Source organism: Ambystoma mexicanum, chromosome 1q (genome assembly GCF_040938575.1).
Source record: "Ambystoma mexicanum isolate Mex_15411 chromosome 1q, UKY_AmexF1_1, whole genome shotgun sequence".
In the NCBI taxonomy this organism is placed as follows: Eukaryota; Metazoa; Chordata; class Amphibia; order Caudata; family Ambystomatidae; genus Ambystoma; species Ambystoma mexicanum.
The window spans coordinates 1172112512-1172256690 of record NC_090922.1 but is presented as its reverse complement, the minus strand read 5'-3'; the positions used below and the strand labels follow the sequence as shown (position 1 = coordinate 1172256690).

Sequence of the window (144179 nt, the reverse complement as noted above, 5' to 3'; positions counted from 1 at the left end):
CAACACATGGCTCAGTGCAGGTAAAACACATGCGGTAACAGGCATGGCGCATGCTATGGACATTAGCATACATGTCCAAGGGATTCTTGGAACATACAATGTTGTTTTGGAACTCACATGCATCATGGGCCATGCCTATCACATGCACACACTTCACCCTAGTTTCATTCATCTGGCCTCGTACACCACAGACACAGTGGATACAAGGATGACTAGGCTGCATCAGTGAACCTGAACATTGCGACAGACATGTGTCATGCATCCCTGGCATTCACAAGTCACACAGGTCAGACACACAGACATGGACAGCATACATGTACATGGCATCAGCACCCATCCCTCACCCCCACCCATGTCCATGAACAGAGACTGGGATGCTTTCATGTGGCATTCCGCATAGGGCAACCCATGTTGCATTTGAACACATGCACCAACCGTGTGGTTCACACATTAATGGTCTCACATGCATGACGTCCCTGCACACACACATGCATACATGGCCTATGTCACAGATACTGGCAAGTATCAGACAACCAGCACACTGCAACATGCCCTGTCTCACACAGCAATGTTTGGCCACTTACCGCTCAACTCCAGACGGGTCTGCCTCTCAAGGACTGGGCGTGGAGCGCTGGGCCTACGCGTTCCAGGACCCTCATCTGGATGGGACTCATGCGGCCCCGGCCCCCCTCCACGAGGCGCCGGGCCTTCAAGAGGGTCCTGGACCTGCAGTCATCCCAGCGCTTCTTGACATGTTGGTAGTCGCGGACTGCCACCCCCTCCGCGTTAATGGCAGTCACGATGTCCGTCCAGATCCGAGTCCGTCCTTCCTTGTTGGCGCACTTACTTCCGAAGAGGGCATCATACTGCCCCAGGACTTGCTCCACCAGGACACCAACTTCGGTGGCAGTGAAGCTGGTGCCCCTGAGGAGACTGCACGTCATCTCGAATGGCTCGTTGACCATGTCAGCCTGCTGGGACAGGTCACCCAGTCCGGATTCCTCCGTTTGCTGGGGCTTGCTACGACCCCCTCCTCAACTGAACCCCCTACGTGCCACCAGTCGTCCTCTGTGCCATCTTCCCACCCATCAGTCACCTGGGTGCCCTGTGGAGCTGCCTCTGACGGTGCGGCCAGGCTGGTGGAGGAGGCATCCCTGCCACAGTCGGGAGTCGGACGTCCAGCAGGGGTGGCCACATCAACGACTGCACCCCAGCCGGCGGAGGATGTGCAGGCAGCAGGAGGCAGTGCACGGGCAGCAGCAGCAACGTGGTGGGAGCCATGAAGGCTCGGGGCCTTCAACATCGGAGGGGCAGGCATCGGCCAGAGGGCAGGAGGACCAAGGACAGAGAGTGTCTTCCGTGTGGCAGCGGTTGGGCCACGCCATAGATGCGGAGCGGCAGCGGGCGGAAGAGGCACGGCTCACGATGGTCAGTGCGGAGAACTCCATGCGGAGGGGCCTGAGGCGGGACGAGTGCCTCGAGGCAATCCGCAGGGGTTTGGAGGTGGACACGTCGACGGCCCTGCGGACCCTCGGGGCCATGGAGGAGGACCACCTCCGGGACATTGAGCAGGAGTTCGATGATGCCCTGGCCCGGGACATCCAAAAGTGAGCCGTCAAACTAGCCAGCTGCCCTTGTACATAGTTATGTAGGTAGTGTTAGGTTTCCTTTTTTTTGGGATTTATTTTGGACCTTTTGGACATTGGCCACATTTTTGTATATAGTTTATTTTATCAGTTAGTGTAGTTAGATAGGCTTCATTTCTTTTGTTGTGATAATGGACCCTGGCTTGTTCGTATGTACATAGTTCACTGTTGGATTGTATTTTTCTTTCACAATTTGACCATGGAGCAATGGCTTTCAATTATTATTTCCCATTGGATTTTCTTTTGTGGACAGTGACTTTGGACATCATTACTATGGATTATGATTTTTGGTTTTGCTTTTTTTCACGGACATGCTTCTTTTCATTTTTGTACATTCCCATTTCTGTTTCTTTATTTTTGATTCTATTTATGTTTCCTTTAATAAATACTTTTTATTGAACTTCAATGTGTAGTATCTCATTGGTTTCATGCATATCATGATATGGGTTTTGAGATTCACTGACACCCATTGGGTGTATGTGAGGGAAATGTGTTTGTTTCAGAACTTGCAATTGGTGTTCTGTCATGTAATTGCCAATTATGAGTGGGTGGATGCAATACTCAGGTGGGTGTTTTGCATTTGGAGGCTGACCATAGGGACCAGGGATCTAGATTGTGATGACATGTTGGCTGGGGAACATGAGTTGGACATGGGTGGGGGCCTGGTGGAGGCTGCCCCTGCACTGCTGGGGGTGGGGTTGGTGGGAGACATGGGTGGGGGCCTGGTGGAGGGTGCCCCTGCACTGCTGGGGGGTGGGGGTGGTGGGAGACATGGGTGGTGGCCTGGTGGAGGGTGCCCCTGCACTGCTGCGGGGTGGGGGTGGTGGGAGACATGAGCTGGACATGGGTGGGGGCCTGGTGGAGGGTGCCCCTGCACTGCTGTGGGGTGGGGGTGGTGGGAGACATGGGTGGGGGCCTGGTGGAGGGTGCCCCTGCACTGCTGGGGGGTGGGGGTGGTGGAGAACATGAGTTGGACATGGGTGGGGGCCTGGTGGAGGGTGCCCCTGCACTGCTGGGGGTGGGGGTGGTGGGAGACATGGGTGGGGGCCTGGCGGAGGGTGCCCCTGGTGGCTGAGGGTGCAGGGGGACATGCATCGTTGGGCAGTAGTGCAAGTTGACATGTGGGTTGGCTGGGGGGCAAGGCCATGGTGGATGGGGTGCCTGCAGGACATGTGCAGGGTAGGTCCCTGTGGTGTGAGCCACCTGCAGGGGCCGTGGAGGGTGTAGAGGGAACACCTGGGAGGACCCACACGTGCAATTCATGTGTGGTGCTCCCCGCTCACCCCTGTAATACACGTACCCTGATGGAATCGCGTGTGATACTTTCCGCGCACCCCTGATATGCACGTACCCTGCTGATATCGCGTGTGAAACTTCCTGCGCACCCCGAAATACACGTAGCCAGGACATTCGCGTGTGGAACTTCCCGCGACCCCTGATATACATGTACCCTGCTGACTTTGTGTGTGAAACTTCCCACGCACCCCAAGATACACGTAGCCTGGAGATTTGCGTGTGTAACGTCCCGCGCACCCCGAAATACACGTAGCCAGGAGATTTGTGTATGGAACTTCCCGCGCACCCCGAAATACACATAGCCAGGACATTTGCGTGTGGAACTTCCCGCGCACCCCGAAATACACGTAGCCAGGACATTCGCATGTGGAACTTCCCGCGCACCCCTGGAATACACGTACCCTGCTGATATCGCGTGTGGAACTTCACGCGCACCCCGAAATACACGTAGCCAGGACATTCGCGTGTGGAACTTCCCGCGCACCCCGAAATACACGTAGCCAGGACATTCGCGTGTGGAACTTCCCGCGCACCCCTGATATACACGTACCCTGCTGAATTCACATGTGAAAGTTCCCGCGCACCCCTGATGTACACGTACCCTGATGGAATCGCGTGTGGAACTTCAAGCGCACCCCTGTAATACACATACCCTGCTGAAATCGCGTGTGGAACTTCCCGCGCACCCCTGAAATACACGTACCCTGCTGAAATCGCGTGTGGAACTTCCCGCGCACCCCTGAAATACACGTACCTTGATGGAATCGCATGTGAAACTTCCCGTGCACCCCTGAAATGCACGTACCCAGCTGAAATGACGTGAGGTACTTCCCGCGCACCCCAGTGATACACGTAGCCCGCTTGCCGTGCTGGTACAGGGTTAGCACAGCCCTTTGCGTTGGATTGGGGATTTTGATGGCTTTTCCCTGCGCGAGAGGTGTTCTTGGGGGCGTAACTGGCGCTGCTGCAGGGTCGCTGCGCCACTGTGCGCCACGGCTGGTTTTGGTAGCTGGAATCCATGAATACGCTGTGCGCGGAAATGGGTTTTGGCGCACGCGGCTGGCGCAGGGATTTGCACGCGCCACTGTGCGACAGCCGCGTGCGCCACTTGTGCGCTGAATTCTATGAATTACCCCCACTGTCTCTGAAGCCGTCTTTTAATGTGCTAAATGTGTTCTGTGTCTTATTGTTGTACCAGTTGTTCATTCTCCCTAGATGTTTATTCTACAGGTAACAATATGCCTTTTCGTTATTTTCATGTGCAGCGCGTTTCTAAAAATAATGTACGTGCAGTTTATCAACCACCATACCACTTCACTCCATTATTTATACTTCGTCCCTTTTTGACATTTATAGGCAAGTTGGATAGTGTTCTTGGTCTTTCTTCTCTTGGAAAATGGTGTGTGCCATTTCAGTGTTTTGTTGACCATGCTTTGCTTTTGTCCTTTAAACCAGTGTTTGGATCCTTATGATGAACCTGAGACAACTGGTAATGAATGAATAACGCCAAGTGCAAGGCTCCCTAGAACCAGTGGTCGAAGTGAGCGTGAATGGTCGAGAGCGGTGTTCCACTACTTTTATGTTTTACTGTTAACAGCTTGACTACTATTTGAAACCATTTTCACCATTTAGGATCTGTTCTTTATGAAGTTAAAGCACATTTCTCCACTTTACCACCGGATATCAGTGCCAGAATTACTGAGATGTCTTGCATTTACCCAGATAGGTTCCAATATTTTATGGATATTTCTAACACATGTGTAAATGGGACCATGAGCCATTTTTATCATGGAGGTGATGTTTGTATCGGGTAGTGTCCTACTTCCGTTTGCACTGCCTATCCAAAACCTGTCCCCACCCAAACTCGCTAAAACCAATAGCCCAGTATCTAAATTCTCTTGAAGTGGCATCAGCTTGAATCTTACTTTCCAAACAATCCCTTCATCTACTATACATATATTTGTGGTTTCTTTCCTGCCATACGTTTCTAAATATAAATCATTAGAAGTCTGTTCAGCTATCCTGTCAGAAAAAAGCGTTTCCTCTCCCTACATCTTCTACTACCTTGTAATGTGCTATGCACTTCATGATTACTAATTGAGTAGGAAGCGCAAGTGCTGATGATAGCTGAACTATCGGGGTGCCATGTTGGATTTTTATTTTTATTTTTTCATTCTACCCTTTGTCAACCCCAAGTTATGAACCACCCCAAAAGGTATACCAGTTATCTGTAAAAATATTCACTGTAAAACTTTCTAAAAGTTCACAAGCTTAAATTGGCGCAATAATCTCTGCGGCCTGCGCGAAGTTATGCAAAAGTTCTCCTCGTTTCCACAATCTTGCTTAGTACAGTGATGGCATAAGCAATAATGGAGGTACCATCTGAAATTTTTTAAAACAGGAGCCATGAAAAACAGCTCCCCATGTAGATCGTTCAAAGGTGCATCATTTAAATCAATCCTGCCTTTAATTTATTTTTCTGTGGTATAAAAGCTGCTCATGTGGCATTTCGTTACCGCAAGTGATATCTTGCGGAAGAGAAATCAGTACAGCCACATTTTATACTCAATACCTTTTTATTTGGATATGCGGTACAAATAAAATCAGTTCATATTTTGTTGATCGTGCGGAAGTAAGGTGTTTTTTTTCTGTTCTACTTCATAGAGCATCTACAGAATGAGGTGTCATGCCAGGTAAAATATGGCCTAGAACCGTTCCCTCACTCTGCTTCACGAATGCAGCAGTTGCAGCGACAGCTCTCAGATATGATAGCAAAAGCGCATGCAACAGGATCAAGTATGGAGACACACTTCTGCCTGAGGCCCATATCAACACTGATCTCATTTGAGAAGTTTCCCTCCATGTTCATCCTAACCTGGATACATGAATTTATATGGAGTAATGTTACGATCTTTAAGAGGCCAGATGGATTTTCCGATCGCCACTGCTTATTTCACAACAGGTTGTGATCTATGCAATCAAACGGTACATGTATATTTAGAAACACAACATATAGAGGTGATGCACTATGGAGTAAGTATGGCATGGTCTCCTAAATGTTTTAGCCATTTAGACTGATCCTCATCCCTTTCTTAAAGCCAGTCTTAAACATTGATAAATTCTTTAAGGTTGCCACCCACTTTTACAGGTGCTATAAGACTAATAAAGGAAATACTTTGCTTGCAGAATCAAGCAACACTATAGGGTGGTAATTCGAGGACAAGTCCGATTTTCCTTTTTTCAATAAATAGGTACAAAATGGCCTATGTGACATGTTTCTGATAAATCCGCTGTCAACCTTTATCTGCTCAAACAGAGAAAACAGCGCAATATCTAACCACTGAGGATCCCCTTTTAGCATGAAATTTGAAAAGCCATCTATTCTGGAGGCCCTAGAATTTTTACGTGAACTAAAAGTAATATTCTCCACAGTCATTACTCTCTCCCATCTAGGCAAATCCCCCACAGCTAATACAAATTTGGTTTGTGAGCAAAACAAATTTCGGGTAAAAAAAGGCCAGCCAAGATACTTCAGACCCGGGGTTGGTTTGAACAGAATTTTTATAAAATTTCCCTAAAAAACTCTAATTATTTGCATTCATTGCTCTAAGCATTCTAGAGCTTCAATATTGGTAGACGCTTTATGATGTCCAATCCAATTCTTGAACCTTTGTAGAGCTAAGCGCATGTTTGCTTTCCTCTCTGAGGGCGATAAGGATCTATCCTCCGGTAACATCCTTTTATTTCTCCTTAAGGCTCTTTTTGCTACCATAATAATTCTATCAATGGAGTGATCTTATCTTATTAACAAAGCTGCACTGGGACCTTAAGGCCCTACATCTGTGTACTGCCAGTAACTCACTCACACTTGCATTATAATTGTCAATATGATGAGATCTCCCAATATATATATTCCCACAGGTACACATTAGTTAAATTATACCCTTAAAGCAGTGGCCCTTCTACCTAGTTCCTTGTGCATGTATTTCTAGGTCCACCAAGGCTGATGTTATGGGTAGGGAATGCGAGCTAAACATAGTGTCAAGATAAGCTTGGAGTAATCACTATAGCACAAAAGGGCAACCATCAAAGACAAAGATGTGGCTCTATGGAGTGATACAAAGAAGTAGCCTATAATAGATGCACTCCTACCTTTAATCCAAGTACGATTTGGAAGAACGTTCCCTTTGATGTGCCCATTCAATCTGTATAAATTCCAACCTTCCATTAACTCTCCCCACTCATGACCCCTAAAAATCTTTTTGATTCCTCACTGGCTGAATTAGATGTTTACTGTTCGGAGTGCTATCTTTCAATATATTTACAATTATGATTGCCCGCAACTATAATGAAATCCAACAAAGTTTCAAGGAATCTCTCACTCACTAAACAATCTGTGGCAAGCTGTACACATTTCGATCCACCAAAAGGTCAGACTAGTAATTTCACAGTCTTTCATTAGTCACTAGCAAAATGTGTATGAATACCATGGTATTACAGTGCTAAGAAGTGGAATGGAACTAACATGGTACCAAACATAGAAACACAACATCATTATTCATAAATGATTTTAAGAAGGTGGGGGCTGCCTTTTTCCCCTGTTGTCTAAGAAGCCTTTTAATGCTTTGATACCTGCTCCGAGTTGTATACATAGGAACCAAAGTTGTGCTCCTTATATGTACATTTTGTACATTTGGAAAACTGTTTTCCCTTCAATTTCATTTTTGATTTTAAAAATAATACATTCAATATATGCTTAGTATTCTTTTGAAAGACTTCTGATATTCTGATCCTTCGGTCTGGTGGGGACAACATCTGACACACAAATGACACACAGCCTGGCATGTTAGATTGCCTTGCCTTGAAAACAATTCACTGGTTTAAATTGAATTAATTGTTTTCTTTGATAAGTTTTAGTGAGAATGTATACTTAGTATTGCCTTATTGCCATGTTGCACTTTATTGTAAATGATTCTCTTGAACAACAATTACCAGTCTTTTTTTGTTCTACTTATCTGGGCTTGGACATCTTTCCGTTCTCCGGTTCAAGGCAAGCATTAAAGGCTTGTTCAGGTGTGAAGCGCTGCATGACGCCTGTTTGGGCCTGTTCGGGCATTTCAATGGTCAACATGATGTTATGCACACAATTCTCCTGCTTTGAGCTGGTATGCCTTATGAGACGTATGTTAGCATTTAATTTGATACTTATAGTTAGCAATCTGTTAGGCTGACTCATCGGTTGTCAAATAAGTCTCTGTGCTCCATACCGCTGATTCAGCGTACATTCATTGCACCTCTTTTTACTGTATATTTGTTCTTACTTGTGATTGCTTTTGGCATTGCGCTTTGGTCTTTTGCAATAGACTATATTATTTTGTGTGTGAATTATTTCCCCCATAATCATTATACTTTGGGACGCTGCGTGTGCAGGAGGGTTTCTTTTGATTTTTGCACGGTTGTATACAGGTGTCTGGTGCAGGCTTCTTCTTTTTGATTTGGTATATAAATGCCTTATCAGGCCTTCCCCCATAAAGGCCAATCCTATTGCCCTCATTGACAAGATGATATAGAAACTTGACACTAATATTTCCTCTTATACAGTCCTCGCCTTCTTCCTAGAGCCACCTCCAGCATTGTCAATCATTATTTATCCTTAAATTTGATGCCAAATATTAACAATAGCATAACTACTTGTAAGGCAACACCTGATCTTTTTGCCTTTTGTGGTGGCTGTTCAATCTAATATGCTGAACACTTCAATATCTGTATCTGCTGCTGACACTATTTCTTCCTCAGTTGCTTCACTACTCATGACTCACAATTCCTCAAGTGTCACCTTCACTTCAGGGACCATCAGTGACTCTAATTTGGTCTCTACTGTTTAATTGAATTCTTCAGCTCGTACTACTGAAAATGTTTTACTATCAGCTGCATCAGACATCATTCAGCTATCTGTCCTTCGTCGTTTAAACCAGAGATAATCTCACCTCGCTGACTCTGTGGGGCTGATTCATGGAATTTGTGCGCCGAAAAACAGGGATTTGTGCACCATTCTGCGTGCAAATCCCTGTTTAACAAATTCCATGGATCAGCCCGTGTATCTCCTTCTATTTGAGCTGCATTGTTTAACACCCGGTCACGTGTGCAACATTCTACTAAGGTTGCCAATTACATAGCTTCAAATAGTATATCTGTTATGGCTATCACTGAAACCTGGCTACATTCTGCTGCTTCAACACAGAAAGATTGTGGCCCACAGGACTCAATGCATCATTCTCACAGTATTAGTGTCAAAATCACACTGTAATCAATCTCAATCAGAAAATAGGAAATAATGTAGGGAGACTAAACAGAAATGCTGCAAAGGGGAAACAGCTGTGTTTATCTTTTTCCAGCATTGTGCTGCTTTACTGGGGTGTCACATCCTCTTGAACGTCCGTCAGGCTATTGCACAATGATGTCATCACGTTGCCAGATACACTTCTTTAAACCTCCATTTGTAATGTTTTTTTTCTATCAGCTGCCATACACAAACATATTGGTATGGTCTCAGTTCCTCCATTAAGTGCTACGGCTTCAGCTCACCACAGTTTTCTCTTTGAGGCATGTCAGTGGAATTTGTTCTTACATTTTTTGTATATGTTCTTGCTTCCAGTTCCTTTTCACTGGCATCCTAAGACTACAGGCTTTGGGTCAGTAGTTTCATTCTGCATCTTGTTTCATGTTTGGTTACTTTTATATTGTCTGTTTGCTTACTTTTCTGGCTGTTGTTTCATTACATGGTTATTTTCTCTATGCTAGTATTTCAGTAAGCACATGCATCTATCCAAATGAATGGGTATCTAAGTAGAGAGACACGTACTCTTCCTCAATTCATTATTTTTTGGTTCTGAACATATTCAATGGGGGACTGCGTTAATGTTCTAATATTATCTGCATATATGGTTCATTTGTTTAATGATTTGTATGTGCTGGTTCTAACATTATGCATTTTTGGTTTAATTCTCTTCATTTATTATGTATTGTTTTGATTTTCAACAGTCTATGTGAGTTCACAGGTGTTCTTATATGACCTATTCTTTTTTGGGTATTTTGATTTTGATTTTGATTTGTTTGTTCTAACATTGTGTTTTTTTGTTTGGTTTTCTTTCGTTGTATGTATATTACATTTGTCACATAGATGTCCTGAAGAAGCATAGGGTTCTTTCCGAAATGCATTGACAACGTTTTCTGTTCTCCTATGTTTAATCAGGGTTTTCATGATTGGTATGTACAGTTTTAGGACTGTTTAGTCACCTTACATTATTTTAAATGTTCTGATTGAGATTCATTATACTGTGATTCTGACACTTATACTGTGCACATGTAGCTTCAATGTTTCTGTGCTGGTGTATGTGTGCCCTTCAGTGCCAATTGGGCTGCTACAGTGCTCCTTATACATGATTCACAGTTAATTTACTAGATTATACATTTTCTGTGATCACACTAGGGTGTGTCTGCTCATTCTTTTTTGTAAAATCTGCTACTTCTCATGCTGCAACCCTGGCCACTCCAGCTGGCTCTAACATCATCCATGTCGATCCTACTACAAATAAGGGGCAGGGGGTGTTGCTGTAATTTGTAAAGACCCTCTGGATAATCACAAAGTTGATTGTCACCTAATTGATGGCTGTGAATGTCTGCACACTGCAAGATAAATCATAACACTACCTAAAATCTGATTTTGGTTTATCGACCTCCACAACTTATGCAATCCTTTGCGAATCAGTTTCAGTGTTTGCTCAATAGTTTTCTCCACGCCTACCATCATTCTTGGAGATTGTAACTATTGGGCACATGCCCTCTGAGATTCACATGATGTCTTGTTGCTTCATATGCTCTACTTGCTAGGCTTCTCTAAAAAATGCACATGTCTACTCACAAGGAAGGCAACACTCTTGACTGGGGTCTTAATCAGAATGTACTCACTTCCACGCCTGTCTCCGTTCGTTGTGTTGGTACAACCTCCTTTGTATCATATTTGATATATTTACACCTTCCAGATGCCTTCCTCCAAAAAGTATTTTTTAGTTGTAATATTAAAAATATAATGAGCTCCTATTGCAATTCTACTATTTAATCATTGTAGCATCAATTACTAGGTTTTAGTTTAGTGATATATTTAGTCTGGTTAACCTATAGAATGCTTCCGTTAACACAACTATTGACATTTTAGCACCTATCGAAAAGAACAACCTTAAACAAGTGACAGTAAAATAATCTGTGTTTCTCTGACGATCTTGTTAGATTACATTAAGGCAAGAGATCTGCAGAAAAACTTTGGAGGAAAGAACCCCAATATTGAGAATAAAGCTACTTATAATACTGAAACGGACAACTATAAAAAAAAAACATCATCAAATCTAAAAAAACGATACTATGAATGTGATATCAGCTCTGCTATATCGGATACCAATGAGCTGTTTACAATTCTCAAAGAACATGATTGAAATAAGCCAGTAACATATACCGATATCATGAAGGACACCACTTGGTGCCAAACAGTGCTTGATGGTATGATGGAAAAACCTCATCTGCATTGTACTAATATTACAAAAAATCGTGTGCAATTTGTACCAAGCAACCACCCTCTCAATCAAACAAAGTATGCCCCATTAATGATTCCATGGTACCTACTTTTTCTTTTCATTATCTCACTGAAGATCATAACAAAGAGGTTTTAAGCTCAAATAAACCCACTTTATGCAGGGGTGATGCATTTCCTGCCCTCCATTAGACACAAGTGTCCTGATGCATACATTCATGTCATCCCAAAAATCATCTTTTGATGCTTTTATTGTTCCTGATTGTTTAAACACTGAATGGAGTACTCCACTCCTAGAAAAGGAAACCCTGGATCCCACACGGGCAAATAATGATGGGCCCATTGCTTGTGAGTAGTACATGGGGCTGCCTTTATAAAGCAATGACATTTTGACGGGTGGCGACTCCCCATGCTTCCGGTATTAACCCCGTCCTTTTGATATGGTTTTGATATGGGTTTGATATACATTTAATATAAAATTAATATCAAAGATGATATCTATTTTATATCAAATGAATTCAAACTTGAAGTGTTTGTGTACTGGAATACGATGTTGAGATGATTTGATATAAAGTGAATATAAACTTTATATTCTAATTATTTGATAAAAAGTTCATATGAAATGTGGCTGGGGGAACGGGCGTACGCTGTTGTCCAGAGCGAAGTGAGTTGTGAGGAGAAAGACTGCGAATGTTTGGTGGAGGTGACGCGATGATGTAGCAGTAGTGGGTTGGGTTTTGTAAATATATTGCTGACATCATTATTTTATATAGATTTAATAGAGATGGAATATAAAGCTAGGCAGATTGGGTGACGGCATCGTTTTATAACAGCTTTTTATATAAAGTTGGAATACATTTGTTAAGAACTTTAATTATTTTATATAAACGATATACATGTTATATATATTGTATATTATTTGTATATGAAGCTGGTGGAAATTTGATAAGAAATGTAATTATTTCATATAAACGCTATATATATATTTTATATTATTTTTAGATAAAGCTGTAGGCATGCAGGTGGTGGGCACTTTGATAAGACCTTTAATACATTTTATATAAACTTTATATAATTTTGATATACAATTTGATTGAAAGGGCAGGCTTAAGGTTGTGACGGCATCAGGGGTGGTACTTTACAAGCCGGATATATGGCATTTTGTGATACACAGAAAAAAACAGTGCTTTTTGAGCTTTTCAGGAGTTATTTGGATAACAAGGAATATGACAGTTATGATGAGGAAAACACCTCCAGGAAGCCCCAGGGGTTGCCAGGATAGTTACAGCCCATATTGATTTATTGAGAATGATGATCTGGAGATTGTTCAGGACTTGTTGAAGGATGATGAGACCGGAGAGCTCTGCGAGAACATGACTACTCTTTCTGTTGACAGCAAGCAAGCTCTTACTGGTACTGCTATGGAGGAGTCTGTTGTAGATTTTATTCAACACATATAGGGGGTAATTCGTAGAATTCAGTGCACAAGTGGTGCACGCGGCTGGCGCACAGTGTGTGCGTGCAGCAGTCTGTGCCAGACGCGTGCACCAAAATCCATTTCCGCGCACAGCGTATTCATGGATTTCAACATCCATAACCAGCCGTGGCACAGAGTAGCGCAGCGACCCTGCAGCAGCACCAGTTATGCCGCCAACCCCTCCCCGTGCGCCACGAACAGCGCACAAATCCCGTATATGGCACACAGGCCAGTGGACCAGCATACAGCCCCCCCAAACACGAAAACATTTGTAAAAATCCCAGCGCACCCCTCTGAATACATGTTCCCTGCGGGACCTTTCACACGCGATTGGCCTTGTGCAAGCGGGGTACGTGTATTTCGGGGGTGCGTGGGAACTTTCACACACGATTGGCCTTTTGCGAGCGGGGTATGTGTATTTTGGGGGTGCGCGGGAACTTTCAGATGCAATTGGCCCTGTGCGAGTGGGGTAAGTGTATTTCGGGGGTGCGCAGGAATTCTCACATGTGATTGGCCCTGTGCAAGTGGGGTACGTGTATTTCTGGGGTGCGCGGGAACTTTCACACGTGTGTGGGCGTTGCAAGCATTTACCTCCTGTACTTCCCCTGTAACAACCAATTTTCACGCATTGTTACCCATTCCGCGTGTTACGCCCCATGTTCCGCCCACTTTTGTTGTGTTCGCTGCGCTATGTGCGCTTTCGCTGTGTGCGTAGCGCACGCCGTTTAATGACGAGTGCGCCCGCGTGCGCCACCCACGATTTTAGCGCACATCCCAGGATTTACATGCGCACTGACTTCCATGAATCAATGTGCGCGGCTTTGACCTGCTTGCGCTGCGATTTTCGCACTTGCGCTGCGATTTGCACGCTTGTGCTGCCATTTTCGGCGCACTTTAATTCCATGAATCGGCCTGTAAGTGGCATGTGCTCCCAACAGCTGCTAATTTAGGAATGGTGATCTGGAATGGCGATGATGTGAGTCCGAAGCAACCCGCCATGGCCGTTGCGGGTTCTGAAAACAGTGGATATTAATTTATGGTTATGCAGGCTGACTCAGCGATGCCACCAGAGACAGATTATACCCTATTGTCTCTACAGAAAAAAACAGGGAGCCTAGCGCCCAGGGTATCATATGTCCTGCTAGTATGTTTAAAGCAAGCATGTGTATTTTGTCGGGCATAAGAAGTAGCTATGTTAAAACTATGCATATTTGTTATTTTTAATTTAACCAACATTTATTGTGTTTGCTGTTCAAGCCAAATTGAAAACTCGGGGGATTCTGAAAAGATTCTGTGTAAGACATGTGTTTCACTAATGGAACATGGATCGATATTCTGTCCATCAAAGGTTTTACATATCTTGTTGTGAAAAAATGTTTAAAACAGCACTTTCACAGATGGAGCTGGGGCACAAAATTGATGACCCCTGAGAGAAGGCTCACAAATGTTTGAAAAAAGCTTACACGGATAATTTGCTATGTACAATATGCCACATGCTGAGTCCTAAATGCATTGTAGAAATCATGCATCTGACACAACCGCTGACACAACTAAGGAGTGGTGTAGGGACTGTAGATGTTTTCATACGTATGAATGCTTATTTGCAGGAAATAAAAAATGAACATCTGCTGAAAAGTGATCAATTTAAGGTGAAACACTCCGTTAGATGTGTAAAGTAATTATTGTTGGATTTACCTAAAGAGCATCTGGGTACTATATGTCCAATGCTGAGGTGTTATCTGGAAACACCAAATTAGATGTACAGAAGGATGTACAAAAGGAAATGTAACCATTTTTTATGCATTGCAAACATATGCGTCAACATCAGGCACCCACTAATGGATAACTACTGCCAAAAGCATCACAAAGGAGGTCACATAACTCGTCAGTTCTTTCAATTTCTTGTACTCATTCGACGCCACGCAAAACGACTAGCGTCTTACTCCCTCAATTAATACATCCAATACAAGAAGAGCATTCTGCTTTAATAGATATCACCCAACCAGCCATGAATATGGCCCCTAATTCATTTAACAAACTATTTGAAACACTAAACGCCAAACATTAATCATCAAACACTTCTTATAACTTAGCTTCTACAACGCAATGAACCCGTAATTAGAGACTCATCATATAGAATCACACTGAACAAGCTAAGGAACGAGCTTGAGCCAAAAGATCTGCCCACTCAGGTAGTTGCTACTCATAGACTTCAAAATAATATCACTGCTAATACAGCTAAATTGATACCTAGCGCTTTACCTTCCTTTAAGCGAATGATTCGACCATGCAAAAGTAACCTTCAAGAAGCGGTGCAATCAGACACCACTCTGATAATCCCTCATACTTAGTATATGAGCCGCTAGATGACTTGGCTTCAGTTGTTACAGACCAGCAAAACACGGTTCTTGTTTCCAGAAACCCCTGTCCCTCCTCGCAGAATGCCGGTACTAATCCACCTCATTACAATTTGCTTGAAGCTGTAGATAATACATTCCTGACTGTAGAACTAAGAAGAGATGAGATACAAAAATCTTTGAATCTTTTATTTTCATCAACATCAAAATATCAAACAATTGACATCAATATAAACTTCCAACTATATAAATCCATCTTCACATAAACAAGCGCCCTTACAAGTGAGATCAACTTCAGCTGCATGCACAACTCAAGCGTTTATTAAAAACAAAGAGACTCCACAACAAATAAATCAGCATAAACCTCAACAATCCTATAATCATCAGCTAATAATAAAATGTCAATCTGCTCCCTATGAGGTCCATGATCTCATCAGATCTAGTATCCTCAAAATCTTTAAAGACATTCCAAGTTTGGAGGACGTAACTTCTGCTGAAATAAAACAGGCGGAGTTCCTTGATCAAAGCGATATCTTGCAGGCAAAATTGTGGATTCCATCAGGTGTAGTTCTAAACGCAATTTGGAAAGCCAAAATGGATCTATATGCCCTAGGTTTCATAGTCACCCAGGATCCTTTTGTAGCACACTCTCGCCACTTCAGACAATTTGACAAACCATCAACGTCTGCAAATCAACTATAATCCCTTAAAGTTACATGTTCTTATCAACTTAAACAGATTGCTCAATATACAAATCCAGATCTTGACCATCAGACTCAACATATTAACTGGGCGTGTTCTCAAACATAACTATGCAAATCTCTAATGACCCATACTGTGTGTCTAACCAGTTGGAATACTCTGGGGTTTATGCACCTCATGGATGCCGGAAACAACCAACTAAATGATTATGATACAGTGGCTTTACAAGAAACATGGTACACCCAAGAAACTACTTGGGACAATCACAATGTTATCCTCCATCCGGCCAAATAACCTGCCAAAGGAAGACCTATTTTTCCAAAATAGTCTCAGGGTTTACAGTCCAGACATGGGCAACCCCCAATTAATACATTTAATTAGCAAAGATAAAGTCAGATATCAGAGATATTGCAATAGTTAATATTTACTGGAATCATGTAGTAATTAACGCCAATATATTCTTCCAAGATCTTGAAGGAGTTTTAAACCTCATCATTCAGAATCCATCCATAGCCCATACAATCCTAGTTGGAGATTTAAATCTCCACTGCTTCTCCAAATGCACCAAGGAGGAGGTGGCTCTGCGAAGGCGACGGGTCACACTAATGGATGAAAGAAAGCTGATTATGTCTAATGGGGCGCTTCCAGGCGATATTCCTCCACAAAATATGTGGAAAAGGGGCCTGCAAGAAGCAATTACTGACAATATATTTCTAGACAAAGATCTCTTTGCACTAGCCACAAACCTTGAAGTAAAATCACAGGACTTTAGTGATCACGAAATGCTATTGCTGACCTGGTCATGGATTGTTACAGACTCCAGACAATAAATATAGTGGTCAACTAAAAATAATGAGTGGTAAAAACCACTTTTGGTGGTCAGAACAGTCCTTAAAACATCTAAATGAATATAGTATAAATAATCAAAAATCTGCATATGAAAACCTGAATAACTCAAGCGAGCACTATGTTGCAGGGCTGTCACTGTTTACCCACCAACAGACAACTTTAGGCAAAAGGATTCACAAACAGAAGCACATTTATGACTCGGAAGTGCAGATAAAAAAAAAAAATATTGAGTTGTGAAAAAAGATTTGCAATCTCTCTTACACCAAACAAAAGGACTCTAGTACTAAAACAGATTAAAACAAAGTACACAAACTGGACACACGCTCGTAGAGCCCTAATGTATCAACAAGATGGAGATCAAATGTTGCATGCAATTGCCTCAAAAAAGTCAGCACAGATCTGGACCTATTCAACCGGGCACACAACATCATACAAATCTCAAATTTAATACATGGAGTTCCAGAACAGCAATGGATAGACCATTTTACAGCAGTTTATGCTTTGCCCAATCCAACAACACCAGTTCATATTAGACCTTTTGTTAAAAACTACCACCTTGAAATAACTAAAGATGACATACTATATACAAGTTGCTCGAGATCACCAGGTCCTGATGGGCTCCATAATGCAATGTTTAAAAAGCATCCAAACGCCTGGGCGAACATCCGTTCTTTTGACCATGAAACACCAGTATCGAGATGCCTTAATAACATGGTTTATAGAGGTTTAGGCAATCCTATACTTGGTCACTGCACAACATTGCACTTGTATCGGTACATGAATACCGCTATATGGGGACTAATGTGAACGACCATGCTCAAGATCTCCCATAGCTTGCTGAAATTGAAACCAAAATCCAAAACGCCATTTGCAAATCAACAAACAAAATATGGCACATTTTCATGCTCAACCAGTTCTGAACTTTAACAACCTCAAGGTAACAGCTCAAGGAATGTATGGTGCTGAATCCAAAGCTATCATCCTTGAACCCTTCTGGACCAAAATCAAAGCTAAATTCTGGAGACATATTCTGTCAATTCCTCCATGTTTACCTTTTGGGCAAATTCTGGATTTGGCAGTATTTTCTTACCATAATAATTTGGCGTTATACTGGCCTTATTATTAGAGATAGTTCAGTATTACCCTATTTTGGTGATAATATAGTGTTAGCTTATATTGGTGGTAATTGTAGTAGTATTTTATTTTTAGTGGTATTTCTAGAATTACCTTATTTTGCGGTATAGTAGTGAGCATGTCTTTTAAACTATCGCCCCATCATAGAACAAACTTTTCCTCATTGTAATTGTGACCCACTTTTGGCTGTCTGCAGGTACTCTGTGGATTTAGCACCTTTAGGGAACCCAGTGAGTTTATACAGAATGCCACTTATTGTATGTAACCCGTGTTACTGACTTAAGTACATTCAGTAACCTATGTGCTCTGAGGCACTGCATTCTCTTCACAGCATGCAGAGAAAAGTGCATTCAAAACACATACACACACCTTCCTACCTTGCAGAGAGATATAGATGCTCTTCCTGGTTTACTACTTTAGCTTTGGTGGTAAAATGACACATGTTTTAGCGCTCTGTTATAAACATCAAACCCTTATGATTTCCCTTTCCCTTATAAAATGACCAACAGACGCATGAAATGAAGCACAAGGGAAAAAACCCAATATATTTTCAGTACACAATGTATTACACAATCATAATAACAAGGTTACATTAGGTGATATTACAATCATGTGCTCTTACCACATTGGTCACAGCATCGAGCCTACAAAAGATAATGGAGAAAAAAAAACAACAGAAACTAAAACTTCGCAATTGCAACTATGCAGAGTGAAATCTGACACGTTTTATTTTTAACCCTGACTTGCTACACTGTCTGGCAAAAATACATAATTTGTCGTTCATTTTTCTCTGCACCCCTCACTTGAAACAAACTCACCCAGATTTTTAACCCTGACTTGCTACACTGTCTGGCAAAAATACATAATTTGTCGCTCATATTTCTCTGCACCCCTCACTTGAAACAAACTCACCCAGATTTGTGAAGTCTGAATTTCTTGGTGCCAGTTTATCAGCGCAACCTCACTGTTCACAGGCACAGAGTTCGGAACTCTTCTGATTTCAATGCCAGCAACCCATCCCTTTCTTTTTTATGAGCTGCCAGCTGTTTTCAAAGTTGCATTCACCGAGCCTCCATCCAAGGAGACACCACCATCACTCGAATCTCTGGCAGAACTGTTCACATTCAGCTCCCAAACAGCTCTGCCCACTTTCCTCAGCTCAGCTTATTAAAAAAAAAAACTATGGCTGTCTGTCACTCTTAGGGCAGCCCTCTCTTCACATCATCTCTTCAACCCCTTCATTTACCAATCAATTACAAGAATGTCCTGCAATATCGTCTCACCTGTTAGGACAATAGAGACTTCAGTCCAGCAAGGCAATGGTTTCCATTTCCTTTCCTTTAGCACATGTTTCTCCTCTCCATGGAAAAACACTAAAATGGAATGAATCTCACTGTGTTTAATGAACTGCATTATATGTTAGAGGAACAGTTAATATGGTAGTGGAACAAATTAGTATATGATTAGTTAATTATGTATTTCCAATGCAGTTCCACACAAAGAAAATCACCCCATCTGTAAATATGCACCTTTTCTGCATTTTAAAATGACAGCACCCTGTGCTAAATGCTTCTGAAACTAAACCTTTTTTGCTGGTTTGGCTAAATGTTTTTCCAAAAATTAATGCTTACTGGCTTGTTGCTAAAAAGCTGCCCTTAGCACCCATTTCAAACTAACTGTATTTATATGCTAACCAATGAAACCCCCACTTTTGTTCTTTTTCACTCTGCACACATGTACTGTTATTTCCACAAATATGTCATTCCTGAATATATCCCTACAACCAACTTGGGTTTCTGCCTCTTCACATCATATATATATATATATATATATATATATGGAAACTATACACTTTATACAGGAAATACTTAATGGCCTCCAAATCAGACATGCTTATTTCCATCCTCACTAGATACATAATGACAACTGATAACAACCTGTCTGAGTACAATTACAAATATACTAACAGCTGCAGATGAAACCACCACACTTCTAATTCAAAACCCGATACGAGCGAGAAAGAAATTATACCAATTTGATTAGATCCAAACGCAGCAAGCATGCTTAAAATATACAGACTTCAAAAACAATCCCATCACTCACCAAAAATATCGACTTGCAGAGACTTATCTGACCCGATGTCCCTCTACTAATCTGAGAAATGTATTTTTGAGACTCAGATTCAGTTTGTGGCCCATTAATCAAAGAATCACACTCAAAACACTGTCCCTCACCCAAAAGTGCCTTTCCAACCAGGTGCCCGATTACCTGGTCAATACTATCACCCAACACAATACAACACAATTATCTTGAAAACTCTTGCCCTGACACACAAGTGCTTGACCAATAAGGCCCTTCCTACCTATCCAACCGCCTTACCCTCCACACCTCTGCCTGCCCCTGAGAGCGGCCCAAATACACAGCCTATCCCTACCTAGATTTAAACAACAAAAAGCTGGGGGTGTGAGCTTCCCTGTCCTGGCCACTAAGCTTTGGAACTCCCTCCTGAATGCCATTAGAACTGAGCCTTCCTTCCAATCTTTCAAGAATAAAACCAAATCATGGCTCTTCGCACAAAACATTTGATTTTGCCTATATGACTAGGCCAGCTATCCCTAACTTTGAGTTAGAGATATTGTTGCATTATTGTCTTTGTATATACTCCGCCTTGTATTTAATTTATGCTGTCATATTGTCAACTTGGTTCATATCTATATGCCTATGTAAATAGTTTGAGCCCAGTGCTGTCATCATTGGATGTAATTGTAACTCTGCTCTACAAGATTATGCGCCCTGATACCTGTGGGCCTGGCGTGCTTTACAAATAAATAAAATACAAAAATACAAATACAAATACAAATACAAACACGGCCTACCAGGACAGCCCAAAAACATTGCGTCAATATCTCTCGTTTTAAGCACCAAAGATGAGGCGGGCCAGCTCCCCAGTCCTCACAGCAAAGAAATGGAACACCCTTCCGCTATCACTAAGAGAGGAACCCTCTTACTCCCTATTCAGGAAAAAGGTCAAATCATGGCTACATGAGCAAAACTTCATTCTGGTTGCATAACCACATCATGCTTGTATATATGTATGTAATTTTAGTCTGATGTATATTTGGTGGTAACCTGTAAACATAATCGCCCAAATGTTTCCGGGCTCGGCATGCTCTATAAATAAACTAAACTAAACTAAACTAAACTAAACTAAACTAAACTTGAAAGGTTGAATCATTTCAGCCAAATCAATAAAAGAAAGAAAACAAAATTGGCTTTGTCAGTGACTTTTTTTCTTCTAAAATGTGTTCATACATGGCCAAAACTCACAAAGCACTGATTGCATATGTAAATATCTGCTTTCCTACAACCAAACGTGCTGTGAACTTTCTAAATACTTAAATACCGCTGTTTTAATTTACACATAGACAGGGACCTAGCTCTAAAAATTAAAGAGGGGGACTCACCAACAAACACCAGAAATTAGAATATCAAGGTGAAATATGCACATTTCATTTAATTGGCTTTGCATAACCATCCAAATTGCACTGGACAATTGTCATTTTCCTTTCATAAAATCAACACACACACAAAACCAAGAGAGGATATTTTCTTTGAATAGTGTTTTTGAAAACATTAACAAGGTGTGCATGTTTTAAACTCCAAGTACCAATACAAATGTTTTGCATGGAACTTACAGTACCGAAATGGGAAATTTCACCTTTAGTTGTTTGTTATTTTTCATCAGCTTATATAGTGCATTGGTAAAGTGTCTGGCCTGTAAAGCTGACGACTGACATTCAATCCCTGAGGTTGGCTTTAATTCGTAAATTTAAAGAGGACATTCAATGTTTCTCATTTTAGCTGGGGGGACTGAGTCAACCCTGAAAAAGTATGTGGACTCAGTCCACCTGCACATACCCTCGATTTGAGCCCTCACATAGACTGGCTCCATCTTGCTATAACAGCCTGCTGAGAGCTTCCTAGGCAGGCTATTTAAAAACGCTGATAAGGATTACATGTCTAAGAGACTCTCCAGCAAAACAAATATTTGTTTTAAAATAAAAAAAATGTTATATAATAAAACCATGGCTGCTTTAAGCAAGCTTCATTATACCTATATAAATACTATGACTTCATTTGTAACAGTGTTTATACCAGCATTTGCGTTGTTGGTGGTGTGTCATAGAAAAGTGGGATTTTCTTCACAGAGAGTCCTATGCAGACCTGCGATGTCTGTCATTTCACAATGCCTGATATATTTTGTGCTGAGCAAAGTGTGCACAGTTGGTTACAGTAAAGCCTCAGGTGTTAAAAAATAAAAAACATGAGCCTTGCGGCTTGTCACATTGTTTTAAAAAGAATATTTACAGAGGTTTACACCTGCCATTATTTTGTGCTCTGCCCTCTAAAACACAGAACCTTTGTAATTAACCTCACCTGTAGAGATAAGGCCTACCCCAAGGTTTTAACTACACAAAGAGTATGCTCCACACTGTAATGGCCTGCCGGGAGCTTCGTAAACAAGCTATCTAAAAACTCTGATAAGAATGATATCAAAGAGCCCTAAAACAAATATAAACTGGGATTACAAAATTACCCTATCTTGCTAGGCACATTCCAGAAACAGTTTTAAGAAAGGCTAACATGTTCTAGTCCATGCAAGAGCTTATACAACTTAACCCTAGCTTGACAATATTATATTTCTTTACAAGTGTGTTTTATAAGTACATTGAAGCATCTGCATGAACATGCAGGCTGCCTAGTTAATCCAACCTGCCCCCAAAGAATAAACAGTTTGTTTGACATTGTCACAGATTACACCCTTTAAATAAGAATACACAATGTCCGATTCTAGAACAAACTTTTTTGATAAACTTGGTTATAATTATTAATTAATTCCATCCCCTTATATAAAAACAGCTGATACACCATTTCAACAAAATGTGTGCTGTCTAGCAGAAACTGATATTTCTACATGACCTTACAACATGCCTATATTATGTTTATACTGCATATTAATTAGCTGGCTACAAAACTCTTACAAATATTTTTTTTTTATCTTTTCCACAACAAATGCAAAGTCACAAGCACATTTTAGTGCCGCAAGGCACCTCCTCAACACTAAAAAATACTATTCTTTAGATTTAAAGACTGTATAAATATTTCACACTTTTAAACACAGGCTGCCGTGTCAGAAAAAATAGCTATTTATTTGAAAAATGATTTCACACAGCTGTACACGTCCGCCTAATATAAATCAATAAAACATCCATCTTACCATGAAGTTCTTTTTTATGAAAAAATGTTCTTCTGCAACTATCAGTTCACAGGGCCTTCACTTCCATCCCGGGGTCCACAGGACCTGCAGTTCTCCTGGATATTCAAAGCACTATTCTAGTTGGCCTCCAAAGTCTGGGTTTTAAAGGCCCTACATTTGACCTCCAACCCTGGCCGCATGCCCCCATCACCTTTATCAACACAGCTCCCACCCAGCATATTCTGCACATGATATGACCAATCCCACTATAGTTCCTTAATCACGCTGACTTTACAAAGAAAATGGGCTGGATCATCCTGTATGTGTGGAATATGAAGGGTGGGTTGTGCTGATACTGGGGTGGGGTTGCCACTCAAGATAGCATAATCCTCATGGTTTGCAAGTCATCATGACAGCTCTTTTAAATATTTTTAATACATAGCAGCTAATGGGGATGAGTCACCACATAGCTGAGTCAGACCACAAGGGCAGAATGTGTTGTCATCTGTGAATTTGCTGGCTCATGCAGCCGTGAGAATTATAGATAAGAGCACCGTCTCTGCTTTGTGTGCATGTGTGTGTGTGTGTGTGATCCTGCCTGCAGAAACAGCAGGGATAACCCACTGTATTTTCCAAAAATACAGTTTTGGCTGGTTAGCATATACAGTATTTGTCACTCTGTAAAAATATATTTTACATTGTCAAAACCAATAGCTTAAAACTTTTTTTCTCTGTTTTAAATGGGTGCATGCCCCTTATAAACAAACCTACCCTGCCATGTCTGCCCCCATTTTATTCAACTTGTATTCACATTTAAATGCCAAATTCCTTCACAAGATTTTCCTTTACATTATAAAATGAGAATGGCATGCCTAAAAAGCCCAACCTTCTTTTTATAATAAATATATAGAAAAACTGTAATTAAATCATGATGCCATGTCTTAAAAGGCCAAACACAGCTTTATATTACATCTCTATTAAAGCTTTTATCAATATACTCCTAGCATTATGTTACAGCTCTATGAAAACTGGTATTAGCTTTATATTCTATCTCTATTAAATCTATATAAAATCATGATGTCAGCACTATATTTACAAAAACTCAACCCACTTCCACATCATCATCACGTCACCACCACCTAACTCTCACAGTCTATCTCCTCACAACTCGCGTTCGTCTCGATCAGACAACAGCACACACCTGCTCTCCCAGCCACATTTCATATAAACTTTATATCAAAGGCCCAGGGGCTGTCTCTCATCCTCCTTTCACCTCTTTCCCCTGTTGACCACTGACAATGTTTTTAGGCAAGTCTGACCTATGAACGTCTTGTCAGCACAGTTCTCCCCTGCTCATCCAGAACCATCAAGGACCCCATCGACACCCTTGCTCTAGCCTTGGCTGATTTCAGGAATAACTTCTTTGCCAGTTGAAATTTCCCCTCGCCCCTTAAGCACTATCTTGTGCACCCCCTTCTAAAGAAGCCCTCAGCCGATCCTTCCTCTCGGCTAACTATTGCCCAATCTCTACCACTCATTTCCAGGGCAAAATCTCGAAGCTGGCCATTGCCTAGCTTAATCAACATACTGAATCTCTTAGTTGTCTCCATTACCACCAGTCTGGCTTCAGAGCTGCCAGAAGCATGGAAACTGCTCTGCTGAACACCCGATCTTGACTCTAATCTCGCTTCTGTCCTCATTCTCCTCGATCTATCCTCTGCATCCTGCTCAATCGCCTCTGCGACAACCTTGGTATTACTGATCAGGCACTGGCCCGGTTGACCGAACCTCTCAGGTTCAACTGGGGTCTTTCCTCTCTTCCATCTCTCTCACTACCTGTGGTGTACCCCGGGGGTCTAACCTCTCGCCCTGGCTCTTCAAGCACTACCCGGCACCTCTTGCCCACTGCATCTCAACTTTCTGCTCCAGCTTTCAATGTTATGCAGATGACACCCAGCTCTCTTTCAGGCTCCTCTCAGCCACCCCTGCTTCTTTTCTCATACCAGACTGCCTTGCTGCAATTCCTGAATGGTGTGCTGCCAATGATTGCTGCCTTAATACCAGTAAAACTGAGATCCTCCTCATTGGGACACACACTCCCTCCTTTCCTCTTGCTCTCTGGCCGCCCACTCTTGGCCCTCTTCCTGCTCCTTCCTGTGAGGCTAAGAACCTTGGATTCATCTTTGACTCCACCCTCTCCTTCTCTTCTCACATTTCAGACCTCTCTAAGAAGTCCAACAATCAGCTGCACCTCCCCAGAGGTATTCTTCCTTTTCTCACTTTCCCCCAGAAGCTCACTGTCTCCAGAGATCTGGTCCTCTCTAGGCTGGACTATTGCAACTGCCTCTTACGAAATCTCCCTGCCTCTACTCTTCAACCTTTACAACTTATCCAGAACAGGATTGTGAGACTTGTCCTTGGCCTCAAGCCCAGGGATCGTATCTCTCCAGCCCTGAAATATCTTTACTGACTCCCTGAGGCTGCAAGGATCAAGTTCAAGACCCTCTGCATCGACCACAAGGCTTTCTGGGACCTAGAACCACTCTACCTCCAACTTTCTCTTCGAAAACGTGTTCCTTCTCAAGATTTCTGCTGATCCACCTCCAACTCTCTGAGGGTCAGACGCTTCTCCAAGCAGAGATTTGGGGGCAGATCTATCTCCTTGACTGGGACCTCTCTCTGGAACAGCCTCCCTGCCTCTCTCAAACTTGAGCAGAACAACCTTCAGTTCCAGAAGCAAGTCAAGACCTTCCTTTTTGCTTCTGCTTTCTCTCTTCCTCTCCCCTGCTGATGCACCTGACTGCTCCACACACTGGTCACCTGGTCACCCTCTGAACTAGGGCCGAGGCTCCTGCATGTCCAGTTGCCCTTGCACTGCCTCTTGGCTCCCCATGAGTGAAGGGTCTGTATCTGTAACCCTACAGTCCCTTCTCTCTGCACTTACGAGCCACCCACTGACTGCACTTGTGAGTTAACTGCACTTCCCCTCCCCCTCCCCCCTGTCACTTCTCCACTTCCCTTTTTCCCGCACTTGCACAATCCAGATGACACAAGGCCTAGTAAGTTCGTTATTTTGTCCTCCCTTTGTTTCCACCTCCGTGTCTTGTGACGCCTAGAACCACTTGTGTAAAGGCGCATTATAAAGGCCCCATCATATCATATCATATCAATTTAATATAAAGTTTATATTCACTTTATATCAACTCATCTCAACATCATATCAAAGTACACAAACACATTATATAAAAAAAATATACATTTGATATGAAAAGATATCTTTGATATCCATTTTATAATAAATGTATATCAAACCCATATCAAAACCATGTCAAAAGCGCAGTCCTAATACCGGAAGCAGGGGGCGTTCATACCTGTCAAAATGTCATCTTTTTAAAAAGGGGGCTCCATCTACTACTCTTCTGTGCCATTCCTCCTGAAGATTATTGATAGGGTGGAGTATCTTCAGGTCCAACATTATTTGCAGAGCAATATTATTCTAGGTGTTTGTCAGTCAGACTATCGAGTATTTCATGGTACAAAAACTGCATATCATTGACCTTAAATCTAAAATAACTAGCATTTTAGACAAGGGACATGCTGCCTTTCTTGTGTTGCTTGATGTATCCAAAGAATTCGGCCTGGTGCATCATTCCATCTTGGTGGAAACACTTTGTAATGTTGCCAATTTCCCTTGTCCCCTGGCTGAATGGGTTAATTGCTTTCTTTGTAATAGAACTGCTAAAGTCTTTGTGAATTATTTTGTAGCCTCACCCACTTCACTCCCTTGTGGGGTTACTCAGGGCTCATAACTTGCATCTATCCTCTAAAATATATATACTCGACCACTATTCAACATTTGGGATCAGTTGGGTGTCTGCTATACAAATTATGCAGATGATACTTATTCTCTTTTAACTTACCGGGGACTGAGATATAGACACTATAAAAGTCTAACAGATCTATTTTGCTAGCCAAGCTGGGTGACAGCCAATTCATTAGCCCCCAATCACACAAAAACTGAACTGCTTATTTTGGGTACCAGGCAAAGACTTAAACAACTCGACTCGTGTTATGATGCTTTTTTAAACGCTGTTCCATGCAAGTGGTCCAGAAGGTTAAGATACTGGGACTTTATTTGAATTCTGATTTATCCATAAATACCTATACTGATTATCTGAGAACTTCCTGCTCATACTATATCAAGCTTCTCAGACAAATTCACCTCATTTGTCTGAGCAAATCTGTGCCATTTTGGCGTATGCTATTATCTGTTACATGTTTGACTACTGTAATGGACTTTGTCTGGGGATCTCTCAAGCACTCGTGCACCTGAAACTCTTCTTGATGGGAGCAAGTCACCTCCTCAAGGTGTTTGCATCACTGGCTCCCTGTTCAGGATCATATCAAACATAAGATTCTTTCACTTACTTATAGATTTCTACATGATTTAGCACCTGCTTACCTTACTGCTAGGATAAAGTTTCATGAATCTAGAACAGCCCTGCCCTCTTAGGACTCTCTACATTTGGAAGTGGCTCATTCCAAACTACAGCTAACAAGTTGAACATTGTTTGATATTGCAGCACCATATTTGTGGAATAGCCTTCCTCAATACATTTGCAGTTTGTCATCTATCTTTTTTCTTTTTAAAAGAATCTTAAGATCTATTGATTTTAGTTCTTGTCTGACTGGACTTTCGACTTTACTTGTTGTGTCTTTTTCTTCCCCCCTCATCTCTTTTCTATGCTGTTGTTTAGTTGTTTCTTTGTTGAAACTCAGAGGCCCACTGACTTCTAGAGCTTAATTTAAATAATAATTAATTTTATTATTATTAATAATAATAATAGTAATAATAATAATAATAATAATAATAATAATAATAATAACCGCTGCCTTATTTCTTGAAAAATATTTTGAAAACTACAATATTCTGTATTTTAAGTGGATGTCCTTCAAGCACCACTTGCTTCTATGAATAGGCACACTAACTGCTAGCCCACTGGAAAAATGACCAGCTAAAATAGGGCATCATTATTTAAAGGTCATAGTAGAGTGTGCCTTGTGTTTCCCCAACCAGGCGGCACTTCAGTAATACATAATTTGGCAATGGCTGCACACTTGTAAAATGAAGCAGTCAAAGTAGCCTGTAGCAATACATTGTACTTCCTGCCTAGTATGTTATTAATTAAATTATATGGTATGGTCAAATTACCTCTCAGTCGAAATCACATCTCAGATGGCTTTGTGCTTGACATTTAATGAGTTAGGTACTTCAAGGGCCTTTTTTGCATCTTGATTTCTGATTGGAGGCGACGCGTGGGAACAGTTCAACTAGTCGGGATGCGCTTCACTCAATGCTCCAGAATCTGTCAGGGTCTTTTGGTCTTAGTGGGGACTTTTGCGGTGATTCGTTACACAAATGGTGAGAAGTCTGTTTGTCCTGCCTTGTGAAACATTTCACGAAGATAATGCCACAGCACATCCTTTAGGCGGGAAGCGTGTGGTAGTCCCCTTGAACATGTAAACAATTTAGCAAAACAATTAAAAAGAAATCATTTTAGCAAGAATGCTTGCAACATGCTGAAACATGATGTTCCTCAGCCAAACGTGCAATCATGATTTTGCAGGAGACAGTGAAGGAAACTGAAAGGGAAAGCGCGACACACATAGTAACGTGCCTTTGCTTAGGTGTTAACCACATTAGGCATCTTCCATATTGGAGTGACAACGGAAACAACAATTGTTCACATTGATAATCTTACATTTGTTTCAAATATTATTCAGAACATGTTCCATAGGTTTTGCTAACGTTCGCTACTTCTAATGACTCCCTATTTTAGGTGCATTCTCGAAATATATATATATATATATATATATATATATATATATATATATATATATGAAAAATATATCCGCCCATTATTCTATGTAGCGTAGCTAACCACCGTCAAGTTATTATGTGCTGTCAAGGTAAGCACACATTAGCTCAGAATGGGTAGTGCGACTCACCATCCGTCAAGACAGAGGTGCTTTGCTGAACATCCACATGGAATTGGAAATAATATAGATTTGCCGGATTACACCGACAAAAGAGACGGTCTTAACTAATAACAAATTCCACAGAGATGTATTAGGAAGCAAGAGAGGCAAAACGGGTTGTAATGCTAAAACTAGATGCAAAAGGCAAACCCCTCTGCTCACTGCATTCCGGCGAGGGCAGGGCTAGAGGCAGCTTCCAGCAAACACACAGTTACAGAGTGAGGAAACAGGATATTAAAAAAGGCAAGGGCATCATCACAATGGATTAGAACCCGTAGAAACACCTGGAAAAAGCCTTACAGCCTAAAGCCATCACAATGCTCCTACCACTAGCCTCTGGCAAACACAGGTCCTGTTTCCTTTTCAGACATTGACTCGGCCAGACATTGCCCTCTTGCTCCCTTGGCAATAAAACATGTATGTGGCTCAAAGATTGGGAAATTGGTAGAATCAGGAAGAGGGCACTCCGCTAGGTGCTGAGGTTTATGCAGGCAAGAACGATTTGTTCAGAGAAACAACCTCTTCGGAGATGAAGTCCTCAGCCACCCATTGCACCTTCCTTAGTATTGTTGGCAGGCTGATTGTCCTAACAAACCTCATTCTAGCTCAATCAGGTGCTGTGCTCAGGGCTCAGCTGGGACCTTTGCCCAACAGGCCAAACCCCATTCAAGCAAAGTCTTCAGGGCAATATGATTGCGTTTGTCAGGAGTTTCATCAGGTAGGGGACAAACTCTCTTGACTTTTTACCCAGAATTCAACCCAAGTGGCTCCCAGGAGCCACAGACCCCTTTCACACAGTGGACGCAGCCACATGCCAAGAAGGAATCACTCCCACATTCTACACCTTACCTGGTTTTCATTTGATCCATAAGTACTGTTTATGAAAGATGCTGAAAGACTACAAACATTTCTTCATGGTGAAATGATGAGCAGGAACATTAAAAGGAGGGCTTCAGATTCCTCAAAGTGTCCCTTGAAGGTAGATGCTTCATCCTTCAGACATAAAGGGTTGTTGCTGCTGAAGGAATGTTGAAGAGAAGAACGCTGAGAGAGAAAGAGAGCGGCTTGTGGCAGTGGGTAGGATGGGTGGACCAGTAATATCAAATCTGGAGTATCTCCTGCCCCTTACTGCGTACTGCTCTATGTCCAAATTGCTAAGACAACTCTGTGCCAGAACGAACTTATGATATCAGGGCAGGAGCAGATACACTTGGTTTATCTATCTTTAGGGGTTGTCTTTACAGAGAAAGGTAAGGGTTGTAAGGGATTCTTTTATGAACAAGGTATGCTCTGTTCCCATAGCAGTAGCCCTGAATGGAAAAAGGAACCATCAACAGCTATTTCTACTGGGGACGATTATGGGAGACAGGGATGCCTTTCAAGAGAAAGGTAAGGTTAGCTGATTTGTTCCCTAATATATGTTATTTTGCACAAATTGGTATGATTTCTTGGATTTATGTCAACACTTGAGCTTGCATACATTTTAAGCCAGTTTCCAAAGCTACAAACCACCAAATTCTGGTCATGTTCTTCCTTCGCTAGAGATGTGACCCCCCCCCTAGATCGCAGCTTGCCATTGCCTTACTATTGTAGGCCCATCATATCCACATACTCCTACCTTATCTTGACTCACCAATCCAATTTTGTTTCTAGATTTATCTTTGCTTCTTAAGTTCCCTTTCCCCCTGTTTTCCTGTGCATACTTTGTTTTCTAGTGACACATATGACTTTCACGGTCTTGATCTTTTCCCATGACTCAGTGGCCCTCATTAGGACCCTGGCGCTAAGAGTTTAACGGCGCCATGCGCCATAAAAGGCTGCGGTGCCGTTAAACACTTAGCACCTTACTACGAGGTCCCTTTGCGGGACCCGACCTGAACGGCTGGTCTAGTTTGTGGTACTGTACTTAGCGCCTTCCCCAGTCCCATTGAGCCCTATGGGGAAAAATGGGAATGGGGAAGGGCCAATGTTCAATGGGGAATTACCGCCCCGCCAACCTTGGAATGGGGTGGTAATTCCCCATTGACCATTGGCAGACTCGTTACGATACCGGCACCAACCATGGCGCTAATAGCGCCATGGTTTAGCGCCAGTATTGTAATGAGGGCCAGTATCATGTCTATTTTTTGTCTTGCCTTGTGATATTTCATGTGACTTGCAGGCCCTTTGTGTACGCCCCCATGTGTAATGTATAAAGCCTAACTGTGTAAGGGGCACTGTGTACATTTAATGGGCATGCCTATGCTGCCTTAAACTAGATCCTGTTTCAATTAATCTTTCTCACGCATGTGCCTATTCTGTGTGTTTGAAGCTATTCTGTCTGACCCCAGGCTGTACTAGTTCTGTGGTAGGGAAGCTGTCCCTGCTGTACCACATTCTGGGGGAATCGAGGGGGCACTAATTTGGTCCATGCTCTGCTTGTTCTGCTGTGTAATGCTATTGGGATGTAAACAATGTTGAGCTGCAACGTTGATGGCAGATTGATGGATCTGAAAGAGAGTGGTGAGATTAGTGGGGGAGAGGGCACCATGTAAAATATCTTTTATTTTGTGTTGATGCGTGCATAATCTCACACATTGTTATTGTAGAGGATTTCACAGATAAAGGGTGATATAGGGTGCTATACCTTTTCCCTGGAAATAGATAATGTCTCAGATCAACGCAGAATCATATTGTGTATACCTGGTGTGCTGGATCCAAATGGAGTGATACCTATGTCATGCAAGAGCATCACATTGTAATACAATCCCACCCCGAGTATATACAGATGAAGAGAAAAACAAGAAACGTTGTTTTCGATTGTTTTAATTCTGAATTCACAATGGGAAGAATCGGCTTGACAGTAAAACAAAATAGCACATCTGGTAAATGTTGAGACTCAGTACTGAGATGAGAACGTCCTTCAATGGTTAAATTGGAGGCAGAGTGTGAGGTGGGTTGCCGTGTCAGATCCCCATATGGCCCTCTAATATCCTGCACTGTGTGTTATTGTGTGTCTGACAAGAATGCTCACCAACAGCAATGCTCCATCATCACCACCACACAGCAGCTGCCAACCCTGGGCTCCACGCATCCATCTTTAAGTGTTTGTTTGCTCACAAAGTCAGCAGTCTGGAACTCAGTTTCAATCCACCAAACCAGGAGCAAGCTCATGGTTTCAGCCACTTTCAAGAAGGATGTTAGGCAAGATGGGGTTCCATGTGGTACATCTGGTCAGATATCCTACCGGAGGCATCACCACGAATCAGAGTGGCACACATCCATTGGCACCAACACAGTATGCACCACTGTTCCAGAGTCATAAACAAGCAGATCCAGGAGGTGTGTGAGATGCAAAACAAGGGATGTGCCACATTTTTCTGTGGCTTCTCTTTGAGAATAAACGTTTTTATGGCTGCAAGCATCCTGTTGCCCGAGAGCTCAAGGCTATAACAACAAGGATTCTTGTTGTGGACCTGCAGCCTTTGTTGAAAATGACAGCTTTCATGATCTCATGGCTTGTGTAGCACTGAGAGATCCTAACTCATCACAAATTCTCGTGTACATCTGTTCTGGGCGGTATTTTCTTTTTTTGTTGGCTATTCACATTTTATTTAAATTCTTTTAAAAATATAACCTTGGTCAAAACAAAATATTAAAGCAATAGAGAAAGTATTGACCATGCATAATTCCATAATGTGAATGACCGAAAATGTTGCTAATCCAACAGTGCTTTGGGTCCAATAGCACTGCACACGGAATATCCATCCATCTGAACAATTCTCAGAGTCAATCAAGGCTGATTGCCATTGAACGAGAGCAATCTTATGCTAACTTAAAGAAAGATGTGTCTTAGGGTATATGATATACCTCAGGGAAATCAGTCTTGCTGACAAACATAATGAAGGGGCTCCATTCTTCTAGACATTTGGGCATCGCACCCTTTTGAGCTGCCTCAATTTGGCTCATGGCAGCCACTGACCTAATGTCAGCCCACTATTCCTTCCCATCTGAGGTTTGAGGGACTTTCCAGTTACGAGTGACCACCACCTGTGCTGATACCAATAAATGGATAGTCAGTTTAGAAGATACCTTCCCTACATTATACTTCCCTCCAGGTCCTCATTTCCCTGTAACACCAGTAAGGGTGCAATAGTCAGGTATATACTAGTATTGTTTTTCAATTTGGACAAGTACCTCCTTCCAGTATAGCGGAATGAGATTGCATGTCCACCATATATGAAACATTGTACCACAAGCCCACATACATCTCCAACAACATAGGTATAGTGTAGGATTCCTTCTATGGAGCCCTTCAAGGGCTAAGTGCCATCTGTATGGTATTTTTATGAAAGTTTTGTTTGCATTGCACATATATAGGTGATTTGACAGCTCTCGACCATATAATGTACCAGACCAAATCATCAATGGGGGAACCTGTGTCTGTTTCCCTCCAGGTCATATAGGGATGTGGGTGTTTAAATCAACTTGCAATCAACATTTTATATAGGAGGGACACCTTTTGGGCTGGGGCCTCTCCCATAAACAAATCCGCAAATTGAGTAGTCAATCTTTTGACCTGCTCGGCCCCCCCTGGTGTCCGCCACCCAATGCCTCAGTTGAATATATTCATATTTGTCTGAATCTTTAACTATAAACATTTGCATGCATTCCTCAAAGGTTAGCAAATGCCCCTCATTGAACAACTGACCAATCCTCAACAACATTTCACCCAGGTAAATCCCTGCAAACACTGACCAAAGGGGAAATTAAAAGACTGGCCGATGCACTTAAATGGGGAAGAGATGGTAGTCAATGCATATCTACCTGCTTCCTTGTCCCTATAGTCCAATGTGGTCTTGGTGGAGGGGAGTACGCCACAATTACCCTTTCTAGCCTTATCACAGTGGCAACATCATTCATGCATTGGGATACCAATATGAGGCCTCTCCGTATCTACCCAATGTTTCGGGCATATGCTGCACCTTGACTATCAAGTATAGATCTGTGCCGCATACAAATAACTAGTCTGGTACTACCAAACCTCACCGTTCCTTAGCTGCCAACAACGAATGCCTGGGAACCCTAGGAATTTGCATGTTCCATATAAATTTGAAGACCTGAGTTTGAAAGTCTCAAACAACCCCATAGGGAATAATTATCTGAAGACCCTTGAACATAAATAGCTTAGGTAATACAGAGATTTTGAATGCTGCAACCCTCCCCAGCCATGAGATATTGTCTTTCAAGATCCGATTTGAGCATGAAAATCAAATCAGGAATGTTACAATCATACAAGTGATAATTTCTCGGTTAAGACAAATCCTCAAGTATTTAAACTAACAGCAGTCCATTGAACAGCAAACCCCCTATTTAACCCTTGAAGGTATCCAGATGTTCTGATACATTAAGGGCCTGATTCATGAAACGTTTCTTATGTGATTGCGCCAGTATAAAACACTTCCATGAATCAGGCCCTAAGTATGATTGGCATTGCAAAATTAAACCCTGAGGCCCGGCGAAAGGATTCTAGTAAGGAGACAACCTTTATACACCAACGACTCCATAGATAAAGCGAATTGGAGAGGGGCTAATGGATCCCCTGTCGGGTCCCCCTGGGCAGTGCAACAGGCTCTAAGAGTTCACCATTTAAATTAATTGTTGTGGTTAGATGGTTGAAATTTGCCAACACCCTTTTAATAAAAATGGTACCAAACCCAAACCCTAACAATGTCTCAGAAAGATAGGTCTAATCTATTCTATCAAACGCTTTCTCTATGTCAATTGATAAAATTGCCAATGTGTGTTTACCCCTTCTAGCACATTCAACCACATCTATGTCTCTTCTAATATTATCCTTTGTTCTAGGTGCCCAGGAATAAAACATGTTTGATCTTTATGAATAATCCCCAGTAGAATATTTGCCAATTAGGACTCCTGCATGGTAGGCTTAAGTGCTCTGACCTCCACAAAGCTATTGAATAATGTAACCAGTTGTGGAAATAAAACCGCTGAAAATTTCTTACGAAAAAGGACTGAGAATTCATCAGGGCCTGGCGATTTATTATTGGGGAGGAATCGAATTACCTGGAGTAATCGGATCCTCCAATTTCAAGCAATCCACCTCCCTGAGCTTAGGTATATTTGCTGTCCGAATAAAGTTCCTCTGAAGACCCACTTCTAGCTGTTCGGCACTAAAAGATTGGAGTAGTTTTGGGACAGGATGCGCAATTTATACTTATCATTCCCATGTACTTGGCCTTTGCTGTCTTTCAGCTTAGCAATGGTGTTACAAGCTTGCTGCACCCTTAATTTATAGGCCAGAATACGTGTGGCATTATTGGAAGTATTAAAGTAGAATTGTTTTTGCTGCAACATATTTTGTGAGATGTCAGCTTCCAATAACGTCTTTACTTCTGCACGCACCACCTGCAAACACCTATACGTCTTTATGTCCTAGTTTTGTTTAGTTTGTTTATTTGTATAGCGCAGCCAAACCCTGGGTTAACTGGGCGCTTAAGCTTAGGCAAAGCATAGGTTACAGTAAGTTGCACATACGATATACAGGAGATGAAGGTACAGTACAGTCAAAAGTATGGGGGACCAGGTTACAGAGTGGTCCGTGATACAAGGGAGGTTGTAAGAGGACCAGGTTAGAAATTGGTCCATCACAGTGTCAGTACACATTTGATACAAGGATACAGGATTTAGCTAAGTGCAGTTCACAGTCTATTGATGAGAGGAGAGCGGTTCGTTCACCTTGGCTCTGAATGACCAGAACGAGGTGTCCACTCTGATTGACATGGGAAACGCGTTCCATTATTTCACTGCTAGTACAGGGAAGCTTGCTCCGGCTGCTGTTTTCAGATTGAATTTAGGGATGCGTAAGCCATTCCTCTTATACTGCAAATACAGATCTTTCACCTCCACCTCTTTATCTCAACTCTGGGCTCCCAACATTTGTTTTTTTCTCCATAGCCAAGCTAATGTATTCACCTTGTAGAGTCGGCTTAAAGGCATCCCAAGCAGTTGCCACCAACATATTCTTAGTGATATTATCCTGGAACTATAAAGATATTGCCTCGGATATCGAGGTACAATAAGCTTTATCCTTGGGCGCAGGGCATATGCATCTACTTGAATCACAATAGGCGAATTACCAAACATTCCCCCAATTCAAGTAACAGCCACCGAGAGGGGTCTCCAAATAAAATAATTATCAGGACAAGGCCATGTCTTGCAGTCCTGTTCTGGATAAGTTGTAAAGGTTGAAGATGAGTGGCAGGAAGATTTAGAAAGAGGCTGTTGCAGTAGCGCAGCCTAGAGAGGTCAGGGCTCTGGAGACAGTGAGCATCTGGGGGAAAGTGAGAAAAGGAAGAATACCTCTGAGGAGGTGCAGCTGATATTTTGACTTAGAGATGTCATAGATGTGAGGACAGAAGGAGAGGGTGGAGTCGAAGAAGACACCAAGGTTCTTAGCCTCACAGGAAGAAGCAGGTAGTGGGCCCAGTGTGGGTGGCTAGAGAGAGAACGTTAAGGAAGGAGCGGGTGTCCCAATGAGGAGGATCTCAGTCTTACTGTCATTAAGGCAGAGATAAACGGCAGCATACCATTCCTGAATTGCGGCCAGACAGTCTGAATTGGAATCTCTTGAATTGGAATAAAGAAAAAGCCAGATTTTCATTCCTGAAAAGCCTCTAGGCTGTGATGCACCATAGGAGATATAGCTATAATTTTGGGAGGAGGGGGCACCCCCTTCTGCAACAAAAATATATAAAAAAACTACTGATGCAATCAACTCAGACCCCCTCAGAAATCAAATGCCCAAGTTGTTTCATACCTGGTCGAATTCCGTCCAGCGGTTTTCGCTGTGCACTTGAGCAAAACATTTTTCTCTATGGGAAAATGAAGACTAAACCAAAACTGTGTGTTTTACTTTTTAAAAGAGATTTTCCAAAATGTCCATTAGGGACTAGGGGATGCTGTAACGTGAGTACATTTTTGTCTGCAAAATATCAGCGAAATGTGTCATGCAAGTCAAATACATTGTAGGGGTTTCCTATGTATCTTGATACTCAACCTAACTATATGTATTTATTTTAAAATGTGTTTATTGGTATTTTCAAATATATAGTACAACAGTAGCAATAAGTCAGAGTGACCAGTGAAATGATAAACTCACATCTTAACTGATTGTGGAGCAGGTCAAAAGAGCCAATAGAACTTGTTAAACTAAACAACAAACTGTCCATACAAGTTCAGACTCATCTACCAGTTCGGTGTGGTGGAATGACCCATTAGTGTGGGGACTACATTAGATAGGTGACATTTGTATGCGGGCATCGTACCACCTGGTTATGTATTCTGGGGCTGCAAGACCAGGGTGTCTTTGCTGTGTGCTGCTGTATTCCAAATATTCAGGGCCTTTTTGGCGGTTTGTCATCTGACAGGTGGCACATAGCAACCAAATTTTTACAGGCTTCAAACGTGATGAGAAGATTATCATCTTGTGTGGGTATGGATTTTACCCAAGTCCTTTACTCGGCTTCACACCAGGTCTCAAAGCTGTGGAGCCATTGTGTATAGTGTCGGCCCTTCAGTGATTTCCAGGACATTGCAATCCTTTGTTTCGCGAGAATGCATGGTATATCCATGAATTTAGTGACATGCTTATGTTTTTTTTGTCTAGAGTATGCACCCAATAAACATTCCCATGGGCTCCAGGAGTATGTGACAATCCATGCCCTCTTGCATGCTCGTTCAATTTGAGACCAGAAGACTTGCACCTTGACACCGCCCCAAAACATGTGCATGAGGTCTGCTTCATCTTGGTGGCATCAATGGCATTTGGGTTGTGCCTCCTTGTTGAACTTAGCTATCCTGTTGGGGGTCATGTATATGGAGTGAAGCACATTGGTTCTGAGTAACTTGAACCTGGCATTTCGGGACTCTTGTTTGGTGAAGTTACGCGCTCACTCCCATTCTTGATCAGTAATAAAAGAGCATGTGTTAGTTTCCCAGCTTACTTTCAGTTTTGGGTCTCTAATACTGACTGCTTCTAGTAAGAGACAATGTAGTCTGGTCACAAGTCTCCAGAAATCTTCTAGCACGTACATCAAGGCTAGTAAACCCATCTATTCTGATTCAGCTGCCCATCCTTCCCATTTACGTCACGTGGCTCCCTTTACTTTTATGAATTGCAGAAATTGTCTTTTGGGTTGCCTGGATTATTGTGATAAATTGTCTATGTCCCTGAATTGGCCATTGTCATACATGTCTCCCCATGTGTGGATGCCCCACTCCTCCTAAGGCCTAGCAGCTCCCAGGTATGTCCTGATTTTGCACACATTCGTAATTATCGGTGCGTTAAGTGAATATGGGTTACGTATTTTGAGCTGTTTCATTGTCCTGCACCAGATCTGTTTGCGTAGTCTTGCCGGCAATGGGGATGTTTCACACAGCTCACTGGGAGCCATATCATTTCACTGAGCCTTGCTGGGGCCTCCAATGTTTGCAATAGTCTTGATTCTGATGTGGGAAGGTCTGCCAGCCATTTTGTAACAAAGCTTAGTTGTGCAACCAGGTAATTAAGTTCAAGGTAGGGTAACTGTACCCCTCCGTCGTTGATCACTGAGTTGAGGCGACAAAAGAAAGCTGCTTCTACATAGTGGTGAAGGTTTGTAAAGTTGTTGTGGAATCTCGGGTGTACAATCATTTTAACAATGGCAATTCTGCTCATAGTTGACAGTGCCAGTCTGGACCAGAAGGAAATGGATTTCTCAAGGCCACCCATCACTCGGAGTGTGTTGCAGTTGTGTGTTTCTATAGGTGTGTGTGCAATCTGGATGTCCAGGTACCTGAAAGATTTTGTTTCCCAGCGGAGACCCAAGTGAGGCAAAGTATTCTCGTCCACCTCTCGGAGACCAGCCAGGGAGAAGAGGCAGGATTTCTGTCTATTGAACGAAATCCCTGATAGTTCTGATAACCTGTCTAGTACCTCTAGAATTATGTGGAGATTATGTCGGGTCTCAAGCGCTGTCCATGTAGAGTGATATTAAGTGTTTGGAGTCGGTAAATCTGAATGCTTGCAGCCAGGTATTCATGTCGCAGGAACACTGCAATGGTTTCCATGGCCAGTACATACAACATGTGTGAGAGCGGGCAGCCCTGACAGGTGCCCCTCTGTAGTTTCCATAATCCAGATATGTGTTTACCTGATTTCAGTCATGCCACCAGGGAAGTGTATAGGAGTTTAACCCAGGGGATGAATTCATGGACTAGCCCAAAGTTGTGTAACGATGTAAGCAGCCACTCCAAGTAGACTGAGTCGAAGGCCTTGGTGGTGTCTAGAGATGCCACCACATATTGTTGCTGTATTCTTTGGAGGTTCAGGGCCGTGCAGCGTCCATTTATGAACCCTGTCTGATCTGCGTGTACTAATGCTGTCATAACTCTACGAATGGATTTTGCTAGTACTGGTGTGAGTATCTTTATGTTGCAGTTTAACATGGCCTTTACGAGTTGTATCTGTCCAATGGTTTCCTGGGTTTGGGGATGAGTATCACTAGAGTATCCCTCATGCCCGCTGGTAGTGTGCCAGTTTCGTATACCTCTGCAAATACTTTCTGGAGCACTGGGGTCAGAGTGGTAGCTAATGCCTTGTGAAATTCTGAGGGAGTCCATCTGTGCAGGGGGTTTTACAGGTAGTTAAGGAGGCTATGGCTTCACTTAGCTCTTCAACAGTAATGGGCAGATCCAAGGAATCTCGTTGGCTGTCATAGAGTCTTGGGAGATGAATCCGGGAGAACACCTCATCTAGATCTTTTTGGGGACTGGGTTATTGTGGTTGTATATTCGTGTATAAAAAGAGGTAAAGGTCTTGTTAGTCATTAGTTGGGATCTGAATGGGGCCCCGCACTTGTCATGGAGCATTGTGGTTTGGGGTTTGGTGTGTTACCATTTACAGAGCCATGCCAGTATTTTCCCAGGCCTATCCCCTTCTGCGTGAGCTCGGGTTATCTGGGCAGTGTAGTCGAATTTGGCCAGTCTTTCCCAAGCATCGGAGCACCTGGATCCTGCCTCTGTCCATTTTCTTTCTAGTGATTGCAGGCCTGGATGTTGGGATTCTAGATTTTTATTTCCTCCTTCTAGGAGTCTAGTTTTTTGGCGAATGCCCCCTGCACTGGCTATGACCTCACCTCTGGTCACCACTTTCAGGTGCCCCAACTGCTCACGCTTCCGACATCATTTTAAAAGAAATTAAGTATGGCGTCTGATAGTGTACTTCCTGAAGGCTTTGTCAGTTAGGGCCCCAGTAAGGAGGCACCACGTTGGGATCAGTGGTCTAGGATATGCCATGCACCACTCAATTACTATCAGGGCGTGGTGCGACATTGTGCGACCTAGATATTCTGCGCTGGTGGGGTTAGCAAGGTGCACTGATCACGTAAAGAAGTAATCAATCCCTGTGTGCAGTTTATTGTGGGATGTATAATAGGAGTAACCTCTATTGTTGAGATGTATTTCCCTCCATACGTCTACCAGGTCAAGGTCTGTTAACATCATGTTCAAGGCTATAGAGGCCGGGGAGGGACCGGCATTTGGGGTAGTCGATCTGTCCATCATAGGGTTTCTACCACAGTTAAAATCCCTGCCTCATAAAATGAAGCCCTCGATTCTGGATGCAACATGTTTACTCAGGGTGTCTGTGTGCACTGGTATTTTGTAGTTCGGGAAGTGGGAGTTGATTATACAAATGTCCCTATGGTCAAGGTATCCCTTGACGATTAGATATCTTCCCTCTTTATCCCTGACTACTTCGATTAGTTGGAAGGGCAGTGAGCTGTCGAACCAGATGAGCACTCCTCTGGTGAATTTAGAATAGGTGGCCCTGTATCATGTTCAACCTCAGTGGGCCAGCAGCGCCTTTGTCTCTCAGGGACTAGGTGTGTCTCTTGGAGTAATACTATTGATATCTTTTTGCGTTGTGTATAGAATGTCACCCCGTTTCTCCATAGGTAGGACCCCATGCCCTTTACATTCCAGGTCATTATTTTTAAGGTGGTCAACATTGCTTTAAGTGTCAGCTGGTCCTCTGGTGGCCATGTGTCCCCTATCATGGTACAGTTCAGGTGTCATGTCTCTGATAGCCTCTTGCTGATCTTGTAGGAAGTTTGCCAGATTTCATTAGGGTTTTTTCTTTTTAATGTTGTGTACAAATCTTGCATTTTCAGCACACTTTCTTTAAACAATGGTGTAAAATGCAACAGTTGTCAATGGGTTTACATTCAAAAGATGCAAGCCATCAACATTGCACAGGAGAATTGTGAACTCATTTTCACACAATATATCCAAGCTTAAAAACATGTCCTTGTTATGTGTGCCAATTCATGTCCATGGAGACCGTACCAACATATGTCAGTATTACCACATACAAGCATACTCCAGTTGGCTTTAACAGTACCAAATGCAATGCCATTTTAAAATAGCAAATGTCCAGACTCGATCCACCCATATAGGCCAGTCCCAAGTAAGAACACGCATGCTGCCTTCTCTATTGATGCTCAGGAAAATGACATGCCACAGCGAAGAGTTGTCTAGACTGGAGCCACGAATGTGGGCCAGTGTCACATAGGAACACTTATTATGTTGCCTCCAACCTTGATGCCCAGTAAAATCTTACATGCCATAGTAAAGCAACATGTCCATACCGGTCCCACCAATGTGGGCCAGTTCCCGCAAGAACTCTCATTATGCTGTCTTACCCGCTGTTGCCCAATAAATAATAAAACACAATGCCACTGTGAATAATTGTCCAAACTGGACAAACCAGTTTGGTGTGTTGAGTTTCAACAAGTAGTCACCTCACCATTAATTTAAAAAAGTACAACTGTCTGCCCTCCTACCCACCTCTTCCACACACCAAGAAGAGGCCTGCTGCCCAGCTGGTACACATGCATCCACATTCTTCAATGACCATTCAGACAGCATGAATTCTTCATTCACTCTCACATTCACTCCCATCTGCATCAGCATTCATAATGCATTCATTCCTCATTCACTCTCTATTCACACACAACCACACACTCAACAGCATTCAAATGGCATCATGCATACTTCATTCACTCTCCAATCACACACACACACACACACACACACACACACACACACGCACATGCACACACACACACATCAGCATGTATACAGCATCATTCTTCATTCACTCTCACATTCACACCCATGCATCAGCATTCAAATGGCATCATTCATCCTTCATTTGCTATCCATTCACACATACACATCAGCATTCAAATGTCATTCATTATTCAAGAACTGCCACAATATCTACACGTCCCACGTCCTCATCCCAGTACATACTTGAGAGATAACCTTACTTTACAGGTAATTACGTGGTTGACAAAGACTATGATGAGGAATAATGAAGATTACCAGTAAGTAATCCCACCATTACAACAATGACCCCCTTCCTACCTCACAAGTATGTACTGGGATGAGGAAAAGTAGTACTTGGAGTAGTGAAGATTACAATAAGTAATTCCAGAATGCACACACTAGCATCAGCCTTTATTTGATATCATTCATTCTTCATTCACTCTCACATTCACACACACAAATCAGCTTTCATAGGTTATATTTCAATCTTCATTTATTCTCACATTCACATACACGTATACGCATTGATAAAACACCATTGATTCTTCATTCACTCTAAATATACACACATATGCATCAGCATTCATACAGAATTACTAATTTGTCATTCTTTCTCACATTCGTACACACACATCAGCATCCATGCAGCACCATTCATTCCTCATTCATTCTCAGACTTAAACACAATTGCATCAGAATTCATATGGCATTATTCATTTTTCATTCACTCTCTGTTCACACAAAAAGCAATCATTTTTCTCACATTCACACACACATCAGCATACATATAGCATTATGCATTCTGTAGTCACTCTCCATTCACACACATACACACACACAAGCATTCATAAAGCATCATTCACTCTTCATTCATTCTCACATTTACACATATACACATTAGCATTCATACGGTCCATTTGTACTTCATTCCATCTCATATTCAAACACATATGCTTCAGAATTCATATGGCATCATTCATTATTTAGCCCCTCTATATTTACACAAATGCATTCGTATGGCAGGATGCATACAGCAGTATTCATTCTTCATTCACACTCACATTATCACCACGCCCATCATCCTTGTCCTAGTAATTACCTGTGAGGTAGACTTATCTCGCAGGTAAGCACTGGTAAGTACTGGCACTAGGAAGAGCATGACAATGGATTAAGAAGATTACCAGTATATATTCCTAGCATTACCTCCATGTCCAACTTCCACAGTGAGATAAGCTTTGGGACAAGGAAGAGTAGAACATTGAGCAATGATGATTAACAGTAAGCGAAATCCACACGTACACATAAGTAACAGCATTCAAATGGCATCTTCATTCATTCTTCAATCACTCTCATATTCGCACACACACAAATCAAAATGCATACATCCTTCATTCTGCATTCATTCTCAGATTCACGCACACGCACATCAGCATTCATAAGGCATCTTTCATTCTTCGATCACTCTCCATTCACATGGCCTTCATTCTTCATTTACTCACATTCACTCTCACGCAAATATAGCATTTATACGCTCTCACATAAGCAAGTTCCCTCAAACAACACACACACTCTCATTCACTCACCCTCTAGCAAACACAAATACTTGCACGCACGCATACACAAATACATTTATTTTTTTATTTTCTTACCTGCTGCCCCGCTCCGAATTCTGCCTGTCTCGCCATCATGATGAAGGCCCTCGGTTACCACGCAGCATAAACAGGAGCCAGGAAACAGGGAGAGCAGGAGCTTGAGCGCTTTACTCATGATGGCCCTTGGGCCCTGTATATGTGATGGGGATCAAGAGTGCCCCCTCATACATTCAAGCCAGCAGTAGCCCAACTTTTTTTTTATTTTTTATTTTTTTTTATTTTGATATAGCTGAATAATTTCAACTTTTCAAAAAGAGAAAAGAAAAGAAAAGGAAAGGCATAATGAAAACAGTAAATAGCAACAAACTAAAATCAGCAAGTACAAAATACATGCATATAATTGTACATCGATTCTTCTCTAAAAATTGCAATTTTAGCAGCATAAAAATTACGAAGCAGTTGATAAACAAATCTGGCTCGTAGCTTATTTGGTTCGACATTACTTAGTTAAGGCAGGTAGAATTGCATCCAAAAATTGCACTAATGATTTAATTGTAGAAAATTTCATATCAGCACATACTGCTTCCCAAATTTGTGTGCCGTTTTTTTGGCTATAAAAATTCATTAAATTTGTAAAGAATTTGGACCGTTGATCATGCAAGCCACTACAAGAAATGATCAAATGTTGTAATGTCTCCTTTTCATCAATTATTCCACAATAGCGACAATAGTCCATGTTATTTGGAATCATATGCCGCCTCACAAGGACTTCTCTAGTAGGGAACAGATTCAACCTAAACCGTAGATATTTGGTCCTTATGTCAGTGGAGGGACATTTCAACAAGTAGGGCGCAGAGTGGCCCAAAAGTTTATGACCAAAGATACGTCTGTCAAAGTCTTTATATTTCAGGCTTGCAGTTTGATTAAAAATCCATGACCATTGATAAAATTTTATCTTTGCCCGAGCAGGATTTTCAAGTAAAAAAGGGATTGATATGTTAGCTACTAGCAAAATGTCAATTACATGATTACGCCAAGTTCGTGGATAAGAGTAAGTAGAAGAAATCAAGTAACGAGCTACAGTGCTTAAAATATTATTCATTCCTAGGCCCAATAAACATTTGCGGAAAAAGGCACACATCCGCCATTTGACTCTAGAAGCCATTGAGTTCAAGCCAAGTTCGAATCTTAGTATGGGCATAGGAACACAATTTGGTAAACGTAAAACGCTCTTCCAGAAAACAGCTTCAAGCTTATTCCATATTCTATCACTAAGACAAAGCTTGGATTCTGCAGCATATAATAATATAGGTATAACTTTTTGTTCGTAAAAGAGCAAAAGATGTTTTAAAGTGAATTTGCCATACTTAAAGTTCAAGATTCTTGCTTGCGAAGTCAAGTTAGCTAGTTTAGACTGTAAGTTGGGTAAGTAAAGATTGTCATTTAATGTATTTTGCACCATAAGGCCCAAATATTTATATTCTGAGACGGATGTCAAGGGTTCATTGCCAATAGACCAAGAGAAGTGAGTGGATTTTCTGCTAACATGAGGTTTACACATCAAAATCTGAGATTTATCCAAATTTATAATTAAATAATTATCCTCAGCATAAGTTGACAGTGCAGTTAGTAGATTTTGTAATCCCTTTGGGGTCTGAGATATTAGAACCAAGTCATCAGCGTATAGTAACCATCCTATGCGCTGACCGCCTAACTCTGGGGCATCAGAAGGCACTTCAGAAAACAGCTTACTCAGGTCAAGAATAAATAAATTAAACAAAAAAGAGGCCAGTATACAGCCTTGTTTGAGGCCCGTGTATGTGCAGAATGAAGATGATAGAAGCCCATCACCTCAGAACATTTATGCTGGAGCGGTGTGGATGATTAAATGATAATGTTAAGGTTACTTCCACACAAAATCTAGATATGTTGTAAGGCATTTTTTGCAAAAGAGAAAAGTAGAAGTAATAATAAAAAAATCTTTTCATATGAAAAGAAAATGTTATCATTCTTGTATTGAATAAATTTAAGAAATGACTTAAGGTGACTTCACCACTCCATAGAAATATAGAAACAGTTAATGTGCTTACACCTGACAACTTTTGTGACATGTTTGGCAGAGAGCGGAAACACACTTCTCATTCAGAAATAATTTTTAATGAGGAGAGTTACATTCAAGGAAAGAACGTGCCTCTTGCTATTGATAAGAGAGGGAATAGCTATGAAGTCCAAAACAGTGTGATTTCTAAAAAAGAAGCAATGCTAAGGTCTGATAATACGGAAATTGACAGTTTAGGTCAGTCTAGAATAAAACCTAAAAAGCAAAGTGATGTTAGGCGTGCAATTTTTGGTGCAATATTGATACAGTTTCTTGTATAGTCTTATTTAAAGAGATTTTGGAAATTTTGTACAAAAATAACAATGTTCAAAGACAGATCAAGATGATACAGAGAATAGATGACTGTGAAGTTTGTGAAAAAATACGACTACTGGGTCACTCTCTAGCTTGTCTTGATAAAAGTAGATGTAAGAGTCAGTTTTATCATATATGGATGCTGGCTGCACATCATACTACAATTAGATACCTTGTATTTAAACGATATGGGCTCAAAACATCAAGTATGTCTCTTGCACATTTAAATCAAACACTTTTGACTGGAACTGTGGAAAGTGTAGTTTGTACACTGCAAATGATAAATATAATGTATTTAAAAGAGTATGTGTACGTATCTATAAAACACTTACAGCAAGTGGAAATGATGATCCTATGATTTCAAAGGATCTGATATTTCAACAGTATAAAAAAAGTGTTGCAATGTGACCATGTGACTCTCATCTCACACTCCAATTGTACTGAGAAGCTGCTAGAAGCAGCTGTCTGTCTCATGGCAGTGTGGCTTGATGGCTTGCTGGATTCTTCCTGTTCCTTTCAATAGGTCCTTTCCTCTAACCCTTTTAATCATGTCGGGGGGTGGCGCCTCTCAATCGCTCCATACTCTGGAGGGGCTGCTGCTACGGCTGCGGGCAGTGGGGTTCCTGCACTTCTGCCTCTGTGTTTGCCTCGCTCTGCTGCTTTCCTCCCTCATTGTGGGTGTGCAGTTCCTATCCTGAATCTGGTGTCACCATAAAGGACAGTGAGTCACAGGTACATTCTGCCGATGGCTCCGGTGTTTCTGTCTTTTTTGTCTGCACCGGACGCCAAGTCTGACTGAACTTTTGTATATCACACAATGCCAGGATTAATTAACTTTTTACTGGCCTCCCCGGTCACTCAGTCTGTGTGCAAAAATGATTGCTTGTCTGAAGTTTTAGCCCACAGCTCTCGTAAGAGAGAGCGTGTGCATGTTAATCGACTTGAGTTATCTTATATACTACTCCAATCAGAGGCCTGGCTCCCCTTTCAAGGAGCCCAGCTTCCAAGTACAATGCCAATAAAACCTATGTAGCCACAGGAGTAGCTAGTTCCATTAAAAATCATCAGGCAAATATTGTGAACTAAACTATCCCCACTCCCACTGGTAAGGCCTGACAGGGTGAATAGAATTGACATGGCCATACAGGCTTTTCCTCAAGCCTCTTTAAATAAAGGGAAATTGTCACCTGCCACCATTTTGGCATCCCCTCCCTGGGTGGAAGGGGCTGTTACATCCGCCTTCCCCATTCTCTTTCTGGGTCCATCTCTTCTCAGGCTGTTGATATGAACTGTAGTCCTAAGCCCTGGAGTATTTGGAAAGACACTATCATAAAGGAATCTAAACCCTGTGACACCTCGGAGGACTTTAAACAGAAAACATACACTGGGTGTTGCCAGCCGGTAACCCTCTGCTGCACTCTAAATGGGATATCGTCCCAGGTACATTTAAGGCCAGTTGAGAACAGGGAACTCCTCCCTGGAGACAGCACTCCCAATTGGTCAATGCAACAAAAACATTTGGGTGTGTAGATTTCAAACTTAAATTTCCTTATGTTAATCAAGTGATGCACATCCGTGCATAAATAAGCCTGTCCTCCTGATTTAGCACAGTCAGGAACCAACAAGACTGCAAATACAGGTTGAACAGGTAAACAAAATATTCAATATAACAAAATTCAAAGACGACTGATTAAGCGTCAGTGTGCAGAACAGAAAGTAATACATGATAGGCATTCATCAATACAGTTGAATACAGTGTCATATCTAAGCTGCTAGTCTACTCTAAAAACCAAAAAATTAAATTGAATTTATGCATTCAGGATAATGACAGAAAAGTATTTAATCAAATTGATATATGTGCATCCCATACATGTGAGCAGTGAAATTCCTTCTGCTCAATCACTCATCCTAAACACTCCTATATGTTCATGAGTGCCAACGCGTTTCGGATTTCAGCAAATCCATCTTCAGGGCAGGGCGTGTTAAGTTTCATGATATTTTCGGGACAAATTCTTAAGGAATCTTCTTAGAGAAATGAAGAAAGACTAATTAGCTCTGTGTAGTTCACTGGTAAGATGGAAATTTGGGTTCCTTTAAACAGACACTAACCTTATCATTGACGAAATAGAAGATATTCACCTCAACCTGCATTAAAAACACAGATATAGCATATCTCAACTATCATTTCCATAGAATTGACTTACGTAGTTATTTGGCACAAAAATACCGGTAATTACAGGTATCCCTACTCACCCGGTCAGAAGGCAAGCTCGTCGCCCTGGGTATTAGTATGATGCTGGACAGTTACTCACAAATAAACAAGCTAAAAGATTCAAAAAGAGATAGAGGCCACTTAGGGGAGCCTGAAAGGTCACTCGGCATTTCTAAAATCACGTGGATATGCTGATAAAGCTATCCATACACAGTAGTATCATCAAGTGCTGTAAACAGTTCAGTACGCACATATTACATGCGTATAACAGATAATCTAGGGCTTATCACGCAATATCCCACTTGTAGTGGGTAAGTGAACTGACCGAGACTGATCGTTGTTAAGATGGATTTCTGAACTCTGACCTGGAGGGGCGGAGGTTCAGAAGGCCAGCCTAGTTTCTTGGAACAGGGTAACCTCTGGATAAGCCAGACCAATCAGGGTAGCGATTCCCTGGGAAATCCGCCGGCGGTAATAGCGCAAATTTTCAGCAGATTTTCCCCCAGCTCAGAGCTGGGGAGAAATCCGATGAAGCCCTGATGTGGCGGACCCTTAAATCCGGCGGTAATAGCACGACCGCCGGATTTAAGGGTTACCGCCAAACTCGTGATGAGGCCCAAAGTCTCAAGAGGGGTGAGGGTGACTGAAATACCTCAATGAGCACACAAAGCAAGGACACTTACAAATTAATCCAGACAGGTGTTATATTAAAAATATAGACACATTTATTACAAGGCCTTTGTAACATCGACCATAACAAAGAATCACAATAATACTAAAATAAACCAACACATCACAATCAATACAATATATATACAAGACCGAGGGGTCTAAGGAGTTAGAAGCATGAAATATGTAGACCACCTACATGGGGAGGAAAACAGGCAGTGCAAGTAATCGTTAGACCCAGTTCGTCATCAGAAATACACCTAACTAAGAGGCAGTCCAAGCCCTACGACGAGAGGAGCCTTATGCTCAATAGTACATGCACATGCTTGTGCCAATGGACAAAATAGGATCTCTTTAAGGGTCTCTGACAGCTCAGGAAGGTGGGTGAGGCGATGAAGAACAAGTCCCCACTACTCAAGCAAGACCTCCACTTGCGGGCAGCGGCATGGTGAGAGTGTAGGATGGATCCGCTATTTTGCAACAGCGGTAGAAAAGAAATGGGCTCCTGCGCTAGGGGCCACCGGTTGGGGTATGGACTACTCACCGGTCCCCGACGCAGGCAGATCCAGACTTCGCCAGTTCAGTTCACGTTGCTGGCAGGTTCGGATGCGACAATCAGGACGTCTCGACACCGGGTAGATTCCGCAGTAGTAGGATTCAGGGTCGAGGGGGTCACCAATGCAGCGAACGTGCACAGGTCGTTACCACAGCAGGGCAACACGGCAACCACGTTTACTCTGGTCCGGGCGCACTCGTTTCACTTCAGACCTGGGAATGCCAAGTGTACAAAATTCGGTGTGAGGGTGCCGTGAACACAGAGCTAGCAGTAGGCCAAGTTCCGAGGGCTTCCCCGAAATGGCAGCGGTGACAGCGCTAACGTCCTGTGTAAGCTGGTCAGCCCACTGGTTGGCTCAGGGACACTTCCGAAGAGGCTTACTTGCAGGGTTTGATGAAGGTGCCGAAAATAGTTGGTCCCACTATTCCAATGGATCGAAGTGTCTTCGCAGACCTTCTAAGATGAGTAGATGCAGAGGGGTCTTGCAGGCCGACAACGGGCTCAGGATGCCAAACCTTCCAGTGGATCACCAGCGGTTCCTGGACTCGGTTTCTTGTTGAAGGATACTTGGCTCCTTATCACTTGATCGGTGTGAATGCAGGAGATCAGCATGGTAGTGGTGTTTTCGGCCTCCTCTTATCCAAAGTTCCCTTCGTGCCAAAATGGAGAAGACCCAATGGGAGATCTGCTCACAAACACTCACTCCATACGTGGACCAATCACGGACCACAGTGGTCCCAGGCATTGAGGACACTGCAGACTCTCTGGCACCCAGGATGTTTATTGGGAACAGACATCCCAGCCCACATCCTGGAGGCACACACACAAGGCATGCAGAAGCCCGCAAAAGCTTTGGGTTTTGCGGGAAAGTGCATGACCAAATAAGGACTGACCCGGGTCGGCTCGACCTGGGGAAGGTGAAGGGGCAAGATGGCCAAAGGACAGGACAAAGAACCACGTGGCATGGCCATTTTGGAGCCAGGCCACCTATTCATGCCAAATGCGGTAAGCGCGGATAATATGGCAAAAAACGTTTTCAAAACATAAGATAAGCGATAGCTGCCACCAGTCCTGCCCGTGACACACCTGCACAGTTCATAATAAGTCCAGCAAGAGTTTCTAGGGCCTTTGGAATGACTAGAGACCCAAGAGTGCGGTAAAGTAAGTTACATTGCACTCTTGTTACATGTTGCACAAAAGCTGCAACATGAGGAAAGGACTAAGGGAAACAAAGTCTTGTTTCCCAGTACTGACTGTCTTAAGGGCTTGTCAGTTTCCCCATAAGAATTGAGTGAAAGCCCAGAGGAGTGCAGCGGAGGGCTGCGCTTCTCTGGCAAAGGTTAGATCAGGGTGTAATAAGTAAATAATTAATAATCCACATTCTAAAGAATTCCCTCTGAAGAATGTTCAGTCATGTATGACAATATGAACAGAAACATGTTGGAATAGTGGTTTCAAAGACAACTGTTGAGGATTTTATGTTTCAATTTGTGATGTTGTATGTTATAGTATACTTTATGTGATGCACTTTATGATTAGCACAGGTGATTACCTTCCATTGTATGTCTTTCAAGGGTCAATGTGCGGGATGTGTATGTTTTTATAAAAACTGAAAACCTTTTATGACGAATATATTTTTAAGTAATAATTTGGTGAATAAAAATAAATTCATGATTGTAATTCAAACTGAAGTGTGCAGGTCATCCATTTTTTCAGGGTGTAATGTACTAGAAGAATCTGCCTTTATTCTGTGGGTTAATCCGATATTTTTATATTTGTATTTAAATCTTTCTCCTCTGTGTATTATTGTAGATCAGGGTGTAAAACAGCAGCAAAACGTTTAGGGGTTGACACATGGAGGGAAAATTACATTCATATATGAAATCTTTCCTAACAATCGTCATGCTCATACATGTAAATTCTGAATGTTGCACGGATTGAGTGCGTTCAGAGAGAATCGAGTAAATGGGCAAAGCAGGAGGTGCTGCCGTGACAATTGAAGAACCAGACCTTAACGGATCCCAAAGCACACTGGACTTGAGCCGCCCATCAGCCAGACGCTCTGCTCAATTCTGCATAGTGCTTTTAGGTTTCCATGGGAGCAGCATGCTCACGTGCAACGTCCATGGTCACCATGGTCACCATGTTGGTGTGGGCACCATTTTTAAATCGATACAATCGCATAGATGATGATAGATTCAATAAACACAGTTCTGAGTAGTAGAAGGTAACTAGGTATCACATGTAGATATGTTTGCCATGGGACCGATACGCATGCGCATCACCAGCCACGGCACTCTCCTATGTACACAATCAAGGTCCGCATAGTAACAAGTCAATCAGTAAGCTAGCCAGAGAAAACAGAGTAAAGTACAGCATAGTGCCCGTAAGCAAAGAGCCAATCTCCAGGGCATCGCATTAACCTTACACGCATAGAGGTGTTAGAATGTAGCTGTACAATAAGGGTTAACAGAGAGGGAGGGCAACCTAAGAGATACAATTTCTGAAACATAAGGCTCCTATTTATAGAATCAAACGCTGACCTGAAATCTATGAAAGCAAAGTATAAAAATTGCTTCCGTACTGCATATTGGGATTTTAGCATGTTAATGGTCATGATGTTAGGCAGAGTACCAACTCCTGAGATAAAGCCAGATTGAAAGGGATCTGCCACATGATTTTCGGACGACCACACACGCAGATCTCTTAAAATTAGGCGACAGAAAATTTTTCCCGGCACGTCTAACAAAGAGATTGGGCGATAACTCGCCGGGTTAGATTGATCCCCCTTTTTATAAATAGGAACAATAATGGACTTTTTCCTCGATGCCGGAATGCATTGGGTCTTATGTATGTGCACAAAAATAGAGTACAGTATTTTGGCTCAAATTAGAGGAAATTGCTTCAGGTGCATGTTTGACAACCCATCAGGCCCAGGGGCCCGTGAAGAGTTAGCTTTGTTGATAAAGAATAAAAGGTCTTCTTCATCAAAATTAAGCTCAAATGCAAACTGTTGAGGCTTAAAACTGTCTGCTGTGATGGTACGAGAAGCATACAAATTAGAATAATATTGTACCCAGGATCCTTCACTCACCCCGTTCGTCTGTATAGCAGCCTGCTGACCTGCAGTCGCCTGGTTTATGATTTCCCATGATGCTTTCGAGTTTTTGCTAGCCAATATTTTTAGCATCTTACTACCATCTTGTTGATATAGTTTGGCCCGCTTGCCTCTTAACCAGTTCCTATATCTAGTTTTAATCGACATAACCATTTTCTTTCGATTATCATCATTAAGTTTGCAGGCCACCCTTTTTTCTGCTCGAACTAGAGCTTTCATAGATTTGATTTCGTGATCGAAAGTGTGAAAATGAGGTGATTGTCTTTGTGTATGCATGATAGAAGCAGGTTGAAACAATTGCATTAACTCGTAATATATAACTGTAGGGTTGTGATCCAACATACACTGGTGTTCAAGTTGAGCTTCATAATAATGTCTAAATGCTTCCAAAGAGGTTTCAGTCCAATGTAATCTGTTCCCAGGTATATTCACGTTTATGGAACCTCTTAAATATTGTGGCATTTCGCAACTCATAGAAGTCTTAGAAGTCCATGACATGTTAAGAATGTTATGGTCACTTGCTTCTGCATCTATAACCTGAAATGATTTAACCCTGTCTAGCATACGGCTATCTACATAAATATAGTCGATGGTTCCTTTACTAGATGCGCGTTGCCATGTTGCTCTTGCAGGTATGTTGGGAGCAATCGAACCATTTAACATAAACAGTCCTCTGTCCTCAACTAAGTTCAGCCATTTGTTCAACCGAATTAATTCTGTACTGCGAGGCGTACCAAGACAATGGAGGTTGAAGTCTCCAGCAATGACAATAGAATCTACTTTGTCATCTATAATAGTAAGATCAAGTGCATTAGTTATGTTGGCCAAGAATGTATCATCTGTAATGCTCAAGGCATTCCAATATACACTGATAAGTGCGCAATGCATGTCGGGACCAATGAGCCTTGACATTTGGATAGAGGCATTAGGGAAAAACCATGGTTCAACTTTAAGAGTGGAATTTTGTTTAACGGCCATTAGAAGACCAGAGGTAGGCCTTCCATATTTCCCCTTCTCAGTGGGTACGAGCAAAATGTCATAGTTATCCCAGGATGGCAGATGCATGAGCCAAGATTCTTGTAGCAGTATGACATCATGCTTCGACAGATCATAAAGTCGGTTATTCATCAGATGTCGATGCCCCCTGGAATTCCAGCTGATCAAGGAAAAAGTAACCTCATTGTTTGCCTGATGCTAACACTGAATTTGCTTTTGGTTGCAGGCACACTTTACAGGACTGCAACTCAGATTGTGGTTTGCAAATTGATGTGTGAAAAGCTGAGTGTTTTGTTCTGAAGTATGTTCTGATGGACCAGAATGTACCGAAACCATGAAACCTAATTCAAGCAGTTTTGCTCGAGCTGCCCATATGGTATTAACTACAATGCGAGAATTTATCCACAATATTACTGAAGACCGTTGAGAGTGGTCAGGCAATTCCACTTGTGCGATGTCAATAGAGCCAATATCATCTAGCTCTGAGAACTCACTGAATATAGCTAAAATCGATGCGCGATTCAAGAGATACTGAGTGGCCGGTAAGGGACAACATTTGAAAGATAGCGAATGGACAGCAGGTCTCTTAGGGCACAAGTTCCCTTGTATCAGTTCAGAGTTATTATTAGCCCTGATAGATGTTTTGTTTCTCAAGGTCACAAATTTAGGGTCTTTTTCAACTACAGAGATATCAGTATTAAGAATTTTAACTAATGTGGATTTAATCAAGGATTCGATATTCAGACAGGACAAATTTTCTTCTTGTGTTTTATTCTTATGAGGCGCTGTCCTAGTGACATCAATCACTTGCTGTCCTGGCCCTTGAATTTTGCAACAATTCAGGAGTCGAGTGTTTCCTGAGCTGGAGTTAACATTTGGACTCAATGTTTTGATATCAGGGACAATAGGTTCACAGTTTGGTAATACCAACTTCTTTAAGACCGGCTGGGAAGCCATATAGTCATCAACAGCCTGTCTAATTTCTCGTCTCTGAGCCATTAGATTTGGTTCATGTGTAGATTGTTTGGGTTGTAGAGATGACGGTTTTAATTTCAAATTGTTTACAGGTAGATCAGGTTCTACTTCCAATGCTGCATCAACCAAAGCATTCAAAGGACTATACGATGAGACAATTTTGTTTTTCGCCAACGTTCCTCTAATTGACTTTGTTTGAGACATTGTTAAATATTTCTTTGTTATTGCCTTAGAGGCCATTTGAGAATTTGATACGGGCAATGTAATATTTTTAACAAATGCTTTGGTATGAGACGATTGTTTAGGGACAGATTTGATATTTTTTTATTTCTTTTGTAGATCATCCTTAGATTTCCCTTGCTTTGAGGATACGGTCTCTGTCCCCATATTGCAAAACAGAGCGTAGTTTGTTTTTTTATTCTGAACAGGAGAGTCAGGCAAATGCTCTTTAGGGCTAGCCGTTAAATCTACAATGGGCTTACTTATATAGGGTAAAATAGAATATGTTTGACGAAGCTCATCGGTCTATACAGTAGTTTGAGAGCTGACAGATTTTTTCTGCAGGAGTGGACAAGATGGAACGTGTAGATCGTTTAGCTTGTTTATTATGTCAAGATGGCCAGATAGCAACTGATTTAGTTGCTCTGAATGTACATCAGCCTTGGAAGCCAAAGCTTCAAATAGCTTTGCAAGAGACAGAATAGCTGTGTTCATATATGACAAGGCAATAGTGACCATGTTAATTTGTGGATTTGCTACTTCCGTTATAGAACGATGATCAGGGGTCATTTTACGTGGAGTGGGAGCAATAAATGATATTTTCTCAGCAGAGTAAGAATCACTAATGTTTGTGAACATAATTGGTGATTTAGAAAGATTGTCCGAGAGAGTGTGCACGGTAAAACATGAAGCGTTTGTATCCAAATCTATTACTGCCAAGTCGTTAGAAGGTAGACTTCTGGCACCATTTACAACAGGTAAGGGCAAAGCAGAATTATTAGCAGACATTGTTGCCTTAGCAGTAAATACATTGTTTAAAAGTATACTGTCTGTTAACGAAACATTTTCCTTGGCAAATGTGACAGTGGGGGTGCCTCCAGTGTCACCATTGGTTTGAGCTCTTGGTGTTCCTGGAGAATTTTGCAACCCACACGTCTCAGAGACAGAAGTGATCGTGCCATGGATGTGCGATGTAGCAGGTTTAATAACTGAACCAATCAGTTCATCAGATGCGGTCATTTGACCCTTCGTTTTAGAGTGTAAGTTATCCATATCACAGGAAAAAAAAGGGCGGATATCCAGTTGCAATGAAGAATCAGTTTTGGATTTTACCGAACACTTAGATGTAGTTGCAGAGGGGGTAGAGCTCAGACGACATTTCTTGGTTAAACAAGGCGAAGAATTAAGATGAGATCGCTCCACGTTGGTGACATGATTTTTAGAAATTGCAGGCATACCTAATTTTAGAGAAATGATGCCCCTTTTCATGGTAAGATAAGGTGATTGCTTTATCGAATGATGTAAGTGTCCTAAATTTGAAAAGTACCTGCACGTATAGATGTTCCTATGTGCAGCTCGCCAAACAGCCGCACAACAGCCAGCGCCCTTTTCCCCGACGGGCTTACGCCGCAAGGGTGACTCTGGCGCAGGGATGAGGGCTTGGGTTGCTCACGTGACCACTCACGTGGGCGGCTGTGACTAAGCCTCCTCCAGGAAGCGGATCGCGGAAATGCAGTTCCCGGCAAGAGCTTCACTCCTTAGCTCGCAGTGCCGGGAACAGAAAATGCACTTCAAAAGTGCGAGCACAAAGAAAACAGCGCCGCTTCAGAGCTCCAACACACACGCCACTCAGGCGACTCTGGCGCAGGGATGAGGGCTTGGGTTGCTCACGTGACCACTCACGTGGGCGGCTGTGACTCCGCCTCCTCCAGGAAGCGGATCGCGGAAATGCAGTTCCCGGCAAGAGCTTCACTCCTTAGCTCGCAGTGCCGGGAACAGAAAATGCAGTTCAAAAGTGCGAGCACAAAGAAAACAGCGCCGCTTCAGAGCTCCAACACACACGCCACTCAGGCGACTCTGGCGCAGGGATGAGGGCTTGGGTTGCTCACGTGACCACTCACGTGGGCGGCTGTGACTCCGCCTCCTCCAGGAAGCGGATCGCGGAAATGCAGTTCCCGGCAAGAGCTTCACTCCTTAGCTCGCAGTGCCGGGAACAGAAATGCAGTTCAAAAGAAAACAGCGCCGCTTCAGAGCTCCAACACACACCAGTGGCCCAACATGAATCCCCAGTGTGCCATAAATGGCTGGTGAGACAAAACGTCTTGGCCTTGCATGTGCAGTAAAGGTGCTAATCCAACACCGGCCAGGGGGCCGCATCTACCAATTGCAGTAATAATGGGGGCAGAGGGAGTCACCCCAGAGGGAGGGACAACGTATCATTGATGGCTCTCTACTCAGCCCGAGGGGCCAGGACAGAAGGGGCACAAGGGGGGAACACAGTAAACATGATGATGTGGACACATGGTGCGGCTACTTAGCACAGGTAAGGTGCACACCACAGGTGAGTAGGCTCCATGGGAAGTTTTAGATAGGCGCTTTGCAGTAGGCCAGTTGGAACACTTTGAGGATACTCTGCGGCAGCAGGGTGGAGGGAAGCTGTATTCAGGTAGTCCTTCTCCAGTAGACAACATTTGCTGGGAAATGAACCAGCTGATACATACAAGGTGAATGAGCCAATCCAATGGTTACTCGCAGAGACAAGGGGAATTCAAATTCACCATAAAGTGGCCAGGGAGGCACCTACCACCCCTTGGCAGGTGGGTCTCGGAAGAAGAATGTGGAATGCAGGGGAGATCCGGGAGGGGTCAACCATGAAAGAAATCAAAAAGAAAGGGAAATGTGATTAAACCCTGTGTGGTTGAACTCTCTTTATAAAACACAGCACTGCTGGAATTTACATGAACCAGTCTCCTCTGGGCTTTATCTGTAATCTCAGGGGTCAATCAGGTGGTATGTTTTGGCGTCCCTGAAAAGCAACGCGTATGCTGTGTCCTTGATGATGTTTCTAAGGCCCCTCATTGGTCGGATGCCATGTGACTATCCCCTTCCCACCAGCTCAGGGTGGCTCGTGTTTCTGTTTTTAAAAGGTGCTGAAAAATGACAGGTTAATAAAGATCCAGAGGTCAGCACCACTATGTAGTTTCTAACACGAGATAACATACAGGGTTCAGCGGGAGGTAATGTGTGCCACACTGGGAGGGAACGAGCCTGGGGAGGACAGTTCTGTTGCTCCAATCGTGTTTAACTAACATATTCCTAGCTATAGGGGAATGAAGTATCCCAACCAATTAGCTTTGTGGTACACATGATCATTTGAAATGTTAAGTGCAACTGTTTCTAACTGCGCAAACATTGTATTCACTGTTTAAATGTCTTGTCCGCCGAGGGTGGTTTTGTCATCTCTCATCAACCATTCCGGTTCCACTGTGTTTGATTTGTGTTTTCCCAGCTGTAATAAACAGCGTTACTTCTTGTCTGGTGTACGCTCCTTTTTGGACTACCACTGGTAAATTATTGATTACATGTGCCTAGAGGACCCCGGATACACATGGCTTATTGAGCATGCGTTGGGGTACTATTGACAGTCAAAGTCTAACCACGGATTCCCTCTAAGAGTTCAGTTAAAGCCAGATCAGGTGCGCTCTGTCAGCTGCTTGCTGTAGCTGAAGAAGCGCTCAGTGTTTCACAGGACTACCTTGGCTCATCCATAAAGGGGAAATGTTGATGCCCCGTGTCTCCTTCATCGATGAGCTGCCCTGAAATCAATGCTAAAGTAGAAGAAAAGGGAATATAAAGCGCTGATTCCTGATCCCAATAGCATGTCTAATACAATAGATTTGAAGTCAGCCATGTAGTTCTATTGAACCTTCGAAAAGACCAAGCGACCACTGTTTTATACATGCAGAAAATAAAATGCTGCACTCTTTTGGGAATGCCAGAATTAATTTTGTTTGTACTATCTACGAAATAAGCACTGCTCCTAATTCCATTAAAATCCCTACTCTGAAAATGGTGGCCTTGTTGTTCTGCTAGTAAAAAAAGAGAAGATGCAATTGTAGCGACTTTTTGTCATATTTACATGCTATAAACTGCACTGTGTTTGTATGAATCGACTGGGTGTTCTTTTATTTCGGATCTGTAAAAGTGTATCGCGGTTCAATGTCCATTTCGTTTGATACATAAATGAGCGTAAACACCGCCTTGTATTTTATTTGGCATCTGCATTGGTAACCTGTCTTTAGCCTACCTTTTAACAATCAAGCATGATATGTCGGGGGACTTTTAATGTGGTGCACTGATGAGGCAAAGGTATTAAATCTGTTGAGGCATGATGAACAATTTGATTATCATACATCCGATCTGTGTGTGAGCATGTGTTGACCATGAAAGAAATCAAACAGAAAGGGAAATGTGATTAAACCCTGTGTGGTTGAAACCTCTTTATAAAACACAGACTGCGGGAATGTACATGAACCCATCTCCTCTGGGCTTTATCTGTAATCTCACTGAAAGCACAATAAATCATCAGAGCATGATAGGCCTGTTATCAATACCTGAATGGAACCATATGGAATGGTCAAATTATGTATATTGTGTTGTTTGCTTAGTTAAATAAGGTAGGGACTGTGCCTCAGCCAGGGTCTGTAAATAGCAGACCCCCCTTGTGGATGGGTGACAGAAGAGTTTCCTGGAAGCTCTATTTATGTTCGGTCAATGGGCCAGATAACCCAGATGCGGACCGCTGATAAGATTCAAAGGTTTCTGATTTTGCTGCTCCTTGAGCGACAACAAAATTATACAAAGGACAAAGTAGAATTGTATTAGGTATAGAGTCATACACTCTTTAATGTTTTTTTGATGAATGGAAATAAGTATTAAAAAATTCCCCCTTTTGTGCGTTTATATTCAACGTATGTCCGTTATTGACCGTATATGTCCAGGTGCTCATGCCAATTGCATTCTTTCACTCAACGAGTAACATGTGTAATTTATTGTGTCAAGTATTGCATTATATGCTCTGCTACGCACATCAAATGACAGACATTGGCCCTCATTACAAGGTTGCTGGAAAACCTGCCGGTAGTCGACAGGTTTACGGTAACCCCGCAATAGCCGTACCACCGCCTGATATCCAGTTGCCACCAGGATATCACAAGAGCAGCGGTAACAGTTACTCCCCATTCTCATGGAGCCCCATGGGACTCCATGGAAATGGGGACACAGAAGCACAAGCACTGTGTTCTAACGATGCTGGTGCTTCTGTGACGACCATGCCGGTAGAGGCCTGAAATCCCAGCAGGTCAGGCATGCCAAGGGATGCTACCAGAATCTTTGTAGTATGGCCGTGTGGAAAGGGTGCTGGTACGTTGCTCCCTGCACCGTTATTTCCGGACCGCCATACTCGGAATGAGGGCCAGCCAATGAGCTTATACTATTTCCTTGGTTTGTTATGTAATGTCCAGTTACTCATGCCATAAACACAGATTTCCATCAAAACCCAGGTGCTGCAGCCACCATTGTTATCCAATGATACTCATATAATTGTTAAGAATATGCCCAGTCAACATAGCAGTGCCAGGTTCCATTACAAGAGTATGAGAGAGGCACATTTTGTATTATATTTATTTAGAGCAGCATTGTCAGATTCCATTGTGCCCTGCGATAAGTTATTTTATGAAACATTAGCTGAGTGTGGTCATATTCCATTTCGCCCAGTTACTATAGCAGTAGTAGATTTTATTATGCCCATTTAGCCTTTTAGTTTCATAATCCATTATAAAAGTGTAGAACGATTGGCCACCAGGGGGCACGCAGATGAGCTTTGACTCTGCATGAGCTCTGCACCCCGTGGTCCCAAATGTGAATTGAGCCCCCACCAGTGGACCCCCCCAACAAGGAATTTATTGTGGCCCAATTGTGGGAAGCAATTCCCCCTCTCGCAATCCAACAATGGAAGAAATCCGTGCAGAACCCAAGGAGAAACGTCATGGTGAACTGGGGATCCCCTGCCTGGAGGCCGTATCAGAGAAACATGCAGAAAGGTAGGCAGGAGTCTGCCTGTAAGCCCAGAGACTACTTGTCCCCCAGCCAATGAACGGACGGTGAGGAAGAACAATCCGGCCCAACGAAGGCCGTCTCTGCCTGGTCTGACGTCCCTGCACTGGATCCAGCTCCTAATGAGTTCTCTGACTCCCACCGGTGAGGGGGAGAATGAAAGAGTCCTCAGGCGGGTCCAGCCCCGTAGCAGCAGCCCAGCTAAACTCCAGAGGTGAGCGTAATTTTCATTACTGGTACCTCTCTCTGCCATCCCTGCCCGTCCCTCTAGCGCCGGAATTCACAATGGAATGACCGGAGCCCAGCAATGTGATACATGGCAAGTAACGCTGCTTGCAATGCCACTGCGCAGCGGGTACCCAATGGAGGTTTGGAGCCTCATGGGCAGCCGCGGGGCAATGCAGAGAACCTAAGAGGAACTTTGCCTGCATCGATCCTTACTTTTATAAGGATATGTGAACCCACACAGTGACGACTCTTCCCGGAACACACACACAAATTCCCGTAGAGTCAGACACAACGGTTCTGACAAACCCAGCCCTCCGAGGCACACCCACCACTGTCGCTGCAACTAGGGCTGTCCCTTCCCCCTTTTCCGTTGTTCTGGGCCACGGCCTCTCCACCATACGGACTGGGGCGCTGGAAGGAACGAACAGCAGGCATGCAGATACCTTATTACTACCAACCCCTCTACATGTGCACCAGTGAAAAATATGAAATTCCTCTGCAAGCGCCCATACTGGCAGAGAGCCTGACCCTGAACAAGCATCCACCAGCTCCCCACATTTTGCAGACCACGGGCAAAACCTGCCACATTCCACACGGGGCATATAAAAAACGGATAAGCCCTGACTTAATCGAGGTGAGGAATGGAAGGGGTCCCCCACAGGGACCACCATTGGGACCCGGAATCCTGGAATATACGACTCCCTGCCTAATACTGGTCAAGGTGTTTGTTTCGGGGTAGAGCCGTATGAGGCGGGGTAACACGGAAGAGAGGGCAAGTGAGGTACATTAACGATACGTATTAAGATGCACTTCTGGAAACATTGTGGAATCATCAGCTTGGACCTCCAGACTTTGCAAGACACAGCAATTGTTGGGCACATAATCCACCCCTCAAACCATAATGCAATGGGGGAATAGTGACCCGCATAAAGAAAAGTGATCAAGTAATCAGACCCCCGGAGAGTCCACCATCCACCACATATGAGCCCCCTCGGAGTGATCATTCCCATGCACTGTCTGGGCAGACCCCCTCAAAAAACACATAAATCCAGCGCTGAAAACCTTGTGCTCAACCTCGCTGAACTCAGGAACTCCTTCACAGATTCTGGACTCCGGGAAAATTTGGCGGACCTACTACCAACCCCTCGGGTTGACACTGGTTGATTCTGTCTGTACCCTTTTGGGATTCAAAACCTGTTACCCCTGTTGGTGTCATGTTATGGAGGATTGAAACAACTCTCACCATGGGACGGTACAACTAAGAGGGCAGGGGGAGAGCCGCCTCTGTGCATTTGAACATAAAACTGAAGCTAGCCAAGTTCGCCTATTCTCCGTCCCCTCCTATGGTTGAGAGTATCGGTGTCCTGATCATGGAGTCCTCTGGCATGGAATCGACAGCCACCAAAGGAGACATTGCTGCTCTCCTGAGTGAGATAAAGAACATGGGAGCCAATATTGGCGGGACAATTGATAAAATCACACAGCGAATGGATAAAATCGAAGAAAGACTTGATTGGGTTGAGAACAATCAAGCCTCCATAGACACTCTCGAAACCCAAATGGAACTCCGAACAGGAGAAATAGAGCAGAAGGCGGAAGAGTTTCATCTCAAAATGGACGATTTGGAAAATTGCAAGAGACGTAATAACCTGTGTTTTTTTGGCATCCTGGAACATGAGGGTGAAACAGAAGGAGACCTAAGGAATACGATTTTTAGGCAGAATTACATGCAGTACCCTTTGGGAACACTACATACAATTAAGACTGCAGGTGTAAGCCCAATCTCACCTTTGGTATACGTCTGTACTGCATAGTTTTGTGGTAGCAGGGCTGAGCAGCTAGGCTTATCTCAAGAGGGATGTGAACAGTGCAAGGTGTTACACAAAGGACTTCACAGTGGTTCAAACAAACACTTACTCAAAGTTTCTTGGTAAAACAATATTTAATTTATTTACACAGTTAGTTAGAAAAGATTCCAGTAGTAATAAGCAGCTCAAGAACACAGTGGGAGCAAAATGGCACTTCAGTAACTTTTAAAAGGGAGTAAAACCACAAAGGTTATAAGAATCAAACACAATTACTTTCTTAGGCAGGGCAAATAGTTTCAGTTTACTACAAGAGGCAGTTAAATTCAATAGGCCTGGGCCAAAGTCAACGGATCAGTGTCTTGGATAGGATAGCACAGTTCTGGTAGTAAACGACTAAGTCTTTGCCATTGTTCTTAGAAATAGTTTGCATGAAAAAGAGTTATAGGTCGGATTAGGAGCGAACAAGACTCCAAAGTTGGGAAAGTTTCACGAACTTTCACCGTGGCAGAGAGGATTTATCAAAAGCATTTGCACATTTGTAATGAATTAAAGCTGTAGCTGAGGCAGCTGTTCATGGCAGTTCCTGCAGATCTCTCTGTCCCTGTGCCTCAGTCGTGGGGACAAGAGGGAGGACATTGGGAGGTTCATGCACTGCACGGGAGCCCACAAGCTTGGTAAAACGTCGGTTTAAATTGTGAGTGCTTTAAAGTCCACAAACTGGTATCCTTCTCACTCGCTATCCAGTTTTCAACAGCACTCTGAAGAAAATTCGTCCAGTATGGAGATGGTTTCCAGCTGGCATGCAAGTTGGTTGTTCCCACAGCTCAAGGGAAGAAGTTGTCCTTGAAGGGGCTTCTCTGTCGAGGGAGTTTCAGGCAATTTGGTCCTGCAGCAGGGCTTCACCGAGCAAACCAACGGTCCAGGAGTTGCAGCAGTCGTCTTCCTTCAGCTTGTCTTCGGTTCTTTCATTCCAGTAGTCGACTCTGCCTTCCAAGTCTCAGAGACCTGCTTTTAAACAGTTTTCTCACATTTATTCTAGCTTAGCTGTCACTCACCCAGCAGGGTGACTGTCCTTGCCAGACAGTCAGCCAGCCAATCACACCAGAGTGCATTCAGATCTCCTCAGAGACTAAGCACAGGGAGTTTCGCATCACCTCCCTCACATCCTGTCCACCCCAGATACTCTGGCGCCAGAGTGGGCTTTCAGCACTGAAGCCCGTCAAAGGCAAACAATCAAAGGGATCAAACCTGGTTTGGCGCACGGAGACACACACTAGAAGGACCTTTCCAAAAAGAAATGGCAAAAAAAGTTGATCGCAACCTGTTTTTACAGAGGTGGCTCAGACGCCATCTTGAAAAACATGGCTCTGGTTGATTTCAGCTACCAGTGTTTAAACGGGTTGCGGTCGGGAAAATCATCGTAATACCACTGCCACCTGCCATTCTGAAAGGAAAGGGTAGCTTTTGAGGGCTACATCCGATTTCTAGGCTTAGGAAATACTAGGAATTCCCACCAGCACTCTGTTGTAAGGCAGTATGTGCTGATTGTAGCAATTTAAAAAGACTAGCAAAGTCAATTTAACTTTACATTCACTGGGAGATAGTAGTCAGTCACAGAGAAGGTATTTAAACCTTGGGAAGTCTGAAAGACATCCCTGTGCCACTGCACTGAGGGTGCTGTGTGACACACAAAAAAAAAGATGATGCCTATGAAGTTGTCTAAAACTCCATGTCCAAAGAATACAAAGTAAAACACACATCAAAATACATGAAAGAGTGGGAAAAAAGGCTCACTCTCTTTCCTGATAAAAAATAAAGTCCTAGAAATCCAACAAGGTAAGAGAAATTAGCACATTCATGAGACTTCTCCCAAACAACGATTAATGACATAATAAAACTAATGGTGGCCGCCTATAAGATTGATGAACCAAAGATGGAGAGGATACACAGAGTGGGCGGTAAAACAGGTGGACCGAGATCAGTCCTCGCCCACTTTCATAGGTATCAGGATAAGGCCAGGATCTTGGAGAAAGCCAAGGCCAGCAGATCTATTACCCTCAGAGGAGCACAAATCACTATCTTCCAAGATCTATCTTCTTTAACCCCAGCCCTGAGGTGAATGGGCGGCCCCCTCATGAAATGGCTCAAGGATAGCGGGATCCGTTATAAATGGGGTTATCCCTTTTCCCTCTCTCTCGAACATGCAGGAAAGAAATTCCGGTTAAGATCTGAAAGGGAGATATGCACCTGCATATCAGAACTTTTGGAAATACGTGAAGATGGTGGCAATCGGGAAGAACCAGGGCAGAGTGGAAGACAATGGCACCTCCAAGGGCCAAGGAGGAGACAAGGGATCGAGGAAATTCCAGAGAGGCAATATTTCACCTGAGGGAGCGATTGAGTCTGGTGGGCACTTATGTGGATCTCCAGAGGTTTGCTACCGCTGATGGGTCCTTCATGGCCCAGACCCCGCCTGGCACAGACATGGGGAGGAGTCTACCTGTCCGAGCACTTCTTGATGTGGGATGATATGGCCTTACTTATGTGAGAAATACGTTTTCAATTTCTACTAAGAGTTATTGTTTTGCCCTGAGATGGGGGGGAAGAGGAATGGGGGCTCAAATGGTATTCAAGACGTTTCTTAAGATGGGAGAGTATTCGATAACGGCTTCCGCTGGTGGTCTGACACCGAATCAGTCATTTCAACTGATCTTGGTCAGACTCCACCAACTGGGAATGGAAGACGGAGATGGGAGGGGGGAGAGGTTGGGTGAGAGGTAGGTGGGTATGGAACATAATCTTCAACAAGATACAAATTGGTACATACATGGTAGATTAATAGTTGGCTGGGTTGCTGATTTCTGTTGAGAAGTCGCATGACATGTGTGATTATAAATGGTTAACGATCCCACAGGCGACAGGCTTTGTTAGGGTAGGAACTCTAAATGTCAAGGGTCTCAATTCTCTAATCAAGAGGTCCTTGGTATACCCAGAATTCCATAGGGCGAGACTGGATGTCCTCCTCTTACAAGAAATTAAATATGCCAGAGAGTAAGAAGTCAGACTTCTAGGGGTACGAACAGGGTCAGAGTTTTGGGATTCTGGATCTCTGAGAAAAGGAGGCGTTGTCATACTCATTAGAAAGGGGCTGGGCTTCATGACCACCAAGACATGGCCAGATGTAGAGGGACATGCTTTGATGGTGACAGGCTCCATAGGAAAAGTGAACATTACATTCACCACAATATATTCTCCCAACTCAAGGCAATCCCGGTTTCTGGCCAGGGCAGTCCCCAAAATCATGCTGGAAGCCACGGGTCATGTCCTTCTTGGAGGAAACTTTAACCTATGGGTGGACCCCAGTTTGGATAGGAAAGCAGCAATCCTTACACTAGAGAGCCAGCTGAGGGAGGCCGCGTTGAGGTTGCAAACATGTTCAACATATACAGACTGCGAGACACATGGCAGGAGCTCCGTCCCGAAGCTACACCTTCTATTTCGCCCCCCACAATACGTTCACTAGAATTGATTATATGTAACTATTGCAGGAGCCACACAACACTACAAAAAGGTCAGAGATCATTCCAATCACCTGGTCCAACCATGATATGGTCACAGCTGATGTCAATTGGGATGTCTTACCAACTAAGGAAGGGCAATCGTGATGTGGCAACACTCTTTGGAATGATCCAGTCTTTAAGACCGAGATGGAAAATGAGATTAATGAATCTTTCAAGATAAACAATACTGGGAGGTTTCTAAATTGACAGTGTGGGAGGCAGGAAAGGCAACTTGGAGTTGGGTCCTGATTAGAGAAGGCTCGAGCAAGAAGAGAAAAAGAAACCTGGTAGAAAATAACCTCAGGAGAGATAACTGTCTTTTAGATGAAGCTGTGAAGAGGGATGAGATTGGGAGAACTGACAGGATCCTGGAGGCGAAGAGAAAAAGGGAAGAACGCTGTCTCTTAGAACACGGACTGATAGTCCATAAATTACAGCTCCTAAGACAGAATTTCTATGAAAAAGGGGATAAGGCAGATGCATTGTTGGCAGACAGGTTGCGTGACCAACGAGCAAAGCGGAAAGCCTTAGAAATAGAGATCTGTGGGAACCCCCTGACTGCAACAAATGGGGAAATTCCTGAAGCCTTCGCCACTTTCTATGAGACCTTATATAGATCAGAGGTACTGCCTGAATTGCTAGGAACCGACGATTACTTGTCCTCTGTTAATATGCCAAAACCCTCATGTGAAGAATCTCTTGTCTTAGAGGATCTGATAACTGAGGAAGAGGTCAAGAATGCGGTTAAGAGACTGTCACTTGGCAAAGCTCCTGGGGAAAACGGTTACACTGCTGGATTCTACAAATCCTTTCTCCCCTCTCTCTTCCCTTTTATGGTGGAACTCTTCACAAGATCCTTAATACTGGAAGAGCCCTGGACTTGTTTGTCAGGGCTCTAGTATCGGTAATTCCCAAGGAGGGAAGGGACCCAAAAGAATGTGGCTCATATCGTCCCATATCTCTGTTAAATGTGGACGCCAAGATATACACCTGAATCCTCGCGGCCCGACTAGAATCACTCATGCCACGCCTAATACACCCCGATCAAGTTGGTTTTATATTGGGTAGACAGGGAGCTGACACTATGAAAAAGACCCTACATTTCATTAACACATCCCAAAACATGATCAAGGACCCTGACCTTCTGTCGGTTGACGCAGTGACAAGAACCCCTAGCACAGAAATTAAGGGACGACCGTCAGGTGGAGGGACTCCAATTAGGAACGATTGAATTTAAAGTGGCCCTGTACGCAGACAACCGACTCCTGCACATTTCGAATCCCACATCCTCTATACATAGAGCAATTCATCTAATCAAAGAATATGGGAAACTCTTGGGCTTCAAAATTAATTAAGCCAAGTTGATCTTATTCCCCCTTCAGGAATCCACACAGGAGGATATACGTAGATTCTCCCTGATAGGTCTCATAGTCAAAAACATTTAGCTAAAATATTTGGGCACGCACATCCCCAGAGACATAGATAAACTTTACAAAGCCAATTCCCCTCCTCCCCCTCCTCCTAAAGTTCCATGCCAATCTCGCCAAATGGGAAAAACTGATGATATTGTGGTTGGGTAGGCTCAATGCGATAAAAATGATGTGCCTCCCCTGTTTTCTCTACCCCTTCCAGATGCTTCCTATCCAAATGCCATCTATGTACAGATCTATTGTACGGTTCCTTTAGCAGGGAAAGAGAGCGAGGGTTGCCTATGACACTCTGACATTACCTAAAGATAAAGGGGGGATGGGACTACCAGACTTATGGAAATACTATCAAGCTGCCCAACTGGAAATTCTGATTCCCCACTTGCGGAACCATACTCCGTGCAGCTCAAGGCATCTCCAAAAGAGAGCACATCACGGCCGCCAGAAAATCAGCCGACTGGCTCACAATGAAAGAGAGAATCATATTCAAAGCCCTTGCACTGACCCATAAATGCATCCATCTCCCCGCACCTGACTACCTATCGCAAAGGATCCACCCCTCCACCTCTACAAGGCCTACCAGGACACTTTACGCCAACATGCTGAGCGTACCCTTGGTAAAAAGAACCAGAGCAAGTGGCACCAGCTTCCCCTACCTTGCACCCTCACACTGGAATGCCCTACGTCCTACTCTGCGAAGCGAGGTATCTCTCATGGCTTTTTGCAAAGCCATGAAAACAGCTCTTTTCACCTGATGGCTCCTCACTCGTCACCCTTACCTACGGAACGCATCTCTTGCTAACCTGCAAAATGTTTTTATGATGCACCCTACTGTACTATTGTATAACATTCAAATGCATTAACTACCTGTATCTGTATCCCCTGTAACTAAGTTCCCTGCAAGTAACAGCGCCTCAATGCCAAAGGGCTGTTTGTGCGCTATACAAATGTAAAAAATAAAATAAAATAAATAAAATAAAAGAAATACAGAACACCAATGGATTGCACTGGACAACCATTATTTGGCCCTGGCGACCGTCTACAAGTGGCTATGGGTGCCAAGAGATAAATTGTTGGGGAGACTGAGGGACCACCCGATTCTGGGCACTATCTGGGAAATATGGAGGGACAAAAGTGACATGAGAAAGGTTACTTTGTAGCCATCTCCTCTGAGCCATCTATGGGCCCCCGGCATCAGAGAAAGGATTCCCAACCTGGAGAGATTCCAACCCTGATTTGAGGCTGGTTTAGAGAGGGTGGGTCAGTTATGGAAGAATGGCACCTTCATTACGATTTCAGAATTGGGAGAGGCCTTGAGCTTGGACCCTCTGCCTGTTTTCCAGTTTTTACAGATCAAGGGTGTTTTGTCAAAGAATGAATGGAAGGATAATACATGCAGGGAACTTACCCCTTTTGAGAAGTTGTTGATCTCCAGAATGGACATGAAGGGTTTAATATCTGCCATGTACACAGCATTAATCGAAGCTGCGAGGGTCTCCACGTTGCCTTTGAGGAATAGATGGGAGAGGGATCTTGGTAAAGAAATTGACCCGGATATGTGGGGAAGGATGTGTAGGGCTGCCCCTCGGGTTTTCATATCCAGTCAATATAAACTCCATGGCATCAAACTGTTACACAGGTGGCAATATGACCCCCTCAGGCTCTCCAAAATGTTCCAATCATTAAGTCCGTTGTGTTGGCGTAAATGTGGGGAAATTGCTGACTACTGGCACATGTGGTGGGGCTGCCCATGGATCAGAATCTATTGGGTTGAGGTCCTGGGATGGACAGACACTTTCCTTATTCTCTTTGGTTTTGAATGTGAAGACGAAATGTATAGAATCAAGGGTCTTGTGGCTCACCTTCTGTTGGCAGCCCGCGCCACCCTAGTGATGAAGTGGAAATCAGAGAGTACGCCTAGCAAGGGTGAATGGATCAATGTAGCATTGAATATATGTGTTATGGAAAAAATAACCTCAACCCTAAATTTGACATCTGTACAATGTGATGTGCTCTGGGGCGACTCTGTATGCAAATATATGCCTCAGACTAATCGAAAGGAGGCGGAAGGTGAATAGATCACTATACACACTTCCCCGACAAGAGTATACTCCACTATCATGTTTGTGGAGATCTACATCACGGCTCTGAGGAAGCCATATAGAGGCAACCAAGCCTACTATCGTTGATACAGTAATTGCACTATGTACCAATCGAGTTGTTTTTGAATATGTATATTAGTGATTGAAGATAGAGAGTCTGTTCCAAGGTGGGTGGGTGTGGGAGGGGGAGAAAAAAACATTATTTCGAATAGGTAAAGTATATGTATTTCTGGGCAAAATGTTTGAACTGTTTATACTCCACTTTGTTAGATCTCTAATAATACTATGTCATGCCTTTTATCTATGTTTTTTTTAAACTTCTAATTAATTCAAATAAAAAAAAGAGTAGGACGTAATTATTAGGTTCCATTTCCCTATGCTAGCAGAGTAAACCATATATTCTTATGACAGTATGCTGGTTGCTACCAGTATGTCCCACCCCTTTATTGCACAGCACTTCATTGCTTCTTGCTAGGTTCAAACGACATACATTACGTACATGCTTACGCACAATGCAGCCTCTCAGACACTCTGCCCTTAATAACAGTGACATATGAAAGGGGGCAAGAGGAAAGTGGGCACAAATGGATGTAATGAAAGTTAACCAACATAGAATTAATACATAGCCCTGCACCTTAGTCTCCCGATCCTCTTAGAGACTGCAAAAATACAGATTACAATAGAAGGAACCTTTCAAATCGAGAGCAATGAAACCTAACCGAGACCATTGCTTTAGCATGTTGCTGCATGTTGCTGCATCCAGTTAGTATGCATACTAAGGAGAGAATCGGGTATATTGAGCTAGCACCGTGAGGCTGGATTTAAGTGGGTACAGGTAGCACAGAAAGGGAAGATTTAAATAGGTTATCATGTTGCCTGACCACTTGAATGCCATCTATGCTCATCCTCTTACTGCCAATACAGGTCTACCTCTATGGGAAGGACCAAGTGGCCAGGTCGGACTAACTTGACTAGAATATGCTCCCCCACTCTACGTCACAGTGTAAAGCACATTCACTTCTAGGAGTATACTTCATTATTGTGGCAACTGAAATCTGAATTCACGTTTTCCACGTTTAAAAGGACTGTGTCCCCCTTTCTCTCATCTGCATCCCCCATCATCAACCATCCAGCTGAACCAGTCTGCTTTACATTTTCAGTTCTTTATTTAATTGCCATACATTTTCCAAACACGCCAGTAATGCAGTAATGGCAATGCTGGAATTGTCAGTTTGCACCATAATGCTTACTATTTGTCTCCAGTTAACGCAATAAAATCACATTCCATGTTGCCCAGATAGCACAGAAAGGACATATTCCTACAGATAGCGCAATACGGCCAGAGTGAACTCAGCTTTTTCACTGTAGCGTTTACACATATTTAACGTATTTGACCCTTTGGATATAGAATGTGCTTTTATCATACAATAACTACAGTTATAATTCCAGTACTGTGATGTTTCGAAGTTCCCAAGTTCAAAACGTCATGACGGTGGGAGGAGTTGCTAAACATCGCAAAATGTTCTCTCATATATGAGCATGTATATACATCATTTATATGGCTATATGTACCGGCCTCAAACACACACACACACCTGAACATATTAGACTTACATAATGACTACCTCAATAATAAAAAAAAACTATAATATAAAGATAAATATTTATTGTATGTTGTGTTACTTCTTGTATACTTTTTTGTATAGCAATAGAAGCCTCATCCTCTGCTCATGGATCTCATGTTGATAATTACACAACATATTTGTGTAGTTTCTACACAAAACAAAATACTGTGAAGCATCACAATCTTTGGCCCTCGTAAATTGTTAATTTCATGTTCTATTTTTATTACAACACCTTATTAGTAGCACATTGGTGTTTTATTTAAACATTTCTCATCATTTGTTCAAGGGGGCAGATGTAGAGAATGATGGATTTGAGGTTTCTGCTGATGTTCTTTAATTTGTATGGCTACAAAAGGGAACGCTGTTGTGGTTATCAAGTATGTAGTTTAGAAAAGTATGTAGTTTAGAAACTGTAAAGTCTAGTATACACAATCTTTTATTGTGTTTATGGCACAAAGAAATACCTGTAGACGTGTGAATTGTTACAGCGTAAGCAAGAGAAAGAGAGAATTAATCTGTTCTTAGATACATACCTTTGAAAAGAAGGAAACGTGTTGATGTGTTGTAAATGTTTTAGAATTTCTTCAAAATTAACAATGACAAACTGGAAATCGTCACACTTTATTAAACTGTGGCCCACGTCCAGGCTGCATTGTAGAAATACTCTGCAGTGCAGTAAAAGAGGCACAAGTATTTCCATGTTGTCCTTGTTTGATATAAGTTCGACTAAATGTGCACTGCTTTGCTGACATATAGAGATTGTCAGACCATATACCTCTCCATGTCTATACTATTGCTATGGACTGGGGGCTGCTTTTAATTTTGAATAAGGTTTTGATTACATTGGACAAGGTTGTATAGGTAGAGATCAAGCACACAAATACACCATTTTGGTGTGTTAATTTTTCCATCCTATGTGTTTTTGTTTACTATAATGTTCACTTACAAGTCTAAATGTTAGGGTTGTTTTAACATGTGCGGAAAGCACACCTTTTTTTAAGGTCTTTAGTACGTGAGCAAGTAGAGTCTGGGCCTGACAAATATGTTGTGCCAGTTCTCTGTTGCAAAAAGTATGCTAAAAGTGTACTTTCCCTATGCTATGTAGTGTGATACAACATTCTGACAAACAAATGTTTTGAAAACAGGTTGGACTCTGACTAGTGTTAACTGTAGGAAATGACCAAATACAATATGATTCTGTCAAATAATTATTTGTATCTATTCTTAAGTACCTCCTTCATTCTAAGATGGACAGAGGCTAGCATCAATTTATAAAGATTGCTTACCTCATCTATTAGGAGAATCTTGATTCTAAATAGAATTCAGCCTACTTGTTATGCTGCCTCTGAAAATATTTAGTGATATTCTATGTTCCTTTATTGCCCAACTGGGAGGAGTAGGCGTTTATGCAAAATTGCCTCTCCTTTATTGTAAGTGGGACTGTAGCCATATTTGAGAGAACATTGTCTGTTGCTTTGTTTTAACAACGTATGGATACTTTTAATGAGTACAATGTTGCCAAAACGAAATTCACTGCTGATATATAAGAGATGGGGATGATGATCATTGCATTGCAATGTTGGTAGCCATGGTGCAACACATCTGACATTTGTTTAGTGAATTGCTGGTAAATGCTTAGTTCCTCGTTTAGCTGTGAGACAAACAATGCTAAATATTGGGGTATTTGGATTGTTCCTTGGCATGTTCAACCTGACTCATTGCTATTTATGCTTCATTTTGGTTTTCATAATGGTTCTTGGCCACTACGCGAGATGTCGGACTCCATTCTGATGTGTCATGACCAATTTTTGTAGCTATATCTTATGCTGCGCAAATCACTTCTTCCAACATTTGTTTGTACTGTTTTAATGTGTAATTTGTAATGTTGATTATGTTGTGTCAAATGTAATCTGAAATGCATCATACTGATGTCTTAACTCTTCTTCTGTTCAGCAAAGATTGAATAACTGTATCAATGACATATAACAGAACACATTATACTCTGTAACTTGGTAAGATAGTTGTACATGTTTGATTAAACTGGGAGTTGAATGTCTCAGTAGACAACCTTTTCAATTTAAAATACTATATTTAACAGTGGTTTCATTTACAGATGCATTTCTATTTGTACATTATGAAGCTATTTCATAAAAACCATATATTTTCCAAAGATGGGCTTCTCTTTGGATAGTATTTGTGGGTAACATTAGGTTTACGTATATTGGAACATTAATATTTTCTACAGCTAGACATTACATTTATTGCAATGTTTCAAGCTGAAACTAGACGGAGGCTCAGCAAGGGTATGTTATGAGAGTTTACATACAGGACTGAGCATCTTAAGCGATTGTTGCTGCTCAGGAACTATATTTTCTATGGAAGAGCACATTTATGCCAACGCTGTATTACTTTTGAGAAAGTGCTTTCTTAGATGAAATAGAATCCTGGTAATCTTTAAACTCACTCTTTTGAGCTTTGGTGAAATAGGCTGTTACATACATTGCTAGGGCAGTCAAATTGTCTTCAGCAAATTACATTAGCATTACACATGGATGCAATGATAGGACTATAATCATTAATGCATTTGGAGGCATCTTCTCTTTTGGTTTGATATGTGTTTTTCAGATGTTTGCATTTGATGTTGTGTTTAACAGCAAGCGTGAATTTATTTAACTGAACCTTTCAGCATGAATATACCTGGGAACCCAAAACAACATTTGGTGGCATATTTGCCTTTGTTTCTGTAGCAGCATCAGCAGTATTTGCAACACCTATGTCATTGAAAATGTAAGACTTTGGCTTCCAGGTCTTTATATATGTCTGTTGGGTGACACATGTAGTGTATTCTTTCATAAATTGTAAGACTGTGTCAGAGGTTTCATGGCCACATTTGTGAATTCCACTTATCCACGCAAGCATGTGCTCATTTAGAGTTTCCATTGACTGGTAAGCTTTTCTCCAAAATAACCTTCATCCTTTCCAAGTGGAGGGAAATATTTGTTGCAAATCTTTGTTTTTGTCTATAAGAGTTAAGCTTGAAAAATGTTTGTCTGATGCATCTTTGTTGACTTTCAGTCCAACCATATAATGACCATTTCCTGTAAGTATAACCTTATGTTCAATGTTATGGAGATGATATGCAGCTGTACCTATCTGAGGTGTGTATGTGGATAATCAAGTATGGACTACAACCAAACCCATCTAAAAGTGAAGTCATGTTATTGGGACTCAAACAACTGATGGTTAGAATTATACTATACTCCTTGTAATCTTCAACACTCTCCAACACTCTGATCAATAAGGTTAGGAATGTGTGAGTTATCTGTGAGTCTGATCTTGTATTGCCTTAACAGATTAACAAAATGGTAAGATTGTCTTTCTTCCGAATATGATTAATATGAAAGTTATTATTTTTATTCCTAAAGAGGGCCACTAATTAGTAATGGGTACTCTTGTCAACTCCCAAATGAAGTATGCTAACTCACTCTGCATCGGTCTTCCAGTCAAATTTTTTAACCACCTTCTGATGGTGACAAGTGCAGCTATCTGACTAAGTTTGAGATTGCCTGACACTTCATCCATTTCAATCTTCTATATTGCTCCTTGCTGGCTACCAGATCAACTGAATGATTTTTAAGGTTTTATGCCTGATGTTTAAGAGTGTATATGGACTTGCCCCAGTGTAGCTCAGTAATAATATCCAGTTGTACCTTCCTGCCAGGGAACTGTGATCTACAGACACATTTATGTTAGTCACACCAGGGTCACAATGTGTATCAAGGGAGGACAGACAAGTTTCCATAACAGGCCCCAGACTTTGGAACTGTGTCAATTTAGAACTTCGATAATTGGGATCATTAACCACATAAAAAGAAACTCCCCCGTTCAATAATTATTGGTTCTTCCCAATATCTGATAACTGTGTTTTTGTTATGGTGCCATCTGTGCCCATATGCTGAGATTACTGTCTGATTCCTCTAGAAGATATGCTAGCTATAAATAGAAACCAGGTCAAATCACAACAAATCAAATCATACAATAGTAGAAGTTGCTTGAAAACTTGAACCATTCAGTGGATCTAGTCATTCTAGTTCACCTTTACTTTCTATACCTATTTCTTTATTTTATCTTGATTTGCATTGTATAGGAAGTCATATAAATCATTCCATTCGTATTCTGCACAACTAAATGTAACTAATCAAACGGTATAACATATGTTAAGTAGCAAACAGTGCATGTCAGCATGCCATCAGAATAAACATTATTTTGTACCATGTGTATAAAGTGATTATACTTGATGCCAACATTTAATCTTTGTCATTTATCTTTTCAATACGTTCACTACTGAAATGTTGGCAAAATTAATGTCTATTGTTAATGTATGGGAAAATCTAAAGCATAGGTTTGTTAACAACGTCTTTCAAAGAACTGAGGAAAAATTAAAGTCTTGACAGAAATCTTTAGCGTACATTCTGAAATAATCATACTTGGATTTGCAGATTTGCAAAGGTCTCTCATTGCATCTCCCTCCACTTACTAAAGTGAAATGTAATGCAAAACACTGTGCTTCTTTTCCCATACACTCATAGACAATTTACTTAACATATTTGGTAACTTTTTAAAGCATCTCCCATGATGACTTATTAGTGTAATGGGTGAATTGTGCTGTGGTCATATACGTAATCCATAGATTTAGAATCAATAAATACAAACTGACCACTTTTTGCTATGTCTTCAGATATTTTTGCAGATGAATTTATACCAATATCAATTTGTATGTCTTTTCATAGCTGTCAGGTAGATCAATATTCCAATGCTTGCTGAGAATTATATATAAACAAATACTATCAATTCTACAATTACTTAACACAACATCAGTACTCAGAAGAAATCTACATACACCTTGAAAGTTCATATATTTGACATATCCTGGGTCATGAACATTTCAAAGCAGGGGAGAGTGGGTGCAGGACCTGCTCTAACTGGGGTGGGAGGTTCAATCAGATGAAAGCCATAAACAGCCCTATGCCAAATATGTGAAGTGGAGATTGCAGGGTGCCATATCTCTGAAAATCATCTATGTGCTGCAAATCCCATACATGGAACCAATCTATGGCACTTATTATGGAAAATATGCTGGTACTAGCAGCTCCGGCATTGTTACCAGACCATCTCACTCCAAGTCTGCCAGTAGGGGCATTGAACTACAGGCAGGCTTGAGCCGTGGAGTGTAAAAAGGAGATGAAACGCTTAGATCAAATGGCACAAATAGACCAACTACTTGGACTTGAACTTCTATAGCAGAGGGCTAGTTAGGTAGTCCCTAAGGTAGTCGGTGAGTCTGCATTCAGGGAGAACACAGGATTTGCTGGCCAGTAGCCAGTAGCAAGTGGGGTTACGGGCACATGGGCTTTGGATAAAAACCCATGGGAGATGAGAGAGTGAGGGACTGCCCTTATGCCCCTTCCCAAAACTGCTTTTCCATCACTTCCTTTATTAAATCAACTGCCTCTCATAATCCTGAAATTGCTGATAATAACATTCAATACATTCTATGCTGTGTGTGATACCTTTCTTGGAGGCTCTGAGACTTATTAGGTAATTTGTGACATAAAATTATTAGAGCCAGCACTAAACAAAGATAAGAATATCTCAGAACAATAACAAGAAAGTTCCTTGGAACTAAGGGATTTACTTTTAAAAAGTACATTTCCATAGCACCATAATCAGAAAAAGTAATTGCTTAATACAAAAATATGAATATCAGAACTCCATTGAAAAATAGATTGCACAGCATGTGGTAGCAGCCGTGTAGTTATGGTTAAGTTGCTCAACTCATAGGAAGAGAAGTTTTTGTGTTGCGTATAACTTTGGTGCCATTTCACGAATCCTCACCAAACTTTCCAAAAAATGTACATGGCCAACTCAAATGATATTGCAAAGTTTGGTGAGGTGTTGTCATGATAGGGCAAAGTTGTAGGGGGGTTCCAAAAACTTTTCAAATCCTCATAGACATAAGGGAAACAAACATTGTACTCATGCCTACAGCCCAAACCATTGGACGGATTTTCTAAAAACCTATGCGAGGAGCAGAGGCTTGCGCCCAAAAGAAAGCTTTTGAAAATTTGGTGTAAATCCATCCAGTAGTTTTTAAAAAAATGACCAAAAGTAGGTAAACAAAATTAGGAATTAATGCATCCGGTCTGCAGACTTATTTCCTGGTTCAGTGCCCGCAGACACCGCTTGTCGAATCAAGGGGTGGTGTGGTGTTCATGGACTTCAAACAGACACACTAATTGTGAGGCTCAGAAGCATGTGCTGTGTCATGTTTTTGGAAATGGTCACCATGTTGGATCGGGAGACCACAGCCTTTGCAGACAGACGGCCTGGAAAGGGTGGGGGTGTATGAGCCATTTTTGTAGGTGGAAAAAACCTGTGCTGGTGCCACACAGTCTGCGGTCAATGTTACAGTCCGCAGGCATATGTAGAAACCTGGACACAGGCGGACAGTTCCCCACAGACACTATTGGGATTGGGAGGGGTTTTAGGTGAGTCTCGTATTTGTCATTGTATTGTGCCTAGTTATGATATGGTTACCTTCTATTCATGTGGGCATGGCCGCAGGCCATGCTCACAAGAATCTGGACACTGGCCACAGTCCCGAAGAATCCGGACACTGGCCATGACCATAGTAATATGTGTATAGTAATTATAGCTACTCTAGGGGGAGTATACAGTGTTTGTAACATGTTGGAACAATATAATTGGAATATATATATGGTATTTATAATTGTCCCAAACTTGTGGACACTGTGTATGGTTACAATATTTTGTTCTTAGTGATTTTGGCCACAGTTATATCATGGTAGTGCGGATAGAGGCATTGTTGAATATTGAAACACTGCTGTAATATAGAATTGTAGATGCTGGTGAAACGTATAATACTTTGGCCTTAGTAATTATGGCTACAGGAATATGCTGAGTGTAATTGATGCTGGGTGTGGAGAGTTAGTTGAATATGCTATAAAGTCTGGAATCTGTGGTTGTTTCTCTGTGAAGAAAAAAAATAGCATAATGTGTTAAACACAATACTTTACAACCCTTAATTACATAAAGTTGTAAATATACATTTACCTTTTGAGACTAATACATTGGATACTGTATGTACTAGGATTGGTAAAACATTTGTGTGTGGTAGACTTTTGTTGTATTAACATGAAGTAATCATTGGGCATTGGGAAAAAAGAATCCATGGTGGATTAAAAAACCCTACTGTATTTATATCCAGTTTCTGGCATTTACATGGTTTCACAGTACACATGTGTGTGAGTATGGATATATTATGTAATTATAAGTATGATAGTCTGTTTGAAGTGTATTGTAAAGAAGGGTATAGTTAAATTCAAGTAGTAAGATAAATGTTGGCGTATTCCAACTCTATTGTATTTTAGAAGCACTATTGTAGTCCTATGGATGTATTGTGCAAGTATAAAAGTGATGGCATGTTTGAAGTGTATTATAACAAAGAGTATGCTTAACGTAGTTAGATACTGTTTGGCATGTTCTAACTGTGTATTGTAGTATAGTGAGTAAATATGGGTTGTAAGAGTATTCCGTAGGCATTTGATAGATTTGCTGGTAACCTATGTTTTGGAGTAACAGAAATGTGATTACATTCAAACCAACCACTTCTTTTTTGACATATGCAGTATAGTGTTGTGTAGGGGTGTGGCACTAGTATGGTATATTATGCCTGCTGTTGTGAAGGTTTTCTTGCCAAGAGATACTTGGCCAAGTGTAAAGCTAGTGAGCTCACAGTTATTTTTGATACCATATGGATTGTACCTTAGAAGTATTAGTATGACATATTTGCCATGTGAGTTTATTTGGATGCTGGAGCCATTGTCTGAATTGGAAACGGGGATAATCTGCCGTGATTTGCATTCTGCATTCTGCAGGAGCTGGTGATATGGAATGCATTCAGAATCTGGTATGGATATATACAGAAATCATTCATTAGTGATGTTCTCTTGTGAAACGAGGTTGTCGAGAGTGGATATATGTTTCCACATGTATGAAATTTGGAAGATTTAATTTATAGTGATATTTTTGGTTTCTAGTACATTAGTAATTCTTGAGGACCTTCATGTGTGTTTATGGTGAATGTTATCATTCCTGCATAGTAGTTCAACTCTTGCCTTATACCCGAGACACTGTAGGTGCTGTCAAGATTATTTGAGGCATTTGTATGAAGGACACGCATTTGCAAACACAACTGGTCTGAGCCGTTTAAGTAAATGTTGTGAACAATTAGTGGCAATTGGAAGAGATGATTGATTGCTACATTTGCATAGCAATCTACTCCAGTTTTATTGCTTTAAATGGACCAGAGATTTGTGCCTCTTATCCTTTGCATTTCTTTTGACAATACATATGTGTCTCTATGTCTTTTGATGCACAGGTAGCTGTCTTTGGACTTTTGAGTTTTGTGCATGTATTATTTGATGAAGCAGCAGTTCTTTGTTTTGTTGGTGGCATTGTAGGGAGATTGGGTATAGCTTCTGTGTTTATTAGGTTTTTTTAAAAGATTTTGTTTGTTGAGGTACAGGGTACATATCTATATTGGGGGTACAGTGCACATAGCCTGTTTTATTCTAGAATTTCAGCATTTATTTTGCATCAAAGTTAATTACGAATAGACCGTCAAGTGTACAGAGACTTGAAGTGCTATGTAACACATGCCTTCTTTGAAGACAGTTCTGGCAATGCCGAACAGTGCATGGTCTAGAGTTAGAACTTGAGTCTTGTGAATAGTGGCAGCATAAGCAGGAGATACAGCCAATTGTTATCTGCGTCCATACATGTCTTTGAAAAGAAGGAGACGTTCTATTGTGCAACTTATCCTTTTAACTTCTTCAAGTTTGTCACAATGAATGTTGCAAAACTGAATGGTGTCATGTTTATATGTTTGGAAGCCAACAACTGTATCAATTTCTCCATTGACTAAACCTTGTTCCACATTAAGGTTACATTTTAGGATAACTGCGGTTTAGACACAGAGCTAATCGTGTTTCTATTCCATCTGTGTTGGAGATATATTTTTCTAAGCTATTTAGTCATGCTGTTGCTTATTGACAAACAGAGAGTGTCATGCCATGCACTTCTAGTTTGTCTATGGTATTGCTATGCATTATTGGCTGCATGTCTTTTTTCCACATTGTGTCGTTGAATTGGGTACAGCTTGCAAGTGTTGGCATTAAGACCATGCATTTTACATTTTGTTGATTTAATTGTTCCATGACATCAGGTGCAGATGTCTTTTGTCCATACAGCTGAAAGATTACTCTAGTGTTTAAGATGGATTAAGCATATTTAGTATGAAGATTAATTCTAGTCCTTTTTTTAAATGTTAGCATAGGTTAGACCTGCAGACTGACAGATGTTTTAAGTTCGTTATTTGTAGCCAACATGGTGCCAGAGATTTAAATTCCCAATGCTTCCTTAGTTTATTACTGCATTGTTTGTGTCCAAATATTTTGAAAATGGGTTGAACTTTTACTGGTGTTAACTGTAGGAGGACTCCAAAAACCATAACGTGTTTCCTCCAAACAGTTCTTCGTAGTAATTATTTAGGACTTCCTGTATACCGAGATGAATTAAAGCAAGCATGAGGTGGGAAACCATGCTCATTTCAGCAATCAGGAAGACTTTAATTTGTTTTAGAATTCTACATACTTCAGTTGCAGCTTCTCCTGATAATTTGTAATATTCTAATTTGTTTTGGTGTTCTACCGGAAGGAGAAGTAGCAGTGCAAAGTTACAACTCCTATGTTATAGGCAGCTAGACCTGTGGGGTCCGATATAGCAGCTGAAAGGTTGTTGTTTGTTAAGTCTTGTAGAAATGTACAGATTACTTTAATTAAGAACATTTTGCCAGATCCAGCTTCACCACTTACATACATGAACAGAGTTTATAATGTATACAGCTAAACGTTTTTGTTTCTTGTTTAAGTCCATGTTCAATTTCTTCAGTGACTTCCAGATAAATGGTGAGTTGTTCCTCATTTAGCTGTGATTTGAGACTGACAAGTTGTCTTCAAATTCCCTAAATTGATACATGGTGTTTTCTTCCTCATTCATGCTATTTCTGCTTTATTAGAATGAGCGGTTCTCCAAGTGGTTCTTGGCTTTGTCTAAAGGATGGTTGACTGCCTTCAGCAGTACCTTTATCTAGTAGAGCTTTAATGTATTCCTCTTGTTGGTGTTTCATTGTCCAACAGTTGTTTGTATTGTTTAAAATTGACATTTGTTATACTGATTTCATTTGCATTGAATGCAGCTTCAAATGAGCCATAGTCACATAATAGTTCTTCTTCTTTTCCCCAGGGTTCGAAAAGTTGTACTAGGGCCATGTAATACATTTCTCTATGTTGTGGAGATTTAAATGACAACTTTACATGAATAAATAGGCTGGGTTTTACTAGGCTTGCTTCCCAGGTTTACCAGCTTAATCTACATCCTGCATTTGTTGGTTGTCTCCACAACCACCAGTCTGGCTTCAGGGCAGCCAGAAGCACGGAAACTGCTCTCCTGAACACCTGTGAAGACTTGCTCTCTAATCTTGACTCTAACCTTTCTTCTGCCCTCAACCTCCTTGAAATATCCTTTGGTTTTAACATGGTAAACCATGCCAACCTGCTCAATCACCTCCAGGACAACGTTGGTATCACTGGTCAGGCCCTGGCCTGGTTTACCGCTTTTATTGCTGACCAACCCTGCCAGGTCCAACGTGGGTTGTTCCTCTCTTCTACCTCTCTTTCTAGTTGTGGTGTTGCCCAGGGGTCTAACCGGTCTCCCTGGCTCTTCAACCGCTACCTGGTACCTCCTGCCCACTGCATCTGGACATTCTGCTCTAACTTTCAGTTTTATGTGGATGACAGCCAGCTCTGCTTCAGGCTCTCCTCAGCCACTTCTGCCCCTTCTCGCTTACCAGACTGTCTGTCCACAATTCAGGAATGGTGTGCCTCCAATGACATCTACCTTAATGCCAGTAAGAATGACATCCTCCTCATTGGGACACCTGCTCCCTCCTTTCTTTGCTTCAAGCTGCTGCTTCCTGTGATGTTAAGAACCTTGTTGTCATCTTTGACTTTACCCTCTCCTTCTCACCTCACATGTCTGATGTCTTTCAGAAGTCACACTATCAGCTGCACCTCCTCAGAGATATTCTTCCTTTTCTCACTTTCCCCCAGAAGCTCACTGTCTCCATAGCCCGTGTCCTCTCTAGGCGTGACTTCTGCAACAGCCTCCTTCTAAACCTGCCTGCCTCTACTCTTTACCCTTTACAACTTATCCAGAACAGGACTGTGAGTCTTGTCTTCGGCCTCAAGCCCAGAGATTGTATCTCTCCAGCTCTGAAATATCTCCACTGGCTCCCCTTGGCTGCTAGAATCAAGTTCAAGAACCTTTCCATCATCCACAAGGCTTTCTGGGGACGGGGACTGCACTACTTCCAGCTTTTTATTCCTAAGCATCTTTCTTCTCGAGTCCTGTGCTCATCCACCTCCAACTCTCTGAGAGTCAGGTGCTTCTCCAAGCAGAGAGTGAGGGGTAGATATCTTTCCTTTGCTGGGGCCTCCCTCTGGAACAGCCTCACGGTTTCGCTCAAACATGAGCAGGACCAGCTCCAGTTCCGGAAGCAACTAAAGAACTTCCTTTTTGCTTCCACTTTCTTTTTCTTTCTTACCTATTGATGTCTCTGACTGCTCTGCATCCTGGTCACCTGGCCACCCACTGAATTTCAGGTCCAGGCTCCTGCATGTCCAGTTACCCTTACACTGACTCCAGACCTCCCAAGCACTTAGGGGTCTGTATCTGCCATCCTACAGGCCCCCTACTCTCTGCACTTATGAGTTACTTACCGGCAACATTTATGAGCCACTTGCCGGTAGCACTATTGAGGTACCTGCCCTTTCCTTTCCCCTTCCCCTCCCTGTCACTTCTGCCCTTCCTCGCTCTGCACTTGCACAATCTGAATGACACAAGGCCTAGTAAGATCTTTGTTTTGTTCTCCCTCTATTCCCCCTTCCTTTTCTTGTCATGCCTATAAACATAGGTACAGGTGCGTTATAATTAACTTATCATATCATACCATATCATAAATTGAGATTGAATATTTTGCCAGTTGTTTTATCTGCCGTAACATTGTTTTTGTAGGAGTAGTTTTGGGCAATGTATATAGGCACATGTTTTCCAAAGCAGTACATCTGCTTCGATAGTATGTGTCAATTCCATTGTTTTTTATAATGTCCTGGCTGTTTGGATCATTTGTAGCTAGTGTTTCTATCTCTTGGTAGAATTTCATTACCCTTGTTCATGATGAAGCTGGACCAAGGTTTAGCCAGACAATGGGCTTCATTACAAGTCTGCCTGTAACCCTTCCAGTGCTACCAGCGGGTTGCCGCTGGACTTGTAAGATTTACTGGTGCCTGGCTTGCCAGTAACACTGGTGTATTACAACCCCTGCGTTCCGGAAAGTCAGCTGCTGATAAATTGTAATTTCCCATTCGCATAGGACTCAATGGGAAGGGGCAACACGGAAGCACCAGCACCATTAATAACGGTGCTGGTGCTTCTGTTATTGCTTGCTTACCATGGCCACAGTGTCCGGCAGGGTCTGCCCTGTGGGGCACAGCGGCTCCAGCAGATAAACCCTTACTGTGCCATTCTGGAAACAACAGTGCCCGTAGGCTTACTGGTACCATTGTTTCCAGACCGGCACAGTTGTAATGAGGTCCAATGTTTTCAGATATTCGATATAAAGGCGTACCTGTTAAATGGTCTGCAGCTTTGTAGCACCTGCATTCTCTATGTGGCAGCATTTTTATACCAAAGGTGTCCCATTTGTGACAGGGTTTTGTCAGATGATATGATATCCCAAAGGGATTTTAGCTTTGTCTTCTCAGCTTTGGTGGGATAAGCTGTGACATATCTTGCAACTGCAGTGGAATTGTCTGCGATGAATTCCATATCTACAAAGCAATGATCACATTGTAATTAATGATGTGCTTGGATTCCTCGTCCCTTTTAATGTATGTGTTTTTAGGGGATTTCCCTTTTACACTCTGTTTAACAGAAGACATCACGCTATTTACTTTTCCTTTTGTGGAAAGTGGTTTAGGTAAGCCAACCCAAAATTTTGTAGAGTGTTTACCTTTATTTTTATATCAACTTCGGCTGCATTTGCCACACTTATGTCTTTGCAAGCGTAGGATTTGTGCACGTTTGTCACTCTGTGTGGTTTCTGAAAGGATGTCATATGTAGTGTATTGTTCAATAAATTGGAAAACAGTGGAATCGACATCATGGCCTTATTTAGGACCATCTTTTATCCACAAAAGCATGTGGATGTGTGGTACTCCTCTGGATTGATATTCTTTGCTCCAAAAGAAGTATTGCACTTCTCTGAGTGGAGGGGTAGTTTTATTGTAGATGAACTCTAGCATGGCAATGAAGTGATCGTGAAAATACCTTGAAACATTGACAGGGCCACAAGAACAGAGTTATCCTGGTGTTTCCATACCTAGTGCACATTTATTTTGATTTGCAGTTAGTAGGGAATCATGCAAGTCAACTTAAAGTAAAGCACCATGTGGGTGGGCTCAGGTTCCTTAGCATACAATGTACATGTACAATGTTTCTTTTGTACCACACATGTTTCCCAAGATATTTGTGATACTCGTCTGCAAAACGTCCTCTATATTTTCAATCTTTTGAAACAGTTTGGTAGCAGTCATGTTTAAGAAATTAGAGCATGCTGTTGATATGTGTGCAACTCCATAACATAGAGTTGATAGTTCACTTTCGAACAGGAGGTGGAAAATGTTTTCTGAATTTTGTCGCATATGCTCTCTAGGGAGCCGTTGGCTTGATCCATTTGATATGTTTTTAATGCATCTTCTAGGGTGTCTTTTGAAATGCATTGGGTGAATTGTATACTGGTCTAAAATGTTGGCTGCAGTAACAGGATCCACACGTTCAAATTGGCCAGTTTGTGGTGAATCCTCAATTATGTGGGTAATTTCTCTTAAGTTTTCCTTGATGTTTATATCTTGTAGTATTCATAGTGTTCTTTAAGATATTGTATGGCGTGTTTAACTTTGTTTAAGTTGACTAGTTGTTGCAACTATCTTTTGTCTTTTGTTGGTACAGTATTAATTAGTACAATCAAAGACTTTTTTGTTGGCCGTCATACTCCTAGAGTTTTTTAAGTTCTATTGGCAAATATACTACTTTGCGGTGAATGCCTTTTAGTAACTCGGATGGAGTCAATTTGGCAGTTTTGGGTTGAAGATTTATCATAGCTTGAAATGGGTGTGCTCTTTGGATTATATTGATTTCATACAAGTTAAGTTGTTGGAGAGCTTTTGGAAGTGGGAAGATTTCTAAGTTATTAGAGATATCACGTAATGTCATTTTTATTTTGTCAAGCTTTGTATTGCAGTATGTGCAAACTATTGTGGGGTAAGTTATTTTGAATTTATTTTCTGCTTTTACATGTAAAGCTAATTGGAACCATTGGGATTCCTCATTGGTCTCTATTTTTTAGGCCATATCTACTCTCTTTTTATAAACAGTTCTGTGAGAACGGACACATACTTTGTTCCTCATCACAAGTTGGGAGGTAGCCCTTAAATCCGACAGTAACGGTATTAGCGCCGCCAAAACTGCTCCGCCGGATCACGGCTGTAATTCTGCTGGGGCCATTACAAACGGCACTATTACAGCTGGCTGTAACAGCGCCGGCTGTAATAGTGTTGACAACACACAGCGCTATCACAGAACTATCACAAGTACAGTACCACCATTATAAGTGCCGAAAAACAAGTGCTAATTCTGCTGGAAATACCCCCTGCCACCTGCTGGAGGTAAATGAGCCCAGGTGACAGGAATAAAGCCACAGGTGCAAACGCACACAAGAGGGCTACAAAAGACCAACCCAGGCTCCAAACACACTTCCCAACATCATGATGCCATTTGTAGCAGAGAGCATCAACATGGATTTCCACATGCTGTGCTTGGCGATACAGAGGCTTAACAACCAGTCCAGGGCACAAGGAGCTGATGAGGAGGAGGAGTCCAGCCCCAGCAAGGTGTGTAGCAATCCCCATGGTCAGGTCATCATTCTGGGCCCTGACTAACGGCCAGTTGGAACAGATTACAGGCTGGACACGGCTACCATCACACGGTTGCTGGCCACAATTGAAGGGGACATTGGGAGCAGGATTGCCATCTGCACTGCCGTGTCCCCCTCGTCAAGCTGGGATCAGCCCTGCAGCACCTGGGGACGGGCAGATTTCAGCACTCAGTAGCAATGATGCATGTTATGGCTCAGTCCATACTCAGTGCAGTCCTGGGCCAGGTGCTGGATGCTCTGATGCACCGCATGAACCAGCATATGGCATTGTCCACCATTCAGATACAGGTGAATTAAATGAAGGCACAATTCTATGCTATTTCTCAAGTGCCAACAAAATCGGAGCCCTGGACTGCACACATGTTGCACTGGTTGCACACCAGGCCCATGAGGCAGCGTACCAGAATCGAAAACATGCCATTCAATGAATGGCCAGATGATCTGTCGGACTGACCTAACCATCAGCCTCTGCTGCGCTCACTACCCTGGAACCACCCACAACTCCATTGTGCTTATCAACAGCACACTGCCGGCATACATGGAGAGGCACAGAGGACAATGCACATGGAGGGTGGGTGAGTACAAACCCTGCCAGAAATGCATGTCAAAGCACAATAAATGAAGGGGGCATAACCACAGGAAGCCTTACATTGCCACCAGGAGCCACAGCCAGCAGCATCACAACACTAGTAGCATGTACGGGGGGCACACAAGGGCACCTGCACAGGGCCAATACTCCTGGACCTACACAAACTGATAGCCACACACTGCTAAAAACACCATAACAAATGGGACCACAACAACCACAACACACCTTGTCTGTGCTGCAGTGCTGCTTTCCACCCTGACACCCAAGAGCAACTCCACCCAGGGCACTACACAGGAATGCAAAGTGAGAGTAATCCCCTAAATCACTGTTGATGATCAGAAGCAAACACGGACATTTACATCCCAGAGAGAGTGACCCATGAGTGCACATTTGACTCCTCTCTCTCTTTCTCCCACCATATCTCTCTCACTTCTCGTGCCTGTCGCTACCACCTCTTCAATATTCGCAAAATCCACCCTTCTCTCACCTTTCATGCTACTGAACTTCTAATCTCCTCTCTTATCTTCTCTCGCCTCTTCTACTGCTCCTCCTTACTCTTTGGCCTACCTACTTCTCATCTTGATCCCCTCAAGACTACCCTCTGTCTTCTTACCTCCCGCGACTCTATCTCAGCTTCCCTCTCCTCCCTTGGATGGCTTCCATTTCACTCTCATTTTAAATGTCACTTTCTCTGCCTTGTCTTCAAATCTCTCCATGGACTCGCTCCCCCCTACCTCTCCTCCCTCCTCTCTTTCTATACTCCCTCTATACTCCCTAACTCCCTTCGCTCAGCTGATCACTTTCTTCTGACTGTGCCTCCGTCCCCTAGTGCCCCTTCCCGTTTCCGCTCCTTCCAGCTCCTAGCTCCCCTGCACTGGAACTCCCTACCTCTCTCAATTCGTTCTATTCCTACTTTCTCCTCATTTCGTACCTCCCTTAAATCTCTCCTTCTCCACCCCACCTTGAAACTCCCTCCCCTTTTGCTTCCCCTCCTTTCTTTCTCCTTCCCTTGATTCCCTCCCTCCACTCCCTACTACCCCACTCTCACCCTATCCCCTCTCTCCTCCTTCTCCTCCCCTTCCTTCCTCTCCCTCACATTCCCACTGCTTTTTTCTCCCTATTCCCTCCAGTGTAATTGCTCTTCTTACTGGTTTGTTGATTGATTGATTCGTACTGTAATTTTCTTCTAACGTTATATTGTTTATGTTTTTTGTACCAAGTTGTTCAATTGTGCAGCACTTTGGGTAAAGCGCTATATAAACAAATAAATACAAATACAAATACAAATACATTAACATGCATGCAAACCAAAATAACAACTGGGGCCATGATGCTAATTCTTTAACATCCACTGATACAGCCATGTCCAAATACAAATGACCACTCTCCCTAAACAGCCATTCATAATGATAGCCCCATCCTGAATGTCTTGATCAGCTGTCCCTATTTGTTATAGATCCTCCTTCGAGTGCAATATATATTATTATTGCACTGTAAGTTCACATTGCGTGGTTTCTTTCGAGTAGGAACTGGAGAATTGAGTGTTGGTTCTGTGGGTTTGAACTGTTCACAAAGGGTGTCTCTTTTTCTCTTTTTCGTTGCTATTTCTGCTTCATCAAGGTGTATATGTTTCTTTCCCCCTTGTGGCTATTTCGATAAGGGGAAAGGCACACATAGCGGGTGATGCGTTTTGCTATAGAAAGATCTCTTTCCTACATTGCATCCTTTGATATCTTTCTGTCTCTTTTTAATCTTGGTTTTACTTCTTCAATTTTAATGTTTTATTTTAATAACAACCGGCGAATCACATCCACTGAGCTCCAACTTCCCATGTGGTCCTGAAGAAGGCAGTGAACTTCATCTTCTGCCAAAACGTCCTGTCTGTCCAACCCTGGTACTACAGAATCCTCAGGGATCGTCAATGTGTTTGGGAAGTAGACCTGGTATGTGTATCTAGATCTATCAATATTTTATATTCCTTATTCATGTAGTATTGGCTTTTATGTACTCTGCTGAAATTAGTTAGATAAGGTCAGTAGTATATGATTGAGTCCCTCCACTTGTGACAATTAGATTGATTCACAGCTAAAGCCTTTTCTCTGTTGTAATATTTTCCCTTCAACCTCTGGTCATCAAAAATGTGGTTTTTTTGTCAATAAATTGCATATATGTGTTATTGCCTGTACTATAGGTTTTCTAGCATGCAATATTTACCTCTATCCACAGGTCTTAGGTGTGGTTTTACTGTTTTGTTATCCATTTACTGTATTTGTGCAATTTGAAGCAGATTGTATTATATTCATTTTGTGTACATTTGTAGGATCCATGGGCCTACTGAATAAATAATTATTTTTTGATATTCAATTATGTGTCATTCAACAGCTTTATTCAAATACAATTTACGATAGAGACATGCTCCAGCAAGAGTGTGGCTCTATTGAGTCAGAATTAGAATTGGTTAATTTAGGGCACTCCTCTTTGGTGTGATCATTGACGATCACACACAGGGAGTGGTACAGGTGGAAAGTGGGCCCCAGGGGTCATGGCACCCCTTACACAGCAAACCCATGGAACATGAGTACACCCCATTCCACGCTGAAGTGGTAACAGTACTGTACATGATGAGTAGGAGTGGCGCACACAACCTCATTCACATAGTGCAGCATACACCGGTGACACATCAGTCATCCCATGTGCAGACAACTGTCAGTGGCCAAAGGACAGTCCACTCAACCACACAGAGTGCATGTATGGGTCAGATGGTGCATGGCATGAAACATGATGGATGTACACCAATCAGTAAATCACATTGTGTGTCCCTGTTGCACACAATGAGGACCACAGTGCATTGTGTAATAATGCTTTGTCCCTGCACACCAATTGAAGAGACGTAGGCCTCATGCTCTCATCTCATCCCATGCAGGTGACTCAGGATACCCAGAGCTCACATGGCTGTTGAACCCTGTTTGTAACCCCCAAACACCTGCAGAGTAGGCATACAACCATGCCCACAGTAGGACATGAATCTGTATTTAATTGACCTATGGACTATTGAAGGCACGATTCAGGTGCCTGGACCGTACTGAAGGGGCACAAATGTATGTGCCGGAAAAAGTCAGAAGGGTAGTCCTAACTTGTGCCATGATGCACAACATCTGCTGCCGAAGGAATGTGCCACTACCCCCGATGCAGATGGGAAACCCCAAGGGGATGACAGTGATGATGAGCATGCGGCTGAGGCTCTTGCACACAGAGATGGGTTGAGGCTGAGGAGGTTGGCCAGACAGGTGCTGATAGACAATTATTTTTAGCATGGTGAATGTGCACATACCACAACCAGCATATGTAAAATAAAGAGCACTTGTACACAATCATGATTGTTCTTGCATTTTCTCAGGATTCAACAGGCTTTAATGAATGTGAAACAAACCCCCTACCCCACCAGCTCGACAGCACAATGACCCCCGTCGCCCACCAACTCCCCAGCACACAGACCACCATCCCTCACCAACTCCCCAGTGCACAGACCTCCCTCCACCCAGTGCCAATGGGTCCATGTGTCCGGCCCTCAGGCCAACTGTGCAGTGTCCATCGAATGGGGACGTGGATGCTTCCCACGTGCAATGGCATCAGGTGACCAGCATTGCAACTGATGGTGTGACCTCCGCCCCGGTGACCCCTGTAGCAACCCCTCTGTCGGGGTGGTGGAGGTAGATGGAATAGATGCAGCCAACTGCAGCTGCTGACGGAGCAGATTGTTTGACTCATCTGTGCAGATTGCCCCTCACACAATTCGTAGACTCTGTGGCAAAATCCCATGAGGGCTGCACTGCATGCCTTCACGGCCATAACTGCGTGCATTGTCACATGCCATGGTCCTGGCCACCCCCCTAATTGCATGGTTGATGGCCTTGATGTGCCGGTTGTGTGTGTTGGCCATGCCCTTATCCTCATCTGGTGTGCCTGTATGACATCCAGGCATGCCATGATCGTGCCTGCAGGACCTGTTGGTGGTGCTGGCGGAGGCTCACCTGGGTGCATTTTGGGATGGCCCTACTTCCTCATCATCCACGTTGGCCTCGGGTGATGCCTGCGTCCCTGTAGGGAACATAGGGTATAGCATGAGGATGCAGTCCCTCACATATTTTGGCATGCATTTCAGTACTTGCAGGGGGGGTTGCACAGGGCAGTTTGACTCATGCGTGGGCTTGTCCTGTTTATATTTAGTAATGAGTTGGTATTACTGGGGCCTGGTACGTGAGGGGGGGCACACTTTGGAAGTGTTGGCCTAGCCATTCCATGACTTGCCTGCATATGATGCACATGCAAAGCTGGCATGCCACACTCAGTGAGGGTGGGGCTGGTACTACACATGCCCACCTGGCAATGGGGTGATGCTATGCCCCCGCCAAGGCTGTGTGTTGCATGATGCTTGCATGTGTCCAAGCTGCCCTACCAACAACTCTGGCTCACAGGGGTGGCCTAGGTGCACTGGCACATGGGTGCTGTTATGGGTGCCTGTGGTTACTCCCATGCACTGCACTCACTCACAATGCCTGGCTCTCAGTGGTGACTCACCTCCAGACTCCTGTGTGTCCGTGCCTGCCAATGCTCTTCCCACTCCCTCAATGGAAGCCATGTCTATGAGGGTGGTGCACTGATCTTCCGGTGGTGTTGGTGGTGGGCCTCCCCCATTTGCCGTGCTCTCACTCCTGTGCCTTGCCAGGATACCCTGGACATGGCCCTGCAGATTTGTTTAATCTTTTGCAGCAGTTATCACCATCCCTGGGGACACGGACCACCACAGTGACCTTTCCACTGACCTCTGCCCAGATCCTGATACGCCGCTGGAACCCTGCCATCTTTTGTTAGGGTCAATATAGTTATCCTGGTGCAAAATCACCTCCTCCACAAGTATTGCCACTTTGCTGCAGAGAACTTGTGCCGCCTATCCAGGCCAGAGTTGCCCCTCACATGCTCTTGTGACATTTTCAGTTCTCTTTTTCAGTGGATGGCTTCCAGGGGTTCTGATTTTTGGTGGATTGTGATTTCCAAAATGGCTGCACCTTTGTTTCCCGTTCCGGCAGTGACGAATTTCCTGTGGCGGTATTAGCGCGCGTTATTGTCATGCGCTATTAGCACACATTGTGGGGTGCTGCCAATGCTAACTCAATGTTCGCTGGGTTTTTGGCTTTCCAGCCTCTATTACCACTGAGCGGTATTAGCGTTAGCGCCCGGGCTGTGTGCGCGTGCCTGCTAACTCGTGATAGGTTCTTGTTTGCACCATGATTTCTGGCATTAATGCAAATACCACTCAGCAGTAATTACGTCAAGATACCGCCCAACTCATGATGAGGTGCCTTGTATGGCATTTTAGAAGATGTGTTTTGAAACTTTATTACTTTTTTGTATATGTTTGTAAGGAGGTTAGTGTTTGTGAGTTTTTCGCTAATGTTTTCGAAAGTTACTAAATTTCATGAGTCAACTTCAGTTCCAAAACGTTTACTTTGGATGTATTCTATTTCTCGAAGGAGTTTTTTGGCTGTACCATATAGCAGAATGTTATTTCATTTTGGAATTCTAGAGCACGACTTTTTGCACAGTAAAATCTATGGACAAGCTTTTATATAGCGGAATGGTGTGTTGCTAAAATTTTGATGGGATGGAAGTTGCTTTTGCAAGCAGTTGCGCAAATGCAGGCTACTGAATGTCCTTGCAGTCCAGTGTGGATGCGTACTGGGGACGAGTCCATGATTCGGAACATTCTGATTCTATTTGTGTCTTTTAGTTTCACATAGTGACTGAGAAATTGTCATTAAGGATTATTGGCCCATGTTACATATTGGACTGCACATCCATTTGTACACTGGACGGTTTGTTTGGACAAAAGCAACATTTGATTGAAAGTTATTTGGGGATGTTTTTCTATAAGCGTTTCAATTGCCATAATGGTGTCTCCGAACACTTCATAGCCTTGCCCATTATTGTCTATGTCAATTGGATTTATTTGTTCTTGTTTAAGAGTCTTCAACCATTCTCCTTCACAGAAGCGGTACATATTTTGACATTGCACATGTTTAGAAGTACTTTTTGTAATGTATTTATTAATTTAGTTAGTGGTTTTATTATGTTTAAAATTAATATAAACATGTTTTCCTTTACTAGAAATGCACTGTCAATTAGAGCTTCGGGGTATGTTTTTTTTGCAGTAGTGTAGAACATGACTTTTTAGATTTTTTCATGAGATTATTAAGAAATCTACATTGGATACTGTTCTTTTAATTGATATTTTAGACTGTTTCACTGTGGCTATGTTAACATTGGTAGGTCAAGAGGGGCTTACTTTTTTTAGTGCTGGCTGGTTTACTTTCATTGAGTGAGCTTACTAGCTGTTCTGGTTTAATGATTTCTATACATTATTTTAGAGACGGAGAACTATATGGCTTGTACTTGTTTTGATATGCTCTATATTTTTTCTACAGAGTTGGTTTATAGTAGGCATTCTGTTTTGTCTGTGCGTGTAATTGTAGAGATGAATAGAGTGCTGCACAATTGTGTAGTGGGATAATAGGTGTGGTAGGGAATTGTGTAATACTAGGAAGCTGTATAGGTGAGATGGGCTTCGGTAAATATGACATTGAAATCAGGTATTGTTGTATAAAATAATTTTATGTTGTTGATGGGAATGGGTAATAGCGTATGGATTGTAGAATGGGTTGAGAAGTACTGCTGTGGGAGAGTAAGGGAGTGGTGGTTTGAGGGAAACAGTGGTTGCTGTAATTGCGTGATTTAGTGTACAGGTATGAGGGTTGTGTTGGTGTAATTGAAAATGACTTAGGAAGAGTGTGTATGTGAAAAGGATCTTCTCCTTCAGAGATGTGGGAAATCCTCACAAATAAAAATGGGTCCTAAAGGATCCAAATCCATACTGGGTAGATGTGGGGACTGAGTTAGCATTGCCCATCATCAATCCCCAGAATCATCAGCATGAAAATCCCCTGGTTCAAACCCATCCTGGTGACTGCCTCCAAAAAGGGGGGTGCAGCCCAGAACCAGAACCAGGGGAACCCAAAGCTTCCCCCATATCTAGCTGTGACCTTTTTTCTTTCAGATTCCCAAGACTCCAAACAGAATCCTGCCCAAATCACCTTCCTGTCAGTGTCCAAAAGCAAGAAACTAACCCACCAGTTGTCCAAAAATGTACATTATCTTTGCCCCCTTGAGGAGAAGGGGGGAAGATTCTATGCCCCGGTCCAAATACAGGGGTAGTGTACAATTTTGGCACTGGTGGACACTGGATCCCAAGCTGTCAAAAAGGGCCTTAAATCAACTGAATTTGGTAAGGGGGGGAGAAATACGAAATTCTTCTCATACCTCTTCCTTGACAACTTCATAACTTCGACGGGAAAGAAATTCCCGTTGAGGGGACTGCGTATTTGGATATTAAAATTGGGCGACACAAGGTGAAGCACCCGGTCATAGTTGTGACTTCAAAGGGCACCCCTTGTTTACTAGGGAATGACATCCTGCATAGGTTGTCACCCCTCATAGATTGTGTAAACAAGGTCCTCTGGACACAGACTAGCCGACCAATAAAATTGAAACAGAGTGTCAACCATGTTAGTTTAAACGGCACATGCCACATGGTTGAACAAAAACCTGACCAAATTGAATTTCACTTCCAGAATAACCAAATCCCAGACGTGACAGTAATGGCAGTAGGACAAAAAACTGGTGATGGGGGGTCCTCTCTATTTCTAAAAATCAACCTTCCTTCCAGCCTAGGGTGGCATTCCACACTGGAAGGAACCACTCTGAAATTATTTACAAATTCACAATCAGAAAACCCCCCTCCTATAGTGCAGAAAGATGAAAAATCAGCTCAAAGCTTGGCTAATATTCAGAAAATTGGAGAGCAGTTGTTCATCCCTATTCAGTTAAATGAAGGGAAGGACTCTGTTCTCGCCCGAGTGTGTGTGAACAACAGTAAGAGCTTCATCAGCGAAGCCATGTTCTGCAAACTCCCAAAAGATCCAGATATTCCCACATTTAAAATGATAGACAAATGTGAAATGGACCTGGAAACACCCAATTCCAAACATTCCCTGCCTAGCAGGTGTATACTCAAAATTTCCATAGGCAACAAGAGCATAGTCCATAATTGTTGGGTTGTGCGAGATGTCCCTGCTGCATTTTACCTAGGCAGTGACATTCTCAATCGCTTTGCCATTAGTTTGGACCTCATAAACTTCAAAGTTTGGTCCCGATTAGCGGGTAATCCCATGGGCTTTGATGACCCAGAGAAAGCATTTAGGTCAGCTCAACTGCTGCCTTATGCAGTTGAAATTCAGATTGGAGAGGAAGTCACCATCCCAGAAAGGACCCGACAATTCTCCCTGGAAGTGAAAGTTAAAAGAGGACAGAAACTGAAAAACCCTGGCGCCTATGTTCATCTTAATGCTTATTTCCAACTGCAAGGGTTGGGGTAAACCCAACACCACTAGTCAACATAGAACATGACACCATTCCAATAGAGGTGGATAATAGCGACTTAAAGAGTAGCACTCTGGCCGCAGGTACGATTATTGGAATGGCAGTTGATGACTGACATTTTTCCATAGATTTAGGTAATGAACTGTTAGGACCAATCCCCATGAACTGTTTTGACAGTGATAGTGACAATGACACAATACCAGACAGGATCTATACCCGGCATGGGGGGAATTTCCTGGTGTACACTTCCTGCCCTTATGGTAAGGAAGATGTGACCTGTGACTTCAAGAGGGATGAGGTGATTTTTCAGGTCCATGAGGGCTGGCTTCCCCACCTGAAGCCACCAGTCCAAATCAGCACTTTGACCAGGGACTTCTCCACTCACCTGGAGGAGGCCACTGAGATAGCAAAACCAGAATTCTTTCCAGGCTTCAGGCAGATGGTTGAAGAGAGAGCCTGTGAGACTCTGGAGCAAAGGCAAAAATTGAAACAAGTTTTCTTGGATTTTCAAGATCTCTTTGCGGTGGACTCATATGACTGTGGCCGCAGCGACATCCAGACAACAACAATTCCCACGGACCCTAGCATTACTCTAGTGTTTGTGATGCAATATCGCTTGCCTCTCGCATCAATTGAGTCCCTTACTGAAATAATTAAGAACCTTGAGTCCCGTGGGATAATCCGTCCAGTCCACAGCACCTTCAATAATCCGGTGCTGGGGATTTTGAAGCCAAACGGCCAGTGGAGACTCTGTGCTGGCTCTGTGTCATTACATCGAAAACAATAATGTCGAAAGTCAAAAAATAGAAAATAAAATGTCGAAAAAAAAGTCGAATTTCTTTTTCATTACGTTTTTTATTCGAAATGGGGGGTCGCCCCAACCTCCCTTTTTTCTATTTTTTTTTATTTTACCCCTTTTTTTACTTACTAAACCCAAAAAATACATATAAATAAAAAAATAAAACATTCAACTTTTTTTTTCGACATTTTGTTTTCAACATTTGTGTCTTTCGACTTTATTTTTTTGACTTTTTGACTGTACACCGTGCCGACCTTAGGGAGCTCAACAAACGGGTTGATACTTCCCATCGGCCTCTTCCCTACATTGACCAAGGGCTGGCCCAGATCCAGGGGTCACAGGTATTCACTGCAAAAGACCTGACCAATGGGTACTAGACTGTACCTGTCAGTAGGGAGGACCAATTCAAGCTGGCTTTCACCTTCGGGGGGTAGCAGTACACATGGACCCGGACTCCCTTCGGATACATCAACTCCGGCAATGAATTTAACATGCCCGACCTAGGTGAAAGGGGTAACCTGGCCTATGTAGATGATTTTCTAGTCAAAAGCTCAAATGTGGAGGAACACATAGAGGAGATCCGTCATGTTCTGACACAGTTGAGGGCTGCCGGAGCAAAACTCCCCTTTCAAAAGGCACAGTGGTGCAGAACCTGTGTCTATTTCTTGGGGCATGAGATTACTCCTCAGGGTTTCTGTCCCAAGGAAAAGAAAGTGGAAGCACTTCAGAAATTAAAAGACCCCACAACACTGCGGGAACTAAGGGCCTCCTTGGACTAACTAATTACAGCAGAAAGTTCATTGAGGATTATGCAGAGATCACAAGACCCCTGATCCATCTTTTGAAGGGGGGGTCAAGTGGGAGTGGGGTCCAGAACAGCTGAGGCAACAACTCAAAAGAAGCCTCTCACAAGCACCTTGCCTAGCTTACCCAGTCAGAAACAAGGAGTTCTTCTTGGAGACAGGGTTCTTAAATACATGCTTGACTGCAGTATTATACCAAAAGCATGACAAGGTCAATAAAGTAATCTCCCATGCGAGTAAAACTTTATCCTCTGTCGAGGAAAAATTCAATGATTGTGGCAACGGTGTGGGTATTGAAGAATTACTGCACGTTTATCCAGGGAGAACACATCATAGTGGAGACTCCACACCAGCCTCTGCAATATCTCCAAAGTGACAGAATCCGGGCCGGAAATGTGAGTAATTCCCGAATTACTTCCTGGATTCTGTCAATTTAAGGCTTTCCTGTGGAGGTCAGATAAGGCAAAAACAAGAAGAGTCCCCTCGCGCAAGGTCTGGCTGACTTGCATGATTGTGCCAGAGAAAACTGTCTCGAGGACGAAAGTCTTAAAATCAAGGACAACATGGAGGCATACCTTAATTCCCCACATAAAGTCTTTGAAGAAGACAAGTGTGAGGGAATGCCCACTGTCTTTGTGGATGGATGTTCCTACCATGTTGACAACAACGGGGAAAAAGAACTTGTGGCCGGCGTAGGGAATGCATGGGTGAATGATGCCCCAGATCCCTCCGCTGGGTACAAAATCGGACCCCGAAGTAGTCAAGTGGCAGAGTGATGACTGTGCATCAAGCCATCCTCACTGCTGTTCAACACCAACTCCACAAACTGGTCATAATCACTGATTCAGATTATGTACGGAGCGGGTTCGTGGAGCACCTGGTTAACTGGAAAACCAGAGGCATGCTATGTGCTAATAATAAACCATTGAAACATGGAAAATTAATTCAGAATATTGATGATCTGGTCACCTAAAATGGGATGACCATCTACTGGAAAAAGATCAAGGGTCATTCTAAAGTAGAGGGACCAGACAAAACCTAGCTGATCAGCTGGCCAAAACCGGAGCCATTCAAGGGGATCTACTTGAGATTGAGTCCCTGTTGGGGGAAATCCAGGTCACTGCTATCACTAGGTCCCAGACAAATGCTCACAATGAACTCTCAACTGCACAATGGAGTAAGGAGAGCCCAGATGCTGATTTGATTACGGCTCAAAAAGGGGATCCAAAAATTGGTAAGTTTTATCAACACATTGAGGACCCTGAGAACTTTCCCCTGATGGTTACCGATTACATTGGGAAAGAGGACCTCAGAGTGTTGATTAAATGTCCAAAAATGTTTCGAATCCAAGACGGTTTGTTGGTGAGGAGATCCCTAGCTGGCCATGATCAGTGGGTGGTCCCTACCTCATTCCGGAGCCTGATGCTATGTCACGCCAAAGACGCGGCCACAGCCAGTCATCGGGGGTTTCATACAACACTTGAAATCTTAAGAGAGTTTGCATACTGGCCACACATGGGGCAGGACCTCGACCAATACTTGAAGGGGTGTCTTGTGTGATCACAATTTCAGCCAATCTCCAAAAGAGGGGGATGACACTGCCTTGGTCAGATTTATCGGGCCCGTGATTCGCTCCTCTACGGGGAACAAGTACATGTTGATCGTGACATGCTTGTTCACTAAATGGGTGGAATGTCTCCCTGCTCCAAATTGCAAGGCAGAAACAGCAGCTGCCGTGATGATCAACCACATCTTCTCGCGTTTTGTACTACCCCAAAGGATCGAGTCAGACCGAGGAAGCCACTTCACTAGCGAAGTAATGACAAAGATGTGGGAGATACTAGGGGTCAAAAGGAAACTGCACATTGCCTACCGGCAAGCGTATAGTAGTGTAGTGGAGAGATACAAGACAATTGAGAGCATATTAAAAAAAGTTTGAGGCAGATTCTGGGCCAAGTTGGGACATTCGATTTCCTCTTGTCCTGATGGCCATCAGATCTACCCCTTCATCTGCAACAAAAATGTCACCGTTTGAGCTGATGACTGGACGAAGGATGGTGCTTCCCCAGCATCTGCTCTACAGGACCCAAGAGCAGACATCGATCAATGCCTCCACAACTCATGAGTATATTGAAAACCTAAGAAAACACCTTCAACATGCTTTTGCCTATGCTCAGCAAAATCTAGAAAGATCTGCAGACAGCATGAAGACCCACTATGACCTAAAGACTACTAGAAAAGAATACCATGTAAGAGACCAGGTCTACTTATACAATTTCCAAAGGAACCAGGCCAAACAGCACACATTTTTGCCTAGCTGGAGGGATCCTTTTGAAATTTTAGACAGATTCTCACCAGTCGCCTACAAAATCCGTATCCCCAAAGGCAGTTTGGCAGAGGGGGAAGGTAAGTGGGTCCATATCAATCAACTGAAGTGTTGCCATCCTAGGCACACTCTGCAGCAACTAGATGATTCGTCTGGAACCCCAGAGGGGCACATCCCAGCTCCCTAGAATTCCAACTATAAAAAACTATTCCATCTGTATAATCAATCATTTGTAAATAGAAAAGATCATCCTGATATGTCAATATTTATGTATCTTCCCCACTATATGAATAGTGGTGAGGAAATGTCTACAGATATGTTCTGCTTTGTCATCCTAGAATTTGAAACCATGGATCCTAATTATCAAGGAGGACCACCCAGGGACCGGAAGGAAAAACCCGTGGGCACGGGGTATCGCTCCATACTCTCATCAGGAACCGGTGAGGGGAACCTGTTGATCCACCACTGATGGGAGAAGCAGGTGAATTTTGCCATTTGGACCAGAAATAAAAAAACTGAACATCCTAATCTCGCGACTTCCCATTGACGGATGGTCAAAAGACAAATTGTGAGGGGGGGTTTGTGGGATGTATTGATCCATTAGGCTCTGCCCTGCGACATCACTGTGTGCTGGTGGCACCAGAATCAGCAAAATGGCAGCAAAAGTCCCATGCGTGCCAAAACCTATGAAAATTGCACTTTGAAACCGGAAAAGATGGCTGCCAACCTACTTGCCTGTGTCAGTAGTGGAAGGAGACCACACTGCTGGAACCTGTCACTGGGCTGCCCACCGAGTAAAAATGGAAACTGCATGAAAGGCAGTGTTTTATTGCAAGGAAGCCCAGAAATTGCTCTGATATCCTTTTTTTCTTGGCTGCTGAAAATACAAAATAATGGTTCAAAACATCAGAAAACATCCAACATCCTTGCTGGGTGTTACCCGTCACTTCATTTAAGGAATCAATATGAGCACCCAATGTCAGGAAAAGCAGAATCTATCATCAGAATATCCACAGTCAAAAGTGTGCTTGCCTGTTAATATCTGTCACAATATGGGCGCAGTACCACAGGCCACCTGTATGACAGCTGTCAGTAATTGCATTAGAAGCTTAAACTTGTGCAGTTAAAATCAAATGGTTGGAATTAAGTGACCTGCTATCAAAAGTAATATAGGTTGCAACTTTTTAAACTCTATGTTTTAAAGACTGGAATTAGAGTTCTGTTGCCTGTTTTAAAATTGTAATTTTATTTATATCAAAGAAAAATTTAACAAAATGAGTTTTAAAGTAACCGATGCAAGCCAAAAAACTACAAAGCAAATTCTCCAGCTTGCCCCAACAAAAGGCACCTCTCCTGCTTCCCACCAAAAGCCAGGAATTCACATTCAGGTGTTGATGAAGAGGGGAGGAGATTTGGGCTGCTGTTCCTTGGGAAAGACAAAGGACTTCCTTGGCTGAAAGGATATGCAGATTGCAAGTGTCAACAGTAGCCTCTGCTGGAGGAAGAAGGCGGGGATTGCCTTTGAGCCACCAGAAACTTTGGAGGCGGGAACAGACATTTTTGTTGATTCTTAAGGCACAGAATGTATATTTTTGAAAAAGACTGACACAGGACTGTGCAAATTTGTAAAAATTATAAAAATTACAGTATTGTTAATGTGAATTTTTGCTGCACAGTTTGAAAGGACTGAGAACTCGGGTTTTGCAGCAATTGTGTTGATGTCAGAAGCGAGAAACTTCATATGATTATGCCCAGATATCATGCGCACATATGTATAAAATTGTGGATAAATCAGGCATTGGGTCCCAGACCAAAAGTGCGAAAAGTTGCATCATCCAGACCCAAGCTCTCACAGTAACAGGGCTTGGATGAATACTTGCTCCACAAAATATGTGATATAGATATGCTATTGAAAAACTTACAGAGGACTAGGGTTTTTTTTTTTAAACAAAGGGAGAGAGGCTTAAGACAGTGCCCTATACAAAATGTTTAAATTACCACAAAATAGTCTTAACTCCTCTCAGAGGCTCACCCTTTGAGATCTGGATTAATCTATGGGGAGACATTAAGAACTGTGCTTCTCGATTGCAACAAATAACACTACAGTCATAATTGAAAAAATATATATGTATCTCTTTTTATTTTATTCTTACAATTATATAAAAAACCATTTAATAAAAATAGTAAAAAAGGACGGGAAAACACCTGTCACACCTTGTAATATGCTAGACGTCAACCATTAGACAAAGACAATAAAACAAATTTGTAAACCAAGTGTGTGCTAGAACAACGGTCCTAGAATAGGACCTAGAAGAAAACAAAAAACTGATTACCATAAACAAGAAAGTAACTGTTAGAATTACAAGACAAAACTAAACAATGTATACCAAAAAACAACCATGTGACATGAAAAAATGCAACAATAACGTAAGATGAAACACACCATTGATGTCAAATCTTAAAATCTCTATTGTAATGTTGAGACATTTACTATAGTTCTAAGTGCGTAACAGCTATAAATGCCTTATTAGACTTGTGATAGCATTCTCACAAAGAAAACATTAGCCCAACATGTTTCATTCCCATTGACCTTGGATAGGATGAGTAACGGGAAATTCTTCAGGGGGTGATGTTACAAACAGCAGGTACCATGTCAATAACTAGAAAGATGGAGTATACATTTTGTGACGCTTGATGCAAAAACGAGGAGAGCAGTTCATTAGGGATGACTTCTTTAGTTGTGAAGTAACAACCTGACTGCCGACTTATAAGTAGTAGCAGGGGTAATCAAACGGTCTGCTCGAGTAGGAGAATTTCTCTCTTTTCATGCGTTCTTCGGTGCTTATTTTGCACTCGAATGCTCGAGTTATTGGAATAACCGCGGCTGCAGCAGCATATGCGGAGCAGTGCTTAGATGGAAGCTTGCACGTTCCTTAATCCGCAGTGTTATGTTAACACTGGGTGTAATTATTCTCCAAGTCTATCCTCAGTCGTGTGTCTATAGCAAGACCACGTGACTGTCTTTTGCTGCGACGCTTCTAATACTCGTATGGCTGGAGCATGGAAACTAAAAAAGGCGTGGAACTCCAACACCCATGTATGTGTATTCCGGGGGCCATTTCAATTAACGCATGGTTGCGCGAGAATAAGTTGCTGCTTGAATGCAGAAGGTAGAGACGCCGTGGTGAAGCTGGGAGCGTTAGCACCCGCTTCAGGTTTAATATGTCTCTCGCTTCTGGTCACATGAAATGCTATTGACATCAAGTTTGTAAAATTGTATGTATGTTTTATAGGAAAAGTAGATTTCATGTGCACAAAAAAAGGGGAGGTTTCGCTTGCATCTTAAACCACATTGTCATGATGACACTCTGTTTTCTTCTCCAATCAAGGGAGAGGAAAGACCCTAGCCAATGCAATACCTAGGGGGTGTGCCTAGGAAAATTCAGCATACCCACCCCTTTATTAAACACATAAATAGAGACAGCTGAGGGGTCACAAACACACACATTCACCCACCAACCGATTGCAAGAGACATCCATATTCCGACTCCAGAATCCAGAATCTTTGAAAGAAGAAAGGCCCATTTCAAAAGCTGAACCATTCTCAGCGTGGTCTTTAAAAATCCAGACCCAGATTTAACACCAGACCTCTAAGGGGAACCAAAGAACAGCCTGGCTGTGCTGTCGCTGCTTTCCTGCTAGGAATTATTGCCAGAATCCAAAGATCCAACCCAGTAGAACCGTGCTGTGACCAGATAGCTGTGAACCAGAACCAGAGCCCGTGAGATCCAGTCCAGTCCCACCGTGCGGTTTCCAGAGTGCCTTGCTGATTTCAGACCAGAGCGCCTTGAGTCCAGTCCGGTGTGCCTAGCAGAATTCCTGTCCAGAAAGCTTAACTGACTTGATTCCCTGACGGTTCTGTCCAAACATTGATAGTGAGTATCCGTAGTATAGGACTGTCACTAGCATATGTATTGTCCATAAATCATCCCTGTCCAAACCCATCCTCTCTTATAGCCAGACTGCATTGTTAGAAATTCTTTTTGTCTTGCCTGAACTCTTTCTCTTATCCTATAATCCTTTTGTAATAGTAGTGTTAAAATCATCTTTGCGCTGATATGTATTTCTGAAGAAAGGCGAGCGTCTCGGCAGGCGAAACCATCCAGATATATCCTGGGCTGGTGGCAGTGCTGTCGTGTAGTTTGCATCTTCATATTCTACCCCTAGTGTACAGAAACCTTGTTTGTAATTTTAAAAGTGCATCCTTTTTTGCAATTTTGGCTCTTTCTGAAAAAAAAATCAATCTCCACAAAAATGTTCACAACTTATTCACCGTTGATGCTAGAAACAAATCACATCTCAACTCCTTATAGTTTTTCCGCAATCGTGCTTACTGCGCGCGGAAAAATTTGCCGTACATTTTTCATTTGGCTTAAATCTATAACGTGTGAAATAGCTGTTCATTGCAACCGATCTCAAAATTTCAACTTGCTAGTTACTCTAAAATCATTGCTAGTGTTTGGGCCTCATCAAGAGTCTGGCGGTAACCCTTAAATGTGGCGGTAACGCTATTACCGCCGCATTTAAGGATCCGCCAGATCATGGCTTTGGCGGATTTCCCCCAGCTCTTAGCTGGGAGGAAATCCGCGTCAAAATTGGCGATTTTCGGCGCGATTACCGCCGGCAAGAAATCCGCCGGCGGTAATAGCGCAAATTTTCCCCATTGGACCCAATGGGGAATGAGGAATTCCCGAAGGGGCCCAATGAGGAATGGGCAATAACCCTTCCGCCAAACCCGTGATCCAGCACTAACAGCGCCGGAGGTTTGGCGGTAGGGCTATTAGCGCTGGCGTTACCGCCCAACTCGTGATGAGGCCCTTTTTCTGAAACCATACAAAGTGGCTTCCACTAGTATTGAAACAATTTCAGTGAATTAAATCCATTTTCAGTGTTTTTACCATTCATGCAAAACCAACTTAAAACCATTTTTTGCCAATCAGTTCTGTTTTTCTCTGGTGTTTGCTGGGGGGAAATTGGGATTGATACTATTGGTTTGAATTTGTATTCCTGAAACCTGTTTTCTCACCTTCCATCTCTTTATATTGCATATTGGGGGATGAATAGTGTGCAGTAAGAAAGAGTAATCCCATTGCATTTTGATTGAACCCACAAAAAGTATTATCTCTGTGCTGCATTATTTTTCCTATCATTACTCCTTGGGATTAAAGAGATTTTTAGTGTGACATCACCCCATTGGTGATCACTGTATAATCATTAAAATAGTGTGATATATATATTGTGAAATACATAATATAAATATTTTTAACTTTGCAAACCAGCCTACTTCCTGGTTCAGTGTGACTGGGAGGGATTCAAAGAGAGGGGCGTGATATAAGTGATACATCATTCAGAAATAAAAGAACTTATAGACATAAATAAATAATTAAGGGTTTCAATTGTGCATCCCACGCTAGGCATTGACTTAGGTGAAGTGCCCGGTTGAAATCATTTACTGCACCCACCCTTTCAGCACAGCACACTGCACATGCAGTCATGGTGAAGGCTCCAGCCAGTCTGGCTTGGACTTCCCCACAATACCATATATGGTTCTTCGACCCAACAGCAAGTCAGGGGAAGGGACACAGTAGGGCTTCCCAGGAATTTGAGAAAACAAGGTAACAGGTTATAGAAACCAAGAGGCCACAGGGGTAATCGTGCCTCCTATCAGGAATCCACTGATTCCTATTGCAGGGCCTGGGTATCCCAAAATGGAGGATACTCAGAGCACCTGCCAAATTCCCAAGGGTCTCTGTTCACCACTACTAAAAAGATGAAGAGCTGCCAGGAGTCCCACATAGACTCCAGTGCAGAAAACAACACAGAACACACATGATAAGGAAATACAGGATAAGGGCATGCAGGCCCTGTCCCTCCAATGCATTTCCAGCATCACAGTGACCACCTTCGTGGATGCCTCATCCAGACTGAAGCCCTTCTTGCGACCAAGGGTACCACCCAAGATGTGATGCAGACCCTGCTGGCTGGTCTTGTGAGGCAGGCCTCATTGATTTGTGATTCTGTGTCAGCTTCTCGTGAGAAGCTGGCTCAGCATCACAAGTTGAAGTGCCAATACCTGAGCCAGCTGGCAAGAGCTCTGCTCTGTGGGGGTCTCTATGCACTGGCCCATACAATTGCCCCCTCCTCCATGTCCGCCTCTCTGCCCCATTTGTCCTCCAGGGAGCCTTTCAGGCCACATACCACCGCGGTTCCTTGTGCACCAGTCCCACCCACTACACCCAGTCTGGTTGTGCCTACTTTTCTGCCTGTGGTGTAAATCCCAAGTATGCCACTTGAGTTGGTCACTGTGCCTTCCCAGGCACCAACATAGGTACAGGCAGTGGAGGGACAGCTGGCACTTCGGGCCACTGCAGGTGCTGTGCCCCCCGAAAGTGAAATCCAGTCAGAGGTGGTACCTACGCAGCTGTTTTGCTTTATCTAGGTCGCTTGTGGAGATCCCATACTTACGTTCTCCAAGATCCTTGCAAAAGTAATCATTGGACTCAGATAGGAAAAGAATTACACATGACACATTAATAATAGTTATAAGAAAATGGCACGTTATAGGCCCTTTATTCACTCATGATATACAAACAGGAAAAATAAACACATAATTGGTTATATATATCTAAAAGAAAGAAAAGACTTCTCCATTAAGATAGCCACAGGAGACACCTTCATCTCGGCCACAGCAACACTGCTTAGTCCCACAGCAGGTAGGCAAAGAGATTGATTGTTCTAACGGGATCTGGAGCAGAGCGTCCTCCCTTCCAGCGTGACGGCAACACCTGGGGTCCAACTTCTAACTCTGAACTCTAAGAGGAAAACCCTTGTCTCTTATGGGGGCTAATTTCAATCCCTGCCCCTCATGGTTACCAAGCTGCCCTCGGCCAAAGAGCAGACAATAAGCATCAGCCATAAACAGAGTAGAATATTCCAGTTAGAAGCAGGAAAAACCCATCTTCCCTCTTTGATGTCATTCCCACTGCCCCTTATCACTGCACCTGCAGAGTGTGCTGACTCCCTTTTTAGCTTGTCTTTCGGCGGACAATACAATAACTATTCTCCCCAGCTCGGTCATCTGACATAAATATGACCTTGTCTCCACAGGAGAAATGCATGTTTGCTAACTGAGCCCAGGAAAACGTGGGCTTTCATTACTGTTTTCTTGTGGTACATGGACATGAATATCCAAGATGGCCATGCATAGGGGCCATGTTTTCTGGCTCATTTAGCTCACGCACTACAGCAGTTTATACTCTACCAGGCAGAAGCAGATACGGAGTACGAGTTGTCAATGCAGGGACATTCAACCCTGAGGAGGCAAATCAGGCAAGACATCAGTCAGAACCCATTATCAGTGGCGGCTGATAGCTGCAAGGCAGCAGGCCTGGGAGGCAACCATTGCCATGCCCATAGCAGAGGTGGAAGAGAGGCGGGCAGTGGGGTGGTCAGCCATCCTGGAGGATGCTTGTAGAGATGCCGAGGGAGAGGAGAGACAGATGGGAATGGGTCACGGGATGATAGGATTTATCAGGCCTGCAAGCCCTCCATGCGAGAAAGGAGGTCCACCTCCTGTCAGGTGATGAGGAGTGTGACTCTGCCCTGGAGAATGCATTGAATGTCATTAAATCATGTTGCCTACATAAATAGTTCTATAGTATTAGGTTTCATTTTGGATTTTTATTTTGTTTTCTTCCCCAGACATTTTGCTCATCCTCATATTTCATCATTGTTGTGTAAATAGTTTGAATACAAGTTTCTGAATCTTGGTACCACGCTTCCTGCAGTCTCTTTTTCAATGTGCAGAATCACTTTTTCAATGTTGTACAAATGCATTTCCTCTGTGACTGTCACATGGGTTGGAGCATCACTGTGAATGTGTGGACTATGCACATCACTTTTGTACTCGATATTCGGTAGATGTAACCCTCCAAAAGCATGCCCCCCTGCACACATCTGCAATCACCCACTACCTGCTTTCATATGATGATGCACATCTGCTAATGAAATGTGGCATATTCACTTGGCTGTTTGCTCTGTCTGGCTGTACCCATTATCTGTCTCCTTGACTCACATGCTCTCTGACAGCCTCATATCATCCAACCACAAGACTGTTCTACTTTTGTGAATTGCAGGGATATTTCCACCACTGCCTACCTACCTGGCTACCTTCATTCCTTCCTGTATACAGGCTACAATGCACACACACATTGCTAATGACTCAGACCACTCTATGCTGTGTTGGACTTGGGTCGTCCAAGGGCATTCACTTACAGCGCCTTGTGGCCAGTGCAATGGCACATGGCCACAATCATACTTGGCATTGAATTCCGTTGCATTACCACTGATGGGCAACTGAGTTTAATGTACCAGGGAGTCGTTTAAGGAACTACAGACATAGATTCCTCAGCAGTGCTACCAGTTGTTCAGGCTAGAGGGGGATATGTGACGGGTGTACTTCTTGTTGGAGGTAGGCCAGAGTAGTTGAGGTAAATTGTTGTTCAACGTTGGACTGGTAGGGGTGTAATCTACCAGGGCCTTCCTGGGGTAGAAGGCAAAGGTGACTGGGGGTGGTAGGAGGTGGGTAGACTGTCAGTGCATGCCTGTGGTTTGCAGCAGTTGTCAGGGAGGTATTAGAAGGGGGGCATGCTAGCAGGAGGCTGCCTGGGTTTTGTGCCAGAGGTCACGGGTGTATAAGGAGGGGGATGTACTGGCAGGGGCTGCCTGGGGGTTGTGGCAGAGGTCAGAGTGATGTTGGGAGTGGGGAATCCTAGCAGGGGCCTACCTGGGGTTTGTTGTGGTGGTCAGGGGGGTGAGGGGTGGTGTCAGGAATTGAGGGGGCTGTCTGGGGTTTGCAGCAGTGGTCAGGGGGGTGTTGTGAGGGGGTGTACTAACAGGGGACTGCCTGGGGGTTGTGGCAGAGGTCAGAGGGGTGTTGGAAGAGAACGTGCTGGCAGGGGACTGCCTAGGGGATGTGGCGGAGGTCAGGGTGGTGTTGTGGGGGATGTCCTAGCAGGAGGTGCCTGTGGGATGTGGCAGAGGTCAGGGGGTGGGGTGCTGTCAGGACTTGAGGTGGTTACCTGGGGATTTACAGAGGTTTACAGGGGTTGCAGTGGTTTTCAGGGGGTGTTGGGAGGGGGATTACTAGCAGGGGGCTGTATGGTGGTTGTGGCAGAGGGCAATGGGGTGTTGGGGGCTGTACTGGCAGTGGGCTGCCTGGGGGTTGTGCAGAGGTCAGGGGGTGAGGGGTGGTGTCAGGTCTTGAGGGGGCTGCCTGGGTGTTGGGGTGGAGGTCAGGGGTGTGGGGGTGGACTCAGGATTTGAAGGGGCAGCCTGGGGGTTGCAGTGGTGGTCAGGGGGTGTTGGGATGGGATGTACTAGCATGGGGCTATCTGGGGGTTGTAGCAGAGGTCAGGGGTGTTGGGAGGAGGGAGTACTGGCAGGGGGCAGCTTGGGGGTTGTGGCGGAGGTCAGAGAGAGAGGGTGTACTGGCATGGGCTGACTGAAAGTTGTGGCGAAGATCAGGGGATTATTGGTGGTGTCAGGACTTGAGGGGGCTTCTTGGGGGTTGTGGCAGAGGTCAGGGGGTGAGTAGGTGGTGTCAGGACTTGAGGGGGCTGCCTGGGGTTGTGGCAGAGATCAGGGGGTTCAGGGGTGGTTTCAGAAATTGAGAGGGCTGCTATGAACTAGGGCTATAGGCAAGCAATTTAGGTGCCTTGAAACTAGGGGTGACAGTATGCAGTATCGCTGCGGTGCTGCTTTGAGCTACTTTGGGCAGTATGCAGTATCGCTGGGATGCCGCTGGAGTTAGGGGTGACAGTCCGCTGTATCTCCGGGGTGCTGCCTTGATTAAGGGGGATATCATGCAGTATCACTGGGGTGTTCCCTTGAGTTACTTGTTTGTGGCAGAGGGCAATGGAGTGTTGAGGGCTGTACTGGCAGTGGGCTGCCTGTGGTTGATAAATCATTTTTCATGGTGGGAGATGTTGCTAAGGCACCCAAACGCCTAACCAATTTAGCTGGAGTCCCTGTGCAAATGCTTCCCCAGTTACCAGCTCTCATCCAGTGTAATGATATGACTGTCAAAATACCTGTTAGTGTGCAGAGTGAAGTGCCTGGGAGAGTCCAGTTGGGTAATGACCTCAAAACTCTTGGAGCTGTGTCTAGCACCACCTGGCCTCCCAGTAAAAGGAGACAGGGACCCATTGGGCCTGCAAGGGAGAGGACCTTAAAAGGCTCTCCAGAGGAGTTGGTAGAGGAAATTATCACTCCCAGTCCACAGGAGTTGTTCACTGCTATTTCTGGAAAGAAAGAGGCAAAAGGGAAACCCAAGACCTCCAAGAAAAAGACAGAATGAACCCCTGTGTTACCAACAAGGACATACCCAAGATTGTCCAAAGTCACACCTGTGACTCCGCCACCTGCTGAGGCAGAGTGTGAGGTACAACCCTGTGTGGTTGATCCAGTTTCTGACGAGTCAGATCTGGAAGAAGACATTGTTTTAGTTGGAGATCTGGACCCTGTTGACCATCCCGAGCTGCAGTCTTTACTGGCAGAAGGTGGACCCAATAGGGCAGACTTCAACAGAGGACAAAAGGAGTGTCCTACTGTTGAATGTCTTCGCCTATAGGCAGCTTCTCAGCTCGATGGGCAAGAGCCTGCGAAGCATATGTTGCACTGGGAAGATGGCCTCTTCTACGGTGAACTGACTGAGTCTATCCCTGGGGACTGCAAAAAACTTGTAGTGCCCCAAGCAAACAGACTCCATTTCCTACAATTGGCCCATGAGTTATCTTTGGCTGGTCATTTGAGTTTCAAAAAGATCAAGGAAAGGCTCTCCCTATACTTCTACTAGTCTAAGAAGGGTTCAGAAGTTGACAAATTCTGTAGGAGCAGTTACACTTTCCAAACATCTGGCAAGAGTGGAGCCAAGAATATGGCACCCCTGGTGCCTCTCTCAGTGGTGGGAGTTCCTTTTGAGAGGGTGGGCATCAACATTGTTGGTCCCCTTGACCCTCCCACATCTTCAGGAAACAGGTTTATCCTGGTTGTAGTAGACCATGCTACTAGGTACCCTGAAGCAATACCTATGAGGACTGTTACTGCTCGGGCTGTAGCTAAGGCTCTACTTGGTATTTTTACCAGAGTAGGGTTTCCTAAGGAAGTGATATCCAACAGAGGATCCAATTTTATGTCCCACTACATGCAAGCCATGTGGAAAAACTGTGGTGTCACTTACAAGTTCTCTACAGCCTACCATCCACAGACAAATGGACTGGTAGAGATGTTTAATCTTACTATGAAGAGCATGATAGGTGCTTTAGAGGAACCCCTGGAAAGAAAGTGGGACCTTCTACTGCCATGCCTTCGTTTTGCTTATAGAGAAGTCCCTCAGCAGGGAGTGGGTTACAGTCCCTTTGAACTTATCTATGGCCATCCAGTCAGAGGTCCATTGGCCCTGATTAAGGAGGGGTTGGAGAGTACTCCTTCCCCCAAGGCAGTCAGCGTGACTGACTATGTGATAGGTCTCCAGAGGAGAATGTCACACATTATGGCAGAAGCTAGTGATAACTTAAAAGCAGGTCAGGCTCGGGTCAAACATTGGCATGACCAGGAGGCCAGCATGGTTGAGTTTACTCAAGACCAGCTTGTACTAATTATGGTGCCAACAAGGCAGGGGGCCTTGCAGGACAAATGGATAGGACCCTTCAAGGTTGTGGGCAAACTCGGAGAGGTGAACTATTTGGTGGATTTAGGCAGACCTAAGGAGGCTCCAAAAGTCGTTCACACCAACCGTTTGAAGGCATATGTCTCGAGACCAGAAGTGGGAGCTTTGCTTCTAGCTTCAGCTCAAGAGGAGGAGGAGAGTGAACCTCTACCTGACCTCCTCAGAGGCCAACCTTTGGATGAGAAAATAGAAGGAGTCAATATCTCTTCTAATCTGACATCTGAACAACTGGAGGAGTGCAAGGTTCTGTTAAATCAGTTTGCCTCCCTGTTTTCACTTTCACCAGGCTTGACCCCTTGGGGTCAGCATGATATTCTCACTGGTGACTGTTTACCTGTGAAATGCAGAGGTTACAGAATGTCAGAACATGTGAGATTCCACATCAAAGGCTAGGTCAACAAGATGCTTGATCTCAGGGTTATGGAGCCCTCTACAAGTCCATGCACTAGTCGAGTTGTTCTAGTACCAAAAACAGGATCCAAGGAGTTGAGATTCTGTTTGGACTATAGAGCTCTAAATGCAGTCACTAACACTGATGCCCATCCTTTGCCAGGGGCAGATGGACTGGTGTATAAACTTGGTGCAGCCAAGTACCTCAGTACATTTGATCTGACGTCAGGCTATTGGCAAATAGCCCTGACAGACCATGCCAGAGAGAAAACTGCATTCTCAACCCCAGCAGCCCTCTACCAGTTTAAGGTCATGCCTTTTGGATTAAAGAATGCACCGGTTACATTCCAAAGGATGGTCAATCAAGTTCTGAATGGGATGGAGGACTTCTGCATGGCATACTTGGATGGCATTGCAGTGTTCAGCCCTACTTGGAAAGAATAGGTTGATCCCTTAGGATATGTTTTGCAGGCTCTTGAGCAGGCCCATCTGACCATAAAGGTAAGCAAATGTCAAATTGGTCAGAGCAAAGTAGTCTACCTTGGTCAAGAGGTAGGAGGATGTGAAATAGGGCCATTACCTAGCAAAGTACAAGCTGTACAAAACAGGGCAACCCCTTCTACTCAAACCCAAGTGAGAGCCTTCCTAGGTCTCAATGGGTACAACAGGAATTGCAATGAGAATTATGGGTCCATAGCGTCTCCTTTGAATGTAATCTCCTCTCCAAAATTCCCTAAAATTTTTAGATGGAATGAGGAGTGCACTCAAGTCTTTGAAAACCTGAAGAAGCCCTTTGTCAAACTCCAGTCCTAAGAGCTCCTGATTACCACCAACCCTTCATTGTGCAGTCTGATGCATCCAATATAGGTATAAGTGCAGTCCTTAGTCAACTGGATGAGAAAGGTAGGGAACACCCAATTTTTTTCATCAGTGGGAAATTGAAGGAACCAGAAACAAGGTGGGCAACCATAGAGTGTGAGTGTTTGGCTATTGTGTGGTCTCTGAAGAAGTTTAGACCATACTTGTATGGATCTACTTTTGTGATTCAGACAGACCACCAACCCTTGAGATGGTTAATGCAAATGAAAGGGGAGAACCCAAAACAACTTCTAAAATGGTCAATCTGCCTGCAAGGGTTTGATTTCACCATTGAGCACAGAATGTGCTGATGGTCTCTCTAGGATGTTTATAACCAACTAGAGTGAAGAGATTCATCCAGGAGTGGATTATATCCTCCTGTCCCTTAGTCTGGGGGCGGAGGGGGTGTTAGGGAGGCTTCTCCAGAATGGCTAATTTCCCTTACCTACTGAGTCTCTCAGCAGCTTTGCTGGATTTCTAGGATTTATTTTTTCACCTTGTAAGAGTGTGAGCCTTTTGTTCCACTCTTACATGTGTTTTGCTGTGTGTGTTTAACATTTGTGTGTCCATAGACTGTGGAGCTTCACCTACTCCATAGGCAACATCTTTTTACTGTGTGTTACACAGCACCTTTACTGCAGTAACACAGGGTTGTCTTTTTCAGACTTCCCACTTCAAACTCAATTTTCTGGACTGACGACTGTCTCCCAGAACATGTAAAGTTGTCATTGGCTTTATTGGTCTTTTTAAATTCACAGACCCAGTACAAACTATTTTACACAGAGTTCTGGAAAGGGTTAATAGTTATCCCCTTTTGCCTGTTTCTCATGGAACATTATTTTGTTCCCCTTTCTTTAAGATTTGGCTGATGGCAGTGGTATCTACCCTATTTTTCCAACCGCGGTCTATTTAAATAGCCTTGGTACTGTTTTAGGCTAAGTTAGTAGCCTTGACCTTAAATCCGCTCGACCCCATTTACTTTTATTTGGTTCCGGCTGGGTTTATTCTCCATTTCTTTTTGTAAAGGTCTTTCTCGTGTTTTACTCTGCACGCCAAACCAGGTTTGGCTCCTTTGTTCGCCGTCCTTTGGCGGGCTTCTGCACAGAAGCCCTCCTTAGATGCCTGAATGTCTAAGGGGGACAGGATGTGAGGGAGGGGTTTGAGACTCCCTGCACAGGGTCTCCTTGGAGACCCATGTTGCACTCTGTATGATTGGCTGTGGTGACTGTCCCACCAGGACAGCAACCCTGCTGTGTGTGTGATTGACAGCCAGGCTGTGTGAATGGGGGAATACTGCATAAAAAGCAGGTCTCTGGGACTAAGAAGGCAGAGTCGCCACTGGATCGAGATAACCGAAGAGAAGCTGACAGAAGAGGACCTCTACAACGACTGAACTTCCCGGTGAAGCCCTGCTGCGGGTAATAATCTCCAAACTTCGATGACAGGAAAGATCTGCACGGAATCTTCTCCCCTTGAGCTGGTGGGATCAACCAGTTCACCAAACTGCAAGCCAGGCCTCCCTCCTCTGGTCAAATTTGCTGTGCACAGCTACAGTGAACCTAACAGTCAGAGGGACCAGACCCTGCTTGGGTTTAAGGAGCGCACCTTTTATTCATTGCTTTGCCCTGCTGCTGGTTTCTTCCCTGGGTAGTGAAGGACCCTCCAGTCTTCCTACTTCGTGTCAGTCTGACAGTCGCTTCAGGAACCGTGAGCCTGCAGGACCTGCCAGGAACTACTGCCTCGGCTACAGCCTTCTTCTTCATTTAGGGAACTGTTCTAATCCCGTTGTTCGTTCCGTCCGACTGTGGTGAAAGTGTTTGAAATCTTTTGCCAATCCGAGGGCTTTTCCTGCTCTATTCTTTAAAGTAACTTTTCTCCCGACCAACTTCGTTCTGAACTCTTGGCAAAGACTAAACCGCGAACTACTCTGAACTGTGTGATCCTCTGCAAAGACTGTGGTCCATTGACTTTGGCTCAGGCCTCTTGATTTGATGTCCTCACCATAGTAGCCTTTTCTAGATTGCCCTGCTTACTTACTCGTTGGTGCTGCTCAATTTTTGTATAACCTTGCCTTTCCCTCCCTTTTAAATTGCTGGAGTGCCATTTTGCTCACACTTCATTTTGAGCTTAACAGAATGTATTGGGTGGTGTGCAGTATATTAAGAGTATGATTTTTCTACTGCTTTACTTTAGTGAATTGTTTTACAACTGATGTGGAAATAAATATATATTCTTTACTCAGAAACCTTGAGTCAGTGTTTGTTTGAACCATAGTAATTGCTTTCCTTTGTGTAACTATTGATAGTGCTCACTTTACACTTGAGATAAGTCTAGCTGCTCAGCCATCGCTACCACTTTACTGTGTAGTACGGGTTTGTACCAAAGGTGAATTTGTACTGTCACTTGTAGTCTTAACTGTGTGTGGTGTTCCCAAAGGGTACTGCATATGATTCTGCCTAACAATGTGGACCCTGGGAGATCAGGATTTGAACCAGGTGCACTATAATATATTTGGGTTGCACAAATAATGCTAACACAATGGCAATGGTCTGTGCATACAATCACATCAGGAAACGGATCCCTTATTTTAAGTTTAATAGTGAAAAGATCTGCTTAGTCGACTCAATCAACTACTTAGGGATAATGATCTACAAAACTGTGTGAAATGATCAATTGAAACTTAATAACTGTAGCTTGAGACAAAGGGCAGGAGCAACCATTTCATCAATGCACCGAATTGGGATAATGCCAACCTTCCTGACATGGAAGTTTATAAAGCTGTGGAGCATTCAGCAACCCTTTACTGTTCAGAGTTATGGGGTCATTTGACGTCAGATGGGCTGTGTCTGGCTGAGCAGACATTTTTACAACAGATTATAGTCCTTCCAACCTCAGCACCATCCATTGTAATGCACCTCAAGGTGGCAATTCGCCCGATTACATATGAGATCTATTGGAAATTCCTACTCTTCGAGATCTGTATAGATGCTAGTGCTGATTTGTTGCTCCACAAAACGATATTAATGTCTAATACTGACCTGCTGACAGAACTTGGCCTCTGTCACCTCTGGAGAAAGACTGCCAGCATTGATAATCAAACTTTAATGACAGTAAAAGTAGCATTCCAGGACTGGGCCTTCTCTCATTGTATTGATCATAGAAGCATTGATTCAAAAACTTCTTTATATTTGAACATAAACAATTGGCGGGGTTTTGAAAAAACAACCCATACGTTTTTGCTTACCGAATTTCGTGTTGATATTCTGCCTCCACGTGCTTTTCCAGCTAAATGGCGGCAAGGGAACGCTGTTTTTCCCGTTTCGTTGTACTGCAAACCAAACAGTAATTCTTGTTATATTCATTTGCCCTAAGTATGTGAATAAATGGATGCATTCACATACTCAAGAAGCATTGGATCAGACATCTGGAGGATGCCTTGCTCTTCCACGATGCATACAACAATAAAGCAACATCTGTTGCCTTAGCAAATGTCATATATACAGCCTTCATAACAAGGAAAACAGCATGCTGTGCTAGCTGCGACCTCCGCTTTCCTCAGTTTTTAAAACCTTTGGCAACCGTCTTTGACGAGCTTTTTTTATTCCCGTCATGTTTGCACCTAGTCATTCTTTTGATCATCTCTGATCATGTATTTTTAGTGGTTTTACGAACGTATACGTTTTGAAATAGCCCATTGTAATTGAATGAAATTAAATGGATTTTGGATCATAAATTATTTCTTTTATTATGTTTATTTACAGTTTTACCTTAACGACAAAGTATAACTTCTATGTGTGTTCGTGTGTCTCTTTTGCTCATACCGAATCAAGTATTGTTGTTGTTAATCGCTGTTGCTAAGCCTTCAAAATTCTTGAACCTTCTGGTTACTAACCATGTTTGAATATTGTGAATAGCCAGTACGGTCCGATAGCACAGCGAGTAGACCGCTCGCTTTGACATCTGTGCAGACCTGCTGAAGCACGTTCGTATCCCGGCTGTTACGTTCCGCCCTGCGTCCCGCTACGCGGTGACGCAGGGCGTCCTAAATAAAAGCCCCGCCCCCGCGTTCGGGAGGCAGTTCCGGGGCAGACCTATAACCAGCGTGGGTGTTTGATTCCTTCGGCTCCCGCTGGAGCTGCGCCACAGGCCGCGCGGCCTATTAGCATTGTGGCAGCCCCCGCGCGCAGGCCGCGGGCCGACAACACAACACCGGCAAGGCCAAACTCAGCTTTTCATCCTTCTGAGGTTTATAAATGAGCACCACACACCGTAGGTAATAATAAGCAGTGCTCAGATACCTGAGGGTTCGTAGCGCTATATAAATGCTAAATTATTATTATTGTGTTATTAACATTGGTATTTGCTTCAAAAATTCCACATGGCGTTCATGGTCCCACGGTCCGAAATGACATTGCACTGGTGTAAAAGGGACTTTGCACAGCGATGACTGTAGCAGATACATTCTGCCTCGCCATATGCCTGCCTCTTCAGGCGCGCGATTGGAGGCCTGAAATACAACCTAGTAGGGTGAGCCGGCAGGCAATGCCGGCCTCCTGTGAAGGCCCACATTTTAAGTCACTTTGCGGTGCACCCTGTCCTACAATGGCTGCAGGCACGCTCCTTTTACACACGGTCCATTCTGGTCGCTCTCTGTTTGGAGACACACGCCCAGTCGGAGTTATTCCAGGTAAGGGCACTAACAAATGGCCCCATGTATGTGTACGTCAACCTCCTCTTTGACTGTCCCTTAGCTCATCCCAACTCTCATAGCCCTAACAACCCTAACGTGGCTACACCACCCCGGAAATATGCACTTACTAGAGGTCCGATTCATGGAATGTTTGGTATGGTTCAAAGTGACTTTGCACTGATTTGCACTGTAAAAATACACTTTGCACAGTTCCACGAATCAAGGTCTGTGTCGGCAGTGCAAAGTCGTTTTTCAGCAGTGCAAAGTCACTTGGAAGCGTGCAAAAAATTCCATCTATCGGGCCCTATGTGTCTCCCATACTTTGCCTGATCTACTGTTCACAGCTGATGGAACCCCGGGAAAGGCTGAGGATGGCTTTACCAGCCTGTACATCTACAACGTGATGCACCGTATACCTGCTTTAGAAATCACCATCGTGACACAATTCCCTTTACTTTGCTTGCGAATAATAATCGTACTACCATTCTAGCCTCTTCTACTACGGAGCACGGCTTCACTAGTGTAAGACTATATGAAATAAGCAGTGTTTCATTTGACTTAACAAGGATAGTCTTAAATAGTATTGTGTAACTGTTTGTGGTGTACCTCACCTACTGGATCCTTGTGCCACCCATGTTGCCTGCCTAACATGACTAGTGTAACCCTGTGATGCAAATCTTAGTCACCCCAGTGCTACTAATGTAACCTAACTTGCGCAACTACCTATTGTGACTTGGTGGCCTCTGTGCTGTAGGTGAAACTACTATGCTATTTCTTGTTTTGCCTATGCTTGTCTGTATGCCGGATGTAGCCCCCGAACCATGAGGTGAGGCTTTGCCAGACTGCACACACCACACCTATTTTGGCTGTAACCCATTTGCGTGCTCTTTCAATTTACTAATGTACTATGCTCGTTCTGTAACTTGTGCCTAGATACATCAGGGCTTTGTGTGCTGAAATACATGGAAAAAATAAATAAAAATACAAACATGAATATTCACTTTATTGCTTTCCACTGCCTTGCAATGTGAATTTTAAAATGCACCTCTGTCTGGGGTACAGCGACAATCTCTATTCATTTGTCCTTACCATGAAATACCCTTCTACATATAAGTGTGCCCTTCCCAGCAGACTAAATCTAATTTATTGAGACATTGTGCAATTGGTATGGTTCTATGGTTCATAATTGCCAGGTTGAGCCAATTCCAAACCACAGATCAGGGGTTATTCCTGGGGCAGAAGAAAGATATCGAGCTCCACAGCCAGGTGATCGTACTTCCCCCACTTTTCCCAATGAGCTGTCCAGTCCCAACTGCAACCTGCCCATGGACTAGGCATTGTTCTGCTGTTCAGGATCCAGATTCCTTTGATTGGGCCCTTTGCTGTGAAGATACCGTTTTACAAATCACAGAACCATCAGCTGTACTGCCTGACGTTTCCTCATGGCCACTGGTACTCCAGCACTCCAGTGTCATTTCCCAATATTCTTGGGCAAACATTATGTTGAACATTTTCTTGGAAACTGAATAGCGTGGTGTTCAGGTAATCTCGCATTTCTTCACACGTCATGTCCCATCACAGTTCGATTCCTGCCGTTGTCACACTCTTCATGAATGGCTGCAGGGATTCTCTAGTTAATCTGCTGAGAGTCACAGTAACATAGAGTTCGCTGATATTTGTGTTGCTATTGGATTTTTCCAAGTAGCTAAATCAGCCTTCTAAGGTATGCCCCTTATAAACAAGAAACACGAGCCTGCTGCGCTATGCTGCTCACCATTTGTATCAGTTGCTAATTGTACCGAATTGTAACTAGATCTGTATTTTCGATTCTTACTTTCCCTGCCACCTTCTAGTTCTGCACGTTTATTTGTTTGGAATCTTTGACATTTTCATTCACTTACCCTGTTGCAGTGTTGAGTGTGGGAGAATGTATAAACTCCAACACTCTGGATTTGAATATTGTATGTGGGTTTGACAGTAATTGTGACCTATAATCCTCATATTACGTTGCGCTATAATAGGAAGACATACTGAGACTTGACCTGCCTTGCCACATACCTTTTAATACATGGCACGTTCCATCTGCCAGGAGCCCGGCAGCCGCATATAGGGAAACGTCAGACGCTTCAGAGCTGGCGCTTCCGCGGCAAGCCGGTCTTTGCCGGTCCATGCCGGAAAACAGCATTCGGCATAGAAATCTGTTCTGAGCTTCTACAAACATGCCAGCTCTTGACTCAAACAAAGCATTTGCACCAATTATCCCTGGTAAAGAAATATATTGAAGCCAACTATGACACCACTGCCTATCTCCCAGATGCAGTTATATCAGGGTTCACAGCACCCCTTGTCATACGCTGAACACCAGAGAGACTGATTACACCCTAAGTCCCTGCTCGCCCAAAGAAGCTTCCCGTGGCACTCCAATCACCATAACCACCCCACAATCTACCCCTACATCTATCAGCCAAGGTGACATACAAACAGAAGCCACATCTAAAGCTAGAGTCGTGAAACCCCAGGACATTAAAATAGGACGCCTAAACACAAAATCCACGAACAGCCATGCACAAGACATCCATGATTATATCATCCAGGACAAGCTCGACATACTTTGTATCACGGAAACCTGGCTACAAGAACCAACTGGACCTACAATTGATGTTGCAGTCCCTGTAGGCTATAATATCTACTATAAAAACAGGGATGTAGGCAGAGGAGGGGGAGTGGCTATAATAGCCAATCAGAACCTGAATCTTTTTCCCTCACCCATACAATGTATTGGGTGCAAGATAATTTTGTTGAAAATATCACCCTAAAAAAATAGCAGCATCAACCTCATTGTTCTCTACAGACCACCATCCTTAACTTCAGATTGTAATGACAAACGTGTCCACCTATTAGATACCTTAAAGGCACCTAATACAGGAACACTGCTACTAGGAGATATTAATAGATGAAAGGAAATCCTCAAGATAAAGACACAATCTCTCTTGAGAAGGAACTAATATCCATGGATTACTATGTTCTTAACTCCAAGCCCACCTCCATCAGTGGAAACCAACTTGATTGGACCATTTCTAATAATATGAACACTACAAACCCCGAGACATATCCCTGCATATGGTCTGACCACCGTAAAATCGAGGGAAACCTCACTCCCAAAGAAAACATAAAAAACTGAACAATACTCCAAACTCCAATTTAAGCAGAAACTTTAAAAAGATCACATTATCCCTCCTTAAACTAGGTCTGGCTAATACTTGAATTCCACGAAGGAAGAGGATTCATGCGAGAATCTAATAGCTGTCTTCAACAACAAATACACAAGAATCCTTGACCAATACACTCCACTGAAACAGAAACTTGTAAGGCCCAACAAAAACCATCAGCATTGGTTTAATGCTGAAACCAATAGTCTCAAAAAAAGCGAAAAGAAAAGCAGAAAGAAAGTGGTCAAAAGATCCTTCTGTCAGCAACAAGGAAAACTGGAAAAAGTTAGACCATTCTTACAGAGAAAAACTGATGTCAGCAAAAAAAGACTAGTATAATGACCAAATCAACTCAGTGTCCAAATCCACAGGCAAACTCTTCCAAATCCTTAAATCAGTCGGCAAACCATCTACCTTATCTCCTCCATTCCAACCAGCTCGAGGAGACTGTAAAAATTGTACAAACAACGTTCCATAATAAAGATATGAAAGTCCGGGAAACAATACAAGCATGCACAGAAACCACTCAATCCTCTATTCAACTTAATTCTGTGATTGAGACCACCCACCCAGAGCTGGCTAAATTCCAGTTCTGCCAAATCACAGTGAATGAAATAATCAAAGTCCTTGCATCCACCAAGTGAACCTACTGTACTGAGAATACCCTTCCCCCCAAACTGATCCTTGACAATGCCAAGCTCTTTGCCCCTTTTCTTTGTAGAATGGTTAACTCGTCTTTTAGAGACCATAAGGTACCCACATCCATCGAAACGGTAACAGTGACTCCACTTGTAAAAAAGCCTGGCCTAGACCAACCCCGATCCAGTCAATCTCCGACCTATTACAAATTGCAACTTTCTCCTCAAGATTTTGGATAAAGTTGCAACCAGCCAATTGCAAAATTATATCGACCAGACTAATTTACTACACACCCAACAATCGGGATTATGAGAGGCCCATGGTACAGAATCAGCCCTATTGGACCTCCAGACTAAAATGTTTGGAATAATAGACAAAGGCTAATCGGGTTTACAAATCCTGCTGGACCTCTCAGCAAATTTTGATTTGTTAGACCATCAGAAGCTCCGAGAGGCCCTAGAGAAGTCAGGCAATTGTTCACCAGATGCCATTGAGAGGATAGCCTCCTTTCTAGGAAATAGGAGTTCCAGGATCCAATGGGGTGATCACACATCGGCCTCCCAACCAGTGGACTGTGGTGTGCCTCAAGGAGCCAGCTTTTCACCCTTGCTCTTTAACATCTATATGCATTGTCTCTGCACCCTCCTCACCAACATGGGCATATGCTTCACAAATTTTGCAGATGACATACAATTGGTAATTGAATTGACTGGCAGCCACGCTACTGACAACTGTGGGCTTGACTTTATCTATAACTCCATTGAGGCATGGATGAAGACCAACTGGATTTGCCTCAATGGAGGGAAAACTGAGCTCATGGTGTTTGGCTCCCCTCAAGCACAAACTAAACTAGACCCAGCTTATGCGACCTTCAAAATTAAAATCTCACCTTTGAAGGTCTCAGACAAAGTGAAGACTCTTGGTGTGTACCTGCAGGCCTCTCTAGGAGTTGATGCACAGGTGGCATATCTTAAACGAACATGCCAATACCACCAAAAATTGTTGAAGCAAATCAAACCCCACTTGAGCAAACAAAAAAGCTCTACTATCGCTAGAGCCATCATACTATCTAGACTGGATTATGGAAACTCCCTAATGCTAGGTACTAGCAGAAAATGTCTAAAACAATGTCAAGTCATTCAAGATAATGCCATAAGGACAACCACCAGCAAATCCAAAAGAGACCATATCACAGAGGAGAGTAAAGCCCCCCACTGCCTCTCTACTGAAGACAGAAATTGCCTTCAAGTCAATGGGCCTCATTACGACACTACCAGCCCGGATAGAACGGTGGCAGTAAGTCCGCCACGAACAGTGGCGGTAAATCCGGCACCACTGTTGTTTCTGGACCGGCTGATTCCGAGTCCTGCAGGCGGCAGGTGTCACTCCCGCCAGGTCTGACCTGTTGGGGGTAACAGCACCTGCCTGCAGGCGGACATGGAAACACTGGCTCTGTCATTGACAGAACCGGTGTTTCCATGGTCCTCCATCTCTATGGAGTCCTATGGGACTCTATGGGAATGGGGATTTAATGAATACCGCCTCTAGAATTATCGAGTCACCGGGGTTGTAATGCCCCGGTGATTCCGGAAATCACAGAGGCGGAATGGAAATACCGGTCCGGCGGCAGCCTGCCATATTTTTCCCGCACGGCTACCACCAGACTTGTAATGAGGCCCAATGTCTCTTGTACATCATTGAATATACGGCTCTGCCTTGGAATATCTCAAAAAGCAAACAAGCCCTTATGTACCCAGCCGGACACTAAGATCCAGAAACAAAGGGCTTGTCAAAGCTGGACACACTAACAAAAACAACAGCCTAGGTCAGGCTTTCCCTAGCCTAGCCACGGCCAAATGGAACAGACTCCCACTTGATCTTCGACTTGAGCCCAACTACTTGAAATTCAGAAAAAACCTGAAAACTACACTGTTTAAATAAACCCACCACCAACAATATCTTCCAATACCGACTGACCATGCTCTCCAATTATCCTGTCTCCCTTTGTTGTCTGCGTCTTCTTGTCATCGCCCTGATTCCTGCAGGCTGTGGCGCTCTATAATAAATAAATACCCCGTGCTGCAAGTGCAGTATTTTTCCCCATTCCATCTCCAATCTGGCACTTCCCTTTTCTGTCGTCCTCAGTATAATTCCTCACCCCACGGCTAAAGTCAGATAGCAGCACCTTCAGGATGGTTGGAAACTTTGTAGTAAACTGAAGACAGATAGAGGTACAGTAAACAAGGTGGACAACAAAGTGCCATTCATAATATGGTATCAATATCCGGCTCTCGCTATATCTTTAACAGTGTCACACAAGGGAGACCTACACTGACTGCAAACTTTTAAATTCTTCATAAACTTCATAATCTTAACCACTGCCAACACCAAGTGTTATATCATAGTGCAAGCCCTAGTTTCCAAATCCCTAGTAAATTTGCACAAAGCAATGAACAAATTAGAACAAACTGTCACCTGAGTGTAATTCATGGAATCTGAAGTAGTCCAAAATAACAGTATAAATGTACACTGTCTTTAGACGCTTTTCCTTGCGACCTAACCAGTTCCTCTACACTACATTGTCCTGGCACTATCATACTATGCATTCTGAGAGACATGTTTTCTGCATCATCAGCCATGCTTTCATTACCACCTTGTCAAAATCGTGGTACCTGGCACTTAAGCATGCGAGTATATGATCTTCAAGATCACATTGCTTCTTCTCCTAACGTATAAGATTGCTCATGATGGAATTCAGACACTTCAGAAATTGCGTTATATCTAGCAACTACAGGTAACATATTAGTAATAGTTTTAGGTTACGAAGTTAGTGTTGCGGTATGAGACTACCCGTTCAGAGTCTGGAGGTAATCCTTATCATTCAGTCAATTTGTGAGAGCTTTGCAAGTATAAGGAGTAACTCCAGGTGGGCGTTAGGAAGTGGGCAGGCCCGCCACCCCCTAGGCACTTTAAAGTAAGGTGCAATGAATTTCTGGCACTGTGATGAGCCAGGGGGGAGGAGGGTCAGTGAGAAGGATGCCGTCCTGTCCAGCAGAACCCCATGTTAATATAACCAATTATAGTTTAACTACATAGTTTGGACCAAGGCACGGATGGCCTGGCCATTTTGCATAGATATTAGTAATGAACTGAAGTCTTGTGCGATAAATGCAGCATTACATGCACTAGACCCAAATCCACAAGGTCACAGAAATCTCCAGTCATGCCCAAGCTCCCATGAGGACAGTTTGCACCCCCACCCGCCACACTGGTTATTCATTGTTCTTGAAAGTGTTGCAAAGATGTGTTTTCCACCCAAGAGGAATGTGCCCTACAAGGTTGCGATCAGAGATCTGTGCCTGGTGTTCATGTTATCTCACATTGGCATGACCCGGGCCATTCTTGGGTGACCACAAGTTATAGCCCATATAACTGACTAAAGCCAAGATCCCTGAATTCCACTAAACCAGGTGCTCTTTGACCACCAACCCCAAAGTAACATGTCCTGAAATGTTAAAAGAGGATGGACAGGGCATATCATTGAAGCAACAATTGTGTGATTTGTATCACGAGGTGCTGGGAGGGATAAATCATATTTCCAAACGAGGGTCGAGACTTAGGAGCCGGATTGCATGGTGTGAAACCGTAATCATATAGTGCCTCCTTATTATGAATATTGGCCTAAGCCCATTCGCATTATGCAGAAAACCGCGTTGCAAAGTTCCGATTTTGGGCTAACTTCGCCGCCATTTTAAGACTCATCTGCCATTTTGATTTCAACTCATGTTCCATGTTCTAAAATGGTGGACTGTGTTTTCGACTTGCAGTCGAGCCGAACAACCTCTGAGTTTCGTTAATGTTTAGGTTGACCGAGAGCCGACTCTTTAACCTATGTAAAGAAACCTTGCGCTTCATATGAACTGCCATTGAAGTGTTGTCTGCGCTCACAAGCCTCATCATCGTATAAAAACCAAAGCAATGAAGAGTAAACTTCAATCGTATGCTTTAGCTGAACTGCATTGTAGTGACTCTTGGAATAATGCTTACCGTGGATTAGAGAATCAACAGTACCATTACATGTTCATGGATATGTAAACCTGTTTAATCCCTTGTATAATATTGTAACATCTGTTATGTGAACTAGGCACGAACTCTAGCCTGGGAATTATTAACTCGGAGAGAGGCTGGACAATATTGCTAAAATCGTATATATATGTCTGTGTTTAGATGTCCAGCAATCTCACTCCTCACTGTGTCTGCTGGTACACACTGCAAGGTTTTGGGAGCCAGATAGCTATCTGTTTTGCTTTCTAAACTGTACACTAGTAAAAGATACTTGTATCTTTTCAGCCCGTGATTGGTGTATTTCATTTGTGGTACTAAGCCTCAATATTTCTTTGGTCTTTCAATGGAGGGAGTGAGTGTAATGTGTGTGTGAAGGTTAGAGTGACTAAGAACCTCCTGTGTGTCCGTCTTGAGGCCTGCCAAGTGCACAGTATGAGTGATAAAATAAGCTGTGTAGTAGGAGTATTATTAATTCATTTTCTGACCTTCAATGTGAGAAGAAGATGGGCACCACAGCACCCATGTGATGGAAGATTGACGGACAGGGATGGGACCAATAAACTGCCATCCCTTATGGTTAAAGGTGGTACCTGTATTGTCAGTCTAGAAATCTAATTTGAGACAGCAAACGCATTTTGGTGGCCGTGGGCCGACCATCTCATGCACGATACGACAGAATATAGGTTTTCGAGTTTTCCAATGAACGGCCATTTTGATGTAACAAGAATCGCCATTTTGTTTTCTAACCATTGCTCAGTGCTTTCTGTTCCTATTGCTTCGCAGTATATTTTCCGCTTAGACTGCTCGACTGTGGAACATTGTTGTCTGTATATGAAAAGGACAAGGCCACATGGCCGAGAGGATAGCAAGAGTTTCGCTGAAACACAAACGTAGGCAGCGCCAGGAAGAATGCCCGGCTCCCTCCTTAATGTAGCCTTGAAGCAGAGCCGCAGGGCATTTAATCATTTCACAGCTGCCAGCCAATCGCGTTATATGGTAGAATATGTTAGATTAATACCGCTAAAGGCTTGAATTATGCTTTTCTAACGGCCCCCCTTTGCTGAGCCCGCTAAGAGCATGTCGGCTCCCAGGACACGAATAGCATCTGATAGATAGCAAGGTCCGGAATGCAACTCCCCCTGTATGTAGTTCGCTTCCAAGAACAGAAGCGCCATGTTCTATTCAATAACCGAAAGATGCCTACGCACTCACAAATTGCAAATTGTTACTAGAATAGATGTCTGAAGGTGTCATAGTAGTCGGAGATGTCCATCATCACACCAAGTTCAAAGAAACCCAATAAAGAGGGGTGTTATACATGTCATAGCTGATTGTTTGATATGCATTTTGTATATATGTAACTGATGTACGTAATTCACTCTCCTGCGTCCCTCAAGGTCTAGAGATACACCTCGCGGGGTGTTGAGACCGAGTTGGCCAACTGAGAATTTTGCTTTGCAATAAAACCCTAGCTTTGGGAATACAACCTTGTGTCTGGTGTCTCTATCGTGTGTGGTGACCCGCCTTGTTTCCATAGACGTCAGGGTCCCCTAGGGGCCCCTTTCAGTATAGGGTTCATCCAATCAGCCATGCAGGTATTTATTGTATGTTTTTCATCATTTATGATGATGTTTTGCTTTATAAGAATCAGCTTGTACTACTTTTCACAGAACGTTCTTAGCAGCAGAGTTCTTTACTGTTGCTCTCAACTGCATGTGAGATTAAACTTGTTATTCTTACAAGATTATCTTGGGCCTTCCTTCCCTAGCAGGTTATATTCTTTCTGGTGTGAGTGTTCAGGGGTGTGACTTGAATTGGTGACCCCGACATAATCCCAGTGCCCCCGTACCTTTAGAGGCTTCCAGGCCACTTCTCCAGAAGGAGCCACACCTGCAGTGACTGGCTCCAGAAAAACAAGTGTTTCGAGTGGTTTAGCAGGAGCCATTTTAAGAAACGTCTTCTCTGCTTTTTGAAACGGGGCTCGGCTCTGAGGAGAGTGCAGGCCGGTGTTGTAACCCTGTGCCAAAGGAGGTCAGGTGAGCACGCACATGTGAGTAGACTCTTGTAAGCAGTAACTAGTAGGCATAGGGAAGGGTGAAAGGTGTGAGTATGTGGAGAGTCATCGATGTGATGTGGATGAGGTTAGGATTATTTGTTGGTAAAATTTGTATTATGAATGGAGTGTTTCTGAAAAGTTTTATAAGGTAAAGGATTGCAAGGGAAGGCAAAGGCAGGGATCTCCTCCTCGGAAGGGGAGGGAAGGTGGTACCACAAGGCAATGTAACATTTAAAGGCAGTTTATAGAAATAAAAGGTAGTGGTCTTGTATAAGTAGTAGGCCTGGAACAAGTAGTACTCAGTAGTTTTGGCGTGTTATTTTAATTCATGGTGGATGTGTTTTCTGGGTGAAACAGGCCATAGAAGGGGCAGTAGTTGTGTGTGTCACGGTGTGGTGTGGTGGAAGACATCATCAATGTGACCAACACTTCATACAGAGTCAATCACATGTGGCACAGGACTGGAGTTACGGTAATGGAGGATTCATACCTTTCAGTTTCTATGGCATCTTCTTTGATGCAGCCACGTGCTTTTATGTATTTTTCGGTTTCTACTGTATTGCAACCACTGGGGAAGAGATCTAAACTCCTCAGAAAGCAATCCCAATTGGAATGGTGGTCTCTCTACTGATATGCTGTGTTGCTTACTTTGGCGTGTCAGCTGCCCTCACCCTCATGATTCCCTCCTACTTGCAGGACAAGAATAGCCCTTTACCAGTGGTGCTTACGTACATGGGATGGGCAAAGTATGCAGTGGTTGTTGGCTCACTTTCTACCCTTTCTACCATTCTTGTTGGATCAATGTTTCCTATGCTTAGAGTCATGTTTGCAATGTCAGAAGATGGGCTGCCCTTCAAATTTTTAGTGAAGGCCAGTGAGCGCAGGAAAATCCCCATCGTAGCCACGATAACCTCAGGACTTGTTGCAGCTATCATAGCATTCCTCTTTGAAGGACCTTGTGGAACTAATGTCTATTGGCACGCTCCTCGCTTATTCCTTGGTGGTCGTGTGTGTTCTGGTGTTAAGATACCAACCTGAGCAACCTAACTTGGCATACCAGATGGCTATCACCAACGATAAGACAGGCATGAATGAATCAGCAAACACTAGTGAATCCCGGACAGGTATTTTATCAGATGATGATAAGCCATTTACTATTAAGTCCTTGCTGCTTCTGCAGATTTCTGATCCCACCAGGTTATACGGCACCATTGTTAATGCCTCCATCAGCATTGTCAGTTTGCTGATTATCACTTTCAGCAGTTTGGCTGTCCTTGGGAAAGATGCTTTGGCAGAAGGAAGTGCAAGCCGTTACCACTCTACTTGTTGCAGTGTTTGTGATATGCTTAATTGTCACCATCATTATCTGGAGGCCACCTGAAAGCAAAATAGAATGTCCTTCAATGTTCCTTTCTTGCCGGTCCTTCCCATTTTGAGTATTTTTGTAAATGTCTACCTTATGATGCAGTTCGACACAGGCAGGTGATACTATTTGCCATCTGGAAGGCAATAGGTTTCCTAATTTACTTTGGATATCGGGTGCAGAACAGCATAGAAGCAGCAGTATCTGAAGCCTTGTGTAATGCAAACCGAAATGACAATGGTTACAAAAGAACCCCCAACCAGAATGCAGGTGGGGCAGCCCGTGAGAAAGAGGCATTCCTAGACAATGCAGATAAGTCCAGTCCTGTTAACCCTTGGAGCATAGAGGAAGTGTGATCTGTGACCACCAGAAGGTGTGTGCACCTGACTTTGTGTTTATGGCACAGCTCCAAGGAGCTCGCCAGCAAGTCAAACTAAAGGCGCACTTCCCAGTCCTAGCTACTTGGCTATTGACATGATTCCTTTTTATATGTTATGACAACAATAAGTAGATTTTTCTGTAGCACATAACCATCATTGCTGCTATGATCATTTGCGACAAAAGAACTCTTCTTTTATAGGCCTGCAAGACAAATCCTTGGTACATGATTGTAGAAAAGACTTCTGTATGGTAAAAACCTTACCATGACATGAGTGAAGTGATACTATCATCCGAGTGATATGACAGTAGGAGTTTCCCCTGACTTCCTCTTAATCTGACCCATTAAAAGAAGCTGGAAATATTTATTTGTTTTATTTTTCTACAAAAGGTTTGAGTACCTTGAAGTGCAGCTGGTTCGTGTACGCTGTATTTGTGTGGTTCACCTATAGACTCCTTATCTTGCTACTAGTTCTGTGCTAAACAACCATGTGGTGGTCGATAATATACCATTTTCAGTACCAATGCCAGTTCTAGACCTCGGAAGTAGTGATTATGTTGTGTATATTATATGTTTTAGCAAGCTCTACAGTAGAAGCATTAAATACAGTAGAAGTCCGAATATAATATGACAGGACACAAAGGTATAATACAAAAATCTGGTACTTCAATCTGCCAGGGTTACCACCATCTTGCAGTTGGAATACATAAACACATGTTGAATGCCCTTGAAGTTTAAAAGCTTAGTTCAATGTCAGTAGAACTAAATATGTGTCCCTCTATTTGGGAGACAGAGCAAACTTTCGCTGAAGGACCTTTATCAGTCTCCAGTTTGCAAAGTACTGTATGTTATATTTGTAATCATTTTTTTTTTATTTTTTTCTTTTAAGCAAAGTAAAGCACAATCAATCAGTCAATTCCCTGGCAGCAGACACAACATCCCCTGCAGCCAAATTCCATTCTAATCCCTACAGCAAAGTCTGTCAACAAAGTAAATCATGGGTCTCATCAGGGCCTTGCTGGTATCCTGTCGTTACCGCTACTCGGTCCTGCGCTATTAGCACCGGATCACGAGTAGTGGTTCAGTGGTAAGTTCCCATTCCCCATGGGATCTATTTGACCCAATGAGGTTTTTTGGTGCTATTAGCACCGGCACAATTAGTGCTGCGCTAATAGCATGAACAAAAGGCAGAATGTGGAGATTTTTACCTCCAGCACAAAGCTGGAGTTAAAACTCCAGACAATCGACCCAACTCGCAATTGGGCCAGTCCTTAAATTCGGAGGTAATAGCATTACTTATGCATTTAATTTAAGGGCTACCGCCCAACTCCTGATACGGCCCCAAGTCTGGTTTAGATAGTTGTACGTCAGTAAGATGAGTGTGTTTTATCAACAAATAATCAGTGATTGCTACACACTTATGCGAGGTACAATCACGTGGTTCTGCTTCCTGGGGAGTAGGGATCAGGGCAGCTGGATGCAACACAGATCACCTAATCACAGTATTATGGGAAGAGTTCAAAAGGAGATTTAAACATTTGCCCTTGATACAGATGTGTGCCGTGTCTTTATTTTCAAAAACAGGGAAACCGATGCTTAGAGTACTGACACCTCTGAATGCTCTGTAATGTAATGTAATTTGTCATTTGTATAGTGCCTTTTCCCATTGTTATGTCCTCAAAGTGTTGTAGGAGAATGCCCTCAGGGGACCGAAGGTGTTGTAGATTCGTCAGAGGAGTTTAGAATGCATGTATGCATTTTAGCCAATAAGAATGTAGGTAAGGGTAGATAGGCCCTTGCCATTGACCAATGTCAAACTAGCATGTGGATGAGTGCTCTGAGGTTGTCAGGAGAGTATATGAGTACAGGAGATGGATTATGTGTCGAGCTAGACTGAATTCTTGTTGTGGGGCAAAGTTACATTCTAATGGCAGAGGTTTTGTGTGATGTGTCTTCAAATAGTGTATGAGAGCACATATTTACAGGTGTTTGGCTGTGACTGTGGCTATCTTCTATTGACATGGAGTGAGATATGAACCCATGGGTCCTGGCTGGTTTCCTGGTTTCATAGACGTTAGCACGGATTCTGTTGTGTGGTCTGCTGGAGTTTATTCTCTCTGTCACTCAGTAATTCTTTTTTGAGGGGGTCATTGCTGACTCAGCCTATCTGACAGGGGGTTAAATATTCTGAAGTGTGGCATGGGATGATCTGGATGCAGGGGGGAGCCTTGTTGTGAGGGCCTTCCAGAAGGCAAGATTATCCTTCAGGCAGCGGTTGCTAAGGGGAGTTTTGTTGCAGATTGTGGGATTTTGGATAGAGACGGAGGATCCCCCTATTGTATTTAATTTGAAGGGAAGGATGACAAGAAGGAGTGCAGAGTCTTATTACAGGTTTCTAGTGGGTTGATAATGGGTAAGCTTGTGTTGAAAGAATTCTGGGCCTGTCTTGTGCAGGGCAAGTGGGTGATGGCCATTTCCCGACAGGGACCCAATGGAGGATAAGACGTGATGAGCTCTCAAAAAACAATGTTTTTACTGTGCTCTACTGCTGGTGCTGACTCAGCCACAGATCTGAAACATGGTGACTGAATTATCTAGTTTTTTACTGTAGTATGCAATAGGTTGAAAAAAGATACAATGATTCTGAGTAAGCACTGCTACAGCAAACCCATCCTTCTTGTAAAGCAAATACATTTCTATATTTTGGTAATCCTGAAGCAGGCGCATCAGCTAAACATCATTTGTTCTTCCTGATAGCTTCCTCGGTCTCAGACGTCATAGCAAGCGACCCATAGAGTTGTCTCAAGTATATTGTTGAAGGGGTTTGACTATTTTTGCATAACCTAAAATACATTATCAGTAATAACCGACAATGCCCAAAAATGCTTCAGTCTGTTTGACAGTCTGAGTCTTAGGAATCAGCCTCCTTCTGTGAGGGGGATATCAAGCAATTACCTTCCATAATATCATTTCCTAAGTAATGAACTCTCTGTGTGCACAATTGTAACATCTGTTTGGAGACTTGATTTCCTTTCTCAGCCAGGGTAGTAAGCCACACCTGTGGATCTTGTTGAGAGGCTTCAAATGAGGGTGACCAGCAATAAATCATCCATGATGTCAAAACTTGCTGTGTTGTGAAGAGTATTAGCGCCTCTGTCCCCAAGTTCCCCACAGAGAGATATAAAAATACTCTCTGTGCGAGCCTTGAGGCCATAGGTGTTGGTGTAGTTGCAACAGGAACCAGGCGCAGCCGAAGATCCCGAGGCTAAACCAGATAAGAAGGGGCCGGGATCGGGAGTTGTGGTGCAAGGTGCACGCAAGACGGTCCCTGAAGCCTGGCACCCGATGGTAGTGCCGGCTGCAAACACCTGGATGTTTCTTGGCACTCGGTAGAACGTGGATGTTAGGCGGAAACCTGTGCAGTTCCCTCTGGGACCACTGCAAAAGATTTAGGACTACAGGCGTTGGCGGTGAACCCACTTGGTAGCAGTCTGCACCACACAGATTCACTTGGTAGCTGTGGCTGAGCAGTCAGACTTCTCTCAAGAAAAGTTGAGCAGTATGTGGAGTATACAAAATAGGGCAATTCTTCACAGCAAGACAAGCAAACACGCAACAAGGCTTAGTGTAAAGATATCAAGGTATTTATTTATAACACAACATCTATGGAAAACACTAAAGCAAATCACGGCAAACAAATCAAACACAATTACTCTACGAAGTAGAAAATGATCAATCCCCCAAGCAAAATATCGACAACTCTAGGTTCTACTGGTACCACTTATTTTCAGACAGAGGTGTATACCTCAACCTAGATAACACTCGAATATTAGTTAGGAAGGGAGAGAAAAAGATAGGCAGGTTATGAAATCAACACAGTTAAATCCTACGTGGATAAAATGCAAGGCAGGAAGGCAAGAATCACAATAGATCATAAAGTTCAGAGGCCAGGCCCACTCGGAGAGAGGCAAGGCGGGATGTCCCACAAAGTCTCTAGTGGAGATGCATTCAAGTCTTTATAGCAAATTGTTATCGGCAGATTGAACCAGTTCAGAACAAAGAATGAGCAAAGCTTGGAGGTGACCCAGCGGAACGGAGAGGATTAAGACACCTCACTCGAACCGAACAAAAGGGAAGCCAGGCGGACACGGTACCTTGTTGTGGAGGGCAGCTCCGGCGGGGGCAGTTGTTCCTGGTGGTGGATGCACGTCGGGTCTTGGCCAAGAGTAGAGATGATCTCGTCGTCGAAGGAAAGTGAAGTCCGGTGCACCACCAGGGAAGAGACCAGCCGCGGAGTGCTCCGTCACAAGGCACCACCTTTTGGTCGCGGTACAGGGGTAGTGGCTATCCGGTTGCCGAGGTGCTCTGCACGGGCAATTCTACCACTGCGTCCTGAGGCGAATAAAAAGCAAAGGGGACTGGTTGTTTCCACCAGTCAGGGGAAGAGACTCTCCGGCAGGGAGATCTCCTCTGTCATCGGGAAGTGGTGAGTCGGCTCAGCAGGGCTCCACCAGAGGTGTCGTCGTTGCAGGTCGGCTCAGCGTTACCCTCGTCGGATTCTTAGGTCCTGTGGTGACTTCTGAAGATCCAGTCCCAAAAGCCCTGCTTTTATGCAGAAGACCCCCATTCATTCAGCCTAGCTGTCAATCAACACATGCTAAGTGGTGAGCGGGAAGGCTCACCACCTGGGCCAATCACTCCAGAGTGCGACCGGAGTTGGCAAGGCAACTCGGTCCAGGGTGCCTAAACCCCCTCCCACACCCCTGTGGTAACCCAGACAGAATGGCACCACTTTGGAGGGTCTCTGGACAGAGCCCGCCAAAAGTGGAACAAAGGGCTCGACCTTTGGTTTAGGAGTCACAGAGACGAACACAGACACCATTTTCAAACCGAGTTCTGGCAGAAAATACCACTCGATAAACTTATTTAAGATAAGTAGATCGGTGGTACGTCAGAGATTAATGAGAAAAAGTATCAATCTCCAACAATGGGACGAATCCCATAGGGTTATGTTCGGGGTCGAACATAACAAGTAGTTTCCACTGCCACCAGCCAAAACTCGACGAGGGGGACGGGACAGTGCCCCAGCGAGTAACAGATCCAGGAGTAATCGAATTACCCCTACTAGTACGTCCACAATAAGATGGTTGGTACTAGTTCTGTTAGTAAATTTAGGTCTAGTAAAGCCAATGGTCACTTTACATGCCCGGGGAGACAGTAGTCAGTCCCCGGGTATGGAGTCTATGGTGGGAGACCCGCTAGGGCGCCCCCGTGTTACAGCATGTAGGGTGCGGTGTAACACACATAGAAAAACATATGAGACCCTATGGAGTAAAAGACCCCATAGCCCATCGAACACATTGACATTTCAAAGGAATTACACACATACATGTCCAATAGTGGGAGAAAAGAGTCTCACTCTTGGCAGGATGGAAAAAAACAAACTCCAGAAATCCAGCAAAGCTGCTGGGGGACTCACTAGGTTAGGAAATTCAGCCTAAACAGAGAATTCTCCCTAACACTCGCCCCCCCCCAGACTAAGGGACAGGAGGATTTAATCCACTCCTGGATGAATCTCATACCTCTAGTCGATGACATACATCCTAGAGAGACCATCAGCATTTTGGTGGTGACACCCTGACCTGTGCTCAATGGTGAAATCAAACCCTTGCAGGCAGATCGACCATCTCAATAGTTTTGGGTTTTCCCCTTTCATTTGCATTAACCATCTCAAGGGTTGGTGGTCAGTCTGAATAACAAAAGTAGAACCATACAAGTACGGCCTAAACTTCTTCAGAGCCCACACGATAGCAAAGTACTCTCTTTCGATTGTTGCCCACCTTGTTTCAGGATCCTTCAGCTTGCGGCTGATGAAGCAAACGGGGTGCTCCCTACCTTTGCCATCCAGTTGACTGAGTACGGTACCTATCCCTACATTGGAAGCGTCTGTCTGCACAATGAAGTGTTGGTGGTAATCAGGAGCTCTGAGTACTGGGGCTTGGCAAAGAGCCTGTTTCAGGTTTTCAAAAGCCTGATTGCACTCCTTGTCCATTTAACCTTTTTAGGAAATTTGGGCGAGGAGATGACATTCAGTGGAGAAGCTATGGTCCCATAGTTCTCTATGAAATTCCTGTAATACCCAGTGAGGCCTAGGAAGGCTCTCACCTGGGTTTGAGTAGTCGGTGTTGTCCAATTTTGCACAGCTTCAATCTTACTGAGAAAAGGCCTTATTTCTCCACCGCCTACCTCATGCCCAAGATAGACTACCTTACTCTGTCCAATTTGGCATTTACTTGCCTTTATGGTCAGATTGGCTCATCCAAGAGCCTGCAAAACATCTCTCAGGTCGATTACATGTTCTTCCCAGGAATTGCTGAACACTGCGATGTCATCCAAGTATGCCATGCAGAAGTCCTCCATCCCATTCAGAACCTGGTTTACCATCCGTTGAAACGTAGCAGGTTCATTCTTCAGTCCGAAAGGCATTACCTTAAACTGGTATAAGCCAACGGGGGTAGAAAATGCAGTTTTCTCCTTGGCATGGTCTGTCAGGGCTATTTGCCAATAGCCTGACGTCAAGTCAAATGTGCTGAGGAACTTGGCGGCGCCAAGTTTATCCACCAACTCATCTGTTCTTGGCAAAGGGTGGGCATCAGTCTTGGTGACTGCATTAAGAGCTCGATAATCCACGCAGAATCTAAGTTCTTTAGATCCGGCCTTTGGTACTAACACAACTGGGCTAGACCATGGACTAGTAGAGGGCTCTATTACCCCGAGATCAAGCATCTTGCTGACCTCACCTTTGATGTGGGTTTGTACGTTTTCTGACATGCGGTATCCTCTGCTTTTGACCGGCAGACAGTCACCAGTGAGTATGTCGTGCTGGCCCCAAGGGGTCAAGCCTGGTGAAAGCGAGAACAGAGAGGCAAACTGATTCAACATAGATTTGCACTCTTCTTGTTGCTCGGGTGTCAGATTGGAGGAGAGATTCACTCCTTCAATTTTTTCATCTAAAGGTAGGCCTCTGAGGAGATCCGGAAGAGCTTCACTCTCTTCTTCTTCCTCGGATGATGCTAGAAGCAACGCTCCTACATCAGGTCGCGAGACATACGCTTTAAGTCAGTTGGTGTGAAAGACTGTCGGAGCCTCCTTGGGATTGCCCAAGTCCACCAGATAGTTAACCTCTCCGAGTTTACCCACTACTCGGTAGGGTCCCATCCACTTATCTTGCAAGGACCTCTGCCTTGTTGGGATCATAACGAGAACGAGCTGGTCCTGAGCGAACTCAACCATGTTAGTCTTTTGATCGTGCCAGTGCTTGACCAATGCTTGTCCAGCTTTCAAGTTATCGCTTGCTTCCGTCATCATGTGCGACATTCTCCTCCGGAGACCTATCACGTAGTCAGTCACTCTGACTGGCTTGGGGGAAGGAGCACTCTCCAACCCCTCCTTAATCAGGGCCAATGGACCTCTGACGGGATGACCATAGAGTAGTTCGAAGGGAGAGTAACCTACTCCCTCCTGAGGGACTTCTCTATAAGCAAAGAGAAGGCATGGCAATAGAAGGTCCCACTTACGCTTAAGGGGCTCCTCTAAAGCACCTATCATGCTCTTCATGGTTCGGTTGAACCGTTCTACCAACCCATTGGTTTGTGGGTGGTAAGCCGTTGAGAACTTGTAAGTTACTCCGCAGGTTTTCCACATGGCTTTCATGTAGTGGGACATAAAGTTTGACCCCCTGTCAGAGATTACTTCCTTAGGAAACCCGACCCTGGTAAAAATGCCAAGGAGGGCCTTAGCCACAGCCGGAGCTGTAACAGTCCTCATAGGAATTGCCTCAGGATACCTAGTAGCATGGTCTACTACAACAAGTATAAACCTGTTGCCTGAGGAGGTTGGAGGATCAAGGGGACCAACAATGTCAATCCCTACTCTCTCAAATGGGACTCCCACAACTGGGAGAGGCACTAACGGTGCCACGTTCTTGGATCCAACCTTACCAGAGATCTGGCAGGTGTGGCAGCTCCTGCAGTGTTTTTCTACTTCGGCCCCCATCTTTGGCCAATAGAAGTAGAGCGAGAGCCTTTCCTTAGTCTTCTTGAAACTCAAGTGACCAGCTAAAGGAATCTCGTGGGCTAACTGCAAGAACTGTGGTCTGTTCTCTTGGGGTACTACAAGTCGTTTGTAGTCTCCAGGTGCAGACTCGGTCGGTTCACTGTAGAAGAGGCCATCTTCCCAGTGCAACCTGTATTTCCCAGGCTCTTGCCCTTCAGCCTGAGCTTCTGCCTGATGGTGAAGACCTTCCAGAGTTGGACATTCTCTCTGTCCCTTACTGAAGTCTGCCCTGCTGGGTCCACCTTCTGCCAGTAAAGACTGCAGCTCAGGATGGTCAACAGGATCCAGATCTCCAATGAGTTCCTGGCCTTCCATTAGCTCTTCATCAGAGTCTAATTCTACCACGCAGGGTTGTACCTCCCTCTCAGCCTCGGCTGGAGGTGGAGTTACGGGTGTGACGTTGGACAACCGCGGGGAAGTCTGCGTCGGCTGCACTGGAATGCTGGCGGCTGGTTTCGGGATAGAAGTCTTAGGTTTCCCCTTCGCTTCTGATTTCTTGGTGACAGCGGCCGACAATTCCAGTGGAGCAGGAGTGATTTCTTTCTTCATCATCTCCTGGAGAGTACCGCGCATGGTCCTTTCTCGTTCGGGTCTGGTTAGCTCCTGTAACCGTTTACTAGGAGGTCTGGGAGTATGTGATACAACTCCGAGAGTTTTCAAATCGTTACCCAACAATACGCGTCCTGGTACCTCACTCTGTATGCTGACAGGTATCTTCACAGTCATGTTGTTACACTGGATGAGTAATGGTAATTGGGGAAGCATCTGCACAGGCCCTCCAGCTAACTTGGTGAGGCGTTTGGGTGCCTTAGCAACATCCTCAGCCTGAAAAAACGATTTATCCACCCAGTTATGCTGGCCCCAGTGTCCCTAATGGCAGGAGTCTCCTGACCATTCACCTGGACACTGTCCTAATAATACTCTTTAGTATTATCAGGGATAGAATTATAGACATCTAAATTCTGTTGTTCCCACAACCCCAGAGATACTAAAGAAACGCTGGCTGAGACTCCAATGGGTTCGTCAGCTAGCAGTAGAAAGTTTCCACTTGCCATTTGGACTTCCTCCTCTGGAGCGAAGGCTAAGGAGACAAGCTGGACCCCTGAAGGTTTACCCTTACATCTGGGATCTCCTTTCACGTGGTCAGTCGAGCCACAAACAAAGCACTTACCGAATGCTTTCTGGAATGGTGGCTTGTTCTGACCTCCTTCCGGTTTGGCACCAGAAGACACACTATTCTGCTGTGGTTTTCCCGGTGGCTTACCCTTCTGATTTTGTTTGGGGCCCTCTTTGGAATGTGAGTTATTCGAATTCTCTTTTGAGTCTTTTTTTGGCTGTTTTCCCTCATCCTTTTTCTGAGTTGCCCCAGAATCCTTATGAGTAGCCCTGTTGGCAACCCACAAGTCAGCAGCCTTAGCTAGTGCCCTGGAATCCAATTCGTTCGAATCAGCCAAGTGCTGTCTGAGCTCAGGAGAACAGGCATCATAAATAGACTCCAACATAAAAAGATTTCTCATACCCTCATAAGTGTTCACTTTGTAACCCTTAATCCATCCCTCTAAGTTTTTCAACCCTTCACTCACCCAGGTAGCCCAAGAGGTACCATCATGCTTTTTGAGGGTTCTAAACCTCTTAAGATACTGGGAAGGGGACTTCCCGAATCTAGCTATCAAAGCTAGTTTCACACTTTCGTAATCCGTCTTATCTGCCTCCCCCAACTCCATTACCACATCAGTCGCAACAGGAGGGAGCCTAGAGAACAACCAGGGAAGCAACGCATTCCCGGTGATGTCCTGGAGCGCCCATGATTGTATTCAAACAGTTTCAGCCAATCCAACACATCCAATCTCGGTTCATACATACCCACTAATTCCTTCGGCATCCGGGGACTTTTGGGACTGGAGCTCCTAGAGGAACCAGAGGAGAGAGAAGCATTTTCCATAGACAACTTTTTCATCTCTAACTCGTTATTAAGTTCTATTTCCCTGAGTCTTAAGTCAGCTTGCTTCTGCTCAGCCTGGGCATTCATCCGTCTGAACTCGAGTTCTTGGTTTCGTTCAGATTGAGCCAAGAACCGTTTGTATTCTAGTTCGAGCTTCATTTTTTCAAGTTCAAATTAAGCAGGGTTACTTGTGGGACCTGGTATGGGCCCCGTAGGCACAGCTGGTAAGGCAGGTAGAGGAGCGGGGGAGACAGTTTCGTTAGCCTCTCCGTCCTCGTCAGCCTCTTCATCGCTATCATCAGAATTACGATTCAGATCAACACCATTACTGTCGTCTACATTCGCTGGGGAGATTGGTTCCTCTGAACCAGTACCCAGACTTTGGTTCGCCAGCAATCTCTCTATTAGTTCTAACTTCTTGCCTCTTACAGAAAGATTCGCTTGTCTACAGAGAGCTTGCAAACTCTCAGTATTTTCTCCTGACAAAGACTCTTGACTGTAAGTTTCCATCGTAGACATGTTTTTTTGAAAGTTGCTTTTTGTGCAAAGTTTTGTGGTTAGTTATCCTACAGTGTCGAAAAGCACTCTAAACTGTATACTCGATACAAATCCCACCGCTGTACACCAGTGTTAGGCGGAAACCTGTGCAGTTCCCTCTGGGACCACTGCAAAAGATTTAGGACTACAGGCGTTGGCGGTGAACCCACTTGGTAGCAGTCTGCACCACACAGATTCACTTGGTAGCTGCGGCTGAGCAGTCAGACTTCTCTCAAGAAAAGTTGAGCAGTATGTGGAGTATACAAAATAGGGCAATTCTTCACAGCAAGACAAGCAAACACGCAACGAGGGTTAGTGTAAAGATATCAAGGTATTTATTTATAACACAACATCTATGGAAAACACTAAAGCAAATCACGCCAAACAAATCAAACACAATTACTCTACGAAGAAGAAAACGATCAATCCCCCTAGCAAAATATCGACAACTCTAGGTTCTACTGGTACCACTTATTTTCAGACAGAGGTGTATACCTCAACCTAGATGACACTCGAATATTAGTTAGGAAGGGAGAGAAAAAGATAGGCAGGTTATGAAATCAACACAGTTCAATCCTACGCGGATAAAATGCAAGGCAGGAAGGCAAGAATCACAATAGATCGTAAAGTTCAGAGGCCAGGCCCACTCGGAGAGAGGCAAGGCGGGATGTCCCACAAAGTCTCTAGTGGAGATGCATTCAAGTCTTTATAGCAAATTGTTATCGGCAGATTGAACCAGTTCAGAACAATGAATGAGCAAAGCTTGGAGGCGACCCAGCGGAATGGAGAGGATTAAGACACCTCACTCGAACCGAACGAAAGGGAAGCCAGGCGTACACGGTACCTTGTTGTGGAGGGCAGCTCCGGCGGGGGCAGTTGTTCCTGGTGGTGGATGCACGTCGGGTCTTGGCCAAGAGTAGAGATGATCTCGTCGTCGAAGGAAAGTGAAGTCCGGTGCACCACCAGGGAAGAGACCAGCCGCGGAGTGCTCCGTCACAAGGGACCACCTTTTGGTCACGGTACAGGGGTAGTGGCTATCCGGTTGCCGAGGTGCTCTGCACGGGCAATTCGACCACTGCGTCCTGAGGCGAATAAAAAGCAAAGGGGACTGGTTGTTCCCACCAGTCAGGTGAAGAGACTCTCCGACAGGGAGATCTCCTCTGTCGTCGGGAAGTGGTGAGTCGGCTCAGCAGGGCTCCACCAGAGGTGTCGTCGTTGCAGGTCGGCTCAGCGTTACCCTCGTCGGATTCTTAGGTCCTGTGGCGACTTCTGAAGATCCAGTCCCAAAAGCCCTGCTTTTATGCAGAAGACCCCCATTCATTCAGCCTAGCTGTCAATCAACACATGCTAAGTGGTGAGCGGGAAGGCTCACCACCTGGGCCAATCACTCCAGAGTGCGACCGGAGTTGGCAAGGCAACTCGGTCCAGGGTGCCTAAACCCCTTCCCACACCCCTGTGGTAACCCAGACAGAATGACACCACTTTGGAGGGTCTCTGGACAGAGCCCGCCAAAAGTGGAACAAAGGGCTCGACCTTTGGTTTAGGAGTCACAGAGACGAACACAGACGCCATTTTCAAACCGAGTTCTGGCAGAAAATACCACTCGATAAACTTATTTAAGATAAGTAGATCGGTGGTACGTCAGAGATTAATGAGAAAAAGTATCAATCTCCAACAATGGGACGAATCCCATAGGGTTATGTTCGGGGTCGAACATAACAAGTAGTTTCCACTGCCACCAGCCAAAACTCGACGAGGGGGGACGGGACAGTGCCCCCTTGAGTAACAGATCCAGGAGTAATCCAATTACCCCTACTAGTACGTCCATAATAAGATGGTTGGTACTAGTTCTGTTAGTAAATTTAGGTCTAGTAAAGCCAATGGTGACTTTACATGCCCGGGGAGACAGTAGTCAGTCCCCGGGTATGGAGTCTATGGTGGGGGACCCGCTAGGGTGCCCCTGTGTTACGGCACGTAGGGTGCAGTGTAACACACATAGAAAAACATATGAGACCCTATGGAGTAAAAGACCCCATAGCCCATCGAACACATTGACATTTCAAAGGAATTACACACATACATGTCCAAGAGTGGGAGAAAAGAGTCTCACTCTTGGCAGGATGGAAAAAAAACAAACTCCAGAAATCCAGCAAAGCTGCTGGGGGACTCACTAGGTTAGGAAATTCAGCCTAAACAGAGAATTCTCCTTAACAGTGGAACACCTGAACATGACTATAATAATTCAGGCAAAACGAAGGCAGGTCCAAAAACAGTCCGAGGGTCAGTTCAGCTAATCAAGGTATGGAAGAAAAATCAGGGAGCAGTTCAGAGGCAGTCCAAAGTTCGTTATCCAAAAGGTCAGTATTCCGTGTGGATCAAAGTAGAAGTTCCAAGGAGAGAGAGAGAGCAGTCCGTGATTCGTGAGCCAAGGTCGAGTACCATGAATCTTGAATCCTGAATCGAAACGCTGAACAGTGTTTGCGTGAGAATCAGCTGTGAAGCAACAAGCGTTTCAAATTTGCCGGCTTTTATGCACAGCTACCGATCACGTGAGCGGATGACAGGGCACATGATCGGGAAAGCGTCCCGTAACCAGGAAGTGATAGCGATCGGCTGATCCTGCCCGACCGCAACCTCCAGGGAAGTTGCCAATGAAAACGAGACACCCTATGAGGACGGCCGCCGCCCCTGCGGGGAAACAAGGACCGCTTACGCTTCCCTAGCACCACAGGTAACCTAGTACCCTAAACTGGGTGTGCCCTGGGAAGCCTAGCAGTACTGCTTGTCGGAGGTTAACCGGGAATGGGAGTACTGATAACACAATCTGCAGTGGTCTGGCTGTTAGGCATGATGGGGTGCATGTTGGTATTCCTTCTGAGCATGACACATGACTTCCCAGGTAACCTTGAATCATCTAAACCCCTTCTTAGCTGTTGAAAGAAGAGAATGGGTGTCTTTGTATACCCCTGGGATGATCTTGTCCAGGTATATTGGAGTCCTTTGTTTCAAAATGCAAGCGCATTTTTGCTATCCTTATGTAATGTAAGGGAACAGAGACATATTACGGACAAAGATACACCACTGTAAAAATGAGTGGTTTCAGGGGGACGCATGAAGGAATGGTGGCAGGGTTTGGCACCACTGGATATTAAAGGAGCACTTGTGATGGGCTGCTCTAAAATTATACGACTAATTACATCTCTGGAAGAGACATCTGCCAATTAGTTCTCATTTGACTCAATCCATGCAAAAAAGCATAGTGTGCAATTTTATGGAAAATGTCTCTATATGCAACATTTCCTATACATTTGCGAATCCCTCCCCCCAATTTGTTGCTTTTGTTTCAGCATCCTGATCTGACTCTGATCTGGTTTATTGCTTATTCCTTTTGCCATTTTGTCCTTTGAACTTCTCATTGGATGTAGTGAACCAGGAATTCCTTATTTGGGCATGTAATGGCCTAGGAAAGCTGCTTCTCTTGCAGACTACTGCAGGTCACGTGTGTGGGTACCTAGGAAGTGGGCTGGGACTGTTTGGTCCCAAGCCACAATAATGGTGCTAGGATGTCTTTTGTGCATGAGGGCATGCAAGTCACAGTGGCCCCTGATTAGACCACTGCTGGCATGCTTGAGTGGGTCAGATCTTCTCATTGGCTGGCCAGGTGCGAGCACTCTCCGGACTTGTGGAAATGAGGAGGGGTCCTTAATGAAGAGCAGCAGATAAACAACAGGTCAAAATTGATCTGTGGACAGAGCCAAGTATCCCGAAGAGCTGAGCAGAAGAAAGGACTATCCAGAGATGTACTGAAGAAGGGTGGCACCCTGGATCTGCTCTTGTCCCGGTAGATCCCTACTTTGTGCTTGATCTCAGAAGACCTTAAAAGCTGCTTTAAACTGTTGGAGTGGTGGGAATAATCACGCTCAACACCTCCTAGTTGGCCTGCAAAATAGCTTGTTCAGAAGTGTTCCTCGGCCATCCAGTGGACTCTAAAACTCGAAACTTGCCACCCATGAAGGAGCCTCATTGCATTGAGATTTGCCTCAAAACCTTGGGG

General features: G+C 43.5%; 1 pseudogene; it reads left to right on the top strand.

Moving 5' to 3' along the window:
- The first annotated feature begins 62736 nt into the window (after positions 1-62736).
- On the top strand, positions 62737-129508 carry LOC138561046 (high affinity cationic amino acid transporter 1 pseudogene; annotated as a pseudogene).
- The last annotated feature ends 14671 nt before the right edge of the window (positions 129509-144179 follow it).